This window comes from Bos taurus, chromosome 14, assembly GCF_002263795.3.
Source record: "Bos taurus isolate L1 Dominette 01449 registration number 42190680 breed Hereford chromosome 14, ARS-UCD2.0, whole genome shotgun sequence".
Taxonomy (NCBI): Eukaryota; Metazoa; Chordata; class Mammalia; order Artiodactyla; family Bovidae; genus Bos; species Bos taurus.
The window spans coordinates 13,993,028-14,137,206 of NC_037341.1; the positions used below are offsets into that span (position 1 = coordinate 13,993,028).

General features: G+C 40.0%; 1 long non-coding RNA gene across 1 annotated transcript; it reads left to right on the forward strand.

Moving 5' to 3' along the window:
• Positions 1–46,179: 46,179 nt before the first annotated feature.
• LOC132342186 (uncharacterized) lies at positions 46,180–111,083 on the forward strand. The gene is made up of 4 exons (XR_009490460.1): positions 46,180–46,408; positions 108,785–108,955; positions 109,067–109,164; positions 110,066–111,083. It is a non-coding gene; the product is annotated as an uncharacterized lncRNA (long non-coding RNA).
• Positions 111,084–144,179: the final 33,096 nt, after the last annotated feature.

The following is a 144,179-nucleotide window of genomic DNA, read 5'->3' on the forward strand; positions in this document are numbered from 1 at the left end:
TGGCGAGAGGGTTCCTTGCCACTAGTGCTGCCTGGGAAGCCCCAAATGACTCACAGAACTCAGAAAAATGCTTGCTTACACTTATGGTTTATTGTAAAGGGGAGAAATTAGAAACAGCCAAATGGAAAATATGCACAAGACAAAGTATGTGGAAAGTGAGGGATATGAACGACTTCCACGCCCTCTCCCAGCACATTAGTATGTTCTCCAACCTGGAAGCTCGCTGAGTCTCATCATCCAGGGTTTTGTTGTTGTTGTTGTTATTTATTTATTTATTCAGTTGGCTGCACCCGATCTTAGTTGCAGCACGTGGCATCTTTAGCTGTGGCACACAGGACTCAGTTCCCTGACCAGGTACTGATCTCAGGTACCCTACATTGAAAGTGCAGAATCTGCCACTGGACCACAAGGGAGGTCCATGTCTAAGAGTTTTTATAAAGCAATCTCCAGCCGTCCTTAACCTTCCTGGAGGTCAGGGTTGGGGTGGGTGGGAGCTAAAAGTTCTCACTCTTTAATCATGTGTTTGCTTGTTCTGGTGGAGCCCTAACTCCGTGTCTCCTCGTTAGCATAGACTGAGATATGGTCAAAAAGGGCTCCTTAGGAATCATGAAAGACACTCCTCTGTTCTGTTCAATGGCTCAGTCGTGTCTGACTCTGCAACCCCAAGAACTGCAGCATGTCAGGCTTCCCTGTCCATCACCAACTCCCAGAGCCTGGTCAAACTCATGTCCATCGAGTCAGTAATGCCAGCCAACCATCTCACCCTCTGTTGTACCCTTCTCCTTCTACCTTCAATCTTTCCCAGCAACAGGGTCTTTTCTTCACATCAGGTGGCCAAAGTATTAGAGTTTCAGCTTCAGCATCAGTCCTTGGAATGAATGCCCAGGACTGATTTCCTTTAGAATGGACTAGTTGGATCTCCTTGGAGTCCAAGGGACTCTCAAAACTCTTCTCCAACACCACAGTTCAAAAGCATCAATTCTTCGGCGCTCAGCTTTCTTCACAGTCCAACTCTCACATCCATACAGGACCACTGGAATACCTTAGCCTTGACTAGACAGACCTTTGTTGGCAAAGTAATATCTCTGATTTTTAATATGCTGTCCAGGTTGGTCATAACTTTCCTTCAAGGAGTAAGTGTCTTAATTTCATGGCTGCAGTGATTTTGGAGCCCAAGAAAATAAAATCTGTCACTATTTTCATTGTTTCCCCATCTATTTGCCATGAAGTGATGGGACCAGATGCCATGATCTTAGTTTTCTGAATGTTGATTTTTAAGCCAACTTTTTGACTCTCCTCTTTCACTTTCATCAAGAGGCTCTTTAGTTTTTCTTCACTTTCTGCCTTAAGGGTGGTGTCATCTGCATATCTGAGGTTGTTGACATTTCTCCTGGCAATCTGGATTCCAGCTTGTGCTTTATCCAGTCCAGCATTTCTCATGATGTACTCTGAATATAAGTTAAATAAGCAAGGTGACATAATACAGCCTTGACGTACTCCCTTCCCAATTTGGAACCAGTCTGTTGTTCCATGTCCTGTTCTAACTGTTGTTTCCTGACCTGCATACAGATTTCTCAGGAGGCAGGTCAGGTGGTCTGGTATTCCCATCTCTTGAAGAATTTTCCACAGTTTGTTGTATTCCATACAGTCAAAAGCTTTGGTGTAATCAATGAAGCAGAAGTAGATGTTTTTCTGGAACTCTTTTGCTTTTTTGATGATCCAACGGATGTTGGCAATTTGATCTCTGGTTCCTCTGCCTTTGCTATATCCAACTTGAACATCTGGAAGTTCATGGTTCACATACTATTGAAGCCTGGTTTGGAGAATTTTGAGCATTTCTTTGCTAGTGTATGAGATGAGTGCAATTGTGTGGTAGTTTCAACATTCTTTGGCATTGCCTTTCTTTGGGATTGGAATGAAAACTGATCTTTCCAGACCTATGGCCATTGCTGAGTTTTCCAAATTTGCTGGCATATTAAGTGGAGCACTTTCACAGCATCATCTTTTAGGATTTGAAATAGCTCAACTGGAATTCCATCACCTCCACTAGCTTTGTTCACAGTGATGCTTTCTAAGGCCCATCTGACTTTGTGTTCCAGGATATCTGGCTCTAGTTGAGTGACCACACCATCATGATTATCTGGGTCGTGAAGATCTTTTTTCTGTGTATTCTTGATGCCTCTTCTTAATATCTTCCGCTTCTGTTAGGTCCATACCATTTCTGTCCTTTATTGTGCCCATCTTTGCATGAAATGTTCTCTTGGTATCTTTAATTTTCTTGAAGAGATTGCCAGTATTTCCCATTCTATTGTTTTCCTCTATTTCTTTGCATTGATCACGGACAAAATTTTTCGTATCTCTCCTTGCTATTCTTTGAACTCTGCATTTAAATGGGTATATCTTTCCTTTTCTCCTTTGCCTTTCACTTCTCTTCTTTCCTCAGCTATTTGTAAGGCCCCCTCAGACAACCATTTTGCCTTTTGGCACTTCTTTTTCTTGAGGATGGCCTAGATTACTGCCTCCTGTACAATGTCATGAACCTCTGTCCATAGTTCTTCAGGCACTCTATCATATTTAATCTCTGGAATCTATTTCTCATTTCCACTGTATAATGGTAAGGAATTTGATTTAGATCATACCTGAATGGTCTAGTGGTTTTCCCTACTTTCTTCAGTTTAAGTCTGAATTTGGAAATAAGGAGTTCATGATCTGAGCCACATGTGTGCACATGTGTGCATGCTGCATGCTAAGTCACTTCAGTCATGTCTGACTCATTGCAACCCTATGGACTATAGCCCTTCAGGCTCCTCTGTCCATAGGATTTTTCAGGCAAGAATTTTGGAGTAGGCAGCCATTTCCTTCTCCAGGGGATCTTCCTAACATAGGGTTCGAACCTGCATTTCTTATGTCTCCTTCACTGGCAGACGGGTTCTTTACCTCTAGGGCCACCTGGGAAGCCCAGACTCCATAACATGCATAAACTTAATTAGATTAGAGCCTTTAGACTCTTGGTTATAAGAGTCCCATATGCAGCTTTCCTGTTATCAGAATTTCTTTAGACTGAAGAGCCTGAAAGGGAGCTGTGCATGCTTTCCTGACATCAGCCTTCTTCTGGAAATAACTATTCCTGTAGAGGATCCAATTTAGAGGGATTTGAAGTTTCAAAACTGAGCTTTAGAAGAATTGCTGTAGTAACAATGGCAAAGATAAGAGGGATGACATAGATACTGATAACTAATATTTACTGACTGTTAGTTATGTGCCACCACATGCTGAAGTGCCTTATGTGCATCATCTCATTTAATACTCAGAGCAGGATACTTTTGCACAGCAGGTTCCATTTTATTCCCATGAAAAAATAGATGAGCAAGCTTGTGAGACATATTTAACTTGCCCAAAGTTACCCAGCTCCGAATCACTATGGCTGGGGATTTTACGCTTGATTCTAAGACCTGAGTTTTTAACATGGCATTACAGATTTGCCTATAAGAGGCAAACTTTTTATGTAAAAAGCCAGATAGTAGGTATGTTAAGCTTTGTGAGCCAAAAGGCAAGACTGAGACTATTATACAGGTAAAAGAGAGAAAATAAGTTTCTAAGAATTTTTCATTGATGAAACTCAAATTTTTATTTGTGGACACTGAGATTTGAATTTCATGTGCTTTTCCTATGTCAAGAAATATTATTATGCTTTATTATTTAGTTATTTATTTTCCACCATTCGAGAATGCAAGAAACCATACATAAGAAAGCAAAGTGCAGGAGCACAATAGTTTGCAGACTGCTATTTAGCTGAAGTGTCCTTGGGTAGGCGGTTGTAGATGGAGTGAATAGGATGCTTAACCAGCAATTAAAGGGAAAATGGAACCCTGGGATTTTGGCTCAGAAAACTGAAAAGATGCTGAATGCCAAGCAGGAAAACTCCAGTCATGTTGCCATTCAGCTGAAGCTTCTCTGGTACAACCTTCAGAAGTACTGCCTACCTTTGCTGTGAGTAGTGGAGTTTCCATTTGGAATTTAGCACTATGAAAAACTCTTAAGGGAGAGTGAACAGAATACTTGAAATTGGAACTTGCCTAGAAAATCTAGCCTATGTTTGTTTAGCTGTAGGTTAAGTTTAGATGTAATAATTAGTTTGGGACTCTGCCTGCTTCTCTCTCTCTCTGACTGTAAACCACTTGCTCAAGTAGAGGAAAGAAGGGGAAGAAAAGAAAGAGAGCAAAAGGAGAACAAAGAAGAGAAGAGAAAATAACTGTACTTAACGGCACATGTGTGTGCGCTAAGTGGCTTCAGCTGTGTTTGACTCTTTTTGCCCCTATGGACTGTAGCCCACCAGGTTCCTCTGTTCATGGGATTCTCCAGGCAAGACACTGGAGCGGGTTGCCATTTCCTCCTCTAGGGGATCTTCCCAACCCAGGGATCTAACCCAGTCTCTTATGTCTCCTGCACTGGCAGACTTTACCACTACTGTCAGTTGGGAAGCCCATACTTAAGGCATATATTTCCTTTATTCTGTCTTCAGGAACTGTAAGATGTCATCATATTCCTTGGGGAATTTATGTACTTACATAGTATTCTGGAATTCAGCCAACTGTAGTGGAGGCCAAGTTGAAAAGACACTGAGAGGATATTCAGGACATGGCCTGCTCCCCATCTGGCTGGGTAACCTTCAGCAGGTGACTACCTGGATCTCTGTGTCATCTTCTATAAAATGAGAGATGAACTCAAAATGTTGTAATCCTTATGAACTGAGACTCATGGTTATCTCCACATCAGGACCAGAAATTGCTTTTCTAGGAAAAACATCATGAGCAGAGAGTACAAATAATGTAAGTGATCACATTTTGTCTTCCAATGCTAGAACAGTCTTAAAATAAATTCACTTTAAAAGAGATAAGCTCCTGGAATCCCTTGAGGACCCTGCATCAAATTTTAGGAAAGAATATGGGGCTCTTATAGTTAAGACTCAATACCAAATACATTAAACTAAATCAGAACACTGTAGTTAAGACCCACATGGTATTAGCTGAATCCAGGGAAAGAGTTAAGATGGCACAATAACAACCCACAGATACTAAGGGATTTATATACATCACCAGGTAGCAGGCATGATGCTACCAACATGATGTGTTTTCAGATTTTAAGAATAAGTTGAAGTTGAAAAGAAGGATGTGATCAAAAGAATTGGGATTGAGTCTGGGCTCTGCGCTTACTAGCTGTGTGACCTTAGGGAAGTTTTTTAGTATTCCACGCCTCAGTTTCCCATTTTTGCAACAGAGATACTATTTACTAGTCAGTGTTATGAGGGTTAGACTTGTCAATTCATTCATCTATTCAATAAGCATTTCTTAAGTTTCCTCTATGTGCTTGATGCTAAAGATAAAAATATATATAGCTCATGATCGTGTTCCTCAAGAAGCTCGCAGATGAGAGCAGGGTGATAGGGCAGAAAGTGTTCAGGAAGCAGTGTGCCAGTGGTTTGAGTTGGCTCCTATGGGAACAAAAAGTAGTGATTCCCCATCCTGCCTGAATAGACAGTGAGGGACCCAGAAGATATATAAGTAAAGTTGGAACTGAATATTGACAGATGAGTAGGGATTAGCCCAGGCAAAAGGAGAAGCAGCAGCATGTTTCAGGCAGAAGCAGCAGCATGAACAAAGAACTAGAGGGAAGAAAAATGTAGAATGTTTTGCAAACTCCTGGAAATTGTAGTGAGAGGAGTTTAGGAACTCCTCTGACACATGATTTAAGAGTTGTGTCATTTTTATTTAGTCCAGTTCTCAGTCAGGTGATTAAAGCCATCATCAGTGACACTCACGTTAGTCACATGTACCCTTGACATGACGTGATGAGAATGGCACTTCAGTTCTGTGGTCTTCCTCCCCCAAAACCCCAAATTCCAATCTAACTGTGTAAAAGATATATGACAAACCCGCGTGTGAAACCTCTAACCAGCAGCCCTCAAAAGGGTTAAGGTCATCAAAAACAAAGAAGCAGAGAAGGCAAAGGAGACTGCATGACTAAATGTAATAATATGGTATTCTGCATAGGATCCTGAAACAGAAAAGGATGTTAGGTAAAATTTAGTGACACCCAAACAGTATATAGTTTAACTAAAAATGATTGGGACTTCCCTAACGGTCCAGTGGCTAAAACTCCATGCTCCCAATGCAGGGGGCCCAGGTTCAATCCCTGGTCAGGAAACTAGATCTGACATGCTGCAACGAAGACTGAAGATCCCATGTGCCATAACTAAAACATGGCACAGCCAAATGAATAAGAATACTGGAGTGGGTTGCCATTTCCTTCTCTAGGGGATTTTCCTGACCCAGGGATCGAACCCGTGTCTCCTGTCTCGTAGGCGGATTCTTTACCCACTGAGCTTAGGGAAGCCTAATAAACAGATGCATAGAAAAAAAGAAAAAGAATCTCGCTTTAAAAAAGTAATGATTACTAATCTTGGTTCCTTAGTATGACAAATGTACCATGGTTATGGCCGATGTTAGCAACGGGGAAAACTAAGCGAGGGATATATGGGAACTTTTAAAAGTAAGCCTAAAATTATTCTGAAAATAAAAAGTTTATTTTAAAAAACATACAATATTCTACTATCTTTGAGCACATTTCACAACCTTACCATTACCTGGGAGGAATCTCCAAGTCTTCTTCCAATATAAGCTGTGCTGAGAAAAATGAATATTTGTGAGATCAGCTCTCATTAAACCTTATTTGAAGGTCAAAGAGAAACTGAGCAAGTTAGGAAGAGGTCCTTGGGTTTAAGATTCCTGTGAACTCTTTTTATCTGACACTTACTTTGATGTGATCATGTTGTAATCTTTCTTTTGACATCTTAGAGTCTGGGAAAAGGTCAACAGAGCACTTTTCAGTTATCTTCATAGATCCTATCCTATAACTGGAGGGAAAGTTTTACAAAATTCAGAAAGACAAATCATCTACAGTGGGCAAGCTTGGGAGTTCCCTGGTGGTCTAGTGGTTAGGATTCTGGGTGTTCATTGCTGTGGCCTGGGTTCAGTCCCTGGTTGGGGGAACTGAAATCTGGCAACCTGCACTGCTTGGCAAAAAAAAAAAAAAAAATTACAGCAGGTGTGGGCAAGTTCAATGCAGTATGGTGGGATGGAGGACCCTGACATAGGAAGGACAGGAGTGGGTTGTAGGCTCAGCTTGGGCAGACCACTGCTCTGTCTCCTCATCTACATTACAAAATGAGGACTTTGGAGTTTTCTTTTCTCCTTCTAGCTCTAATATTCTAGGATTCATTTTTTAGATAGTTGAAAACATGTTCAGGAGCATGACATCTTTTTTCGCATGACTGAATATTTGTAGAGCCAAGAGGAATTCCTAAACCCTGATTTAACACAATTACATATATTTTGAAAAGCAATTTATTTTTCAAACTAATGAATTTGGATGGCTCAGCCTAATGCAGCACATTTTCACAGAATTAACCAATCTATCCACCTCTTCTTTGGGTTTGCTTTTATCAGCTGAGGTAGTTTTAGGTAAAGTTTGTTTCTTTTTTTTCCTTTCCAAAGTTTCCCTTTCAAAGTATATATTTCTCAGAGTCCTCCTGTAGCCCGACTGTGGAGCACAGTCAGGTCTCTCCACCTCCTCCTCAGGATATAGTTACAGGCCTAATGGAAAGATCACTCTTCCAAACCTGAATGTTTCAAGAGACCTGGAATTTAGCCCTTATTCTCCCACTAATTTCCAGTATGGCCCTAGGCAATGACTTCTCTTCTCTGAGTATCAATTTCCTTATCTATATAGTCAAGAATAAACTACATCCTCCCCAGGGCTCCTCCTGGAGATAGATAAATATCTCATTCCAGAGGAGCCTAGGTAGGGAGGGGAAAAGCTTCACTCATTTATTCACTTTGTCAATCATTTCCTTAATCATTTATTGATTTCACTCTTCATACACTCAAGCATATAGAGGGAGCCACGTTTAGTTAACCCTGTTTAGTCAGTTCCTATCAAGAAGCTTGTATTTAAATAGAAAAAAAAAAGAACATTGCAATTCAGTGTAATAAGAGTATATGGAAGGTATGGAATTGCCTAGAGGAGGAATAACTACCTTTATCTGGTCAACCAGGGAACACTGCCTCTGTTTCAGAATGTTCGCACTTACTGTTCACTTGTTCCTGTCATAGTCTTTCCCCCCAGACATGCTCATGGCTTGCTGTGCCACCTAAGCCAATTTTCTGCTCAAAATTCCCCCTTTGTTGAAGATTTCTGCTACTACCCCATCTCTCCCTTATTGTGCTTCATTTTTTTGTTTTTGTTTTCAATTTGTTTCATCATATTACATATTCAGTTATTTATTTGTCATCTGCTTGTCCATTAGACGTAAACTCACAGGAAGGCAGGAACTTCTTTCCTGTTGATCACAAAATCTCCAGTACTAGCTCTGTGTCTTGAGAATATTTGTTAAATGCTAAATGAGTGAATGAATGGTGAGTGATGCACAAAAGCTTCCTGGAGGAGATAGGTGCTAATTCAGCTGAACAATGGAAAGCATGAATAGGAGTTACTAGGGAAATGGACAGAGAAGATAGAAATTCTAGATAGAAGAAATGCATGAGCAGAAGCCTGTAGGGATGAGGAAGCTCGGCTTGTTACCCAAATGGCAAACAGTTTGGTGCTGCTGGAGTTTAGGATGAGATGGTGATGTGAGTGGCCAGCCATGAAGCTGGAGATGTCAGCAGATGGATCACATATGACTGTGCGTGTGCCAAGCACGGAAGGAGAGTGCTGGGTAATGAGGGTGAGGAGCTTTTGAAAAAACTCAGAAGCCCCTTATTTTCTCAAATCATATTATGACTTTCCTTTCAAACCCCCTTCTACTGGCAATTCTTTGGCGAGGGTTTTTCAAACATTTTTAACTATGAGCCTCAGTAAGAAATAAATTACACATGGTGTCCCAGTTCATAGATAAATTGATACATAATGGATAGGTATGTGGATCACAGCAAACTGTGGAAAATTCTTCAAGAGATGGGAATACCAGACCACCTGACCTGCCTCCTGAGAAATCTGTATGCAGGTCAAGAAGCAACAGTTAGAACTGGACATGGAACAACAGATTAGTTCCAAATAGGGAAGGTAGTGCATCAAGGCTGTATATTTTCACCCTGCTTATTTAACTTATATGGAGAGTACATCATGAGAAATGCTGGACTGGATGAAGCACAAGCTGGAATCAAGACTGCTGGGAGAAATATCAATAATCTCAGATATGCAGATGACCCCACCCTTATGGTAGAAAGCAAAGAGGAACTAAAGAGCCTGTTGATGAAAGTGAAAGAGGAGAGTGAAAAAGTTGGCTTAAAACGTAACATTCAGAAAACTGAGATCATGGTATCCAGTCCCATCACTTCGTGGCAAATAGATGGGGAAACAATGGAAACAATGACAAACTTTATTATTTTGGGCTCCAAAATCACTGCAGATGGTGACAGCAGTCATGAAATTAAAAGGCGCTTACTCCTTGGAAGAAAAGTTATGACCAACCTAGGCAGCGTATTAAAAAGCAGAGACATTACTTTGCCAACAAAGGTCCATCTAGTCAAAGCTATGGTTTTTCCAGTGGTCACATATGGATGTGAGAGTTGGACCATAAAGAATGCTGAGCACTGAAGAATTGATGCTTTTGAACTGTGTGGTATTGGAGAAGACTCTTGAGAGTCCCTTGGTCTGCAAGGAGATCCAACCAGTTCCATCTTACAGAAAATCAGTCCTGAATATTCAATGGAAGGACTGATGCTGAAGCTGAAACTCCAATTCTTTGGCCACCTGATGGGAAGAACTGACTTGTTGAAAAAGAGCCTGCTGCTGGGAAAGATTGAAGTTGAGAGGAGAAGAGAACGACAGAGGGTGAGATGGTTGGATGGCATCACCAACACAATGGACATAAGCTTGGGTAATCTCCGGGAGTTGTTGATGGACAGGGAGGCCTGCTGTGCTGTAGTCCATGGAGTCACAAAGAGTCGGACACAACTGAGCGATTGAACTGAACTGAACTGAGATGGGTATGTGAATAGATAGATATTGAATACAACTCCATGCCACCTATTCTATTTTATTCTATGTGTGTCCAAATGAAAGTGTTAGTCACTCAGTCTGGTCTGACTCTTTGCAACCCCATGGACTATAGCCTGCCAGGCTACTGTGTCCCTGGAATTCTCTAGGCAAGAATACTGGAGTGGGTAGCCAGTCCCTTCTCCAGGGGATCTTCCCGACCCAGGGATTGAACCTGGGTCTCCTGCATTGTAGGCAGAGTCTTTACCATCTAAGTCAGCAGGGAAGCCTCTATTCTACTCTATTCTATCCTAATTGATTTTTAAAATATTAGCTGCTCTTGCTAAACTGATTTCTCTACCCACTGTTTTCAAACTCACCTGTAACTGGATCATGATATAAACATATATACACATATACATAAACAGACACAAATACATACACAGGATATAAACAAATATATATATGTATATGTATATATATATATTCTTTTTAACTGAGAATTCTCTTCAAGGAAGTCTAAGCAATACTGCCTTATGATGCAAAGCCCTGACCCAGACATTTCTGCATCAGAGAGCACACCCCAGGCAAATGGCCTTTGACCTAAGATTACTCAGATTCCATGCTGGGAGTATTCTGTGATGAAGAGCCAGGAGGCCAGTTAATGGCCCTTGCCTTTAGCAGCCAAAACTCAAGGCGTGGGCTGCCTTGTGATAGTGTGCTCCTGAGCGTTGTCTTTCAAGGCATAGATGTATTAAATGAGTTCTTAAAATGACCTGATTCCTGGCGGGAAGCTCGAGGGGATGTGCGAGAATTTCTTGTGAAGATCATCATTGTTATCGGTCATCCTTATGAAAAGGCATTAGTAGACTTGTATTTGTCTGGCATGGTTGGAGTCTGCCTGGTTTATGGATTGTTGATTTTAACTTGCAGTAAGATAGATTTTTGCAATAAAGCTTTGCCTACAGCAGCCAGAGGCCTTCCGGATCGCCTTTCGTGAGGGAGAAGGTGATATACCAATGCAAAAGAACATAGCATTGTGAATTTGAAGACCTGGGATTGAGGTAAGACTGTCTTCCTGGGTGGCCATGGGCAAGTCATCTAATCTCTTCAGACTCAATTTCCTTACACATAAAACAGGAGTAATGATAACTTCCCTTGACGTCACAAAGGCATTTTGGAGATCCAAAAAAAAAAAAAATACGTGTGTTAAAGTAGTGCTTTGCAATATCCCACACTTTTATACAAATGATAATGGTTTCTATTGAACATGAATGACAATAAGTAATAAATACTTTCCAAGCAATAATAAAAACTATCATCTTACAAATCAGGAAACATAGATTAAAAGCTTGACAAATGAAACAGCAATAAGTGATGATGCCAGGATTCAAACCCAAGCCATTCTGTTTTAAAGGCCTTGCTGTGAACTATTATGTTGGAAAATTGGCATTTCAGAGAATGGATGGGCTCCAAGGCCGCATGATTCTTGATGGAGAGGCACTGCTGTCTGTTTCTTAGTTCTGGCAGTGGCTGGTAGAGAGAACACACTCTGTGTTGGTTGAAAAGAAATGGTGTCACTTGTCCTCCTCTTCCTCTTTCTTTTTGGGATTCTTAAATTATTGTTGTAATTTTTTTGGATGCAAAATTTGCTCTGTCAGCCCACATAGCTCACTGTCACATTTGGAGTAGCAAATAAACAAGCAAAGGCTGGGCTGGCTTCAGCAATAAAATTTGTTCACGTTGGAAAATAAATAATTAACCAAATGCCTGTTTTGTTCATTTTCGAATATGGACATCAACAAGGAACACAAGACATCAAAAAGTCACACAACAAAGGCTCACACTACCACTGCATTTTCACACTGCTAAAATGAACTTGACGACTGAAATTGTTGTCCAGCTTAGTTGAACTCAATTTGGAACAAGCTCATTTGGAATTTTCTGCCTTTCCAATAAAAGGTAGAAATCAGGGCTTCCCTGGTGGCTCAGTGGTAAAGATTCCACCTGCCAATGCAGGACACATGGGTTTGTTGGGAAGATCCCCCTGGAGAAGGAAATGGCAACTCACTCTAGTATTCTTGCCTGGGAAATCCTATGGACAGAGGAGCCCCGTGGGGTACAGTTTATGGGATCGCAAAAGAGTTGGATGTGACTTAGAGACTAAAGAGCAATAACAACAAAGGTAGAGATTAGAGCCTTGTAGTTAAGACTTTTACCTGTATTTACTCTGCACACACTACAGGGAAGTTGCTAGAGCCATTCCTTAGTTTCTAAGGGGTACTGGTTCCAGGACCTCCCCCCATCCTCTCAAGCACCAAAATCCAAGGATGCTCAAGTCCCTTATATAAAATGGTGTAGTATTTGCATATAACTTAAGCACATCTTCTCATATACTTTAAATCATCTCTGCTGCTGCTGCTAAGTCGTTTCAGTCATGTCTGACTCTGTGCAACCCCATCCATAGATGGCAGCCCACCAGGCTCCCCCATCACTGGGATTCTCCAGGCAAGAACACTGGAGTGGGTTGCCATTTCCTTCTCCAATGCATGAAAGTGAAAGTGAAGTCGCTCAGTCATGTCCGACTCTTCTCGATCCCATGGACTGAGGCCTAGCAGGCTCCTCTATCCATGGGATTTTCCAGGCAGCAGTACTGGAGTGGGATGCCATTGCCTTCTCTCTTACCTCTAACACCTACTACAGTGTAAATGCTATATAGATAGTTGTTGCTGCTGAGTCACTTCAGTGGTGTCTGACTCTGTGAGACCCCATAGATGACAGCCCACCAGGATGCCCTGTCCCTGGGATTCTCCAGGCAAGAACACTGGAGTGGGATGCCATTTCCTTCTCCAATGCATGAAAGTGAAAAGTGAAAGTGAAGTCGCTCAGTCGTCTCCGACTCTTAGCGACCCCATCGACTGCAGCCTACCAGGCTCCTCCATCCATGGGATTTTCCAGGCAAGAGTACTGGAGTGGGGTGCCATTGCCTTCTCCGAGATAGTTGTTAGTATGCAACAAATTCAAGTTTTGCTTTTTGAACTTTCTGGAATTTTTTCCTAATATTTTCTACCCAGTTATTTGAATCCACCCACTGGAACCCGTGAATATGGAGGGCCAACTTTACAGGAGTCTTCTAGGGCTGCCATAATGAAGTACCTCAGGCAAAGTGGCTTAAACACCAGAAACTTATTTTCTCTTAAGTCTAGACCAAAGTTCAGGCATCTGCAGGGTTATTTTTTTCTGAATGCTTTTTTCTTGGCTTGCACATTAAGTGTTTTCTATGTCTTCACATTGTCTTCTCTTTGTGTGTCTGTGTCCAAATCTCCTCTCCTTAGAAGCACACCAGATAGATTGGATCAGGGCCTACCCTCATTTAACCTTGATTATCTATTTAAAGACCCTGACTCCATTGGAATGGACATGTACACAGTGCTATATTTTAAATGGATAACCAATAAGGATCTACTGTAGAGCACACAGAACTCAGCTCAATGTTACGTGGCAGCCAGGATGGTAGGGGAGTTTGGGAAAATATGTGTGCATATGTGTGTGCACGCTCAATTGCTCAGTCGAGTATGACTCTGCAATCCCATGGACTGTAGCCCACCAGACTCCTCTGTCCATTTAATTTTCCAGGCAAGAGTACTGGAGTGCATTGCCATTTCCTATTGCTGGGGATCTTCCTGACCCAGGGATCAAATCCACATCTCCTCCATCTCCTGCATTGGCAGGCAGATTCTTTACCACTGTGGCACCTGGACAGAATGGATATGTGTGTCTGTATGGCTGAGTCCCTTTACAGTTCAGCGGAAACTATCACAACATTGTTAAATCGACTAGACCCCGATATAAAATTTTTTTTTTAAATAAAGACTCTAACTCCAAATATAATCACATGCTGAGGTTGTGGGATTTAGAAATTCAACATGAATTTGGAGGTAGAGTGAGTGGGCAGGGACATACAATTCAGTCCATTACAGTCACAAAGTAGGAAAAAATTTTAAAAAATGAAAAATAGATCTATAAATGACACTTCCAAGCTTTAATAAAAATCTTGGGACCTATAAATGAAAGGTAGAAAAACAAAATTATTTGTCTGTGTATTTTTCACTTTCAGCTAAGGGATTTATTTTAATTCGTTTTCATGCTTCTGTTTACATAGTCCCTTTAACATTTGGGAACTGTGGCTTATTTCCCAAGGAAAAGGGTTACTTGATGACATTGGTGATATGTAGGATCTCACTTCACTCTGTGAGAACCATGCACTGCACAGATTCATGCACTTCTCATGGGAGCCAGGAGGAAGAGAAATATTTCACCATCAAAGGGAAAGCTACCAGCAGTCAGATTGGTTTTGTGTTCCTCTAGAGCCTACTGGATTCAGAGTTGAAGGCAGGACCTTGTGGAGGCTTCAGATAAAACTTATGCTTGTGGGTAGGACCTCAACCCAAGCTAATGTGATACCCACCTCTCTGTCCAGACTTCATTGCCTGAGAATGTTCTTCAGACTTGTCACCTGACTCAGCCTGCCTTCTTGTCTCCCAAGTACTAATGCCATTTCTTTTCTTCCTTTGTCTTTCTTTAGGTCTGATGAAGTATAATTTACATAGAGTAAGATTCACCCCTTATTTTAGGTATACAATTTGTAGGGTTTTGAAAAATGTATATATTATGTACTCACACCATACTTAAGATACAGATGATATCTGCCCACCTCCGAAACATCTCTATTACTCTTTTGCAATCTTTTTTAAGCATTTAAATAGCATTGAAAAGTGAAACCCTCTGGGCCACCTGGTAAGGATGTGAGTTGAAATTCAACTTCTCTAACAGATATTAGATTATTGGGGTTCTCTACTTCTCTTTCATTTAACTCTGAAAGTTTGTGTCTTTCAAGGAGTTGGTCTATTTATCATCACATTTATTGGAATAAAGCTGTTTAAAATGGTCCCTTATTATCCTGTTCATATCTTGGAGTTGTAATGACATTCCCTCTTTCACTTCTGCTATTGGTCATTTGTGTCTTCTTTATTTGATCAGTCTGATTAGAGGTTTATCCATTTTATAGATAAAACCTGCATTGAGCACATAAGATAACACAAGGGCAAGCAGATGAGATAGTTTTAAGAGTTTGCCTTGTAATCCCAAGAGGCTCTTCAAACAAGCAATTGCTGAAGTATGAAGGAACACTAGTAAAACAATTGGTTTCAAAGATGAACCACCAGTCATGGCCATGATGATGATGATAAGTATCTTAATAGTAAATAAGGTCTTGTGTTTACTATAGTCAGTCTTTGTGATTAGTAGTTTCTGGGGATCATTTCACAACTATTTTAATTTGACATTTTACATATAAAAATGAGATAATAAGTACCCCAAACCTACATTAAGCCCAAACACTATCTACATGTTTCATATGCTTTCCATTCATGGTTGCTCTTTTTGCAGGAGGAAAAGGCAGGTAAGTTTATTTTTAAAAAGCTATGTATTTGGACTGTGCTGGGTCTCTGTTGCTTTGCATAGGCCGTTGCTTGCATTGTTCCTGCTGTGGGTGGTGAAGCTTCTCACTGCAGGGGCTTCCCTTGTGGAGCACAGGGTCTAGAGTGCAGGCTCAGCAGTTGTGGTGCAGGCGCTTAGTTGCACCACAGTATGTGGAATCTTCTTGACTGAACCCATGTCCCCTGCATTAGCAGGTAGATTCTTAACCACTGGACCACCAGAGAAGTCCCAGGAGATTTACTGATGGGGTACAGAACAGTGGTATTGCTGTACGATTAGGTCGTATCTTACTCAAGCATCAAAGTAGAAAAATAGCAAATGAGTGAAAACCGGTTAATGATCCACAGTCCCTCTTCTGAAACTATATGGTCACATGTGTCTTATGTGTTCTGAATTTTCATATTTTATAAAGGTGATATGGTACATGTGTTCTCCTTTGACACTCTCAGTGGGAATCTGGGGCAGCATTTCATAATCAAACACATTGAAAAGAAAATGACAATAAATAACTTCACAGAATTTGCTGCCAAATGAGTTACTCCAAAATGCTGTTTTTCAAAGACTCCCTTTGGATTTTGAGACTGAAGATAAGGAAGGACTATAAGCATACATGGTCAAAATGGCCCATGAAAAATATTCCAAATCTGCCATAAAAAAATGGTATACTGGTCTTGTGTATCATGTTTCATCTTTCCATGGGAAAGATGGCTTTCCTGGAGGAACAGCCAATTAATTGTTCGTCCAGGGTAGAACAGACTGCTCTTGCTTTAGTTGAGCACCATATGAAGTTACTGGCTTGCATTTAGGGACCCATGTTGAATGAAAATTATACTTTCTCTCTCTATCTTTTGGCCAAGCTCATAGAGTTGAATTTGAGGAGATTAAATCAGTGTATGTTTGATACAACTGTACCATGGTGTACTTGCTTGAACAGTTTTACACAAGCCAACAGGAATAGACAAGAACAAAAATAAACACCGGTACCAAACTACAGCCTTCTGAAGCAGCAACACATTTATAAGAAGTTAAAATATATGCATAGAGATGGCAGAAGATGATGTATTCCGAGGTCTGTACAGAAGCATGTTAACGTGACAACACAAGCTAATGAACTGGTGGTATCCAATGTGTTAGCACTTCTTTGTGTGAGGTTTTGTACTGCAAGTTTAAAAATAATCCAAATATATTTAAAAAATGAAATCCATATCAAATTCCCTAATACAGTTTGTCTCCATGGTTTTTTCTAGATCTAGACAATAACATGGCAACAGTAATAAAAAAAATAACACATTGATCATAATGAACATTTCTTGAGTACTTACTATATGCCAAATACTATTGTATGTGCTTAAGACATTAACTCATTTAACATTCATTTATTCTTTCAATAAATACTTACTGAGCATTTGCTTTCATTAGACACCGTTTGGGGACTTCCCAGGTGGTGCTAGCGGTAAAGAACTCACCTGCCAATGCAGGAGACATAAGAGACTTGGGTTTGATCCCTGAGTTGGGAGGATCCCCTGGAGGAAGAAATGGCAACCTACTTCAGTATTCTAGCATAGAGAGTCCCATGGACAGAGGACCCTGGTGGGCTACAGTCCACAGGGTCGCAAAACGCTGGACACGAGTGAAGGGACTTGACACGCAGACACGCAGACATTGCTTTAGGTCTGATACTCGAGTAGGAGGCATTTGCCTTCCAGGGGACACTGGGCAGTATTTGGAGATGTTGTGTTTGTTATAACTGGGGAAGTGCATCTGATGGATAGAGGTCAGGGGTGCTTTTAAACTTCCTACAATGCAGGGCAGCACTCACAGCAAAGAAGTATTCTGCCCTAAAAGTCAATAGTGCTGCAGTTGAGAAACCCTGTTCTGGGTGACAGAGACACAACAGTGAAAAAAGTAGATAAAATGTCTGCCTTCATGGAACTTGTATTGCAGTAAGGAGAAGCAATCCCTTTTAAAGATTTATCAATTGTCCTAGAAGGTGGTGAAAGTTTTCTACTATGAAGGAAAAAATCTGGGGGTGGAGGATGTAGGAAATGTGTGTGTGTGTGTGTGTGTGTGTGTGTGTGTGTGTGTGATTGTGTGTGTGTGGTTAGCAGCAGGATGGGAAGTGGGACATTTAAATAGTACTTAGGAAAGACTTTGCCTAAGAGGTGACTTGGGAGGAAAGTCTTGTAGGGTGAGGGGGCCTGTATGTGGATACCTGGGGAAGAATTATTTCCAGGCAGAGGGCTGCCAGAGGAAAAGGACCCAGATAAGAAATGGCAAAGAGAACGCCGAGACCTAAGGAGAACATAGGAGGGGACACAGGGTAAAAAGGATGAGGGAGGGACACTGTGTAGGGTTTGTAGACAGGTGTAAGGATTTGAGTTTCCTCTGAGTGAGAAGGGAAGCCATGGCAGAGTTTGTTTTGTTTTAAACTAGATAAATAATATTTTAATATAATCTTACTTTAGATACAAATTATGCTTATTATCAGGAGTTCATCAAGGCTGTATATTGTCACCCTGTTTATTTAACTTATATGCAGAGTACATCATGAGAAATGCTGGACTGGAAGAAACACAAGCTGGAATCAAGATTGCCAGGAGAAATATTAATCACCTCAGATATGCAGATGACACCACCCTTATGGCAGAAAGTGAAGAGGAACTCAAAAGCCTCTTGATGAAAGTGAAAGTGGAGAGTGAAAAAGTTGGCTTAAAGCTCAACATTCAGAAAACGAAGATCATGGCATCCGGTCCCACCACTTCATGGGAAATAGACGGGGAAACAGTGGAAACAGTGTCAGACTTTATTTTTCTGGGCTCCAAAATCACTACAGATGGTGACTGCAGCCATGAAATTAAAAGACGCTTACTCCTTGGAAGGAAAGTTATGACCAACCTAGATAGCATATTCAAAAGCGGAGACATTACTTTGCCAACAAAGGTTTGTCTATTCAAGGCCATGGTTTTTCCTGTGGTCATGTATGGATGTGAGAGTTGGACTTTGAAGAAGGCTGAGTGCCAAAGATTTGATGCTTTTGAACTGTGGTGTTGGAGAAGACTCTTGAGAGTCCCTTGGACTACAAGGAGATCCAGCCAGTCCATTCTGAAGGAGATCAGCCCTGGGATTTCTTTGGAGGGAATGATGCTAAAGCTGAAGCTCCAGTACTTTGGCCACCTCATGTGAAGAGTTGACTCATTGGAAAAGACTCTGATGCTGGGAGGGATTGGGGGCAGGGGGAGAAGGGGACGACAGAGGATGAGATGGCTGAATGGCATCACTGACTCGATGGACATGGGTCTCAGTGAACTCTGGGAGTTGGTGATGGACAGGGAGGCCTGGCGTGCTGCGATTCATGGAGTCGCAAAGAGTCGGACACAACTGAGCGACTGATCTGATCTGATCTGATGCTTATTATCACAAGGAACAAGATATCAAAATTTAATTTTTCAAAATTTTAAAGATAATACTGACAACACTGTACTGAACTATATTGGAACCCAAGGCAAAAGGAAAAATGCAAGCTGCTATACATAGTTGGCCCTTGAATAACCAGAGGTTGGTTGCAACAACCCTCCAGAGAGTAGAAAATCTACATGTAACTTTACAGTGGACCTTCTCTATTGGTGCTTCTGTATCCGTGGATTCAACCAACCAAGGATGGTGTAATACAGTAGTATTCACTGTTGAAAAAAACTTTGGTAGAGTTTTGAGCTAAGGAGTGTCATGAGCTGTTTTATATTTCTAAAGGATCCTACTGACCACTGTATTGAGACTTTGATCATTGAGGTCCAAGGACAGAAATAAAGAGCCCATTAAGTAGTCATGGCAACAATCCAGCGAGAGATTGTAGGAGCTTAAACAAGGGTTCCAGCAGTTACAGGTGAGGGGTGGTTGGATTCTAGACATACTTTTCAAGGTTGAAATGACAGAATTTTGTGAGTGCATTTGAAGTATAAGGGGAGAATCAAGAAAGCTGAATTTTATTTGCTTGTTTTTAAACTGAGTCCCTTGAAGAGTGGAATTGTTATTTACTGAAATGGAAAAGGCTAGGGTAGGAGTAATTTGAAGAGGAAATCAGAATTAGCATGTTTAATTTGGATGTTTCTAATATGAGGCTTCTATTCAAGCTTTCAAGTAAAAGAGGCCAAAAAATTGTATCCACTCTGTGAAACAAATATTACCATTAGTCCCATTTTGCAGATAAGGAGCCAAAAGTTACATTGTCTAAGATCACCAGCTATTAAGTGATAACAGCCTAGATTCTGATGATACAAATTGACTTCTTGCTGAAAATCTCATCAGCCCCTCTTCCTGGGATGGTACCTCCTGGTCTCCATTTCAATGGATGGCCTTAACCAGCTATTAGAAAAATTCTCTGCACTAAAGTGAAGTCTTGAGATAGAGCCTTTTATGTAGTGGGTACCTGAAAATTAAGCTGCTGTCCTCTGCCAACTTTTTCTTTGAAAGATGTGCTAAAGCAAACCACGATGTAAAACCTTAAAGAGAAGAGGAGGATTCTGCAGTTGCAGGCGGCCTAGAAAATGACCATTTATTGAGCATCTACATTAGTTGGCCCCAGATCCTGATTCTGGGGGTTCTACAGACAAACTTGCTTTAAAATACAGTCTGTGTAACTCACTAGAGGTGATTTCCTGGGGCCAAAACTTAACTTTTCTAATTCTGTGTTGAGCAAGTAGATAATGTGTGTGAGGGCAGTATCTCTGTAATATGTCTACATAGACCATGTATTTGGCTTTTTCACCGCAGAGGCTAGGCTTATTCCTGATAAGCCCAGTTGAGAGGTCCATTCTTAACTGCTTTAGTGGCCATAGAGTGTGTATCGTTCTTCTGTGTTTTTGTTTATGTCTGTTCCTCACTATAGAAAGTACACTTCCTGAGGGCAGGGGTTTGTCTGCTCTGTTTACTGTTTAGGACAGTTCCTGGCATATAGTAGGAGCTCACTGAATATCTTTTGAAAGAAGAAATGAATAATTCTCACTATAATCATCCCTGGGAGCTTGGTTCTATTTTCATCCCCATTTTACAGATGTGAAAACTGAGCCTTAGAGAAACGGAGCAAGGTACCCCAAGCTACCCAGCAGCAGGAGGAAGAACCCAGTCACATGTTATGAAATAAATGTCAGTCAGTTCAGTTCAGTCACTCAGTTGTGTCCAACTCTTTTTGACCCCATGGACACCAGGCTTCCCTGTGCATCACCAATTCCCAGAGCTTACTCAAACTCATGCCCATCAAGACAGTGATGCCTTCCAACCATCTCATCCTTGTTCAACCCCTCCTCCTCCTGCCTTCAATCTTTCCCAGCATCAGAATCTTTTCAAATTAGTCAGTACTTCACATCAGGTGGCCAAAGTATTAGAGCTTCAGCTTCAGCATCAGTCCTTCCAATGAATATTCAGGACTGATTTCTTTTAGGATTGACTGGTTGGATCTCCTTGCAGTCCAAGGGACCCTTAAGGGTCTTCTCCAACACCACAGTTCAAAAATATTGATTCTTTGGAACTCAGCTTTCTTTATAGTCCAACTCTCACATCTATACATGACTACTGGAAAAACCATGGCTTTGACCAGATGGACCTTTGTTCGCAAAGTAATGTCTGTGCTTTTTAATATGCTGTCTAGAAGGCAATGGCACCCCACTCCAGTACTCTTGCCTGGAAAAACCCATGGACGGAGGAGCCTGGTAGGCTGCAGTCCATGGGGTCTCGAAGAGTCAGACACAACTGAGTGACTTCACTTTCACTTTTCACTTTCATGTATTGGAGAAGGAGGTGGCAACCCACTCCAGTGTTCTTGCCTGGAGAATCCCAGGGATGGGTGAGCCTGGTGGGCTGCCGTCTATGGGGTTGCACAGAGTCGGACATGACTGAAGCGACCTCGCAGCAGCAGCAGCAGCAGTTTGGTCACAGCTTTTCTTCCAAGGAGCGAGCGTCTTTTAATTTCATGGCTACAGTCACCATCTGCAGTGATACTGGAGCCCAAGAAAATAAAGTCTGTCACTGTTTCCACTGTTTCCCCATCTACTTGCCATAAAGTGAGGGACCAGATGCCATGATCTTAGTTTTCTGCATGTCAAGTTTTAAGCCAACTTTTTTACTCTCCTCTTTCACTTTCATCAAGAGGCTCTTTGGTTCTTCGCTTTCCGCTATAAGGGTGGTGTCATCTGCATATCTGAGGTTATTGATATTTCTGCCAGCAGTCTTGATTCCAGCTTGTGCTTCATCTAGCCTGGCATTTCACATGATGTACTCTGCATATATTAAATAAGTAGGGTGACATTATACAGCCTTGAGGTACTCCTTTCCCAATTTGGAACCAGTCTGTTGTTCATGTCCAATTCTAACTGTTGCTTCTTGACCTGCATACAGATTTCTCAGAGGCAGATCAGGTGGTCTGGTATTCCTATCTGTTAAAGAATTTTCCACAGTTTGTTGTGATCCACATAGTCAAAGGTTTTGGTATAGTCAATAAAGCAGAAGTAAATGTTTTTCTGGAACTATCTTGCTTTTTTGATGATCCAACAGACATTGGCAATTTGATCTCTGGTTCCTCTGCCTTTGCTAAATCCAGCTTGAACATCTGGAAACTCACGGTTCACGTACTATTGAAGCCTGGCTTGGAGGATTTTGAGTATTTCTTTGCGAGCATGTGAGATGAGTGCAATTGTGCAGTAGTTTGAACATTCTTTGGCATTGCCTGTCTTTGGGATGGGAATGAAAACTGACCTTTTCCAGTCCTGTGTCCACTGCTGAGTTTTCCATATTTGCTGGCATATTGAGTGCAGCACTTCCACAGCATCATCTTTTAGGATTTCAAGTAGCTCAACTGGAATTCCATCACCTCCACTAGTTTGTTCATAGTGATGCTTCCTAAGGCCCACCTGACTTTGCATTCCAGGATGTCTGGCTCTAGGTGAGTGATCACACCATCATGGTTATCTGGTTATAGATGTAGAGCTTAGAAAACCCATAACTGAGCAGTAGTTATCTGATTATAGTAGTGGTTATAATAGTGGTTATCTGGTTATAGCCGCAGATTTTAGAAAACCTGTAACTGAGTAGTAGCAGTAGCAGAGTCTAATAATTAAATCTTTCTGAGTTCAATGCCCAGTTCTGTTTGACCTGTCTGCATCATAATTCCATCGTAAGTGGGAGATGACAGTAATAATACGCCTATATTACAGAGTGGGTATGAAGATTGAATGATCCTCACACTCAGTCAATATATAATTGATTCAGTCAATTATATAATATAAATAAATGTATATTCAATATAATCAATATATAAAAATCAATATATATTTAATATATAATACAAATATACTGCAATGTAACAAGTGCTATTATGGGTATTAGGTAATATTAATATATTTTGTTTTTTAACTTGTAACAGATATATACCTTGCTCCCATCTTTCACCTCAAACTGATATTTTCCAGCTATGTACAAACTTTAGCAAGGTATTTGCTTTTATACATATTTAGCTAATTTCAGTGTGTCTTATATTACCCATTATGAAAATGGCTTTGGTTTAGTAAGCAGAATATGCTAGGATATGGTTAATGGGTAATTGTTTTGTACAACTTAGAAAACAGAAGAGTCATAACAAAATCATCTAGAGAGATAGTTTGATGAAGGTGTAACCAGTACATTTTCAGGTTTTTATTTTTAAATAATAACCAGTCACTGATGCATTAATGGCTCAGAGCAGAGAATTGATTTCTCTACGGCAAGGTGGATTGTATTTTCCTGCTACATTGCCAACTCTCATCTTTGATATTAAGCTGCCTCCCTTCCATCCAATATCTGTCAATCTGGCTTTCAAGAAAGAAGCTTCAAAACAGTGTGGAGGCTTTGTCATTTTTGTGGATGTGTGATAGAAGATTTTGTGTGTGTGCTTTATTTGGTTGGAGCCATTTACTTTTTAGCTGAGCTGAAATTTAACTTGATATGATGCCCTGTGCAGTTAAATTCCTTAGCAGACTGATGAGGCTCTTTAATTCTTTTAAAGAGAAGGCTCTTGGAGTTGGACCTTTTTCAGGTGCCCTGTGATGCCTTAGGCAGAACGGCTGTTTGATCTGTGGAAATCTCCCTCTAGCCTGGAAGAAGTGGATGGTCTTGGCTGAGGGGGGAATAGCATTGTTCAACTAGATCACAGTAGAACAAATCCCTGAGGAAACTTTAAAAACTCAAAAATGAAATCTTATTATTGAGTGTCCCCAACATCTTCTTTCCAAAAAAAAAAAACCACAAAACCACCAAAAATAAACAAATAACAATCTTAGCTTGATGTGCAGATGTCAGAGATTATTAGCTAGGCCTCAGTGAAAAATTATCCCATTCATTCATTCACTCACTTATTCACTTAACATTGTTTAGCATGAGTTTATTTTATGTTGAGTATTTTGCTGGTGACAGAGGTGTGAGGTGGCTATACAATTAACAAAATTTTAAAAAGCACTTTCTTTATTTTCTTTATGAAAGCTGAGATTTCAAAGCGCATGTCCCCCTAAAACCTCTTTTTTCCTCTATTTAACAATCCATATTAAGCACCTTAATATGCAAAGAATTGTGCTAGGTACTGTGGATATACGAATGTGACCCTCAGGTCTCAGTCAGGAGGAACATAGTGTATGTATTCAAAATTCCTCTCCAACAGGTTTATGATCTGCGGTAGGCAGATTTCTAAAATGCCTTCTTCCCCAGATGTTTAGTCCTTATCCCCAAGAATGTGAATGTGGTGAGATATCACACTCACAATTATGTTACATTTTATGATAGAGAGTTTTTGTGGAGTAGTTAAGATTATTGATTACTTAACTTTGGGTAAATCAAAAGAATGATTGTTTTGGGGGACCTAATCTAATCACTTTAAAAGCAAAATTCTCTTTAGCTGATAGTAGAAGAGGAAGTCAGAGGAACAGAATTTGGTGTAAGGGAGGTTACTGAGATGGAGGAGGCCACAGGGCAAGTACCTAAAATCAGCCTTGAGATGCTGAGAGGGTTACCTTGCTGACAGCCAGTAAAAAAATGGGGGACTTCCTTCCTACAGATCAGGGAATTGAATTCAATCAACAACATGAATGAGTTCTGAAGCAAACTCTTCCTCAGAGTCACCAGTGGACAGTTGCCCTCAGCCTTGTGAAATCCTAAGCAAAAAATCCAGTTGGGTCTGCCTGGACTGCTCCTCTCTCTGAACTGTGAGATAATAAATGGTTGTTGTTTTCAGCAGCTAAGTTTGTGGTTGTTTCTACACAGCAATAAATGTGTAAATTTCCTCCCTGATTATTTTGAATTTTCAGAGATACTTTGTAGTTATCTTAACACCTGAGTGAATGCTAAGTGATCTAGGTAGCTCTATGTGACTGATAGTAAAATTACCTCCTTACAGTTGCGCAAACCCATTTACTTAGTACTTTCACATACAATGCTCTCATTTGATTTTCACAGTTTACAAGAATCATTATCCCCGTGATAAAGATGAAGATCTTAAGTGGTAAGAGTGGGATTTGAATTCAGGCGCTGGGACTTCTATTTCACTTGGGCAAATACATCAGAAAGTTGGTGTGTATGTGCTCAGTCATGTACAACCCTTTGCAACACTATGGACTATAGCCTGCCAGGCTCCTCCGTCCATGGGATTATCCCTGGAGTGGGTTGCCATTTCCTCCTCCAGAGGACCTTCCAGACCCAGGGGCTGAACCTGAGTCTCCTGCAAAGCAAAGTGAATTCTTTCTGCTGAGTCACGTGGGAAGTCCCAGAAAGTTGATAGGTTACCTACCTGCTTTCTCTTCATTCCTCCTAAACATCATCATCATTCCTGTTATCAGTATTGAGGACGTTCTCCTCCTTCTGCTTATTACTAAATGTTCATTAACTAAATAATGGCAATTAAAACAAAATTTAAAAAAATTTTTAAAGTCAAAACATTTATTGAATATTATGTATTTATTTATTAAATATCTATTATAATAGATAATATCTATCATATCTATTATGGCACTTGCTGTCCAACATGGTAAACAGAATGATGAGTGTCCTTTTATTTAAATACCTGATACTGAGTCTGAGAAGTAGTCATCAAGGGGATGCATTTCTGATGCATGTAGAATATATACAAAGAAATGGACTTCTTTTTCTACAGCTAGCTTACAAAATAAAACAATCCAGCAATCTTTTCTCTGCCTCTCTGGGAAAAATTTTTTCCAGTTTTATTGAGATATAATTGACATACAGCATTATATATATAATATTGTATTAATATATAATTATTATATATAGAAAACAATTGTATAATATTATATTTATTAGAATTGTTTTGCTGCTGCTGCTGCTAAGTCGCTTCAGTCGTGTCGGACTCTGTGCAATCCCATAGACGGCAGCCCACCAGGCTTCCCTGTCCCTGGGATTCTCCAGGCAAGAACACTGGAGTGGGTTGCCATTTCCTTCTCCAATGCATGGAAGTGAGAAGTGAAAGTGAAGTCGCTCAGTCCTGTCCGACTCTTAGCGATCCCATGGACTGCAGCCCACCTGGCTCCTCCATCCATGGGATTTTCCAGGCAAGAGTACTGGAGTGGGAGAATTGTTTTATATATATGTAAAACAATTGTAACATAGTTAAATTTTTTTCTTGTGATGAGAGATTATAACACAGTTACGATTCCACCACCGACCCTCAATGTGGAAAGAACTTCTAAGATCTATTCTCTTAACACTTTCAACTATGCAATGCAGTGTTGTCAACTATAAACATAGTCACCATGCTGTACATTAGAACTTATTTATTGTATAACTGGAAATTTGTTTCTTTTGGTCACCTTCATCTATTTATCTCATTCTCTCATATCCTCTCCTTCCCCCACCCTCTGACAACTACCAATTTGCTCTCTGTTTCTATGAAATTGGGTGTTTTAGATTACAGACATAAATGAGATCATCTAGCATTTGTCTTTCTCCATCTGACTTATTTCACTTAGCATAACTCTATCAAGGTCCATCCATGTTGTCACTAAAGTCAGGATTTTCTTCTTTTTATGGCTAAATAATACTATTATTTATAATAATGAAATAATTATATTTCATATAATTTATAATCATACATATGATTAATTTATATAATCATATAATTTATCATATAAATAATATTTCATATTATTTATAACAATTAAATAATACTATTTCATTGTGTGTGTGTGTATGATATTGAGTATATAAACACATTTTCTTTAGTCATCCATTAACGGACACTTAGGTTGTTTTCATGTCTCAGCTATTGTGAATGGTGCTACAATAAACATGGGGATGCAGATAGCCTGTGGATGTGTAAAAAATTTCAATTTCTGTATGACCTTGTTCTTTTCTCTGCAAAAATGTTTCTTTGGGGTTTCCCAGGTGGCCCTAGTGGTAAAGAATCTGCCTGCCAATGCAGGAGATGTAAGAGACGTGGGTTTAATCCATGGGTTAGGAAGATCCCCTGGAGAAGGAAATGGCAACCCACTCTAGTATTCTTACGTGGAGAATCCCACAGAGGAGCCTGGTGGGCTACAGTCCATGGGGTTGCAAAGAGTTGGACATGACTGAAGCAACTTAGCATGCACATTTTTATTTCCAGATTTTTCTTTCAGAAAAATGTCAGGAATTTTCATTTGTTCATTTGCTGGAGAGACTGGAATCTGGGAGAGCATAAGGTGAATTTCCAAGTTGTAATCCTACCAGTTTCCTAAACCAGTAACCCATCCCTCCCAGCCTTCCTTCCACCCCACGAACCCCCTGAGGATGGTGGGGCAGAGAGCAAGCCTTGGGAGGGCAACAAAACCTGTACTCACCCTCTCACATAAGACTGCCTTTTGTCTATCTGAATCAATCCAGCTCCCTAGGGAGCCTGTCTGATAATGACCGAAGGCCGAACTGCTCTCAATATAGGGCAGAACACCTACTCAGTGAAGTTCAGTTGCTCAGTCCTGTCCTACTCTTTGTGACCACCTGGACTGCAGCACACCAGGCTTCCCTGTCCATCACCAACTCCCGGAGCCTGCTCAAACTCTTGTCCATCAAGTCGGTGGTGCCATCCAACCATCTCATCTTCTGTCATAGGGTAGTAGATGTTATATTGCATAACCAACCAAAGGACATGAATTAGAGCAAACTCTGGGAGATAGTGGAGGACAGAGGAGCCTGGCATCCTGCAGACCGTGGGGTGGCAAAGAGTCAGGCACGACTTAGGGACGGAACAACAGCAAAGTGAAGGCAGTGGGCAGGCCACACAGAACTGACTTCAGGATGAGTCCCAACACCTCCTGCCTTATGCTCTAGTTCCTCACTGTATTTTTCTCTTCCTTTTAAATTTTTTTTTTTTTCTTTGAGGGTAATTTTTGGGTAGGAAGAAGTAAAGTCCCATAGTAAATTAAATTTGAAATCTGGTTTGAGAGGCTATCCAGCTACATTTGTTATCATCTAATCAAAGAATTTGAGGCTAGCTGGACCTAACCAGTCTTTCAGTGTCTGTTGTAATCTGCCCATATATCTACTATTTTCATGGGAATGAGATTATGTGGGGGAGCCCCCTGCCCCAAAGAACATTTGGTGCATAGATCACACTCAAAGATCTCTGCTGGCAGTTAATGGGATGGCTTAGAAAGGACACGTTGTGACCAGGGTTAGCTCTGGAAGGCCTCTTTAGGAGGGGCTTATGGGCTGCAATCTGTTGGGACTCATCCTGAAGTCAATTTTGTGTGGCCTGCCCACTGCCTTCGCTTTGCTGTTGTTCAGTCCCTAAGTTGTGTCTGACTTTTTGCGACCCCATGGACTGCAGCACACCAGGCTCCTCTGCCCTCCACCATCTCCCAGGGTTTACTCTAATTCATGTACATTGAGTTGGTGATGGAATATAATCACCTCATCCTCTACCACCCTCTTCTCCTTTGCCTGCAGTATTTCCTGGTATCAGGGTCTTTTCCAATGAGCTGGCTCTTTGCATCAGGTGGCCAAAGTATTGGAGTTTCAGCTTCAGCATCAGTCCTTTAAATGAATATTCAATGTAGATTTCCTTCAGGATCAACTGGTTTGATCTCTTGCAGCCCAAGAGACTCTCAAGAGTCTTTGCAGCATCACAATTCTAAAGTCTTCAGTTCAGTTCAGTTCAGTTCAGTCACTCAGTCATGTCCGACTATTTGCGACCCATGGACTGCAGCACACCAGGCCTCCCTGTTCATCACCAACAGTTTATTCAAACTCATGTCCATTGAGTACGTGATGCCATCCAACAAACTCATCCTCTGTGTCCCCTGCTCCTCCAGCCTTCTATCTTTCCCAGCTCAGGGTCTTTTCCAATGAGTCAGTTCTTCATATCAGGAGGCCAAAGTATTGGAGTTTCAGGTTCATCTTCACTCCTTCCAAAGAATATTCAGGACTGATTTCCTTTGGGATGGACTGGTTGGATCTCCTTGCAGTCCAAGGGACTCTCAAGAGTCTTCTCCATCACCACAGGTCAAAAGCATCAATTCTTCAGCACTCAGCTTTCTTTATAGTCCAACTCTCACATCCACACATGACCACTGGAAAAACCATAGCTTTGACTATACGGACCTTTTTTGAGAAAGTAATGTCTGCTTTTTAATAAGCTGTCTAGGTTGGTTATAGCTTTTCTTCCAAGGAGCAAGTGTCTTTTAATTTCATGGCTGCAGTCACCACCTGCAGTGATTTGGAACCCAAGAAAATAAGGTCTGTTACTGTTTCTCCATCTATTTACCATAAAGTGATGGGACCAGATGCCATGATTTTAATTTTCTGAATGTTGAATTTTAAGCCAACTTTTTCACTCTCCTCTTTTACTTTCATCAAGAGGCCCTTTAGTTCTTCTTCACTTTCTGCCATAAGGGTGGTGTCATCTGCATATCTGCAGTTATTGATATTTCTCCTTGCAATCTTGATTCCAGCTTGTGCTTCATCCATCCCAGCGTTTCTCATGATGTACTCTGAATATAAGTTAAATAAGCAGGGTGACAATATACAACCTTGACGTACTCCTTTCCTGATTTGGAACCTGTCTGTTGTTCCATGTCCAGTTCTAAATGTTACTTCTTGACCTGCATACAGATTTCTCAGGAGGCAGATCAGGTGGTCTGGTATTCCCATCTCTTGAAAAATTTTCCATGGTTTGTTGTATTCCACACAGTCAAAGGTTTTAGTGTAGTCAATAAAGCAGAAATAGATGATGTTTTTCTGGAACTATCTTGCTTTTTTGATGATACAATGGATGTTGGCAATTCTATCTCTGGTTTCTCTGCCCTTTTTATATCCAGCTTGAACATCTGGAAGTTCACAGTTCATGTACTTTTGAAGCCTGGCTTGGAGGATTTTGACCATTACTTTACTAGCGTGTGAGATGAGTGCAATCGTGCAGTAGTTTGAGCATTCTTTGGCATTGCCTTTCTTTGGGATTGGAATGAAAACTGACCTTTTCCAGTCCTGTGGCCACTGCTGAGTTCTCCAAATTGCTGACATAGTGAGTGCAGCACTTTCACAGCATCATCTTTTAGGATTTGAAACAGCTCAACTGGAATTCCATCACCTGCACTAGTTTGTTCACAGTGATGCTTCCTAAGGCCCACCTGACTTTGCATTCCAGGATGTCTGGCTCTAGTTGAGTGATCACACCATTGTGGTTATCCAGGCCATGAAGATCTTTTTTGTACAGTTCTTCTGTGTATTCTTGCCACCTCTTCTTAATATCTTCTGCTTCTCTTAGGTCCATACCATTTCTGTCATTTATTGTGTCCATATTTGCATGAAAAGTTCCCTTAGTGTATCTAATTTTCTTGAAGAGATCTCTAGTCTTTCCCATTCTATTATTTTCCTCTATTTGTTTGCACTGATCACTGAGGAAGTCTTCACTTAGGTTACAGCAATGTCTGGGGCAGGTGAGGGTAATCGTCCCCCTGGTCTCAGGCTCAGCCATCACCTATCTTATTACTTGTGAGTCCGAGGAGACTATTCCTATGTGCCTCTCTCACAGCTGCTCCTTTGGGTCAGATGGAAGGGACCTGGGGGCAGTAACCCATATCGTGTCTGGGCGATCAGTAAAACAAGGCTCTGTCCAGCAGACTCCCAGTTACTGGACGGATTGTTGAACAAACAAGGAGCAGGAACCCAAGAACTCTCAGTGTTATCTATGCATGTGATAAGAGGGGAAAAAAAAAAAAAAAAGCCAAAGTTCTCCTTTCCCCTTAAAAAATCCATTATGTCTACTTCTCTTCTTTTAAGAACAGATTAAAAAAAAAAAAACAAAGCAACTCAAAGTCCCATCTGGTCTGTGTCAACATTAGAAATGGTACATTGTGTTTCATCACAGGCAGGCTTGCCATGGCAGTGAGAGTTGTATTTTTGGAACATGCTTGAAAACCCAGAGTAACTGAAAACAGATCTTGACCCTTCAGGACCTTTCCTGATCCCTGTGTTTGGGTTTTACCAGCAATTGATGTTTTTGATTGATTTATTTGCCGATGAGAACCCTGGAAAAATAAGCAGATAAAGGCAGCTGTATAGGCACACAGGTAAGAAGATCCTCATGGCCATTAGCATGGCAGTTTTCCTGCTTGAATTTGTTCTCTGAGTTCACAGCAGCAATCTTGCTAGGCCTGCAATGTCAAGGGTTCACATTTAAGGGATGATATTTAAATCTTGTCACAAGGTAGACATGTCTCCCTTCTAGAGCCTCCCTGGAGCCTCCCTTCTGTTCTTCCTTATCTCCTTCCTGGGATCCCCTCTGCTGGTCCGCTGATAAACACAGGTAGACTGGCTCCTGATTTCTTGGCTTCCAGGCCAGAAGAGGAGAAGGCAGAGAAAGCCGTCTGTTATGACTCTCCTCTTGCTGCGTTCCCTTCCTGCCCTGACCAGGTTGCCCAGTGTCGACTCCATGCCCCTCTGAGGATGGAACACATTATGTTCTGATGAAAAGGAAACGGCTGCCATCCCACTCATACCCTTCAGCACTCGTTGCTTTCTGTGCAACAAGTGCTCTCACACTGATGAGGGAAATCCTGAAAAATAATGCCAGTCTCTTCTCAAACTAGAGGTAGTGACAAAAGTCCCAGAGGACTCTCTGGTCAAAGGAGAGTCATAAAATCACTCCTTCAGTTGCATCAATTTAGAATGAATAGGCATTCATGAGGAGAAGTGATGAGTGGACACTTTGACCAAGGTTATGCCCTTCTCAATGCTGAGATCCCTGGCAGGGAATACTGATCCCTCAGGAAAAGAGGACTAATTTGCATTAATAGTCCAAGGACAAAAAGGACAAGAAAATTTGAAGCTAAAAAGGTGGGCCAGGTGGTGTTCTAGCAGAAAGCCCCGTGTTAGTGATGGAGAAAATAAAGATCCTCAGGGCTTCCCTGGTGGCTCAGGGGTAAAGAATCCACCTGCCAGTGCAGGAGACATAGGTTCTTAGTCAGGATCCCTTTAATCCCCATAGAGATCCATCTTAATAAACTGGGTATTGTCTCGGCCTTGAGAACTATGCTTGCTCTCTGATGGCCCGCTGAGTAAGTCTCCTAGAATTGAAGGAATGCAGCAATAGTAGGTCAGTACATTCTTCAGTTGACCACTGGTGTTTTGAACCAATCCTCACAAAAATGTCTTTGAAGGATTTCAGACATTCTACACCTTCTCCTTTTGCTGTTGGAAATATCTCAGAATACACATTCCCCATGTGTTAAGGATAAGACAGATGAGATTGCAATTACAAAAAGCTAAAGATGGAGTTTTAGTCCTAAAATAACTCTTAAAATTCAGCTATAAATCTCACATGGATGATCTGATCTGGGAAGACCCCACGTGCCTCAGAGCAACTAAGCCCATGTGCCACAACAATTGAACACGTGCTCTAGAGCCTGGGAACCACAACTACTGAGCCCGTGTACCACACCACTGCAACCTGTGTGCCCCAGAGCCTGTCCTCCTTGACAAGAGAAGCTGTTGCAGTTAGAAGCCCGCCCACTGCGACTGGAGAGTAGCCTCCACTCTCCGTAGTGAGAGAAAAGCCCTCGCAGCAATGAAGACCCAGCACAGCAAAAATAAATAAATCAACAAATAAAAGGAGAGACAGAACTATTGTGGCATCATGAGGAAAGAAGTGGTCTTAAAATACAATTCCTCAAAAGAAGTAGCCCAGGTAGGTGGCTGAGGCTCATAAGTGGATAGGGGTAGAGGTGAGATGATTTTGGCAAATTGTGGACCAGGCACACTGGATGAGCTTTGGGATCTAGTGGCCAGGCTTATCCAACACGAGGATTCTCTCGTCAGCGACTTATATCAACAAGGTCTTCTTAGCAACCATGACGTGCATCATGACACATTATGTAAGATCAGTCTGATAATGGCACGATGTGGCAGCAAGAAGAAATTATAATTGATGGATTAGACTTGATTTCTCTCTCCTCTTGCTATTTAGAAGCAGAATCAACTAGCTCCTCTTTTCTAGGTGGAATGAACATGATGACATATTTCTATAGCAATTGTTGGGAAGGTTTCAAGTCTTAGCCTTTCTTGTTAGTAAGTTAGGTGGGTATTCTAGTGATTACTTTTTTTAAAAAATGAAAGAACTATAGCCATATTTGGAAGTCACATTGTTGAAGGAGGAATATTTTATAATTTCACCTCAAATACTCTCAGCTTGATTGTAAGATTTATAGCTGAATTTTAAGAGTTATTTTAGGACTAAAACTCCATCTTTAGCTTTTTGTAATTGTAATCTCATCTGTCTTATCCTTAACATATGGGGAATGTGTATTCTGAGATATTTCTGACAGCAAAGGGAGGTGTGGAATGTCTGACCAAAGACATCCTTCAAAGACATTTTTTTGTGAGGATTGGTTCAAAACACCAGTAATCATCTGAAGAATGTACTGACCTACTATTGCTGCATTCCTTCAATTCTAGGAGACTTACACAGCGGGCCATCAGAGAGCAAGCATAGTTCTCAAGGCAGACAATACCCAGTTTATTGAGACGAATCTCTATGGGGATTAAAGGGATCCCAGCTAAGTTTGTGTTAGTGAAAGTGATTGAGCTTGAGGTTATCTTAAATCAGACTAGCATTGCTGACACTGATGGAATGGAATGCTTCTTGGTGCCTCTTCATGGCAGTGAGTGGAGGAGGGTGGGGGGTGGATAGGGCATGAGAGTGAACAGTCCTCCCTTCAGTGTTTGATTGATGGATTCTCCATGCTCAATTTGGAGTTAAAGTGATGGGCTTGAAGTGGTTTGGAAAATGTTTTCTCTGGACTGCAATTATTGATTCTTCAGGAGAAAAATAATGTATTTTTCTTCTTTTCACTCTCTACCAGTAAGTAGTAATATTTATGCAAAGAACGAAAACTATTGATATGCACTCAGAAGGCCTGGGTTTTAACCCAGAGTCCACCATTTTTAATCACTTCTGTGTCATTGCTACACTTGTGAATCTAATACTTTTTTTATCTTCCTGAATTGTAACAACCCTATCAATTTCCCAAACTAGTTGGAAAGGGAAACGAAATTAGTTTCCCAAACTAATTTATGCACTCCGTAAGGAGAAGGATGTGTCTGTATCTTATTTAGCTCAGGAGCTCATTGTTTAGCAAAAAGCTTGTTTGTTGTACCTTATTAATGAGAACATGGGCTCTGGGGTGAGATTTCTTGGTTTTACATCTTGGCTCCTTCATTTCCTAGCTGTGTGACCTCAGGCAAATTGCTTAACTTCTCTGTGGCTTAGAATAAGGATAACGGTATCACCAACTTCACCAAACTGTGAGAGAATTAAGTGACAAATACATTTAAAGTGTTTGGAACTGGAAAATATATTCAGCAAATTTTAACTACCACTTTCCTTACTACCATTGTGTCTTTTTTTTTAAAGCTGAAGTATAGTTGATTTATAATATTATGCTAGTTTCAGGTGTACAATAAGTGATTCAGTATTTTTCAATATTTAAATCAATATTGAATTTGAAAATATATTCAATATTTTCAATATAATTCAATAGATTATACTCCATTTAAAGTTTTAAAGTAATGGTTATGTTTCCTTTTGCCTATTATTATCATTGTTGGTAATATGTATTTGTCAGTGAAAACAACACTCCACTTCAGTGAACCTGTTTTCTTATCTATGATCTGGGGGCTATGATACAGTAATAACAGTAACACCCTGAAGAGCTGTTGTGAGGATCAAATGAGACAACAGCTAATAGTCAAAATGTCTTTTCGAATACTGTATTTTGAAACTCTCTGGTACCATTATTTATAATATTAACTGCAGCACAGAAAGGAGAAATGATTTTCACAAAATTCTGCAGTGTGAGTGATGCAGACAGAGCTGGAATATTCTTGGAACTTTCTTCTGTTCCCAGAGTGTACTGCTTAGCTGTGGTGCACATAGCCAAAGCCTCTGGGATTACTGAGCCTTTTTCAGTATTTACATTAAGATACAGCCACAGGTCTTTCAGCAAAGCATTGTGTTTTCATCAAAGCTACCCTGGCTTTACTGTGCTCATCCTCACTGTCCTTGCACAAAGGTCTGACAACTCTGCCTTGGTTTCTGAGATGCTCGATATCAACAGTCAACTCTTTAAGTGAAGACTGGATGCTCTATGGATAAATTGTAGTTGGTACTATTGAGTATCCAGAAGAGGTAGAAAAGGGCATAAACTAGGAATCAGAACACATGAGATGAAGGGGTAATATTTATCACTTATAAATCATGGTGCCCCAGACAAGCCTTGTTGGTTATTTGGGATACAGTTTTCATATATACAAATGAAAAGCCATCAGATTATTTCTGAGATTCCTGCAGAGTAAATGTCCTTGGAATCACAAGTCCTGTGCTTTGTCTTTCTCCTGCACTGTGACCTTGGGCAAGTCACAGTCTCTCTTCCATCTATAGTGTCCTCAGTTGCACAGGACTCTTTCCTGAAACAGACAATCCTTTTGCTGCCGGATGTCAGTCACTGTATCAGGCAATGAAAATGTGCATATGTACAAAAACAGGTGTACACACACTGGGCTTCCCTGGTGGCTCAGTGGTAAAGAACCTGACTGCCAGTGCAGGAGATGCATGTTCAATCCCTGGTCTGGGACAATCCCCTGGAGAAGGAAATGGAAAACTGCTCCAGTATTTTTGCCTGGTAAATCCCATGGTCAGAGGAGCCTGGCGGGCTACAGTCCATGGGGTCGCAAAAGAGTCAGACACGACTTAGTGACTAAATAACATACATACATTATTAATGCATGCTGATGCCTATTGTATACAAAGAATTGTCATAGTTCTTTGCGTACATTATTCAGTGTAACCTTTATAACAAGTTTATGAGAATGACATTTCTGTTCTTATTTTACACATGAGACAACTGAGTCTAAGACAGAGTAACTAACTTGCCCAAATGGCAACCTTAGTATAGCTAGGGATTGAACCTAATGAATCTGACTCCACCCGACCATGAGGTTACAGAGTCACCTATCAAAGATAAAGGAAGTATCCTATCTTCCCTAGGCTAACCTCACTTCTTTTGTATTCCAGTTATTCAACTAGTGGACATTTAGGGAATTTTGACTCTTTGGGTGCCTAGATTTTAGCCTGAAATGTAACACAAGAGTTAGCTGGATTCATGGCAAGTTGCAAGACTATTCCTGTTCATTGAGCATTCTACCTCTGAACCCAGCAGCATCCTGAAGCGTTCTGCCTTTTTCTTTGTTAGGATTTTAAGCAATTGGCTGAATGAAGGCATGAACTGGAAAAATTCTCTGTGACATGAATTTGGAAGGGTTGGCACATCTACCAAATGACAGGCTAAAAATGAGAAAAGATATGACCTGCTAAGAACTTAATATGCATTATTACATTTTAAACTCAGTTCTCAGTTAGGACTATTATTATCTCCATTTTATGCACAAGGCAACCCAAGCTTAGCATAGAGACTATCCAAAGATGACACAGCCTGTAAACTGACCTTTTTTTCCAAAATAAATTTTATAGTCAAAAACCCCCATGAAAACCACAAAAACCCAAACCTTGCAAAGCTGGCACACAGCCCTCTTGTCATACTTACCTCATTTATCCTAGTGTCAACATCTTAAATTATGGTGATATACTTACCAAACTAAGAAACTGGCATCAATACACTATTATTAATTAGACTCTAGCCTTTATCTTGATTTTACTATTTTTTTCACATTAATGTCCATTAATGTCTAGGGCTGCTACAACAAAGTACCACAAACTGGGTAACTTAAAACAACAGAAATTTATTCTCTCACAGTTCTGGAGCCTAGAAGTCCAAAATTAAGGTGGTCAGAGGACCATGCTCTCTCCAGAGCTTCTAGGGAAGAATCTTTCTTTGCCTCTTCTGGCAGTTTCTGGTAATCTGTGGAGTACTTTTGTGATATAGTGTGATGTTTGTGTCTCTATAAGTTCATAAGTTGAGATCCTAATGTCCAGTGGAGATGGGGTCTTTTGGAGGTGATTAGGTCATGGGGACTCTGCCCTCATCAATGAATGAAATTGATGACCTTATAAGAGAGGTCCAAGAGAGCTCTCTCACTCTTTCTGCCATGTGAGGATGTAACAAGAATTCTAAGAAACAGAAAAGTGCCCTTACCTGACCATCCTGACACTTTGGTCTTGAATTTCCAGCCTCCTGAAGTGTGAGAAATAAATTCCTGTTGTTTAAAAACCACCAATCTGTGCAATTTTGCTATAGCAAAATTGCTATAGCCTGAATAGGCTAAGACACTTGGCTTGTAGTTGCATCATTCCAATCTCCACCTTCAACTTCACATGGGCTCCTCTCCTTGTGTCTGTGTTTCTGTATACAAATTTCCCTCTTTTTATAAGGACACCAGGCATACAAGTTTTATGGCTCAATCAAATCAAGTATGATCTCAACTTATCTTGATTATATCTCCTTGTTGTTCAGTTGCTAAGTCTTGTCCGACTCTTTGCAACCCCATGGACTGCAGCACACCAGCTCCTCTGTCTGCCACTATTTCCTGGAGTTTGCTCAAATTCATGTCCATCAAGTCAGTGATTCCATCTAGCCATCTCAAGTTCTGCTACCCTCTTCTTCTATTGCCTTCAGTCTTTCCCAGCATCAGGGTTTTTTCCCAATAAGTTGGCTCTTCGCATTAAACAGCCAAAGTATTGGAGCTTCAGCAAGAGTCCTTCTAATGAATATTCAGGGTGATTTCCCTTAGAGTTGATTGTTTTGATCTCCTTGCAGTTCAAGGGACTCTCGAATCTTCTCCAGCACCACAATTTGAAAGCATCAGTTCTCCAGCACTCAAACTTCTTTATGGTCCAACTCTTACATCCATACATGACTCCTGGAAAAACCATAGCTTTGACCAGATAGACCTTTGTTGGCAAAGTGATGTCTCTGTTTTTTAATATGCTCTCTATGGAGAAAGCGTCTTTTTAATTTCATGGCTGTGTCACCATCTGCAGTGATTTTGGAGCTCAAGAAAAGAAAATCTGTCACTGCTTCCACTTTTCCCCCTTCTATTTGCTATGAAGTGATGGGACTTGATTCCACAATGTTAGTTTTTTTAATGTTGGGTTTCAAGTCAGTTTTTTCACTCTTCTCTTTCACCCTCATCAAGAGGCTCTTTATGGGACTAGTGGTTAATAATCCATGCTTCCATTGCCCAAGGCACTGGTTCTATCCCTGGTTGGGGAACTAAGACCCCACATGCCTCATGATGAGGCCAAAAAGAAAAAAAAGTCTTAGGTAGTGGGACATCCATGGTGGTCCAGTGGCTAAGACTCCAGGACCTGGGTTCAATCCCTGGTCAGGCAACCAGATGCCACATGTGGCAACTTAAGATCCCGAGTGCTGCAACTAAGACCTGGTACAACCAAGTAGATTGTAAATATATATGATAGGCTCTTTAGTTACTCTTTACTTTCTGCCATTAGAATGCTATCATCTGTTTGTCTGAGGTTGTTGATATTTCTCCCAGCAGTCTTGATTCCAACTTGTGGTTCAACTAGCCTGGAATTTCACATGCTGTATTCTGCATAAAAGTTAAATAAGCAGGATGACAATATACAGCCTTGTTGTACTCCTTTCCTAATTTTGCGCCAGTCACTTGTTCCATGTCTGGTTCTAATTGTTTTGTGACCCGCACACACATTTCTTAGGAAACAGGTAAGACGGTTTCCTAAGAAATGTGTATGCAGGTAAGATGGTCTAGTACTCGCATCTCTAATTTGTTGTGATCCACCCAGTCAAAGGCTTTAACATAGTCAGTGAAACAAAAGTTGATGTTTTTCTGGAATTCCCTTGTTTTTTCCGTGATGCAATGAATGTTTCAATTTGATCTCCTGTTCCTCTGCCTCTTCGAAACCCAGCTTGCACATCTGGAAATTCTCAGTTCACATACTACTGATGCCTAGCTCGAAGGATATTAAGCATAACCTTACTAGCATGTGAAATGAATGCAATTGTGTGGTAGTTTGAACACTGGAATGAAAACTGACCTCTTCCAGTGATGTGGCCACTGCTGAATTTTCCAAATTTGCTGACATATTGAGTGCAGCACTTTAACAGCATCATCTTTTAGGATTTTAAATAGCTCCACTGAAATTCTGTTACCTTCACTGGCTTTGTTCATAGTAATGCTTCACAAGGCTCTCTTGAATTCATACTCCAGGATGTCCAGCTCTATGTGAGTGACCACACCATCATGATTATCTGGGTCATTAAGATCTTTTCTGTATAGTTCTTTGTGTAATTTTGTCACCTCTTCTTAATCTCTTCTGCTTTTGTTAGGTTCCTACTATTTCTGTCCTTTATAGTGCCCATCTTTGCATGAAATATTCCCTTTGTATCTCCAATTTTCTTGCAGAGATCTCTAGTTAGATTGTCTGGGTTTGTCTGATGCTTTTTCTCATGATTAGTGTGGGCTTATAGAAATTTGGGAGAGAATACTATGGAAGTCGCATGCTCTTGTGAATTGGCCTTTAAAATCCAGAGCTCAGGTTTCAGTTATAAAACATATAATTAGACATTTCTCCAAAGAAGACATACAGATGGCTAACAAACACATGAAAAGATGCTCAACATCACGCATTATCAGAGAAATGCAAATCAAAACCACAATGAGGTACCATTTCAGGCCAGTCAGAATGGTTGCTATCCAAAAGTCTACAAGCAATAAATGCTGGAGAGGGTGTGGAGAAAAGGGAATCCTCTTACACTGTTGGTGGGAATGCAAACTAGTACAGCCACTATGGAGAACAGTGTGGAGACTCCTTAAAAAACTGGAAACAGAACTGCCGTATGACCCAGCAATCCCACTGCTGGGCATACACACTGAGGAAACCAGAAGGGAAAGAGACACGTATACCCCAATGTTCATCGCAGCACTGTTTATAATAGCCAGGACATGGAAGCAACCTAGATGTCCATGAGCAGATGAATGGATAAGAAAGCCGTGGTACATGTACACAATGGAGTATATTGTGTATCAGCCATTAAAAAGAATACGTTTGAACCAGTTCTAATGAGGTGGATGAAACTGGAGCCTATTATACAGAGTGAAGTAAACCAGAAAGAAAAACACCAGTACAGTATAGTAACACATACATATGGAATTTAGAAAGATGGTAACAATAACTCTGTATGTGAGACAGCAAAAGAGACACAGATGTATAGAACAGTCTTTTGGACTCTGTGGGAGAAGGCGAGGGTGGGATGCTTTGAGGAAATAGCATTGAAACATGTATAATCATATGTGAAATAGATCACCAGTCCAGGTTCAATGCATGAGGCAGGGTGCTCAGGGCTGGTGCACTGGGATGACCCTGAGGGATGGGATGGGGAGGGAGGAAGGAGGGGGTTCAGGATGGGGAACACTTGTATACCCATAGCTGATTCATGTCAAAGTATGGCAAAAACCACTACAATATTGTAAATTAACCTCCAATTAAAATAAATAAATTAAAAATTAATAAATAAAATAAAAAATAAAACTAATATGACTGTCAGCAACAACAAAAAAAGACAAAACATTTCTTAGAATCAGCTGTACTGTTGGCTTACTCTTTTCCCTTTCTTCTGGGGGCCTTGCACTGCCTTGGACATATAACTGGAGGCCCAGGAAATTCCTGATGAACTGATGCAGGATCTGCTGTCCCGTGCAGCCCCAACTCCTGTACCTTTCCCCAAATGTGGAACTGCTACCTTCCCTCTCTCATACACGTGACAAACCTATGCACATTGCTAATGTTAATTTACCTTTTTTGAGCTCCATTAATACATCAGTGATCACTGAAGACATGGAGTTCGACATGACCCCTTCCTGGGAGGCTTGAAAATGCAAATGTCAGGAAAGCGGAGGTCACCTGCAAGAGCTGAGTTGTGTATAAAGACTCCTCAGCTTCTCAGGGCCCAGATGAATTGACAAGTGGGAAAATTAGAACTTGCTCTTCTCTTGAAAAGGTGGATTATGTGGATTCAAATCCTCTCTTAAATATTAATGATAACCAAACAAATCTCTCTTATTAAACATACCTCAGCCTTCACTTCAATTTAGTAGTAAGGGAAAGTAGATATAAATTAGTGGATTAAAGTTTTGGAATTCTAGCCTCACCTTGAGTTTTTTTGCTTGCTTATTTATATATTTACTCATATATTAATTTATTTATCCTGGGAGTGGGCAGGCTGATGCACAATGGAGTGGCTGGAAAGAGTACATCACTTTGAATCAGCCGAACTTTTTATAAGTCCCAGGTCTCTTATGTTACAAGCTGTACCTAAAGCTAAGAGCCAGTTTCCCCAGCTCTAAGGTCAGATGACACATCCCACTGCAGCACTGCTTTCAACTAGTCAGCGTTTACTCTCCCATGTTTACAGACAGTCCTGTAACTCCTTTCAGGGCACTCCCCACCCCTGTTGGCTGCAGTCTTATTCCAAACATCCCAGATTCCCTGCACCAAAGGTGGACACATGCCTTGGTTGGACTTCCTGTCCTGGAAAGTGCTATAAAGGCAGAAGTGACTGGTGAATTCATTCCAGAAGAGGCATCAGGAAGAGGCTCTCCACTGGTTCCCGATATCCGACCCCTGAGAATGACTAACTTCCATTTATTTTTTTCACAAGCCAGGTTCTTCCTCTTTCCCTTGCATTCTTGAGACTCCTCCTGTTTCCCCCTGATATACATATTCTGTCTTCTTGTAGAAGACTCAGTTAGTCTCTGTTGCCTGTGGCCAAGAGCCCTGATGCATATCCCTTTAACTTTCTCAGAGCTCTGCCACATTCTCCGAGCTGTTCCTCCCTCAACTTCCATATTAGTTTATCCATTCCTGAGAGCTTACATAGCTCCTTCCCTTACATTCCCAATATTTTTGTATTACCTTTGTCTTTCACTTTTCACTTTCATGCATTGGAGAAGGAAATGGCAACCCACTCCAGTGTTCTTGCCTGGAGAATCCCAGGAACGGCGGGGCCTGGTGGGCTGCCATCTATGGGGTCGCACAGAGTCGAACACGACTGAAGTGACTTAGCAGCAGCAGCAGCAGCAGCAGCCATGAAATAGACAATCCAGCACACCGGTTGTTATGGGGTAGATTGCGTTACCCCCAATTCATGTATTGTAGCCCTAATGCCCACTCTTTAAAGAGGTGACTAAGATAAAATGAGGGCATTCAAGTTGGCATTAATCCAGTATGTCTGATGTTCTCAGAAGAAAAGGAAATTAGGACAGACACACACACACAGACACACACACACACAGGCACACACCAAGACCACATGCGGACACAGGGAGAACATAATCATCTCCAAGACTGGGAAAGAGGCCTTAGAAGAAGCCAACTCTGTCAACACCTTGATCTTGGACTTCTAGCTTCCAGAACTGAGAGGAAATAAACCTCTATTGCTTAAGCCACCCAATCTGTGGTACTTTTTTTAAGCAGCTCTGGTAAACAAATGCAGCGGTCAAAGATAGAGACTCTGGGGTGAGCCCGCCTGGATTCCTGTCTATGCACAACCGTGGACAGGTCACTTTACTGTGTTGTGCCAGCATTTTTCGGTAGTGATGTGAAGGGCAGAGAGAGGGCAGGGAGGAAGACAGCAGAAGATGCGCTTGCTCACTTGGGTAAGTCTAAGGAGGAAATGAGAGAAAAGGACCAGGTATGTAGTTTCCCTTTCCATATGGCTGATCTTCTCAAGTCACCTTTCCTCCCCTCCACATGCTTTGCTAGTGGAGTTTCCGCCATACAGGAGGAGCTGTCAGGGATGAGAAAGAGGCTCCCCTCCTAACAAGATAATGGTGAAAAATAAAAGGAAAGCAGTTAGGAGCAGAAAGGAGTGGCATTCATATGCTTTGAGGGAGTCACCTAACCTTCCTAATTGTGTTTCCTAATCTCTAAAATGGTTATAATGACCCCTGCATCTTACAGCCCTGTGGCAAGCAACTCAGGGCAGAAAAAAACCTTCTCTACCAGTCTATAAATTCCTTAAAGGCAGGCACTCTGCTTATATTATTCATCTTTTTATTACCACTTTACAATTCAAGGCTGGATACATGGTAGGCATTCTGTTTATATTTGTGGATGACTAAGAAGTGGCTGTTGTTATTGAGGGAGAGAGTAAACAGATGGACAGCTGCTCAGAGCTGGGGTTGCTGTCTCTGGGTTTTATGTGCCAGCCCCAGGCTAGTGCAGGCGATGACAGAGTAGGATTTAAGGATCAGGATGGAGCATACACTAAAAACAGTGATAGAGAAGAATACATATAGTTTTCTAAATCTAGAGTTTTCTGCTTGAATCTACATGTCTGGAGTAGGTGAGAATTCCTAAACCAATTACAGTGAATTAGTTGTAAATGAGGGAGTATGTCCCTTGGGTTGGAGTTGGGGGAGCACTACTGAAGTTACCTCTCTACTTTATCTCCCCCACAAATCCCCTAACAGATACACACACATACAGAGCAGCCCATCCATACATTACAGCAGACATGAAGACATAAATATGGATAATTTCTCTGCTGAAATTTACTAATTGCCTCCCTTTTCCTATGGGGTAAAATTCAAATCCTCATTCTCATATTTAAAACCTTTGCATCAGGCTCCCTGCCCACTTGTTTATCCCATTTCCTCCCTCCTGCCTTGCATCCCAGAATCAGAACACTATTTGCTCAGCCTCCACATATTTGCACATGATTCGCCTTCTGCCTGGATTTGTCTTTTTCCACATGTCTGCCTGGCAGACTCTCCTTTTCACCCTCAGCTCCAGCATCTCCTCCTTACAGGCAGACCATGCTGGTCTCCTCCATCAAAGCTCTTTGCACCAAAGTTTAATCACTTGTTTCTATATTCAGCTCCCACACTGAGCCTGGGGCTCCCCAGAGCAGTGTCTGCCATCTTTATCTTTGCACACATAGGTTTCAGCAAATCTGATGACCGAGTGAACAACTTTTCCGATTTCCTTTAATTGAAAGTTTACTATGTCCCATTCACTTTGCAAAACAATTTGCATACTCTCATATCTCATTTAGCCTCCTGATACGAAGAAGCTAAGGCTAAGAGAGGCTAAATAACTTGCCTGAAACCTCCCAATAATTCAATCAAATGTGAGGTCTGGGACTCTGCAAACTGACTCAGTTTGCATCTACTGTGAGCATCTAATGCACTTAGCGAGCATCTATTGTGTTCAGGATTAGTTGTTGTAGGATTTGCTGGGTTTTAGCACAAAATATTTTAAAGCATCCTCTTTTAAACTAGCAGGTCTGGGAGAGGAAAGGTGACATAGTTTATTCAGAAAAGTCAGAAATCTAAGCAAAGGCAGAAAAGAGGAAGAAGACAGAGGAGAGGCCAGACTGATAAACACTCCTGATGGGAAGGTTTCTTTGCATTCATTCCCATAGGAAGAAAGAAGCGGGCTTAACAGCCCCAGAAGAAGGGCCCTGAGTACTAAATAAGGAAACTCTTCAACTTCAAGATCTGGAATCTGTCAGTGAGGGAGGTTGCGGTTCTGTCTCTGATGTTGATTGCTGGCTTTTCCATGATCCAGGACTCAAATGTTGTAAGTCAATGAGAAATGCTACTCTAAATATTCTTTCCACTTAAAAACATAATTTTAATCATAGCAACCAATGCACAGGTATCCCAAATTGATACCCCGCTTCCCATCCTGCACTCTTGGCACAGGCTTCTGCCCTTCTCTGGACCCCATTTCCCTGGCTAACTGCTTACATTCCTTCAGGCTCAGTTCATGAGTCTCCTCCTCCAGGAAGGCTTCCTGATTCTCAGGCTCCCATTTTGCATTTACTTACATCATTATATATACGATGCATGCATGCATGCTCAGTTGCTTCAGTCATGTCCAATTCTTTGCGATTGCATGGACTGTAGCCCGCCAGGCTCCTCTGTCCATGGGATTCTCTAGGCAAGAATAGTGGAGTGGGTTGCCATTCTCATCTCCAGGGGATCTTCCCGACCCAAGGATCGAACCTGGGTTTCCTACGTCTTCTGCATTGCGGGTGCATTCTTTACCCACTGAGCCATCTGGGAAGTCCTTATAAATACCACTTACTCTCAAAAGTGGATCGACTTTGAAGTTAATGATGCCTAAGTTTTGGGACCCTTCCCCATGTGGGTCTCTCTGGGTACTAGGCATCATTTATGTTATAGAATGTTCTACGTGGTGAAGAGAAGGCAGTGAGCAGTCAAGGAGAACTTATATATATGTTTATTTATTATAAATTGTGCAAAGGGAGCTCAGAAGAGAGGGACCTGCATGTGAAAAGCTTTAGAAATGTGTTGATTATTCTCATCCTGAATAAATATTCACTCATTTACTTCTGAACCTTCTTTTGTGAATTGGTCTTAATATTCTTGTTTTCCAGTGGACCCACTAAATCATGTAAGCTTCAGGCCCCACAAAACTTACATCTCTATTCCGCTGCCCCTCCCTCTGCTTTGCAACTGCCTCCATTTCTTTATCTCTCCCACTCAGAGCCATCCCTCATGCTTCACAGAGGCTGTACTGCCTTTGTATTTTTAGGGAACAGTTACTAGCATGCAGTCACTGGTCACTGAGCATCGTTGTGGAAGTGGAAGCAGTCGTGACAGGCCTGCAAGGAGCAAAGCACTGCCTGGTCGTTTCGTTTGTCAGCGAAGAGCTGTCTCTCTCAGACCCTTCTCTAGACTGTTGTCTATAAATTTAGACAGCTGATTAGGAACAGCTCCAAGGTGCTGAGAAAAGATTACCAATAAAAAGGCTAAATCCTGAGTCATCAAGGGAAGATTATGTTATGTTTTGTTTTCTCAGTTTAAAATCAAAGGGGAAGTGTGGTGTTTTTTTTTTGGTTTGAAAAATATCCTTAAAATTAGCATTTCCCAAACCTTGACAAATGTTCATTCATTTGTGGAGACTGCCCCTTACTTCAAACAACACTGACTAAGCATTAAATCATGCTGTGTGTTCTGGTTTCTTCTTTCAAAGCATTTTTAAACCTTTTGAGAATAATATACAGGACGGTTGCCTCCTCCGTGAAGCCTTCTCTAATTCCTAGCAGACTCTGAAGAACTGATTACTTCTGCCTCTAGGAAGGACTAGTATGTGTGTGTTTCTAGGAAGAATGTGTGTGTGTGCATGTGTATGTTTGTGAATTGTACAGGTTATGTGTCAAGTACCATTCTAAATCCTTGTTTATATAAACTCATTTAATCCTCACAACAACCCTTTGCTGTGTTTTCATGTCCACAGATTTCATGAGAGGCATTCGGACTCGGACACCCACTGCTTCCTGTTTGAGTATATCTCTGTTTCACCACTTCTGTGTCCAAAGTGACATTGTCTGAGGACCAGCTGATAAATGTGAGCTCTCTGAGTTAGGTGCTACCTCTAGGTTTTGTATCCCTGGGGACAGGGGTTGCCCAGTGGGTTGAGGAGAGAAGAGCTCAGCAGGTGACCAGGGCCGGTGAGTCAGTTCCTTCAGGGATTCATCACTGTTCCTGAGCAGAGGATTTAAGGCTCACTGATCCAGTCCTTTAACACGTACACAGGGGCTATGCTAGATCCCAAGTCTTCCTTTTTACATTTGTGAAATCTGAAAGATACCATGTGTCCTTTACAATCCAGGAGTAAATTTAGAAGCCCTTTATAGAGAATAAAGTATGTCACAGATTCCAAGTATTTTAATAATTAGCAAGGCTTTGAAAATACATAAAAAGGCTGCATTACAACATCACCAACTACACTGTGCTGCACAAATCAGCTAATATTGCTGGGCCAATGCATTCCTGTAAGGCAATAATCTTCCCTCTCAAATCTATCCATCACACTGTCATTGGTATAATCCCCTTTTGAAGGCAATAAGCTGTAATAAATTCCATTTTGCCCATTTGGGGCAGTTCTAACAATAACAAAAAATGCCCCTAATCCTTAATGAGAACCTACTTTGTACCTGGCACAGGGCTAGTTGGGTTGGCTGAAAACACGGCGATGCCTCTTGGTATAATCTCAACCAAATTACTTAACCTCTGAGACCTTCAGTTTTCTTTTCTGCAAAACAGGGATAGCAATCATAGCTACAGGTGTGCTAGATGCAGTGTGCAAACTGTAGAGTGAACAAAGGCACCAAATCTAGGGGAACACCATACACATCACTAGTATGAGATACCGTGTGCTTCCTGCCCACAGTTCCCAGCAGATTCTAATAGGGTTTTTCATTGTAACAAAAATAGTTTATTGGGACGGTTTTCCAACAGATGGAAGTAAAATGTCTTGAAGAAAGGGAGGCTTTTATTGCTTTACACATAGGCAAAGAGCAACCTCATGTGCCTAACTCTTAGGTTCATTATGTGGTTTTATTGAATAGATGTGTAGACAGCACATAGAACCCATAAGAACAGTTCATAAATGGTAGCAATTCTAGTTTTTCTGCATTTTCTGACTTATCTCCTTTATCCTCTTTGTCCTATCACAACCTTAAAAGGAAACTATTTTTAATCCTTGTTTTACAAATAAAATGAGAATTGGGGAGATTAAATAATATGTTAAATTTCAATTAGGTGGTGAGTGACTGAGTTTAGGATCCTAACTGAAGCTTGCCTGAGCTGTTAACCACTGTGCTTAATCGCTCAGTCATGTCTGCCTCTTTGCAACCCCATGAACTGTAGCCCGCCAGGCTCCTCTATCACCGGGATTCTCCAGCCTAGAATACTCGAGTCGGCTGCCATGCCCTTCTCCAGGGGATCTTCCCAACCCAGAGACTGAACCTAGGTCTCCCACATTGCAGGCAGATTCTTTACTGTCTGTGCCACCAGGAGAGCCCTGTTAACCCCTGCCTTGTGCTGTTCTATGTGTGTCAGGGAAAATCCTGCCCCTGCCATCTGCCTGAGTTATGACCACTCCCATGGCGTCCTCATCCTGAAATATCATGGGAAAGACAGGGCAGCCAAGTCCATTCTTTATTGCTCCCCAGAGTTTCAGTATCACTTGTATTCCCTCCATAGTATCCTAGCCTCCAAGGGTTCTTCTCTGTGTAGATAGGTTAAGACAGTTTTCTGGAGCCTGCTCCTGGCTTACCTTTACCCGCACAATCCCTCTGAATCCTACTTGACCTTCTAAGGGCAGGAGTTGGAAAGAGGGCTGCGAGGACTGGAAATGGATTGCAAGCCTTCTTTAAATTCTGGCCCTTCATCCTACCTTGTTAAATGAGAAGGACGAGCACAGAGAGAGGAGACTCCTAGGATAACCTCTCTGAGTAGAAGGAAACAATTGTCTCAGTCTGATTTCTGCTTTGAACCCTTACTCCTTACAGTGAGTCTCTGCTCAATCCCATTTTCTTTCTTCTTATTCCCACTATTACACTTCATTGCGTCCTTGACATTCATTTCTTCTTTGACTCCCAGCAAAATGCTTCTGTGCTTGAGGAGGAATCAAGGTAGGGAAAATAATGAGATCCTTGGGTTTCTCTAGAGGTCGGGAGGGTATGGCAGCTAATGCTGGTATTGGAAGCCAGGTCCATGGGTCATGCAGATGAATGTAGTGCAAACGTATGCACGTAAGTACTTGGCACAGGGCAATGGACAAAGTAGTGGAGAGATGTTTTGAAACTTTCTTTAATTTTTTATGTCTTTAAAAATTCAAGAGAATTTTCTATTATCTTGCTGGTTATATCTACTTCTCTTAATATAGATGTAATTTTTCAGATTTACTATCGTAGAATAAAGTCAATAGATCAGAAAGATAATACAGCCCTGAGACTTTGTGAATAGCTTGTGTTGTGGTTAATTTTATGTGTCAACTTGGGTAGGCTATGGTGCCAGCTGTTTGGTCAGACAATAGTCTAGACGTTTTTATTTTTTAGATAGGATTAATATTTACAATCAATAGACTTTAAGTAAAACATATTACTCTACAGAATGCAGATGGGCCTTATCCAATCAGCTGAAGGCCTTAAGAACAAAGATGGAGGTTTCTTGAGGAAAATTGAATTCTGCTTCCAGATTGCAACATAGAAATTTTATCTGAGTTTCCAGGCTTTGGACTCAAGACTGCAACATCAGTTCTTACCTTCTTACCTGAATCTCCAGTCCACCAGCCTGCCCTTCAAATTTCTGAAATTTGCCGGTGTTCACAATCATATGAGCCAGTTATTTTAAAATACATCTCTAACTTTCTCTTTTACACACACAGAATACACACACACACACACACATTTCTGGACGTGTGTATATAACTTAAAGATCTCAAAGGCCAAACAAATATGTTTATCTATCTATCTCCTTTGTGGTTCTGTTTCTCTGGAAACCCCAGGCTAATAACACTGCTCGATACAGAGAGTCTCAAGAGTATGTTATTTCCCCATAGATTATACCAGTGACAACAGAGAAGCCCCATGTATTAGTCACATAGGCTGGCTTTGCAATGGCAATAAATAAACCCTCAATCTCAATGGCTTAACACTATACAGACTTACTTGTCCCTCTTAGCACAGCCCACCACAGGAGACACAAACTCAAATGACTACCAGGCCAGACAGGTGCAGTAAATGCCTGATGGAGGCTGTGGGTACTGTAGTGACTTAGAGAGCAAATATCTTATCCTAAATTAGGAAATTGTTCTTACTTTGTGGGAAAAGGAGCTCATGGGTCCAAATATCTCAATCTTCCAATAGACAGAATACACTGGGATTTTAAAATATGAAATGTCTAACTCTGATACCCTGATAATATAGTACATTCCAATTAACAAAAAAAGTTCTGGGTAGTACAAACAAAATCTTTCTGCAGGTTGCAATAGGCTCAAGGTCCTCCAGCTGGCAAGTTCTGCTTGAAAATGATTGTCCAACAATATTCATTCTTATTTATTCTGAGCTCAGGCTCAGCTTTGATCAAAATCATAGTCTAGGAAAAGGCGATGAGGTCCTGCTTATGAAGTACAGGGAACTTTATCTGTCAGGACTATGTGGAAACTCAAGACACTCATATGATAAGAACAGAAAACCAGCCTGCATGGATACTCATAAATATACATGTGACTAAGTGTACTGATCCTGAGTGAACAGACCAGGAAATAAGTGAAACCTTCAAAAGATCACTTTTCACTTGCATAGATTGGAGCCCTCCTTTGTTTAAAAGTTCTTGCCAGAAACATTTGAATTGGAGTTGGTTATCAGTACAATATTTTCTATTTGTTTGAATGACATTATCTTAATTATCTTCAGAAAAGGGATATTGAGTTCCAGGAAGAGAAGACAAGCTGTAGGCCTGAATCCCTAGGCAGAGAAAGGCGGGAGAATGGTGTTGTGTGTGGTAAGGCAACAAGAATGAATTAAGTACCATCTGCATGTTTTTTGGGAAACCAGAATCATTTCCTCAGAAATCATCCTGGACAATGGCCTTTTGTACTTAGCCAGGTGACAAAAAACACTTGGAGTGTTTTCAACAGAGGAAAGTCATGGTATAGAAAGAATTACACAGGAAATAAAAGGGCTTGATGATGAGAAGGAAGGAACCCAGAAATTAGCCACCCCGAAAGATCAGGAAGCTACTATTACCCTTAAATGGGAGGGGCTAAGGGTCAGGGTCCCCTACGAGAGGTCAGGACCATGGCAAACCATTGGCAAGCTGGAGCTAGAGCTGCAGAGAGACACAGTTGCTGCCAGAAATGTGACCGCAGCAGCAAGGAGAAAGACGATTTTTTTTTCCCCTTTGTTTTTACCTAACCTTTCCAGCACTTTCTATTGACCATTCCCCAAAACCAGCTGGTATTGAGAAATGCACTCTAAAGAGGTTTGGTGGGGGTGCAAGAAGGACATCTAGAGTGCACGGGGTCAGGATGAGCATGGTCACAATTGACACCCAGATTCAGCCCCACAATTTCTCCCCACAGCACACGTCCAAGGCAAATCACCAGGGACTTTTACTCACCACAGTACTGATATTTCTGAATATCAATGCCTTATCAGCAAAGTGTGTATGTTAGAGTCTTAGAGTTAAGGGATTCATTCATTCATTCACTCATTCATTCATTCAGTGAGATGATTTGGCTTAGCACATAGTTGGGAGAGAAGCTTCAATGAGATTAATTACTATTCTGTTGACAATTTTTTCCCAGTCCGTCGCACAGAGATCTGGGAGTTGGATTAAGCTCTGAGCAGCTCTGAGACACACAGAATTCTCAGAATGGACCCACCAATCCAGTCTCAGAAACTCACCCAGGCTTTGTCACCCTCCCATTCTGAAGCAGGTACCACCCTTACACAATTAAAGTGGGTAAGCCCATCCAGGTCAGATTTGCCATCTTTATTTAGAGCAAATCATGGACAAGTCACTTTCTATGACACACCCTATTCCCTTCAACATTAAAATCTGAAGTTAGGTATGAGTCCTTTTTTCAAAAGGCAAAAATAAAGCTCATAGAGACTAAGCAATTTGCCAAAGCTCACACAGTTAATGAATGAGTCACCAAGGTAGAAATTAACTTAATGTATGCTCATCCTGAAGCCTGTTCAATATTCATTCATTCATTTATCTATTGTCCATTATTCGTTAGGTATTACATTGCAATACTACAAGTATATCCCAGGCTTTATTGAGAAGTACAGAGTAGTATAATATAAACCTACGTTTGTCCTCAAATATTTTAGGGAGAGTGAGCCTTTTAGGACATAAGTCAGATCATGTTCGCTGCTCTGCTGAAAACCCTGGAGTGGGTTGTCAGTTCACAGAATTAAATTCAAAGTTTATCATAGTCTTCCAGTCCCTACAGACATCTCACTACCTTATTAATCAGGTACTTCCTCTGTTTCTTTTCCTTGCTGTTACTTTTCACCTTAATGCTAATCAGGCTATGGAATTTACATGTTTGTTTATTGTTTATCTCCCTCCACTAGTATGTACGTTTTATGGATGTAGAGACTTCATATGTTTGCTCATTGCCCTATTAATCATGCTTAGAATAGTGTGCCTGTCTGTATTTGTATACTAGGGCTGCCATAACAAAACACCATAGACTGAGTGGCTGAAGCAACACGAATGTATTTTCTCACAATTCTGTGTGCTAGAAGTCCACAGTTAGGGTTGATACCTGGGGAGGCTGTTCATCCTGGTTTCTTGCTGTGTCATCACATGGCCTTTCCTCTGTGTTTACGGAGGAAAACAGACAGAGAGAAAGGGAATGAGAACTCTGAGGTCTCTTGGATTATGGTCCAACCCTGATGACCTTAAGTCCAACACTTACCACTTTATTATCTCCTCATAGGCTTTATTTCCAAACCCAGTCACATTGAGTGTTAGAGCTTCAATGTATGAATCTTGGGGAAGTCCCATTTGGTCTATAGCACTGGTGCATAGGGAGTTCTCAATATTTATGGAACTGAATTGCATTTCTTTTATCCTATTTCATGTTGTACATTCTGCACTGGCTTTAAACTCTTTGCTGTCGTGCAGAAACCTCTCTAAATTGTCAGAGGGGGTTATTCTGCTCTACAGTGAGATGGAATTATTGAAACACTGAAGGGACTTCATCCCAGGTGTCCTTTCATTGGCCACCCTAGGCCTTCTCGGCCTTAGAGGAGCAAGGCACATGTCTTCAAAGTATATCCTGAGACAAGTTCATGTTCATCTTACGACCAAAAATGTGTAGTGCCACCAGGGATGTTGAGTATGAGGGAGATGAGAATATCATGCAATTCACCCACAGAATACTTGGTAGAAGGAGTATTTGGCAGCTTTGTGTTGAGCGAAAAAGAATGTGCATTTGGGAGTGGGTGTATATCCATGGGTAGAAACTGGAGAACACAGAAGTTGAAAATGCATGATATGAAATCACTCTTTTGTAGGTATGGCATAGTGGAAAATACATACTGGTCTGTACCGTCATTTGCTGGCACAGAACCCCTGAAACCCTTGACATTTCCTAAGTGGTGAGAGCACTAGGAGCATCTTTTGTTCTAATATTTGGTCTTTTTTTAAATTTAAATTTATTTATTTTAATTGGAGGCTAATTACTTTACAATATTGTGTTGGTTTTGCCATACATCAACATGAATCCGCCATGGGTGTACACGTGTTCTCCATTCTGAACCCCTTTCCCACCTCCCTCCCCGTACCATCCCTCCTCTGGCTCCTGACACAAGCTTTCTGAAAACCTTGTAATTTCCCGGATGACAGAATGTCTTTTGTTCTGATGAGGACACTCTAGATAGGCTTCTGGATGAGGGCTGGTTATCAGAAAGACCAAGCCCTGATTAGAGGCTTGGGATTTTCATCCCCACCTCCATTTTCTAGACTATGGAGAAGGGCTAAAAATGGAGTTAATAATCTATCATGCCTCTTTGATGAAGCCTCAATAAAAATCACAATAGTGTGGGGTTTGGAGAACTTCCAGGCTGGTGAACACGTGGAGATTTGGGGAGACTGGAGTGTTTGGAGGACATGGAATCTCCGGGCCCTTCAGTACATACCTTGTCCCATGCATGTCTTCTGTCTGGATGTTTATCTCTATATCCTGTTTATCTATAGCCTTTTATAATAAACCAGCAAACATAAGTATACTCTTTTCTTGAGTTCTGTGAACTGCTCTGGCAAACTAATCAAATCCAAGGAGAGGGTTGTGAGAATCTCAGATTTATAGTTGATCAGTCAGAAGCACAAATGACAACCTGAACTTGTGGTTGGCATCTGAAATGGGGTGGGAGCAGTCCTGTGGGATTGAGCCCTTAGCCTGAGGGATCAGGAGGCAGAAGGAGAGTAGGAAAGAGAGAGGAAGGTGGACAGGGATGAGAAGGGCAGAGATTCGAGGAAGAGGAAGAAAGGAAGAAGCAACAAGGATAAGAGAGCTAAACCAAAAGTCAGAGGTAAGGTGAGAGCAGAAAGGAGAGGAGGGCTCTGGGAGAAAAATTAAATGCTCACTGTATAGAATAGTTTGAGACCTGGGAGGTAGCATCTCTCTGAGGGAAATAATGTTGCTTGAGTAGGTCTACACCTGCCTGTCAGAACTTTCTCTGAGAAACTGAGAACTAGACATGGCTTTGAAGGGGGCTGAATGTTTCTCCATCGTCTTGCTAATTTCCCTTTGTATCCTGAGCTAGAGCCCTGGGACACCACCTCATCCCCATCTGAAAGCAGCTTGATTTCACAGCCCCTGGGTCCTTGATGTGGCTGCTCTGACTTTTTTTTTTCATGGGTTTTCCATCTGCTCCAACCATTGCAAATCCAATTTCATATTTGGCATAAAGTAGATTAGTTTCAAGAAATATCTTGTCATCATCCAAATCAAAATGCCACATTGAAAATGCTCAATGCCAGCTACAAATTGTCAGAAGGAGTTGAAGAAAGAGGAAAAGATTTTTGCTCTGGACAAGAGGGGGTGAAAAAATACGTATTTGAATGCATCATAGTAGCTCTGTGGTGCCTAAATCATTTAAATAAAGCTGGAAAAAATATTTGAAAGCTTGACTAATCTGTTCTTTTATTAACATAGTCTTTCCCCTCCCCAGCACCCCACTTTCCTCTGTTCTAGCAGTGTCTTAACAAGAATGACTTCTGAGTGTGAACAAGTCTATTTCTTCTGAGTTTCTGAAAAAGTAAATCCTATTTGCTGCAATTCCGGGTGCTGTTCAAGTAACTCCACTAGGTTACCCCACATCTCTCTGTCTTGCCACTCACCCAAGCCCTAGAAATGGGAATTCATGGTCAGCATACAATCTCTTAACCTACCGTTAGTTAATCCACTTCTTACTAGATTGTCTTAAACACCCTTAATTTCATTTGTCAAATTCTTTAAAGCGTTATATGCATGATCATCTGGAAGAGAGTCTACATTAGCAAGTTACCAAATAAAAAGTTGATTTTATTTCCTGTGATGTAGAGAAGCACCACAGGAAGAGGAACTGGAATGTTTTGAGAAGTGAGAAGACAGGAAAAATGGAAGACTAAGGAGAGCCCTTTTTATTTGCCTACATTCCTTTATATCAGTCACTGTCTTTGCCTTTGAATTCCTCCCCCCTTGATCACTTAGCTAACTCAGTCAAGCTCTAGAATGTTCAAGGGTATATTCCTAGAAGGTCCAGGCTGTGCTTGGCATTTAGTGATTATTCAAAAATGTCTGCTGAAAGAATGAATGCAGGAAGCAAACATTCCTCTTTTGTGTTACTTTTACCAACTTCCCATCTTACCCCATAAGGTTAAGTTGAACACTTCCTTTTAACTCTCAGGAGTCCTCTACTGTGTCTCTTACCCTCTTTGCTGTCGTGAAAGAATCTATTGTTATGTGAGTTCCTTAAATGTAGAAATTTTGTCTTATTGATCTTTTCATTCCGAGCATGTAGCACACCTCATAGATACTCATCTCATAGATACTCAATACATGTTGAGTAAATTGTGAATGAATGAAGGGTATATAAGCAAATTGATGGTTGCATGAAGGTACTGAACCTGCATGATGAGGGATTACATCAGTCAAAGAAGCTGCAAGGCCCCCGAATTTAAGTGACAAAACCCTAAGAGCAACCTCAGGGTCATCAATCAAGATATCAGATATGGACTATATTCATATTTAGTATCGGAGAAGGCAATGGCACCCCACTCCAGTACTCTTGCCTGGAAAATCCCATGGACGGAGGAGCCTGGTGGGCTGCAGTCCATGAGGTCACGAAGAGTCAGACACGACTGAGTGACTTCACTTTCACTTTTCACTTTCATGCATTGGAGAAGGAAATGGCAATCCACTCCAGTGTTCTTGCCTAGAGAATCCCAGGGAAGGGGTAACCTGGTGGGCTGCCGTTTCTGGGGTCACACAGAGTCGGACATGACTGCAGTGACTTAGCAGCAGCAGCAGCAGCAGCATATTTAATATAACCAAAGAGCTGGAAATGGGGTGCAGAGTGAACACCAAGCAAGCCTTAGCAGTACTTGTGAGTTACTCCTAGGGGCTCCTAACCTCTTTAGACCCAGATCACCAGAGCTACCAGGCTCTAAGCATAAAAAGTTGGGGGTTTTGTGCTGGCAATTAAGGCAGATAGGCTTCTTAAGTGATGTGATTGAGGGACACCAAAGTCCTCCTCTGTCCAAAACTCCTTCCTCACTCGACATTTGCAGGAGGAAAATGTCCACAGAGCCCCTCTCATGTGGGAGCAAGAGATTTGGTCCTATTAGTAGCTCTCATCATGACCATTGATTTTGTTAATGAGGTACCCAAAATCCAGTAGGGGTCTGAGGGAAGGAAGTAGGTATTTTTGATGAAGAGTGGGACCAAATCTTCAGAGGTTAAAGTTCATTTCACTCACTCAGTAACTGATTCATTCAAAAAGCTCATTGAGTTTCATCTGAGTGCCAGATACTTTGCTAAGTACTTGGAATACACGATCATTGTATTGGATTATAGGCAAGAAATGAGATCCTTTCCTCTTGGATTATAGGCAAGAAATGAGAACCATATAGTATCAATTGTATCCACTCAGTTTTGGAGTTATAACATGAAATTGGATGTGTGGTAATGCACCGTACTATAGAATCTCTATTCAAGGCAATAGATGTGAATAAATTCTAGAGTGCACACAGTAATACAATATGGTATATAATTAGAAAGTGATGAGTTTGGAATGTTTATTAACCTTTGTTTTTCTAATGTAATGTATAAATTTTAAATTTATGTAATTTAAAATGGCTGTCACAAAATTCCTGATGATGTAACAGTCAGCTCTCCTGAGCTGGTACAAGTCATTTCATCTTCTAAGAGAGGTAAAATTGCAGACATGTAAAAAGACTTATGCTATTACACATAAATACAAGATAAAATGTGAACTTCCCTGAGACAAATTTGGAGACTGGGAACAAAAGATTAAGACTGAGCTAAATTTTCAATAGCTTCTTCCCATACAAAGTAAGTTTAAGTCAGTTCAATAATGGGATCATATGTCATTTTAAGAGGGCTTTTAAACGTCTAATGTTTTCTTTTGCTTTTTTGAATACAACTGACATATAGCACTGTATATGTTTAAGATGTATAGCATAATGATTTAACTTACACATACTGTAAAATGATTACCATGGTAGATTAGTTAATATCCATTACACATATAGGTATTAAAAAAGAGAGAAAGAATTTACTTTTCCTTGTAATGAGAACTCTTAGGATCTACTCTCTGAACAGCTTTCACATATCCCACGTGGCAGCGTTGACTATAGTCATCATGTTGTATATCATATCCCTAGAACTTATGTTATACCTTTGACCGCCTTTATCCAATTTCCCTTCCCCCTCTAGATTTTAACACAATCTTAAATAAGTCACTAGATTTCCCATTGCCTCCATTCCGTCTCTTGGGAACTCAGGAAAAGTGATTGTGATCCGGATTTTAGAGCCTAGATCAGAAAAAAGACCGTTCCTTCAAGGAGGAAAGGACAGCTCCTTTCTAAAGTCAGACATTAGAGGGGTTTAGTGAGTGAAAATTCTTAAACAACTGTGGATTAGGTAAATAGATGGTGCCAATGCATTTACTGTCTTATTTTCGAAACTAAGAGAGAATTCAATTCTTTTAGGTTAGACCCTCTTTCTTTTCCCCATTAGAAGTCTATGTAGAGTCCTAAGAAGTGGAAGCTTCCACTTCTTTTTTTTTTTTTTATTTTATTTTTAAACTTTACATAATTGTATTAGTTTTGTCAAATATCAAAATGAATCCGCCACAGGTATACATGTGTTCCCCATCCTGAACCCTCCTCCCTCCTCCCTCCTCATACCATCCCTCTGGGTCATCCCAGTGCACTAGCCCCAAGCATCCTTAAACCATATTACCAAAGCTTCTTATCTCCAAACTCTTTTTAAATCTGCCATATTATAACAGTGCCTATTGAAACTAGGTACTAACAATAAAATGAAAAGTCATTTACAAAAGTATATTATGATAATTTTTCTTTAGTTGTAATTTTCACTTATATATATTCCTTTATTTTTTTCCCCACCTAGACATGGAACCACTCAAGTTCAGTTCTCAGTTTGGGAGAACTGGCAAAACTCTGTAATATTAATACTAATGTCATAAGCACAGCATTAATAATTGATTTACATGCTGACTTTTTTTTTTTTTAATTCCATGATACTGGACAGCAGAAGACACTACTTTATGTAATATAATATATGTGACCTTCATCCAGTGAAACAAAATTTATCATGCACTTATTTGCCTTGTATCAAGTCGAATAACAAATGAAAAAAGTTTAACCTTCAGATCAGTTCAGTCTCTCAGTCATATCTGACTCTTTGCAACCCCATAGACTGCAGCACGCCAGGCTTCCCTGTCATCAACAACTCCCAGAGCTTGCTCAAACTCATGTCCATTGAGTCGGTGATGCCATGTAACCATCTCATCCTCTGTTGTCCCCTTCTCCTCCTGCCTTCAACCTTTCCCAGCATCAGGGTCTTTTCCAATGAGTCAGTTCTTCACATCAGGTGGCCAAAGTATTGGATTTTCAACTTCAACATCAGTCCTTCCAAAGAATATTCAGGACTGATTTCCTTTAGGATGGACTATTTGGATCTCCTTGCAGTCCAAGGGCGGAGAAGGCAATGGCACCCCACTCCAGTACTCTTGCCTGGAAAATCCCATGGACGGAGGAGCCTGGAAGGCTGCAGTCCATGGGGTCGCTAAGAGTCGGATACGACTGAGCGACTTCATTTTCACTTTTCACTTTCATGCATTGGAGAAGGAAATGGCAACCCACTCCAGTGTTCTTGCCTGGAGAATCCTAGGGTGGAGGAGCCTGGTGGGCTGCCATCTATGGGGTCGCACAGAGTTGGACACGACTGAAGTGACTTAGCAGCAGTAGCAGCAATCCAAGGGACTCTCAAGAGTTTTCTCCAACATCACAGTTCAAAATCATCAATTCTTCAGTGCTCAGCTTTCTTCACAGTCCAACTCTCACAAGTTTAACCTTAGTAGTCTTCAAAAATGCAGATAAATATGAGCTACCCTCTTTTCATAATTAAATTTGTAAATGTCAAAACTTCTCTGTGCTAGATAAGCATTGTACCAGAGAAAGAAGAACAAATTATAACACCATTTGTAAAACTAGCTTATCAGTTTGCATCAATGTAAAGCTGCACAAATGTTTTATATATAGCAAACATATTTATATTAGCAATAGCAAAAATATTTATATTAGCAAACAATGAAAATAACCAGTGTATACAATAATAGGAGTATGTTTAATTAGATATACATATTTATACATTTTGATATCATATAAAATGGAATATCATGCAGCTTTTAAAATAACATTTTAACAGAACTTTTAAAATACAGGTAAATACTTTCCATTTAAGGGAAATGAGCATTCAGTGGTATATGTGCTGCATAATCTGAATTATATTGTCAAGTCTGAAAGGAAATAAGCCCAAATATTAATAGGACTTATCTCTGGGTGATGGAATTATAAATGGCTTTTCTTTCTTCTTTTTTGCTTTCCTATTTTTCCCCAAGAATTCTATTATGGACAAGTATTACTTTCATACTGCAAACATAGTCCCTGGCTCTCTAAAATCCCTGAGGCAATCTAGAAATAGAACAAATAATCCACCAATCCATACATTAACAACAACAACAACAAAAAAGTTGAATAAATCATGTCACCATTCAAGTGAGCCCAGGTGCAGAGCGGCCTCAGAGACATGGATTGAATGAAAGAGTGGCGGGAAGAGGGGGCAGCTCAGACTAGACGGAACAGTTTTGGGTGCAGGGATGTCAGCTGAAGGAGGAAGAGGTCGGATGATAGAACTACAGCCTAAGGGGAAGAGAGCACATCCCGCAGGAATATTAGCACATTCAAGGAACTGGAACTTAACATAATTAGACCAAAGAAAGGATGAGAGGATTGCAGTGGAGTTGAAGTGGGAGGAAGTCAGGCTTAATGAGAAATGCCACTTAAGGAGTGGTGGGTCCTTCAGACGGTGAGGCTCCTCTGCTGTTCATTTCTCTGGTGTAAGATGGTCTTTCATCTCTGTTTTTCTCCCTTCTCCCCTTTTTATTAATAGATAACTACCTTTCTCTGCACATTTATGGTTTCTGCTCCTTCATAACTTCAACTTGCTTTTGCCTATAGTTTGCACTGCTGCTACTTGGTTTTTCAGCTCAAATTCTGTAGATCAGACTCATTTTCTGTGTTTGAGATTCATGGGAGAGAAACGACTGATCCTGCTTAATTCTGGTGTCTAATCTTAGTCTAATCGGATGTGGCTTGGGGTGAGGGTAAGAAGGGGTAAACGTGAGTGCCTAGGACCAACTTTTCAACAAAGAAAGTGGGTGGGGGGATTCACTAGGAACTTGCCCAGACATTTCTGGATTGAGGCAAAAGGATGCTAGGGGAGACTGATTCATAATGATGAATGTCAGGGGAATCCTGTGACTCTTAGTGTCAGCTACTGACTGCTGACGGCAAAGGAAGGCTGGCAAACCACACCTAAGCTGACAATCATCTCTCTGTAAATTGCAATTTCTACTCCCTTTTACACTTCAAAATTCATGCAAATGACATTCACAAGCCGGCCACCTAACTTTGACTCATCTAGTTTACCAGCAATTCCTAGTCTTTTCAAGCAAAATCTTCCTCTTCAGGCTCTTATTCTTGCAACCTCTCTCCCATCACATGCAGTCCTCTTATTCAAGAGTGGCATTATTTTAGTGAAATAACACTGAATTAGTACTAATGAATTTTTTCCCAAATATTAATCTTGAAGTTTCAAACATACAGAAAAGTTGCAAGAATAGTACAACAAACCACATGATTAATTCATTTAGATTCACAAAATATTGACATTTTGCCACATCTGATCGATCTTGCTCCTGTCTTTCTTTTCTCTGAACCATGTAAGAGGAAGATGCACATATAAAAAAGACTCATAAACCCTAAACCCCTCAGCATAAATGTCCTGAGAAAAAGGACTTCCTTCTACACAAACACAATATAAAGTTCACACTTTAATTAATTTTACACCAAAGCAATTCTATTATTTAATATACACAGTTCATATTCAGATATCCCTGAGCATCTCAGTAATCACTTTTATAGATACCTCCACCCCCATGCAGTCCATTCAGGATTCAAAGGTCACACAGTATATTGAGCTGGCTTGTCTGTGTAGTCTTCTCTAATCTCTAACAATTTCTCTTGGTTTCTCAGTCTTCCAATTTTTGATCCAGGTTAAGCATCTTTAGGTACGCAGGTACTACAGGTGAGATTGTGTCTAGGTCAGAATATTGTAACAGGTGGCATATCATGTCCATTTGTCCCACTGTTATTGGTATGCTTGATCACTGTGCTTAATTCACATTTTAAATGACCCACAAAATTGTATTTTCATCAATAATAAATTACCTTCTGCAGGCTAGGTGGCTGATGGGAGATTGCACTGCTCTAATAGTGAAGCTATTGTTGAAAACTGTAGCTCTAGCTGCTGCTGCTGCTGCTGCTAAGTCACTTCAGACTTCCTTGAAACACAATACTCCGTTTAACTCTGCAGGATGTGTACTTGCTTAGATGAGAGAGGCAACATAGAATACTAATCAGTTCAGAGTGTAAGCCCTGGTATCACATTCTCTGGGTTCAGACCCTGGAACCACCACTTACCTGCTAAGTGACTGTAAACTTGTTCATTGATTTCTGTAAACTTCTCTTCCCACGCTACAAAATGAGAGTAATAACTGGCCACCTTTTAGAATTGTTATTTCAATTAAAATAATGAATGTAAAGTACTTGGTACTTTTCCTGAGATAGAGCTAGTGTTCCATAAATATTGTCATAGTATTATTACATATGTGTTCTTTGTAAAAGCAAAGGATTTTAAAATCACTGTAAATCAAAACATCCCCAGAAGCATAGATTTGTGGATGTCCATTGCTTTGTGAACAATCCATATTGTTTACTTTGATGCCCTATATCACTAGTTTTCAAACTTTGCATTTAAGTAAGAATCACTCCTGGATGTTGCTAAATGGCAGATCCTGATTCAGTAGTCATAGGGCAAAGCCTGAAATTTTTACAAGTTCTCAGGTGATATCAATGCTACCAGTTCATGGGCCATACTTTTGAGTATCAAGTCTGTAAATTACTTCCAAAAGGAAATGCCTTGCCAAACTTCTCAACTTATACTCTCAGGTATAGGGCTGTGTTGTTATATTGAATCATCACAGGAAGCTGCCACTAGGCTTGTTTGTTTCCCTTTGGGGGATATTTCTAGCAGCCATTAGCCAAACGCTACACTGATTAAACCACTATGACTATGACTACTCATCACTTTATGTTTCTACAAATATACCTTATCTATGTCTATATTCCTATATCTAATACATGCCCATGAAGGATGAAATGATGAAGAATTCTTTGATTTGATTGGAGTTTAAGTACTGATTCTTGCATTTTTTAAGCTGGTAATCTAGGTCTTGTTGTTTAACCATTTTGAACCTCAATTACTTCATCTGAAAATGGCTATAAAAATGCCAATCTTATGGATCCTTTGTGTTAAATTTTATTTATATCTATCTATCTGTATCAGTTCAGTTCAGTTCAGTTCAGTTGCTTAGTTGTGTCCGACTCTTTGTGACCCCATGGACTGCAGCACGTCAGGCTTCTCTGTCTATCACCAACTCCTGGAGCTTGCTTAAACTCATGTCCATCGAGTTGGTGATGCCCTCTAACCATCTCATCCTCTGTTGTCCCCTCTTCCTCCTGCCTTCGATCTTTCCCAAGATCAGGGTCTTTTCCAATGAGTCAGTTCTTAGCATTAAGTGGCCCAAATACTGGAGCTTCAGCTTCAGCATTAGTCCTGCCAATGAATATTCAGGACTGATATCCTTTAGGATTGACTGGTTTATTGAACTATCTGTATAGAGAGAGATAAGGAGGACAGAGAGAGAGAGAGAGAGAGGAAAAAAAATAATGCTTTGATTAATATATCCTGGCATGTAGTAGGTTTTCATAATAGTTATTTTCTCTTACTATTACTTGTGAACCTGTTGGGGTCTATTTCTGTTTTCATCAAGTAATTTTTAGGGATTACAGGGTCACAGACCCACAGAGTCACATCATTTTAAGAGCTGGAAATAAGCTCTCAGTGTTTCTCCAGGACTTGTCCTGCCTTGAAGGTAAATGCATCCTCTCTCTTTCTTGAGAATTCAGCAGAAAGAGGACATGGGTCCTGAAAAGCTCACAGGCACTCATTTGCCTGCATGATGTCTTCAAATTATAGTACCCACCTTCATTCTTTGTGGTCAAGATCCCAATTTGCTTCAAACTCAATAAGCAGAGATATGTGCTTAAAATTCATTTTCACACACACTCCAAATGAGGAAAAGTCCAAAAGTCTCTAAAGTCTCTGAAAAGTAAAGTTTTTACTTCTATTTCCCTATGGGCTGTAGGGAGCCTTTAGTGAGTGATTCAAGTCTGTATCCTAAGGCAGGTGAGCTGACTTATGGGGGAGAATGCCATTCTGAGATGCATGTGTCATTTTGATTAAAATTGGATTTCTCTTCAGGATATACTGTGTTTTCCTTGGGACATTCAATGCCTTAGGCTCACTTAGTTGAGAGGACAGAGTGTCACATTATGTGACAGAATTAAATGGATTCTTTGAGTGCTTTGACAGAGTGTTAGCTTTGGCACACGGAGATATCCTCTCTTCTCCATGCATGATGACTACAAGAGGGGAAGCTATTTTCCATTGACTCAGATACATGACAAGAACCTCAGACCTAGTTCCCAATGCCTCAGAGGGAAGAACCACAGAAGTATTATACTACCAAAGTTAACATCTTAAAGATGAGAGCTCTATGACAAATTCAGTAATTGGTTTCATGGATTAGAGTCAAATTGGTGAAGACTTACTCCAGATTCACAGCTTCACATTAGGGCAGAGCTGGATCTAGGAACTAAACTCCTGATTTCTAGGAGGACACTTTTTAACAGAATTCTGCTTTTCCAACAGGCCTAGCATTACATTCTTTCTTGTTTGCTACAAGGGTGATCAGTTTGTAAATCCATGTGTAGCTACTGTTTTCCATGGCACACCAGCTGGAAGTATCAAAGGGTCCCAAAAGGTGAGCAACAGTTTCTGACTTGATCCTAAACAACAAAATCTATGGGACCGTGCTCCATCCTAACCCTCCCTTTCTGGTCTTAGGGTCTCTTGGATGGTCTTTGGTAAATTCACAGAGGGACTGATTCTCCTCCAGAAATCGTAAGCATTTCTGATTTCTGTAATTTTGCCTTATGTCTCTCTAATTTTTTGTGCCTAGGGATAGCTGCATCTTAAGACCATATCCTTAGTTGAGTCCACCTTCTAGCCCTTCCAGTAATGTTATCTGGTATGGCCACTACCTTGAATGAAGGAAAGACTCTTGTTAGTCAGTTTTGACTTAGAACAGAATTGTCTTAGTCTCAGCATTTGACAGCCTCTACTTTTAGAAAATTTTTATTTAATGGGCACCTTCTACTGAAAGTAATCCTCCTTCTGGAACTTTGTCCACACATCCTTGCAGGGACTGAGCCAGAAGATAATCCTCTGTGAAATTAGAATAATTTCATGTGTTCAGAATAAGACACTAATGCTTAGAGATGGTAAGGGTCCCACAACAATTAAATGGAAGGCCCAGAGGGAGGGTATGGGGAGGGAGGAGGGAGGAGGGTTCAGGATGGGGAGCATGGGAATACCTGTGGCGGATTCATTTCGATGTTGGGCAAAACTAATACAATGTTGTACAGCTTAAAAATAAAATAAAATTAAAAAAAAAAAAAGAATCAGAGTTTGATTCCCTGTGCACCTGTCTTTATTGCCCACAGCCTACCCGTTAATCCACACTGATTTTCTTACCCAGCCTGGCATTCAAGTTGAAGAGGAGAGGATGTTTGATGACCTCATGGTCTTCAATATCCATGAAATCTCAGCCTCGGCTTTTCAAGGAAGGGAAGGGCAGGGAAGCATGTACCCAATTTGCACAAGCTACCCCATCGCCTTCCAGACCTTTGAAATAGGTCTTTGTGAAAGCTACTACTATCCACTTAGTCAGGGAAAGTTTGCAAGGCCTGGACTTCTAGAGACTTCCCTGCTTATCTCTAGAAATAAGAAGCCCAAGGAAAGTTCTTCCTCTCCCCTCAACAGCCTGTGAAAAGAATAGAGTCTTCTTTGCCATGAAAAGAGAATACAGCCCATAACCATGAACCCATTTATCTACCTAAGAAGAGATGATGACAGTCATGGTGATGATTGTGATGAAAGTGATGATGAGGAGGAGGAAGAAGAGGAGGAGGAGGGAGCACACCTCTATGGACCAGGTAATATGCCAGGCACTTGACATAGTAGATTTCTAAAACTTTTGACAACCTTGAGAAAGAAATATGATTGCTTTCATTTTAAATGTCAGAAAACTGAGTCTCTGAGGGGTTCACACTAAAAAGCAAGTAAAAGTCAGTACTGGGATTATTTCAGGAGAGGGGTCATTCTCTTCTCTCCACAATTTCTCCCATAACCATTTGCTACACGAATGCTCAATTACTTTGGACGCGTGACTGTCTCATGACAATGGAAGCTCATGTCATCTTTCACATGTGGGAGTGATTCTAGCAACCATTCCAGCAATTGAGGAAATGCAAGGTGCTGTTGGAGGATTCAGTTATTTATGACCCAAGGATTCTGGGTCACACTTCTCACTCCAGGAGACGTACCTTTTTGCGCCCCTTCCTCCAGAGAACATGAAAACTGTGATGGCAGTGATTCAGTCACAATTAGTAAACTTAACACAGGAGGAAAACGTCAGTCAATTGTGTCCTCTTCACATTACATTCCTGTCTTCGTTACCTTGGCCCAGTCCATCCATCTTCTATTCTCGAGGGGGATGAGGGGACAGCCATGTAGGGGAGAGGGCTGTTTGGCTGATTGATGTGGGGTTTTCGTGCAGAAGGCAACCAAGGTTTTTGAGTGGAATTATTGAAGTCTGCCTGCTTCACTGATGAAGGATCTGAATGAAAACTGCCTTTAAAGAGTTCTGAAAAGGGAGATCAAAGCCAGTCCAAAAAAGAGAGAACCCTTTATTTATAGTTTCCACATTAATTCAAAACAATCTGATGAGCAGTTTTGCCCATGCACACACTTTCCACAAAAACAAATGCCTCTCAGGTTGCTTTTCTTCTAATATCATATCAGTGCCCAAGGTGAGAAACTTTCTGTGCTTCACTCGGCAGATCCTGTCCAAATTTACAATTAAATGGAACTGACACAGCTGATAATACTGGAGCTTGTTTCCTTTTCAGCTGGGGCCTTTCTTTTGGAATCTTGGTTATTATGTTGGCCATGTTCCAAACTGATGGAACTCACTGTACCATTGTCCTCGCAGGCACTGGGACACTGAGTGCAGTTACAGCGGTGGGTCTCCAGCTGGGGAGATTTTGTCCTCTGGGGAGACATTTGGCAATGTTTGGAGACATGTTTGATCATCCCCACTGGTGGTGGGAGAGTTGTTACTGCTAACTCTAGTGGGTAGAGGTCAGGGATGCTATTAAACATCCCAAGTGCATAGGATAGCTCTCCCTTCCCTGCCTAATATCTGGCCCCAATGTCAATAACACTAAGTTTAAGAAACCTGGAGATAGAGGACAGCTGGCTGGTAGGGGAGATTGGAGAGGCTCTCATTCCTGAAGTTGTAGGAGTGGTCTCCTCAGTGGACTTTGCTGGTCAAAATTCTCCATGGGAAGGATGTACAATAAGCCCAAGAGGGAAACCAGAATGTCAGACAGAAACAAAAGAGCTATAAACAGATATTTGCTTTAAGATTATGGAACCACATTGGTAGAACCATGGAGATACATGAAGGAAAGGAAGCTGAGTAGGTCTGAAGCAGTGTCTGCCAGTAGGTCTTGCTGTCTGTCTCTCAGTGTTATTGTTCCTGCAAGGTAGAATATGAAAACATGGCCTCTTTTGGAGGGCTAGTAATGAGACAGATGCTTTTGGAATATTTCCACTATTTTTTTCTTAAGTATCAGGATGTCTTAAATAGGGGTCTGAAAGAAGTGACCTACTGATGAATTAACCATGTTGTAGGTTAGTCTTTCATTCTGTCAACATGACATTTAGGAAAGAAAGAATGAATAAATGAAAGAAAGAAGGAAAGAGGGAGGGAGTGAAGAAGAAAAGGAGGATGGAAGGAAGGCAAGCAGGCAGAAAGAAAGAAAGAACAAGAAGAACAAAAGGAAGAAAGAAAGAAAAAGCAGGAAGGAGAACAGAAAGAGGGAATGGGGGAGAGAAGGAGGAAAAGAGGGGGAGATTGTCTGAAAGATTATAGGCATGGCACAACCCCTGCATTCTCTGTCTCTATCATCACACCTGGCCTCAGTCACACATTTATGTTACTAGCCTGATCCCATAAACATTTCAATTTTTTACTCTTCTGGTCTCAGATTTCATCATTACCTCCCAGATGTTTAGCATTAGAAAAATTCCTCAAACCATACTATGACTTGGTCTGTCCACAAAGCTGGTCTTGATTTCCTCTACTACACAAAGAGAAACCTTAGCATTTAGATCACTTTTCATGAGAGGTGTGGGAAGCCAGCCAATTGCTTTATGGTCACTTTAAATAAAGGATCATGAAATGAATATTAGATGAATAACCACAAGCATCATCTAACCCAGTGGTAATTTCCTATTAGAATTACCTGGGAGCTTTTGTAAAACACCCTTCCTCCAATCCTACCTCCACAATTGAGGTAGGATTTAATTGATTTAATTGGGCAGGAGCAAGCCTGGGCACGTGTATTTTTTGAAAGTTCCCAGATGCAGCCAAGGTTGAAAACCTTGATTTAGTTTGTCTTCCTCATTCTCAGAATAGGAAAGTAAAGGTCAGAGAGGCATAAAGTTTGCCCATAACCTGTCTGCTAAATGCATGTGTTTCTACTTCTTTTGCATTCTCTTGTCCAACCAGGGCTAAGTATGCAACAGAAAAGATAAGAGGGAAACCCAAGCATTGTGTGTGCTAGGAGTTTTTCCAGCTCTTGCTAGCAGAAAGACCAGTTGATTGGCAGCTTTTGGAGGGAGCCAGCCTCTCCTGAATTTCGCAGTTGAGCAGAGGACTGTGGGTGTTCTGGTTCTCAGAAATACCCCATAGCCATGGTGGGTGGCTTGCTATGTTGTCTTAGCTTGAGAAACACCTTCTTCTACTTGCTTTGTTTGAGTCCAATATTTTCTTTGCTTAGAATTTCAGCCATATCAGCATTATCTAAGGCACAGATGGGGATTTGCTTGGAAGGATATAAAGCTGTTTGTTCTTCTTTGAAAAAATAAAAAAATTCAATTGGTCATTATAGTGATGTTTATAGGAAAGGAAACACAGTCAAATTTCTGTTAAGCAAAACAAAAGCCTGGAGTGTGTGATGGGGGATATAGTGACCAGTGTGTGTAAGAGGGACCAATGCCTGGTGGTGGCTTGATCAGTTGTGCAAAACAGTAAAGGCATCACACCTCCTGGGTCCAAATTCCAGCTTCACCAACTATACATTTTGCAGATAGGCAAGTGCTCAAGCCCACACTCAGAGTCAAGGCCATGAAAACACAGTCTCTCAAAATCCCACCTCTTCCAAATATTTTAAATACACCAGGCACTTTCTGTATCTATTCTCATTTACTCCCGTAGTGCCCCTGTGTGGGGTGATATTCAAGTCCACAGTTTATGAAAGCATCAACTGAAGATCAGCATGATGAGGAATCCTCTTCCAAAAATCACATGGGGAGGAATTAGAGGAGCTAGAATTCAAAGCCCAGAGAAGGCAATAGCACCCCACTCCAGTACTCTTGCCTGGAAAATCCCATGGAGGGAGGAGCCTGGTAGGCTGCAGTCCATGGGGTCGCTAAGAGTCGGACACGACTGAGCGACTTCACTTTCACTTTTCACTGTCATGCATTGGAGAAGGAAATGGCATCCCACTCCAGTGTTCTTGCCTGGAGAATCCTAGGGTGGAGGAGCCTGGTGGGCTGCCATCTATGGGGTCTCACAGAGTCAGACATGACTGAAGTGACTTAGCAGCAGTAGCAGCAGTGGAATTCAAAGCCAGTATTCTTTAAACTAGAGATAAACATACGTACTTGTATGCTTCGTGGGTTTTTATTGAAAGCTTGCTTGTGCTTGGAAAGTAGGTTTTAGTTCCTTGGAATGAGCTAGACTTGATAGCATTAATCAAGAAATTGATGTATTGAGTATTCATTGGAAGGACTGATGCCGAAGCTGAAGCTCCAATACTCTGGCCACCTAATACAAAGAACTGACTCATTGGAAAAGACCCTGATGCTGGGAAAGATTGAGGGCAAGAGGAGAAGCAGGGGACAGAGGATGAGATAGTTAGATGGCATCATTGGTTCAACGGACATGAGTTTGAACAAACTCTGGGAGATGGTGAAGGACAGGGAAGCCTGATGCGCTGCAGTCCATGGGGCCACAAAGAGTCAGATATGACTTAGCGACTGAACAACAAAAATTTTCATATTGTCCTCAGATGCACTTTCCAGATGTTCATTCCCATCTTTGACTTCATTTCAGACGGATCACAAGGCTTTTCTCACCTCCTTCCAGTTACTTTCAATTATTATGAGTCTCATTTTCAGATATTATAAATAACAGCAGTTAATCTCTAATTCAATTCAGTGCTTTGCCCCTCCCCTTTCCTTCCAAACCCTTTGATCCTTTTCCTCCCCACGCCTGCTCAGGTCAGACTCACATTTTTATAATCTGTAAAGTGAAAGAGGTATTTTCTGGGTCCTGCTTGCTTGCTTCCCCCTCCCTTTCTTTGGATCTTTCTTCCCTCCTCCTCTACTCCCCCTGCTACTTCTACTTTCCCCAGGATCAGCTCAAGGAGAAAACTGAGAAATTAAAATCTAAAAATGGTTTCACACGACTGATGCTATCAGACCCGACACCTGTGCCCTCTTTCGGCAGACACCCAAATCTGGTATTGCCTCTCTTGTGGGATATGGCAGGTTCTTTGGAGGCACGCTTACATTTGGTGAATCATCAGGAAGATGCACAGGACTCAGCAGATAGTGGTACACACAGCTGTAATTTATTATGACTAAAGGATACAGAGCAAGATCAAAGGAAGGAAAAGACATGTGGGGCAAAGTCAGGGAAACCAGGCACAAGCTTCCGAAGACCCTTCTCAGTGGAGTCACAGAGGACACACTCAATTCTCCAGCAAGGGGCTGTGACATGTATGAAGTGTTGCCAACTAGGGAAGTTCACTGGGGGCCACACATCCAGAGCTTTTATAGAAAGGGCTGGTTGGTAGGCAGCCTCTGCCTGGCACATGCCAAAATTCTAGATGGCTAGAAGGAAAGCAGGTGTTCAGTGTAAACCACATGGCTTTGCACAATTTAGGCAGAGGGAGCCAGAACTATTATCAGTTCTGGGAAGAGTGGGAACACTCTGAGTTCCCAGACACACTCAAGGCCAGTCAAGGCCAACCTTGTAAGCAGGTCTTTCATAGGAGAGCAGTCAGGTCTGCTGTGTTAATCTATTTTGCACACACACACACACACACCCTCAGTTCAAGGGGCCCTCATCCTGCACCATTCACCAGTCTTCTCTCACTAGCATGTTGAATCCCAACTCTCAGTGCAAGGCCAGCCAGCTGCATAATTCTAGCCTCCTCCTCCTGGGAAGTCTTGGCCCAGGCAGATTTTCTCCGAACCCGTGGGGACAGTGAACGCCTTTGTCTATGAGCTCTGAAGTTCCAGGCCTCTCCTGCTGCAGCTTCTAGCTTTGCTGACAGTTCCAGGCAGCCTTCTGCCAGAGTTAAGAGCCTAACAACTTATTTTGTTCCACCAAACTCTAAGACACACCTGTACATCTTCTTAAGAATTTTCTCCCTATTGTGGATCCCTGTTAACCCTGGAGGTCATTGAAGCTCATTTTCTTGGGCAGTGAAGACTTTTCCCTCTATCCTCAACAATGTTCTGCGAAGAAATCGCTACTGGACAAATTTTCAGGTTGCTCTTATGTAAAGAGTGGAGGTGGGTGATGAGCTAAAGGGTTCAGGAAGGGACTTGGCCACTACTTAGTTTTTTTGTTGATATTTCCAGTGCTTCTTTTAAGAATTTTCAAGTACTTGCTATTTTATTGTTTAGAGCTTTAGCTTTTGCCAAAATTCTGAGAAATAGGAAAAGTCCCAATTGGCATTGTATTACTTGATTTCTGTTTCCATAGCTTTCATCCTGTTCCCATGGCCACTGCTCTGGTCCAGGCTTAATGACCTCCCGGTTTGCCTGGGCATTTGTGGCTTTTCTGTTTCTCTCACTTACATTCTCTGTTCCATGCAGTGTTCAAAGTTATCTTTCTAATATGCTTTGGTTTTGTCATTCACCTGTTTAATCTCTGATGGCTGTCTTGAGGCTGTGGAAATGTTCACACTCCTCAGTATGGCTCACAAAAACCCTCAGAGCCTAATTTACCTGCCTTTCCAGTTCCATGTCTGGCCATTTCTGGTTTGCCTCCAAAATTCTTGTTTCCTTTTGTTGGCCTCTTTCTTTTTCTAGACCTGTGTTCCTGCTGTTTCTTCTGCTCATCTATGTGGGGAACTTCTACTCACTCCTAAATGGCCCCAGGTAGAATGACCTGGTTCCCTTGCTGTGCCCCATAACACTCTGTGCAACCTAGGTCTACCCATTAATACTATGCCCATTTGGGCAAAAATACTTAACTTGTTTGTGCCTCAGCTTTATCATCTGTAAAATGGGGGTGACAATATTACCTACCTCGTGGGGGCATTAGGAGGACTACACTAAATAAGTAAATATTATAAACCTCATGGGGGCATTAGGAGGACTACACTAAATAAGTAAATATTATAAAACATTGAAAACTATGCCTGGCATAGCTCACACTCTACAGTATTTGTTACATAAATGAATGCCTGAAATTTTACATGTTTTAAGATCCATGTGACCCTTCAAGACAATGAACTGTAAGGGCAAGGAGTCTTCCCTATCTGTTTTTGCCTGCCCAGTGATAAGCATCTATAGAAGGTGGTCAGTAAAGACCTGGGAAGAAATAGTATGGATTAAATGACATGGTGAATGAGATTTTCCTTAAAATAGCACAAGAGGGAAAGGAATGAGTATGAGTAGAGATAGAAAAAGGTTGGATAATTGTTGAAAGTGGTTATGAATACATGGGAATTCATTGGGCTATTCTATTTTTATACACATTAGAAATTTTCCACAATACAGAGTTAATTAGAAAAAAGGAACATTTAAAAATCTATTCAATTAATGAATTAATGTTCTCCATTTTTTTTTTTTATTCTTCTCTTTCTGTACTTCCTTCTTAGTATTTAGCTTCAAGCTCTGATTTTGGGGGGAAAGAGTACAGTAGGAAGATGGGATAGCTAGGAATCTTTGCTTTCCTGGGTATGGAATGTTCATTTTCCCCTTCCATTTTGGAACTAGAAATTGCACTGCTACGTACGTCTGGAAATGTTCTTTCTCTATACAACAGGTTGCTCTCTTACTTGAAATGAGATAGTCATTTATGAAAGCTTTGTCAGGAATTTGTGGGTTTTTCTTGCTTTCATACTTGGTCAGAGTCACCCAGTCATCTTGGAGCATCCCAGTTTGACAACTGATCAAGTCATTTCAAAAGCCTCACATTTTCTGATTTGCATTTTCTGCTGTCTGCTAAGGTCATGGCCTCTGGAAGGGGCTGTTCTGTCAGACCACAATCTGTCCCCAGTGTTGGCAGCCGGCTGATAGCTATGTCTGGCTGCAGGAGACCCCAGGTACATACCGCTGTCCATCAAGCACGGGAAAGGACCACCTCAACTGTCGAAATGGAGCCGGGTGTTGTCAAAATTCTTTGTAGCCATGTCAGTAGGGGGCTTTCTTCTGCTCTCCCGGAGGATAGCAATGAACTACTGTACACCTAGAAGGGCTGTTTAACAGAGAAGGAAGCGAATTCATTGAGTGACTGCTAAGTGTCTGGAACTGTTGTAAATGCTCAGCATACATCTCTTTATTTCATCCTCACAACTGTCAGGCATATTTAAATTCTAAATTGTAGATTAGGACTGAAGTTCAGAGAGGTTAATTATTAACTTCACTGTCTTATAAGTAACGAATTTGGGATTAGAACCCCCAGTCTGCTTTCAATGGTTGAGTCCTTTGCATGGTGGTTTCCACTGCTTTCTGCAGGTTTCTGTACCCAAAGGGAGCACAGGGGCTCTCTCCGGCACTGTGGGAGAGGGGAGGGGTGCATCTGAGTGGCAGCTCTGTGAGTCCCAAGGGTGACACCAACAGAAGGAAATTGCTGGTGCCGTGAAACACTTTTATTCACCTATTCACTTCCTTAAGCTCTATTTTGGACTTTTGCTTCTTTTGTGCAGAAATGGCTCCATTTTCCCTTATCTTTTAATGCTCAGTATGCGGGGTCAGTATTTCTGTCTCCCATTTTTCTGCATAAATGTCACTACCTGTCCCCAGGTGTTTGTTTAGGGCAGTTTTGCAGCTAATGGAGGCTTCTGTCCTTGTTTGAATGACTTCTTTTGCTTTGCTTTTAATCAGAGTGCTGAGTTAATTCTTCTCTCTGCCTCTCTCTCATCTTCTGTGTCTTTGATGTTTATGTTTCCACCCAGATGTTTTTGCTAACAAAAGAAAAAATATTAGAGATAAAGAAGGTAGCGAGCATGATTAGACTTTCTTAATCTGGAACTCAGGAAAAAACCTGTGGCATTTCACGGTGACCAGACTTACAGCTTATTGTATGCTAGGACAAGCTGCAACCCAGTTCCCCAGAGGGTGTGGTGGGTGGGTGGAGTTTCCTGAGAGAAGAGAGCCCCAGGGGATTCACCCTGATGGCATACCTGGGGTGGGATTGCAGAGCAACCTCTCTGTACCACAACCTAGATTCTGCTTTGCAATCTTGATGTTTGCTCTACTGTATAAGCTTCATGTGGTGAATGCAGCCCATGCCCTCCCAATTCTGTCATCTGAAGGTATCAGGGTTTCCTGAGCCAATCCAGACTTAGGACACTGGTCACCAGTTGGGTAGGACTCCCCTCTCCACAGTAAGAGGGAGTTTAGAAGACTTGCTGACCAGAGCCTACTAGGACCCACCCCTCCCTAGACTCTCTGCTTCCCAAGACTTGCCCCTGGCCCCTCCCCACCAACTCCTCCTCCTTCTGGTCCTCCCTGGCAAGCTGCACACCAGACAGTTAGCTGTTCTCCTCTGCAGGACATCTGCTTTCTTACAGAGGAAAAATATATAGTTTTGTCTTCCCAAAACCAACTCTGCCTAAATCAGAATGAACTCATGCATGTCCTCTCATTTTGCTAATAGAAAGCTGAACCTTTTAGAAAGATGGGCTTCATCACAATAGTCCTTACACCGCTTACCAACTGGGCCTTGGCTTCTAGTTCTTGGATGGAACAGAACCTTCACTGAAATAGGAAGTAAACACAAGGCAGGTAGGGTCAGGGCATCTTTAAGGCTGTGATATCATTGTTTTTGGTTCTTTGTGGACTCCTATTGAGGCTTGCTTCCCTGCGAAGAGCTTTGTCTTGTTTACCTCCAGCAGGCTGCTTTTTCAATCAAACAATAGGCATCCTATTGCCCAGTTACCAGAGGCAGTCACTGTTTACTTGCCTTCCGGAAGACAGATGCAGGGAAAATGGCTCTTATGTTCCCGCATCAAAGACTGAGGCTTTGTTTACTGAGATAATGAGCTGCTCTCAGGCAGGGGATGAGTCATTTATTTATCTGTATCTCTCCTTTGCATCTAGAATTCTACCAGGACTTAATAAATGCTCAATAAATGTCTTTTGAAGGGAGAAATGCATAAATATCTGGTGCTTCCAATACCATTAGTGTTAATAAAAACTGTTGTGGGACATCCTGTGAAGATGAACTAAAAGAACCTAGTAGTGTTATTATTTGTTCCCATTTTATTTAGGAGTACCTGCAAGAGGTTCAGTAACCTGTTCAAGAGCGCAAAGATTGTAAAGGGCAGAATCAGGATTTAAACTCAAGTCTGTCTGTTTCCACAAGTCCCTGAGTTTGGTGCATGTCACTGACAAGTGCCAGGGCATTGACTTCACGCAAATAGCTACGGAAACACAAAGGGAGTCCCTGCCTACTCCGCCCCGTGGAATTAAAATTAGAATCTTTCTTTTCACAAACAAAACACTAAGTGATTTGTGATTTGAATGTTGAGATTTGTTCTACAATGTGGAGAAGGGCAGGTGAGCGTTCAAGTTGGACCCTACACACACAAAGGCAGAGAGCAGCCAGGAGGAAGGCGGGCTGGATGGCTGGGGGGGGTGGGGAGATGTTCCCAGCGGAGCAAAGAAGAGGATGGAGGGCAGTTAGCTGGAGCCAGAGTGTAGGTGAGGCAAGATTCTGTCCGACTAGGACAGCTTCCAGAGAATTCCATAATCAACTGGACAGTTGAAACATAAATTTGTCTTGTCAGAATTCAGCAGTGGAAAAAATCTTCCTGGGAGAAGTTTTACTGGAAGGGTGACCTCCCTACTTTTCCACTAGCATGGTGGAACTTCCAGCAGAGCACATTCTAGAAGAAAATATTGGTTCAGTTGCCTTAAGGAACTTAAAACAATGCAACAAGTTGAACCCTTAAGTCTTTGGGTTTCCTCCTTGTAAACATTCTGCCTGTTGATGCCCTCACTGTTAATTGCAACTGAATAATTTGTGTAAGTTAATGGCCCCTTTCTTATCTCTGCAGATTGAGGGAACACCACAAAGGAACCCTTAGAATGTGAAGTCATAAATGACATTTCTAGCCACAGATTCATGTTTATGGCATGCTGATCAACAGTGAGGCAGTGGCTTGGCTACAGGTACTGTCCCACATGCCTATTTCCTTGTTATCTAAGTAGATCTGTATCACTGAGATTATCAAACTCTGCGGACAACTTCCAACCAACGCTAGAGTGAGAGGCAGAGTCCCTTGCTGTAAAATAGAGCTGTAAGCTCTATGATGGTGATATTTGTTGATGATATGTATCCATAATGTATTAAGGTGATCTAGAAATCCTCTAAGCCTAGCCCTCATTTTACAGAAGAGAAAAACACGTCACCTCTCTGGTGATGTGACATACCCAAAGTCACACAGGAGCTCTGCCCTGTCCAATACAGTAGCCACAGGTGACTAGGACGCTTGAAATGAGACCAGTCTCATAGGAGTGTGTTATTGGCATGAAAGGCATGGGGGATTTCATTGACATAGTATGAATATAAAATAGTTGATATTTTTATATCAGTTGCTTGTTGGAAAGATAATATTCTGGATATATTAGGTTAAATAAGGTGTATTCTTAAAAATATATCACTTTTCTTTACTTTTTTCGTGTGGCTATTGGAAAATGCAAAATTGATGCTATGTGACTTAAATTACGTTTTTATTGGACAGAGCACTTCTAAAGCTTGAATGGAACACAGGTCTCCTAACTTTGATGTAACTTAGTGTGGGATGGAGGGTACTGGCTGAATCAGGGGAAGCCAGAGCTGAGAGATAGGTTAGGAGGCCACTACAGCAAGCGCACCAGGGCAGGGGCTCTGGGTGCTCACTGTTAGTCATCAGAACAGGTTCCGACCACACCGCCAGTCGTCCCCCTCATTCCTCCCCTCTCTCCCCTGCTCCTTTTCTAATTATCCAGAACCCTGAAGCTTGCGTTCTCCTTTTGTGTCACTCCAGGTGTGCAAGATTCTACCAGCTTCCCATCTGCTTCAATTTACAGCTGCTCTCTCATGCCCTCTCTGTGGTTCTTCAACTTTAAACAACTTTTCATTTCTCTTCCCTATAACACTTTTACTTAGAAATCATTTCAAAATAGCACTGTACTTTGAAAAGAGGTGGAATGAGCACTTAGGAAAGGAATGAGAACTTCTTTTCACTCCCTTCCTCACATTATCTTAACCCCAGCTGCTGAAATCTGGTTTCCAAAAAACACAGAGGAGTTGGTGGAAGGAATGATCAGGCTGCTTATGGAAAACAGCTTTGAGTATTTGTATTGAGTACTAGGCAGTCTGTTCCCCTGCTGGCTCCAGATCCTTTCTGTGGAAGAGTTCTAAGCTCAACTTCTACAAACAAGACACAGGAACTCTTCCTTCATTGACTCTGTAAAGGTTTAACAAGCATCTACAGTTTCGCAGGCACCGTGCTGGGCTCTGGAGCTACAGTGGGGCTTATGGCAAACACAGCCTTATAGCAAATAGAGGAGAAGGATACAAATCAATGGGCTGGGATGGCTGATAGCTGTCAGTTCCTGCAGACTCTGGTGGGCTCAGCATGAGCTGGCAGCTCACCTCCTTGACCAGGATGAAGTTGCTGATAGAAATGTGGCCCTGACAAAACCTGGAGTCCTGTTTCAGTCTGGACACTATTTCTGAGTTCATTCAGAATTTTGAAGGCTGTATTTAGATTTGGTTCCCTCTACCCCATCCTTTCTAGTATTTTAGTCAGTCCCTAGCCTCCTGGACTAAGGTCACCTCTTCTGGACTCAGTGCTGAAAAAGCACAGACTTCTCACTCCCTTATTTCACCAGTGCCCCCATCTGCTCTTCTGCAGGCTGCTCTGTATTCTGGCACTCCTACACCTCTGCACCATGGGATCTCAGGACTGGGTTCAGCCTGATCCTGAGGGACATGACTTAGTGACTAAATCACTACCACCCAATGATCATATTGTTTCGTTCATAAGTACTTTAATGTTTTTCTCAAAAAGTTAAGAATTCTTCTTGAGAACAAAATGCCATAATATTATCATACATAGAATAAAATTAGCAGTAGTTTCTGAATTTTAAAAAAGTCAAGCTGATGCTCACATATTACTATCTTAATTTTTCATACTCTGAATTAGGACTGAAATAAAATGTATAAATTGCAATGCAGTGGTTTATATTTCTCTTAAGTAGCTTCAGTTTATAGATTCCTCATTCTGCTTGCTTGCTTGTTCTTTCTCTTTCATGATCTTGATCTCTCCTTATACTCACAATTTATTTATTTCTTAAAGAAACCAGATCATCAGTCTCTACAGTTCCTCACAGTTTGGATTTTTCTGTTGTTAACACGCTCTTCCATCTCTCATGTTTCCTTTACACTGGTGATTGGTTTTAGAGCTGTATTCCATATTTAATTTGATTTTTGGCAAGAATCCCTCATAGGTGGTATTTTGTACTTCCATCAGCAAACTGTCTGAGATGTCAGACACCAGTGATCATTGTTTCCTAGATGACCCATCATCCATCCTTGCATCTATTAATAGCGTCATGAGTTGCAATATGGCAACATTCTATTTCTATCAGTCCTTCATTTGTCAGCTAAAATGCTTCTATAAAGAAACGTTTCCTTAGTTATTGCTTTGGTTCCCCTAAGACAAGTTCTTACAGGAAATGAAGAATAAATGTTTACCTTTTTCCTTTATTATTTTTCAGTTTTAAAAATAAATGAGATGATTTTGTAACATTCTCCAAAGGAAAACAAGACAATTGTATGGTTCTTTTAATAACTTTATAAATTCAAGGATAAAACCATGATTGAAACGTTTCAATCTGTTGTGATTATTCTTGATGCCCAAATTATCCCAATTTAGTCCATCCAGTAGGAGTCTCTTAATTTGACTCCTGAACTCTTAAGACCCTTCAGTACAACCTTAGTAGACAGTACAGCTTCTGTCATAGCATCACATCATCCTATCACTTCACCTATAAATATTTCAGAGATTCCCTGAGTTCTTTTAAAAGTGGAAGACCACAATCTGGATATGAAGGATGCTCATTGCTACTGATAGGGTTGGCTATTATTTCTAAGCCTTTTCAGTGGATAGAGGCAGGAGATAAAGGTAAACCGTCAGGAGTTCATATACTGGATACTTATAAATCAGATGAGGGCTACATAGTTTTTACTCAATATCTTTGATTATACAGTTGTATTTCTTTTCTCTTATGTCAAGCATTGTATTTATCAGTGACACCAATATAACTATTCATTTCTTTATCAAATAGTTCCCACACAACAGATTCAGAACAATAGGAACACTACCATAAACCATATGATTATTAAAATCAATTTCACATTTTTTACAGTTCATTTTGTCCTTAGGGTACATATGCTGAAGATGTTTAGTAAATTACTGTGTTGTAAAATCATTTGAAATATTTTCTCTCCTGTGGTTATGGCACTAACTCAGTATACTATTGAAGTCAATTGTTTTACTTTTGACAGATATAGATTGCTTATAATTTATTTTTAAAATCATACAAAATATTAATATGTTCCAAAGTTATACCATTAATTAAACTATATACACAGAAGTTTAGCTACTTTGTTTCCATCTCCTATGTCTTCCTTCCCCATGGAGAACTATTTCTTTATAATTTTTATGTTTTATCCTTTCATTTATTCTACATATAAGAAAATATGTAGATGCATTCCCTCCTCCTTTATGAGCTAAAAGATAGTATGCTGAACTGAACTGAGGTAAACTTTGGGGAGAAGACTCTCCTTATTGCTGGGGAAAATACTCATTTTCAGTCACATATTAAAAAAGTAAACAAAATTAAGTTTGTTACTTAGATCTCCTAAGCAGTGTCCTGGGTTTTTTACATGCTCTTCTTCATTTAATTAAAAAGAAAATCTACGAGGAATATGTTATCAACATTCCCATTTTATAGATGAGGAAACTGAGGTCCAGAGGCATCAATGAAGTTACTAGTGAGTGAAAGAGATCCCCTTTTTTGAGAGCATATCTATCTACACTCAGTAAATTTTGCGTAAAGTGCACTATCTAAAATGTTGTGGGGGGAAAATCAATTTCAGTTATCTCTATTAAAGAGAAAAACCAAAATTAAGGATGTTACTTGGACTACTACGCAATGTCCTTGGTATTTCACACGGTCTGCTTCATTTAATGGAAAACAAAATCTACGAGGAAATTGTTGTCAATATTCCCATTTATACTTCAGGAAGCTGAGCCATTAACGAAATTGCTAGTAAGTGAAAGAGATGCTTTTCCTAACCGTATTTATCTAAACTTAGTAAACTTTGTGGGAAAGGGCATTGTCTATCTAGAATGTTTCAGGAAAAAACTTGATTTCAATTCTATTAAAAAAAAAATGAAGTATGTTACTTAACGCTACTCATCATGTCCTCAGAGTTTTACATGCTCTGCTTCATTTAATTCCAAATAAAATGTACGAGGAAGGTGTTATCAACATTCCCATTTTATAGATGAGGAAACTCAGACACAGAGACATTACTGTCATTACTAGTTAGGGAAATACATGCTTTTTGTTGAGCATATTTATCTATTTAGTAAACTTTGTGGGAAAGGGCATTGTCTGGCCAAATTGTTGGGGGAAAAAACCAATTTCAATTGTCTCTATTAAAAAAAAAATTAAGTGAGTTGCTTAGATCTTCGAAGCAATGTCCTGGTTGTTTTGCACAATCTTCTTCATTTAATCAAAAAGAAAATCTACGAGTAAGGTGTTATCAACACTCCTATTTTATAGATGAGGAAACGGAGGCCCAGAGGCTTTAAGAAAGTAATTAGTAGGTGAAAGATGATGTATTGGTGAGCCTATTTATCTATACTTAATAAACTTTGTTGATAAGGGCACTGTCTATTAGATTTTGGGGGGAAAAAAACTCAATTCCAATGCTATTAAAAATTCAAGAATGTTTCTTAACTCTACTAAGCATGTCCTGGGTATTTTACATGCTCTATTTCATTTAATTAAAAACAAAAATCAGTAAGGTAAAAGAAAATCTACAGGGTGTGGGGTAAAAATAAAGATTTTAACACTCTTAGAAAAAAACAATATTATGTATGTGAGATCTCCTAACCAATGGTGGGTGTTTTACATTTTAAGCTTCATTTAATTAAAAAGAAAATCTATGAGGAAGGTGTTATCAATATTCCCATTTTACAGATGAGGAAACTGAGGCACAGAGGCAGTAATGAAGTTAGAAGAAGTGAAACGGATGATTTCTTTGAGTGTATTTATCTACACTCAATAAACTTTGTGGAAAAGGGCATTGTCTATCTAGATTGTTGGAGAAAAAAACTCAGTTCCACCTCTCTCTCATAAAAAGAAGAAATTGAGTATTTTACTTACATCTACTAAGTAACATCCTGGATGTGTCATATGCTCTGTTTCATTTAATTAAATCAAAGAGGAAGGTGTTATCAATACTCCCATTTTATAGATGAGTAAACTGAGGCACAGAGGCATTAATGAAGTTACTAACAAGTGAAAGAGATGCTGTATAGTCAGCATATTTATGGACAAAGTAAAATTTGCATAAATGGCAGTGTCTCTAGATTGTTGGTGGAAAAGCTCAATGTCAATTCCATCTATTAGAAACAAAACAAAATTAAAGATGATACTTAGATCTACCAAGCAAAGTCCGTCTTGTTTTACCTGCTTGCCTGCATTTAATTAAAAAGAAAAACTACAGAGAAGGTGTAATCAATGTTCCCATTTTATAGATGAGGAAACTGAGGCCCAGAGGTATTAATGAAATTACTAGAAAGTGAAGAGATGCTTTCTGGTGAGTGTATGGATCTATACTTAGTAAACTTTGTGGGAAAGTGCATTGTCGGTCCAGATTATTGGGGGAAAAACTCGATTTCAACCCTTTCTTCTAAAAAAAAAAACAAAACAAAATTAAGTATGTTACTTATGTTTCTAAGCATGTCCTTGTTGTATTACAGAATCTCCTTCATTTAATTTAAAAAAATCTACGAAGAAGGTGTTTTCAACATTCCCATTTTATACACAAGGGCACTGAAGCACAGAGGTATTAATGAAGTTACTAGTAAGTAAGTGAAAGAGATGCTTTTTGGTGAGCATATTTATCTATAGTTAGTAAACTTTGTGTGGATGTGAGAGTTGGACTGTGAAGAAAGCTGAGAGCCAAAGAATTGATGCTTTTGAACTGTGGTGTTAGAGAAGACTCTTGAGAGTCCCTTGGACTGCAAGGAGATCCAACCAGTCCATTTTAAAGATCAGTCCTGGGTGTTCATTGGAAGGACTGATGCTGAAGCTGAAACTCCAATATTTTGGCCACCTCATGCGAAGAGTTGACTCATTGGAAAAGACCCTGATGCTGGGAGGGATTGGAGGCAGGAGGAGAAGGGGACAACAGAGGATGAGATGGCTGGATGGCATCACTGACTCGATGGACATGAGTTTGAGTAAACTCCGGGAGTTGGTGATGGACAGGGAGGCCTGGCGCGCTGTGATTCATGGGGTCACAAAGAGCCGGACACGACTGAGCAACTGAACTGAACTGAACTGATGCTACACATACTCTTATCCATTTTTTTCTTTCATATATCACTTTAAAAATATTATATAAACAGAATCATGCCTCATACAGCCTTATAAGGATTGGCTTGTCTTACCTAGCATATTTCTCTGGAGACTGATCCAGGTTGTTGTTCTTTATTATAGTATCTATGGTATGGATGTACCACCATTTGAAGGATATGTGGGTTGTTTCTAGGTTTTGACTATTGCAAATAAAGCCCTAGTCTTAATTTCTCTGGGATAAATACCTACAGATGTTTTTGTTGGGCTGTACATTAGTGTGTGTTTAGTTTTTAAAGAAACTTTCAAACTGTTTTCCAAAGTGGCTGTACCATTTTACACTCCGTGAAGATTCTAACCCATCTGCATTTTCCTCTCTGCCTTTCAGGCTATTCATGTGTTTGTTTCATATATAATGTCCAGGTTTTCAGTTGTGTCACTTCCTTTGGCTCAGTGGTTTGTGGTGGGAATTCTGGATTGTTTTTTTCCTTATAGCTAAAATACCATATCTCTCTCCATTGCTTTCAAGACTTTTTTTTTTTTGGTCTTTAAAATGTTTTCAGAAGTTTCAGTATAATGTATCTTGTGAATTTGGAGTTTTGGGTTGTTTTGCTTTTTTGATTTGGAGGTTGCTTAGCATTTTAATTTGTAGGCTTACATCTTAGGAAAAGTTTGGGAGGTTTCCAACCATTATTTCTTTGAGAATCTTTACAGCCCCTTGGTGACACTGACAGCAGAAATGCTAGGTCTTTTATTATAGTCACCCAAGTCTTTGAGACTCTGTTCCTTTTATTATTATTTTTTTTAATCTGTTTTCTCTTTGTAAGACTTGGTGATTTCCATTGCCCTATCTTCACTGACTCTTCCGTATTCTCCTTCCCTGCATTTTGCTGTCGAGCTCTGCTGCTGCTGCTAAGTCACTTCAGTCGTGTCCGACTCTGTGCAACCCCATAGACGCTGCCCACCAGGCTCCCCCGTCCCTGGGATTCTCCAGGCAAGAACACTGGAGTGGGTTGCCATTTCCTTCTCCAATGCATGAAAGTGAAAAGTGAAAGTGAAGTCGCTCAGTCGTGTCCGACTCCCAGCGACCCCATGGACTGCAGCCCACCAGGCTCCTCCGCCCATGGGATTTTCCAGGCAAGAGTACTGGAGGGGGGTGCCATCGCCTTCTCTGCTGTCGAGCTCACCCAGTTTTATTTTTGAATTTCAGCTACTGTATTTTTCATTTCTAAAATTTCCATTTGGTTCTTCTTTATATCTCTTATTTATTTGCTGAGACTAGATTTCTTCGTTGAAATTTTTTTTTTTTTTTTGGCCACGCTGTGTGGCTTGAGGGAACATAGCTTCCTCAACAGAGATTAAACCCAGGCCACCGCAGTGAAACTGCTAGATCACCAGGAAGTTCCTGAAACTCTATTTCATTTGTTTCACATTTGTTTGTAGTTCTCATTGAAGCATATCTGTGAAGCCTGAAGCCTTATTTAAAATCTTTGTCAGATTATTCCACTATTTCTGTCATCTCGGTGTTGCCATCGTTAATTATCTCTTTCATTCAGTGTGAGATCTTTGCAGTTCCTGAGATGATGTGTGGTTTGCAGTTGAAACCTGGAAAACTTTATGTTATGAGTCTCTAGACCTTATTTAAAGATTTTGTTTCAGCAGGTTTCCTCTAATACCATTCTAGCAAGGAAAAGGTTCAGGGGCTACCGTCTTGTTATTCTCAGGTCAGGTACAAGTCCAAGTTCTCCAATCAGCCTCTTTTGACACGCAAAAGGGAATGGAATGATTCATTTTATATGTTAATATGCGGTAGGCCATGGGATGCTCAGATTTAAAATTATTTATGGATGTTTCCAGATAAAGATTAACATTTGAGTTCTTTGACTCAGCAGATTCCCCTCCCCAGTGTGGCTGAACATCATCCAATCTGCTGAGGATCATTCTTCCATTCCTTCTTTCCTTACTGCTACTCATAGAAAACATCCAAATTTGAGAAGCTTTTTCTTCCCTGTAAAAATGGTTAAATCCTCTGACTGGTCCACACAAATCTTTTTTCAAGAGTCGTTGAAATCCAACCTAGCTGTTTTCCAGATGGACAAGGAACTATGTCCTCCAAAGGCAGTACCTGTTATCTAATTTTCACAAAGGCATCTTTGGACCAGAATCCACCCTAATTATAGAAGCTTAGAGTTAAGGCAGAGTGCTGGGAACAATGGCATCAGCATTGGACCCTGTGATGGAGGAAGGGAAGGGAAGAAGGGCACTGAGGCAGATAACTACCAGACAGAACCATTCTGAGGGAAGAATTAAGATGGCAGTTTTGGTTTTTCAGTTCAGTTCAGTCACTCAGTCGTGTCTGACTCTTTGCAACCCCGTGAATCACAGCATGCCAGGCCTCCCTGTCCATCACCAATTCTCCGGAGTTCACCCAAACCCACGTCCATCGAGTGGGTGATGCCATCCAGCCATCTCATCCTCTGTTGTCCCCTTCTCCTCCTGCCCCTAATCCCACCCAGCATTGGGATCTTTTCCAATGAGTCAATTATTCGCATGAGGCGGCCAAAGTATTGGAGTTTCAGCTTTAGCATCAGTCCTTCCAAAGAACACCCGGGACTGATCTCCTTTAGAATGGACTGGTTGGATCTCCCTGCAGTCCAAGGAACTCTCAAGAGTCTTCTCCAACACCACAATTCAAAAGCATCAATTCTTTGGCACTCAGCTTTCTTTACAGTCCAACTCTCACATCCATACATGACCACTGGAAAAACCATAGCCTTGACTAGATGGACCTTTATTGGCAAAGTAATGTCTCTGCTTTTGAATATGCTATCTAGGTTGGTCATAACTTTCCTTCCCAGGAGTAAGTGTCTTTTAATTTCATGGCTGCAGTCACCATCTGCAGTGATTTTGGAGCCCCCCAAAATAAAGTCTGACACTGTTTCCACTGTTTCCCCATTACTAATTTTTTCACATAATGGTATATGGTGTAAATACCATCTGTTAATTGTTCTGGAGTTAGATGGGGGAGGACAGTACCTGGATACAATAAAGTACTGAGTCTTGCTAAGAACTGTACACTCAGCCCTCCATATCCATTGGTTCAGCATCAGTGGATTCAACTGACTGGAGATCAAAAATATTTTTTAAAAAAATTACAAAACTTTCCAAAAAGCAAAAGTTGAATTTACTGCAAAGGCAACTATTTGCAAAGCATTTATTTTGTATTAAGTATTATAAGTAGTTTATAGGTGATTTAAAGTATACAGAGGCTGTGCATAGGTTATATGCAAATACTACACCATTTTATATAAGGGACTTGAGCATCCTTGGATTTTGGTATCCATGGGGAGGATATGGCAGGCTGGTTCCGGAACCAATTCCCAGAGGATACTTAGGGACAACTGTACTTGAGCTAGGATGAGAGACATCCCACTTAGGCAAGGAGGGTGACAATAACATCTAGAGACACAATTATCAGATATTGATTTTTTTTCAGACCTGTTTCATTCAATAAAATGAATGTTCAAAAACTCAAGGCAATCTTTACATCTTGATCTAATTTTCTCTAGTAACATATTTTAAAGTTCTTGATAGCAAATGACGTTGATATCTCATAAAGGTTTATCAACCTCTTCATGCACAGGCAAAACACTTATTTGCGCCAGTACAAGTGAGTTATTGTATGCATTGGTAGAGTCTCCTAGAGGTCACATTTTATATAACACTGAATTTTAATAAAGATAGCCTCGAGTCTCTAGCTAAATTCCTGCTATTCTTTATTCCTTGAAGTTCCACATTAACTAATATTTGGCAGAATATAAAATTACAATTGGGTTTGAAAGAGAAATTTGTTTCTGAAAGCATGTTAGACGTGTCGCCTGCGTTATGCAAATTGGCACCAAGGCAAAATGGAGATTTAGTCTTATGAAAATCTCTTCTCTTTGAATTCTACCTTTATTTAAAATAAGGACAATTTGAACTCCCAAATGGAAAATTCCCACAAACCTACAGGGACTGACTTTTGTCCAGAGAAGCAATGTCTGTTTAGTTCTCCTGTTATGCTGAATGAGGGATGGGGGCTAAATCTTAAGCAAACTTGATATTTAGACTCAGTACAGGAACAAATGTTATTCTAGGTTTCTTCATCCTTGTCTTCAAATTATGACATTGCTGTAATCAACTCCAGGGTTGAGATATAAGATTAAAACTCTACTCAAAAACTAAATTGAGATACTAAATAAAAGTCTTGGGTACAAAAGTTGGTCGGTGGACATAAGTCGGTCCCTTATCTGACATAATCTGTAGATTTGTGGGATGTTTCCATTTGGAAGTTCAAGTTGTCCTTATTTTAAATAAAGATGGGGGGAGGTTTAAAAGGCAAGGGGACATATGTACAGCTATGGATGATTCATGTTGACGTTTGACATAAAACAACAAAATTCTGTAAAACAATTTTCCTTCAATTAAAAAATAAATAAATAAAGATAGAATTCAAAGAGAAGAGATTTTCATAACAACTAGGAATAATTAAGATAATGCTATTTATTTTTAAAAAGCATTTTGTAGCTGATGCGTATGGAATAAATATTGCTATGCAACCAGAAAAATATGGATTCAAATCTCAGCTCTGCTGCTTGCTGGCCAATACAGGGGCTGCACTTTGAAGTTTATTTATGCTTCAGCTTTATCCCAATGTTTCTTTGAAAACAAGGCTAAAAGAATTGTTTCGTAAACCTCTAGAACCACCTTATGCTGCCCCCATGTGTCTGAGGAAAGAGTGATTATATTCACCTCAATTTGCATGTTAAAATAATCTGGAGACATGAAAAGAGTAAAAGGCTCTGTTAGTTTTTTTTTTTTTTTCTATTAAGACAACTTCCAGGTAAGTCTATTTATGTAACCAGATTAGGGGAGGACAGAAGGACAGGGGGTTTTGATTGTGTAATTCACAGTTGTGTTGTTTTGTCTAGAAAAGTATCTGGCTGATAGTAGTGCTCAGTTACTCTTTATTGAATAGGTAAATTGAGTGAATGTGTACTTGACTTCATTTAAAAAGTGATAAAGCCAGTCCTTGAGTCAGATCCTGCTGCAATGTTTGTAGTTATGGAGCCCTGCCGGTGTCCCTGGAACAGATCTTAAAACCTTGGCTTGATCTGATCTGATCTGATAACCTCTTCTAGTGGAGCCCTTTTAAGTTTAGAATGAAATCTGTATTTTTTCTATAGCATCTAAAGCACTGTACAGTCTGACCCCTTCTTAGTTTCCATCCTCATCTTCTGTCACTCTCCCATTTCAATCACCCATTGATTATTATCTGTTATCCTCCTTAAACCCATCGGGCTAGTTCTTAACTCAGAAACTTTGCTCTTACTGTTCCTTCTACCTGGATTATTAGTCTTCAGATTTTCCTGTGCCTGATTCTCTTTTATCATGGGAATATCATCCCAATTCATCTCCTCACACATACTTTCCATGGCCGCTGTATCTAATGGTCCCTGGACTACCATCACTCTTTATCCTATTACTGTGTTTCAATTTCCTCATAGTAGTTCTTATTATCAGGGGTCACCTTTTTATTTATTTGTTAATTTGATATTTAAGTTTCCTCAATCCCCACAAAAATTTAAAGTACCACCAGAACAGAAATCTAATCTTTTTTTTTTTTCATGAAGTATATTCAGCGCGCAGAACAGTGGCCAAGGCCAATACAAAATTAAAACAATAAAAGAAAGCCATATCCGTTATTTACTTACCTGTGGGAAAGTTACAGCTCTCATGTAATAACATGTATAATTTGCCTTGCCCAATGCCTGGCATATATCAAGTACCCAAATAATCTAAGTTTCCCTTGACTGTGCTGTTTCTATCTGAGCTTAAAGGAAAGGGCTGCAAAGAATCCTGTATAAAATCATCTAAAATAACAGTGGAACCAAAGTTTTCTTTTCTTGTGTGTAAATAACTAGGAATGGAATTTCTGGGTAGTTATACATATTTAGATTTCTGAGAAATTGCACACTGTTTTCTAAAGTGACAACATAATTTCACACTTCCATCATCAAGTACAGGGTTCTGATTGCTCCAAATTTTCACCAGCATTTGGTATTGTCAGTCTTTTTAATTTTAGCATTCATGAGGATATAAAATGGTATTTCGTTATTTGATTTTCATTTTTATTGTGACTAATAATGTTGAGCATTTTTCATAAATTTGTTGTCCATTCACATATCTTCTATTGTGAAATGTCTTTTCAAATCTTCCATCAACTTTTCACTAGTATGTCTTTTTGTTGTCAATTTTTAGAATTCGTTGTTCTAGACACAATTCCTATGTCAAATGTATTGTCAATGCATGTCAAGGCTTATAATGCACTGACAATAACTTCACATTTTTCAAGTGTTTTATAATTTTAAAATTTTTATTTATTTATTTAATTGGAGGATAATTACTTTACAATATTGTGATGATTTTTGGCCATACATCAATATGAGTCAGCCATAGGCATACATTTATCCTCTCCAGCCTGTAACCCCCCTCCCACCTCCCTCCCAACCCCATATGTTTTGATGAGTTTTTATTTTTATGAAATCTAATTTATCAACTTATATTTTATGTCAAGTGCATTTTATGCTATATTTAAGAAATCTTTGCCCACTCCAAAGTCCTAAAGATATTTTGTTTATTTTTTTAGGAGCCTTATGGTTTTAGCATATACATTTAGTTTCATGATCTACCTCAGATTAGTTTTTTGTACACAGTTTGATGTAGGACCTCCAATTTTTTACATGTATGTATCCAGTTGCTTATTTGGATTTTTATGAAAATGCTACATTTATGAAATTTATGAAAATGCTACAGCATTATGCATAACAGGGAAAAAAGGAAATTACCCGAAAATCCATCAATAAGAGAATGGAAGAACATATTTGTGTTTATTCTAACAATGGCATATTAATCGGCAATACAAAACTAACATGCAATGGCATGAAGGAATCTCAAACATGTAATGCTGAGTGAAAGAAGCCAGAAATAAAGGACTGCATACCACTGATTCTGTTTATACAAAATTCAAGAACAGACAGTGTTATTTTTGGGAGTGAAAATCACCATAGCCGTTGCCTGTGGAGGGAGGGTGGTTTAATTACAGGGGACATGAGGGAGCTCCCTGTGGGGTGGGAATGGCCTGTGTCTCGATCAGAGTAATGGTAATACAGGTATAACATTTATCAAAACTCATTGATTTATGCACGTAAGGTCTCTGTGTCTTACTGTGTGTAAATTTTATCTTAAAAATATGGAATAACTGTTAGTGACAGAGAGATTGCAAGCACAGACTGGGCCATTACATATAAAGGCAAATTTTTCTAAATATTTCAATATCCCAAGTTCATCTCGTAGCCATTGATGTTTATAGTAGTGAAATTAAGATTTTTTCCTCAGAATCCTCTTTTAATAATTCAGAGAATCTACTTCAGTCAGTTCATTTCAGTCGCTCAGTCGTGTCCGACTCTTTGCGACCCCGTGAATCGCAGCACCAGGCCTCCTTGTCCATTACCATTTCCTGGAGTTCACTTAGACTCATGTCCATCGAGTCAGTGATGCCATCCAGCCATCTCATCCTCTGTCGTCCCCTTCTCCTCCTGCCCCCAATCCCTCCCAGCATCAGAATCTTTTCTTCACATGAGGTGGCCAAAGTACTGGAGTTTCAGCCTTAGCATCATTCCTTCCAAAGAAATCCCAGGGCTGATCTCCTTCAGAATGGACTGGTTGGATCTCCTTGCAGAATCTACTTAGAGAGTTTTTAAAATATAAACTTTTAATATTTGAGAGGTTTTGATCTTTAAAGAGGCATACCTTACTTAAGACAACCTGTGACTAAGACATCCCTAATAACTGACAATGTATGAAGTGCTTATATAAGTATATAAATTTAAAGAACAAATACATATATATATATATGTATGTATGTATCTACTTTAGAGTCATAGAACAAAGCCACAAAAAACTATATGTAATTATACTATAAAAGATTGATGTGCTTCCTGGACTTCACAGTGTTTTTTCAAGCTGAATTGAAATACTCAATTCTGAAACCCCAGCTAGAATTGCATATTAACAACAGAATGCTTGCTGCCATAAATGTGTAACTGCTTTGGGATTTTCTAGAAGAATCCCTTTGAGCCTCTCAGACTCTGACAGAGAAGAATCAGCTGGCACCATTTCTACCCCAGACCGTCAGCAGAATCCTAAGCAGCAGCTTTATTTCATGCTCCCTGATTTTTTTTGTGAGTGTGCCTTTCTATTGAAGCTCAGAACCACTTGCGTGTTTATTAACCATGACTGTCTTTGCACATCTATCAGCATCACTGGGGCTATAAGGAGGAGAAATACTGCTGCTTCTTGGTATCAGAAGGATGGGTAGCTTCCAGGGAACCTATCAAACAGAGCCTTCTATTGGGCCATGAACAAGACTCAGAGTACTAGCACACTTCCCATTGTCTTATGGGGAATGAGTTATCAGACTACAGGCAGAATTATGAACATTTGATCTCCTTGCTGCCCAAGGGAACTTGCTTATATATATATGTATATGCCTAGTACTACAGAGGTTGTTTCTGAAGAAGCTGCTTGAAGGGGTTAAATGAAATCATGCATAATTCTAAACTCCATGGTCTTCATCACTGCCTGGGAGTTTTCTTTCTCACAAGAGCTAATCATATATATATATATATATATATACACACACACACACATATTTGGCAGCCCTGTTTTGTGAGAGAAGGTGTTAAGAATTTATTATCTATAATGCAAGAAGATGGATAACTGGAGATCAGTTTGGAAAATCAATGCATCCAGCAGGCATTCATTGAGGATCAATTATGTGCTAGATTCTAGGGGCCCAAGAAATTTACAGAAGCTCACTGAACTGAGTATGGGATGAAGTATTCAAGGTGATCATACTCTGGGGTGGAGTTGATGGGAAGCAGTAAAATAGACAAATGTGATCTACTTAATGGGTTCAACAAATAGCCTAAAAGGAGTAATCAGAAATGACTGTTGAGCTTTTTTAGGCTATAAAAAAAACCCTGATAATACCTAATTGATCACATTAATTGCAAAAGATATTCTTTAGGTACTCCCTTTATTACATTACATTCAAAGGACTCATTTCCATGTGAAAATCTACATTACATTCAAGGGACTCATTTGCATGTGAAAGTCAACATCAAATATGGAGTCTGAAATAAAGAGAGGCCGGTATGTTCAGGCATTAAGCAAAATTCAATCCAGAATAGTCTATATTCCTTTAGGGTAGTTAGTTTTACTCTGCATATATGCTTCTTACTAAGGCTAGAAAATGTTGAGGTCTGCCCTGGACCAAAGTCATCCTTCTGAAGGAGCCAATACTGGTCTGGTTACTTGCTCTCTAAATATATGTTTCCAACAATTGCCCCTTGCAAGAACTGCTCGCTTCTCCTCTGATGCTTCTTCATCCACAACTGGATGTTTGGAAGGGAGTAAATGACATTAACTGTATTTCTCACAAACAAATGTCTTTTCAGAGAGCTATAAAATAGCAATCACAGTGTCACTGGAGCTATTCCTTGAGATGGTTGTTTTGCATTTTCAACTTATAAAGAAATAGGGCAAGTTTTGAGCTTTGAATTAGTAAAGAAAGCAGGCAAATTGCACTGGAGTCCACTCATAAAATTGCTTTCCTTAAAGGACAATAACTGTAGAAAACATTCCCTTCTAGAGCTGTCAAAATTCAGGGCTACTAGCAAGATATTTGCTACCAACTATTAAAGGGTATGTGGGAAAAGATAGTCTTAATGTTCCTTTAGGATATTATAGCTTTGGCTATGAACACCCCAGTACTAAGAGCTGTGTTACAAACTTGTCTGCAGCCACAGCTGTGAAACTTTGTTGGAAAAGCAGGCACAAAAATCAGAATCAATTTCTCTAAAAAGAACTCATTTGTCCCTCCATCCCCTGGAGCAGGCTAGTAAAACTAGCTCTGTTGATGACCAGAGAGTTCAAACTCCTTTCCCTTACAACTTAGCTGATGATCAGAAATACCAAAACCTTTGGAAGCATAAAGGGCAAATAGTCAATCAAAATCACATTGCCTCTTTGCAAAATTGTGAAGAGGGGTGAACGGTCTTTAAAGTCAGAGAGTCTATTTTCAACATAGATTCGTGTATTCTTGGTCCTGTTCTGAATTCATGTACAGGGGTTTTAAACTCTACTATTAATAAGTAGGGTGGGAGGCAATTCAGGTAATGAGACATGGAGTATTTTAGAGCTGAGACCTTAGATGCCATCTCTGTACTATACCTCTCATTTGAAAAAGAAGAAAACAGAGAAGGCAGTATATTATTCAAGTGACAAAGTTGGCCCAAGTCTTCCCAGTTGCACTGTGAGGTCAGCTGGGAGCTTCTTCCAGTCTTGGCGTGGGTACTGTGTACTGAGTTTGTCTGGTGTATTGGTTATGGGGTACTTGAACATCAGGATTTCCATGAGTGCATTTTCCTTGGCTTTATCAATTATAAGAATACAGCCAGTGTGCAGAAATTAACCGTTTTTAGGGAAAGGTAGTGAGCAATGCTGGGAGGTGGGTGGAAGAGAAAGAAGCCAGCTAAGTTTATGAATTCCTACATTTGAGGAAGACACCACACAGAGAGGCTTGTGTACATCATCTCATTTCATTTTTATGACATCTCTGCCAAGGGGATATTTTATCTCCATCTGAAAGATGAGGAAACAGAAATTTTGAAAACTGAGCTAGCAAGAGGCATAACTGAGATTTACAACTAGTTTTCTCAGGTTCTTTATCAGTTAGAGATCATTTGTTTACAAGTGACAGAAAACCCAATCCAAACTTCCAAAAACCAAGAGATCTGTTAGTGTTTGTAAGCACTGAGGCCAGAAGGATCCCTCGCTTCAAGTTTGGCTGGATTGATCATCTAGTTTCACCATCCCTCATTTCTCAGTTTTGTTCTCCTTCCCGGTTATGTTTGTTCTCAAACTCAGGTTTGACAATAATATGGCTGTCCAAGGTCCAGGCCAATAGCCTCCCAAGTTCAAATTCAGAAGAAAAGGAAAGATTTCTAAGCAATACCGACAAGCATCATATTGCATTTCTGAATGAGTCACATGCCCACTAGAGTCCATTACAGTGGCCAAAGGGGTTGCAGTGTTCTGATTGGCCATTCCTGAGTTACGTGACTAATCTAGAGCCGCAGGTGATGTTACACATCTGAGGCATACGGTCTGAGGATGGAGGGATTAGTTCTCCATTCTGTTAGCAGAAGATGGGTGAATGGCTAAGAGATAGAAACTGCAGCTGTCATTCAGGATCTTAAGTCTGATGCCATTAATAAGATCTGAAAAGAGCATGTAGAAGCAAACCACTGGGGAAACATACTTGAAGCTTGGGGATTGTAGTAAAACCTCACTAATATTGTAGGATTGTGCACCACTGTGGAGGAGAAGAGGCAATGAAATTTAACCCACTGAGTGTGTCATGGTGATATAATTTAATCAGAATACGTAGGCTTAGAGACAAAAAAGATCTGCTCTCACAAGTTTCATCAATCACCAGAGAACTAGGATACAACATATTAATAAATGTTGATCAAGTGGTAATATATGTACTTAATGTAAAGCCATTTTAGTATCATGTTAAAATAAATTCACCAGGTGGCCCATTGACAACTTGGGTTGTCAGATGGAATTCAGCAAACACTTCCTGAGTACTTCAGTTTGGTCTGTACTGTGTAGCAAATAGGGATAGAAGCTTGAATTGAAGAAACCCAAAATAAGGATGAATCAGCAAAGTCAGATGCTGGGAACATTGGGCTGGAGGTGTACTGTGGGTCGTGTGGGGCACGTGGCAGACACTTGCAGCACTCTGCTCATGGCCCCCTACCTCACCAGCTCATCATGGACCCACCACGCTTCCGGCTGCAAGCTCCTGCATTTCTTTACCTTAGAGGTTCCTCTTGTTACAGGAGACTCTTACTGGGTGTAGCAGACCAGAAGAACCAGAGAAGTAACTCCTGTGCCATCCTAGCCCTAGCAGCTCTCATCAATGACTGGTAGAAATGGATATCTAAAAACACCCCCAGCTCCCATGTCCCTCTGGTGGAGTAACTCAGAGATATTTCACAGTGGCTCCTGGGGTTTCTCCAGTGAAATAAAGTTTCAGTCATCCTCAGTGGAAGCTGGTTGATAATATATTGATTGTCTTCCATTCCTTGTATTACTTCTCCATCTCCTCTACTGACCTTCACCTCCTCAATAAGCTACTTGGACTCAATTCTTTGCTTCAGAATCTACCTCTGGGGGAAACACCTAGATTGGAGATGGAAATTACGGCTCCTGAAGATGTGAACGTGTGAGTTACGGGTTAGGAGATGTCCAAGGACCAAGGAGGTAGTTTCAGTGTTTCACCAACTCAGGAATTCTATGTGTATCTTCAGAGACTAGATTTTGGTTTTCCAGAATTCCAAATGAGACTTTATTGAGTAAAAGGATTAAAAGAGGGTAGCCTAACTTCGAGCCCTTGAGAAGAAATCAGAAAATCTCAGCCATGGAAGCCAAAGTGACATCAGTCTCACACTGGACACTTCTTGATCTTTCCGCAATAGCAGCCTTTCATGACTTCCTCTCTTCCTCACCTACAGCATTATTTCCTCCTTCCTTGATATACTGTTGTTGCTTATGATTTTTTTCTGTCTGGAGAATATTTATTCCCTTGTTGGGCTTGTAAAATCCTCCTTTAAAGCTCAGCTCTTCAGTTCTTCCAGAGCAATCCATGCTTTCTGTCTAAGAGCACCTCCATATTATATCCATTTACTGATTGTGCCCCCACTGTCTCCAAATGCTCCTACTCCCAGCTTGTGAAAGAAAGAAGGCAAGAGTTCTGTTCATCTTGAATCCTTGCCCTTAGCACGGGAGTTTAGCACACCTCATTAAATAAACAAGTTAAAGAAGAGGAGGGGAGAAAGGAGAAAAAAAGTGTTCCAGCAGTGTGCAAAATTAGCAGCAAATACAACTAGGGGAACAAGGAATTGCATAGCTACCCTTGAAACCAATTTGGCAGCATGGCAGAATAGAAAATATTTGTTGATCTTATCCTTGGAGGCATATGCTTTGGAGAACTTTTAGGGGATGGAAGAAAGAGAAGCATAGGGCAGGAAGCACAACATCTGTTTATGAAAGAGCAAGTGGTTCATCCTGACTGGGGTGTGAGTGAAGTCCAGGGGACAGGGAGATGAGGCCAGGCATGATGGATCATGAGACTTGGGCCATGGACCGGCAGCAAGCCTCGAGCAAGAGAAATGGAAGAAATGCAGAATTCAGAGCCACCGAAACAGAATCTGCATGGTAAGAGGATTCCAAGGTGATTCAAATCACATTGAAGTTTGAGAAGCATTAGGAAGTCATTGCCAGAGAAGGCAATGGCAACCCACTCCAGTACTCTTGCCTGGAAAATCCCATGGCAGAGGAGCCTGGTAGGCTGCAGTCCATGGGGTCGCTAAGAGTCGGACACGACTGAGCGACTTCACTTTCCCGCATTGGAGAACAAAATGGCAACCCACCCCAGTGTTCTTGCCTGGAGAATCCTAGGGCCGGGGAAGCCTGGTGGGCAGCGTCTATGGGGTCCCACAGAGTCAGACACGACTGAAGCGACTTAGCAGCAGCAGCAGCAGGAAGTCTTTGCAGATTTTAGAATCAGGATGCACTCAAAGAGAGTCAACAAGGTCTCTCCATCATCTGGGCAAAGCAGCACATTTGAAATTCCCAACAGCCTTAAGTTTCCGGTTCTCATTTCTCTTCCTAATAAAGCCAGAGATGAACTTCACTGCACACTATCAGTGACCTGCTTTGCCATCTCCTTCCCTTTACAGATGGCTTTTACGTGGGAAGCTGTATGACAGGAGGGAAGGGTGCTGTGCAGCAGTGTCTTCTGAGTGTAGGGAGAGGCATGTCTATGCTTATTCTTCCATCAAGCTCCCTCTCCTCACACTTCCCTCCCCCAGGTCTGCCTTCTTTCCTCATCAATTGCATAGAGAAGATTCCCCCATGCATTCCAGGGGCTAAGGATCAGATGAAATGAACAAAAGTCTGTTAAAAGAAATATCTAAAGTGACCTATAATTTTATACTTAAAACATTTAAATTTATATTCTTGTTTCAGAGACTAAGCTAACCCAATAAGAGTTTCAACATTGGATTTTTAGACTAACAGTGATTTCAAAATTGTTTTGAAATTTACTATTAAAAAAAATAAAAACCTATTCTTGGCTTCCCTTTATTGTTGTTTGATCGATAAATTGTATCCAACTTCCTGTGACCTCATGGACTGTAGCATGCCAGACTCCTGTGCCCTCCACTATCTCCTGGAATTTGCTCGAATTCATGTTCACTGAGTCGGTGATACTATCTAACCATCTCATTCTCTTTCCCCCTCTTCTCTTGCCTTCAATCTGTCCTGGCATCAGGGACTTTTCCAATGACTAAGCTCTTTGAATTAGGTGGCCAAAGCAATGGGCCTTCAGCTTCAGCATCAGTCCTTCCAGTGAATATTTAGGGTTGATTTCCTTTAGGATGGACTGACTTGATCTCATGTGAGAGTTGGACTATAAAGAAAGCTGAGCACTGAAGAAAGCTGATCCTTTTCAACTGTGGTGTTGGAGAAGACTCTTGAGAGTCCCTTGGACTGCAAGGAGATCAAACCAGTCCATCCTAAAGGAAATAAGTCCTGAATATTCATTGGAAGGAGTGATGCTAAAGCTGAAACTCCAATACTTTGGCCACCTGATGTGAAGAACTGACTCATCTGAAAAGACCTTGATGCTGGAAAAGATTGAAGGTGGGAGGAGAAGGGGATGACAGAGGATGAGATGGTTGGATGGCATCACCGACTAGATGGACATGAGTTTGAGCAAGCTCTGGAAGTTAATGACGGACAGGGAGGCCTGGAGTGCTGCAGTCCATGGGGTTGCAAAGAGTCTGACACGACTGATTGAATGAATTGATTTGATCTCCTTGAAGTCCAAGGAACTCTTAAGAGTCTTCTCCAGCACCACAATTTGAAAGCATCAATTCTTTGGAGCTCAGCTTTCTTTATGGTCCAACTTTCACATCTGTACATAACTACTGGAAGAACTATAGCTTTGACAAGTCAGACCTTTGTTAGCTTTTTAATACACTGTCTAGATTTGTCATAGCTTTCCTTCCAAGAAGCAAGCATCTTTTAATTTCATGGCTGCAGTCACAATCTGCAGTGATTTTAGAGCCGAAGAAAATAAAATCTGTCACTGTTTCCACTTTTCCCCCTTCTATTTGCCATGACGTGATGGGACCAGATGCCATGATCTTAGTTTTTTGAATGTTGAATTTCAAGCCAGCTTTTTCACTCTCCTCTTTCACCCTCATCAAGAGGTTCTTTAGTTTCTCTTCACTTTCTGCCATTAGAGTGGTATCGTCTGCATATCTGAGGTTGTTGATATTTCTCCTGGCAACCTTGATTCTATCTTATGATTCATCCAGCCCGGCATTTTGCATGACATATCCTGCATAAAAGTTAAACAAGCAGGGTAACAATATACAGTCTTGATGTACTCCTTTCCCAATTTTGAACCAATCCATTGTTTCATGTCCAGTTCTGTTGCTTCTTGTCCCACATACAGGTTGCTCAGGAGACAGGTAAGGTGGTCTGGTGAATTTTCCAATTTGTTGTGATCTACACAATCAAAGAGTTTAGCATAGTCAATGAAGCAGAAGTAGATGGTCTCCTGGAATTCCCTTGTTTGTCCATGATCCAAAGAATATTGGCGATTTGATCTCTGGTTTCCTCTGCTTCTTTGAAGCCCAGCTTGCACATCTGGAATTCTCAGTTCAGGTACTGCTGAAATCTAGCTTGAAGGATTTTTTTGAGTATAACCTTGTTAGCATGTGAAATGAGTTCAATTGTCTGGTAGTTTGTACATTCTCTGGCATTGCCCTTCTTTGGGATTGGAGTGAAAACTGACCTTTTTCAGTCCTGTGGCCACTGCTGAATTTTCCAAATTTGCTGGTGTGTTGAGTGCAGCTCTTTCACAGCATCATTGTTTTGGTTTTTAAATAGCTCAGCCGAAATTCCATCACTTCCACTAGCTTTGTCCATAGTAATGCTTCCTAAGGCTCACTTTACCTTACACTCCACTATGTCTGGCTCTAGGTGAGTGACCATACTGTTGTGGTTATCCAGGTCATTAAGTCTTTTTTTTTTGGTATAATTCTTCTGTGTATTCTTGCCACCTCTTCTGAATCTGCTTTTGTTGGGTCCTCACCATTTCTGTCCTTTTTGGTGCCATCCATGCATGCAATGTCCCCTTTATAACTGCCATTTTCTTGAAGAGATCTCTAGTCTTACCCATTCTATTGTTTTCCTCTATTTCTTTGCACTGTTTATTTAAGAAGGCCTTCTTATCTCTCCTTGCTCTTCTCCGGAACTCTGCATTCGGTTGGATATATCTTTCCCTTTCTCCCTTGTCTTTTGCTTCTCTTCTTTCCTCAACTGTTTGTAAAGCCTCCTCAGACAACCACTTGCCTTCTTGCATTTCTTTTTCCCTGGGATGGTTTTGGTCACTGCCTCCTGTACAGTGTTACGAAACACAGTCCATAGTTCTTCGGGGACTCTGTCTACCAGATTTAATCCCTTGAATCTACTTGCTTCATTCTGTCCAAAACAATAATTGCCCTTGGATCTTCCCCAGTAGCATATTAGACACCTTCTGACCTGGGGGCTCATTTTCTGGTGTCATATCTTTCTGCTTTTTCATTGTCCATGGTATTCCCTAGACAGGAATACTGGAGTATATTGCCATTTCTTGCTCTAGTGGACTACATTTTGTCAGAATTCTTGACTATGACCCATTCATCATAGCTGGGAACTTCTTTGATTTATGCAAGCCTCTTCTCCAATACAAGGCTGTGATCCATGAAGGGGTGTTTTCCCCTTATTCCTGGAAAATTACTACCTTTCCACAGCTTTCACAATCAGACAGGTAAATTCCTCAGAAAATTTACCAGAGGCAAAATATCAGGCTATATTAAGATAATACCTTGATATATTAATTGTTTTATTAATCTGAGGACTCATGTAGCAATTCCATATGACCAAATAATAATTATAATTTGGTTGTTATGGTGGCTACCTGCATACTGTTAAGCACGCCTGCTTAAATCTATTTCTTAGCATCATTAAAGAAACTATCACTTAATTCTGTCTTTGTCAAATAGCTTTGGGCTATATCTGTAGGAGGCCAGCTATAAGTCAATTACCCAGCTACCAGGAAATAGATATACCCTCTTGCATCTGAGTAATTGAATCTTCCAATTTGCATCCAGATGTTCCTGTGTGGAAGCTGCCTATGACCAAGAAATATGTACAGTGCAGATCAATAACTCAACGGGATAGCTTTTTTTTTTTTTTTTTAATTCATGGTTTTCCATGTACTGTGTAAAGAGTGAATTGCATTGTTTGTTTAATATCTTGCACATAGTTGGGGCTTGGTGAACATTGTTGGAATGTGGGAATAAATAGAGCAGGCTTGAAAATGGCATATCTATCATCCACTCTTTGCATCTATTCAGTGTTCCTCTTTGGATAGCCTGCATTGATTTGAGTACATATAACCATTGTGTGACTTGATTTTAAGTGCATTTAAACTTAAATAATGATGCTCTATGGGAATATTCAAATGAGATTCAGTTGAAGAGCATGAATGTTGATAATAGGAGAATTAATTAAGTCATGGGAACTATCTCTGCCACTAATTCTCTGTGATAGACTTGGCCTGATTACCCTATTTGAACATATTGCTGGGATTTAATGCAGCGAGAGTTTTCTAATCTGAAATAGAGAAATTATTTCCAATTCAAACTAGACAAGGGTAGTTTGTATTTGCAAAGCACAGTGGATTCATGAAGGGGATGCTAAGGGAGGGTTTCTGGGTGGGTTTCTAGATGATTGAAAGTATGTCAGTGTCTGACCAAGCAAAGAAGGGAAGAGGGCTGAGAAATCAGTACAAGGAAAGGGAAATTTATTAGATTCCTTCTCTGGTGGGTTGAGGTTTGTGGATCTACAAATGAAGACCTTTTGGGGAGTGCATATAATTCCAATTAACTAAAACCCTTTGTGAATCTTTTATTTCTAGAAGGAAAAGAAAGTACACAAGCTTTAAGTGAGACAGACTAGGGTTCTAACCACACCTATGCAACTAACAAGGTTTCTTTGAGCCTCTGTTTCCTTGTTTGCAAACTGGGGTTGCTGTAAATATGAATAATATATGCAAACATTTGTCACTGCAAATGCCTGTCACATGCTGACAGCAATGTTGATATTTATTCCCCAAATGGAAATTCCTAGAATTTTAGCTTGGACTTAAGGCTTTAATGCTTTCCTGGGCAGGCTGTGTGGTATTTCTCTGCTTTAGTTTTCTTACCAAAAAAAATGGGAAATGGTAATACCTATTTTATATAATTATTTTTAAAAATAGCTAAGAAAATACATGTAAAGCAATGACAACAGTGTCAGGCACATAGTAAGTGAGTGAAGTGTTTTAATTATTTGAGTGTTTTAATTATTATTTCATATTTTTAACAAACTTAGCCATAAGAAAATCTATATGAATCCACAGAAATTATAATAGCAATAGTTAAAATTAACTGAATGTCTACTTTACTGGAGGTGCTCTAAGTATATTTCTATTTAATTTTCACAACCATACAGCAAGATAGGTGTTATTATTCTCACTTTACATGAGCATAATCTGAGGCCCTGAATAGTTGTACCATTTATCTGAAACTACAGAGCTAGTTAAGACCAAATTTGGGTTTCAGACTTCCCCAGTCAGTGCTTGGTCAGACACTGACATACTTCCAACCATCCAGAAGCCCACCCAGAAACCCTCCCTTAGCATCCCCTTCATGAATTCCAAAGTCAATGCTCTGTTTGCTATGCCACATGAACAAATGTGACTCTGACTGGTTTAGGGAGCACCATGAACAAATGTGACCCTGACCGTCTGAGGAAGCACCATGACTTATGTGTGGGTGCTCAGTCGTGTCTAACTCCAGGGTCCTCCAGGCTCCTCTGTCCATGGCATATCCCAGGCAAGAATACTGGAGTGGGTTGCCATTTCCTACTCCAGGGGATCTTCTGGACCCACGGATAGAACCTGAATCTCCTGTATCTCCCCATTATGGGTGGATTCTTTACCACTAAGCCACCTGGGAAGCCCCCATCTGCTTTATAAGTGAAGGGTAGCAGATCGTTTCTGCAAAGAATATTTAAACTAGGATGGAGAAGAGAATGTTTTAGCCCTGTGCATGTACAAGATTTGTGTTTAAGATTGTGAAGGTAAAGGAAAAGATGAGAATTCTTAAAACAAACTTGGTATGTAGGCATTCAGTGTTCTTGGTATCTGACACATTCTGTTATCCTAGACTATCTCTTTGATTATACCATATTACCCATCTCCTGGATCAATGATTCTAAAAGTAAACAGGGACGATCTGATCCCCCAGGGGATAGTAGGCAGTATCTGGAGGCAATTTTAGGTGTTACATCTTGGGGCATGGCTGCTACTGGCTTTTAGTAAGTAGAGACCAGGGATATTGCTAAACATCCTACAATGCACAAAGTAGAGTTATTCACAATAAAGAATTACCAGCTGAAAATATTAATAATGCCCAGATTAAGAAATCACAAACTAGATTAGTAGCTTCCTAGTCATCTTCTGTATGTTTATTCTCTTCTGTTCCTCCAAACTTTCCACTACTGAATCACTGAAGTGATTTGCATAAAGCATAAACCTAATGATACTATCCTCTTACTTAAGAAACTGTTGGTTCCTCTTGATCACAGAAAATACAGATTATTTAATATGATTCAGGACCTGAAAATCTGACTCCAGCTGTCCTTTCAAACCTCCCTTTTAAGATACCCCTCATACAAGGTGCACTTAACCACCCCCAATGTTTCCTCTCTCTTACATAACTCTGTATCCACACACATTTGACCCCTCTAAGCAATTTTTTCTGTTGCATCTTGACAGTGTTTCTCTGTACCTGAGTTGCCATTTCCACTTCCGTGCCTCATTTTTCTATTACTCATGTGTTTACTTGGGTATCTATTGAGTGACTGCCTTGGGTGGGGCACTGTACTAAATCACATAGACACAGTGGTAAGAAAGGCAGCTTCAACTGCTTCTCCTATGCAGCTTGGAGTTTAGCAAGGTGAATGAATGAGTGATGTGATAAGGGAAAAAAGTACTTGGAAATATGTAACCTGGATAAGGTCAGTTGTTGAAGAAACCTTCTAGGAGGAATTGACTTTTAAGGTGAACTGTAAGGGTGGTTAGAGTTATTCAGGAGTTGGCTACGTAAACATGGTTGAAAGTGTCTTTACCAACCTACCTAAACTTCAAGGTATAGTTCAGATGTTAACTTCTACTAGGCACCTGCCCAGATTTCCCCACTGGAGATTAATTTCCATCTATTTGGCTCTCAGAGACCTTTTAAGGTCTATTATAATATTTATCACCATCTGCCTTGCATTATGTATTCATGGTAAACATGATAACTGAACTCATGGTAAATATTTAAATTGAAAATTGCCATACATTACAAAGGATTTATAAGCAGTGTTCTCTTATCTCAGAACTGCAGTTTGAATGCGGTGGAACACACTTTTCTCCCTCATCATAACAGCTCTACCAAACTCCACACATATATCTTTAAAAGGGAATTATTCTGGTATGTGGTGTTGAAACTGGACAATGAGAAGTAGAGGGAGCAGCATGCACACCAAAGTTCAGTCTTTGCTGGAATTTAGGTAAAACCCTAATCCATGCACTCATTCATTCATTCAGTGAATATTTCTTGAGCACCTACAGTGTGCCAACTGCCAATGTTATGTACTGAGAACACATTGCTGAGCTAAACTTACATAGTTCTTATCCTGCATCTAGTAGAGGACAGACATTAAGCAAAGAATAATAACAATAGTTGTAGGTTTACTAACTGAAATGGCTCCAATGAAGGACCCATCAAATTACAAGCAGTGGATCCATTAAAGGATACTATGAAGGCATCTGACTAAGGGATTGATCTGGTGCGGGCAATGCAGAAGGAAGTAACATTGGAACTAAAGTCTGAACACTCACAAGTCTGGCTAGTGATGGGGAGGGAAAGAAAGAGAATATCAAGGAGAGGAAGCAACATGAGCTAAAGAAGGAGCATTTACAGAAGGAGCCCTGTGAATTAGGAAAACTGAAAGAAGACCAGTGTATCTATGCAAGAGACACAAAGAGGAGTAAACCATGACATGAGACTGGGAAGATGGGCGAGGGCAGTATACAGGGCCTTTCAAGCCCTGTACATGTTCATGGCTTTTATTCTAGGAACAATGGGAACACACTGGATGATTTTAAACAGAATGACTTGATCAGATTTGCATTTTAAAAGATCACTCTGGCTGCTATATATGGAGAACCAGAAGTTGTACATGTAATGGCGCCCTGAAAACTTGCTTCATTAATGACCCGCATAAGTGATAAACACCAGAATGTGACATTTGATAAATTAGCTGCCAGTCATTTAATACGGCCTTCACACTAGCAAACCCTGACCCTTGCTGTTGAAGAGAAAAACAGTCTGAAAGGAAGGTGGGGAATTAAAAGAAAACTGAATAATTATTCAACTCTCAGAGTCACTTTTCCCTAGTAGGAGTAGTAGAAGACACAGTAAGAGAGTCTAAGCCCATATTTTACAAGCAGGAAATAGAAAAAGGATGCTGTTCTGAGACAGTGGTTTTAATGCATATTTGCTAACATCTTTGGGAGTCCCCATGGTTCTGCACTTTAGAGGTGTTGTCAACACTGGTGCTGACCATAAAGTTTAAGGTTTACATGGGTTTGTCTGTACCTGAGGATGACACAGCCTCTGAGATCAAAGTTTCCACAAGAGCCTTGAATCATATTAAAGGAGAAATCATGCCAATGGGTATACGTTTGTCACTTTAAAGAGTCCATTAGAAGGAAGCAAAGAAGACCTCCGAGGGGGAGAGAGAGAGAAGACTGTGCTTCTTTGGGCTTTGTGTGAGTAATATAGCAGGAGACCCAAAGATTGCCCTTGCCAAATGATTTTTGCTGAACCCTTTGTCAGGAAACAAGACTGGGGCTCAGAAAACAGAAGCAAGGTCACAGCAAAGGGTAATAGAAAGAGACCCCAGCTCCCGGCCTGAGAAGCTGGGAGGGATGAATTACCAGGCTCCCTCTGTGACCCAGCTGGGAGTGGAGATGGAATCGGCAATTGTCCTGCCCTGACCTCATGCTCCCTTTCAGTGCATTTACATTAGCAGCAGATGGAGGGCTGCAGGATGTCCACGGGAAACCAGAAGCACTTAAATATCCATGGCTCTTTCTTGGTGCTTAGCCCAAAGTGAGACTACGCAGAAGACATGAGTGGCAAATTGGCTACATCTCATATGCACACCTAGGCCACATAGTTAAATCTATAAGGTTTATATGTATATGTACATATGCACACATTAAAATGCACACTCATATATGCTGTCATATAGCTAATCATGCTTGTTCATAGACTACATCCTTATGTGCACACTCATGTACATGTGTGCATGTGTATACATACTTGCACATGTAACTGTGAATGTGTAGAAGAGTACACATTAGAACACACTGTGTTTTAATAAACATATATACATAAAGATAGATGTATAGATAGACACACATGTTTATATATGACACATACATATACTTGCACACATGTGTAAATACCTCAGTATAAAAAATTATAAGCTGAAATGACTAGGTTTAGTTTCATTCTATGTGGAAAAAAGTTGGATCCGAAAGACCAGAGCCAGACATGGCTTCAGCCCTGGCTCACAGGCACCCAGTGTCCTGCCCAGATCAACTCTTCCTCTGAACCTCAGTTCTGTGCCGTGGCTTATTTTATTTATTTTATTTTTGCATTTAAGAAGCTCTTTGTATCAGGTTTGTCACAGAAGTCCAAAGAGATTCCCAGAAGAGATGGCATTTGTTGCAGCGGGTGAAGGGAATCAAAGGCAGAGAAAATAGCATCAGAAAAGAGACAGTTTATAACACTAAGAAATTAATTTGAGTTCTTCTTAGAATGCCTGGGAGTTAGAGGAGGAAAGAAAGTTATGCACTGTACAGGCATACCTCATCTTATTGTGCTTTGCAGATGCTCTGATTTTTTACAAGTTGAAAGTTTATGGCAAGTCTGTTGGTGTCATTTTTCCAACAGCATTTGCTTCCTTATGTCTCTGTGTCAGACTTTGATAATTCTTGCAATAACTTCAAACATTTGCATTACTACTATTATATCTGTTATGGTGATCTGTGATGAGTGATCTTTGACGTTACTATTGTAATTGTTTTAGAGTGTCACGAACCACACCCACAGAAGATGGTGAACTTAACTGATAAATGCTGTGTGTGTTCTGACTACTCCATCCACTGGCCATTCCCCATCTCTCTCCTTCTTGTTGGGCCTCCCTGTTCCCTGAGACACAACAATAGTGAAATTAGGTCAGTGACGGCGACGGCACCCCACTCCAGTGCTCGTGCCTGGAGACTCCCATGGACGGAGGAGCCTGGTGGGCTGCAGTCCATGGGGTCGAGAAGAGTAGGACACCACTGAGCGACTTCACTTTCACTTTTCACTTTCATGCATTAGAGAAGGAAATGGCGACCCACTCCAGTGTTTCTGCCTGGAGAATCCCAGGGACAGGGGAGCCTGGTGGGCTGCCGTCTATGGGGTCACACAAAGTTGGACATGACTGAAGCGACTTAGCAGCAGCAGCAGTGACCCTAAAATGAGCTTAACTCCCTTAGGAAGGGAGTATCATGCATCTCTGACTTTAAAATCAAAAGCCAGAAATATTTAAGCTTAGTGAGGAAGGCATGTTCAAAACTGAAATAGGCTAAAAGTTAGGCCTATTGAGCCAGTTACCTTTAGCCAAGTTGTAAAAACAGAGAAAAAGTTCCTGAAGAAAATTTAGCAGTCAACACATGAATAATAAGAGACTGAAACAATTTTATTGCTGAATACAGAGAAAATTCTAGTGGTCTGGATAGAAGATCAAACCAGCCTTAGCATTCCCTTGGGCCGAAGCCAGATCCAGAGCCAGACTCTGGCAGTCTAGAGTTCTATGGAGGCTTTAAGAGATGAGGGGGCTGCAGAGATATAAAGCTAGAAGAGGTTGGTTCATGAGGATTAAGGGAAAAAGTCATCCTCATAACATAAAAAGTGCAAGGTGAAGCAGCAATTACTTGTATAGAAGCTTCAGCAAGTCATCCTGAAGATCCAGCTAACATGATAAATAAAGGTGGGCATGCTAAACACAGAGTTTCAATGTAGATAAAACAGCCTTATGTTGGAAGAAGATGCCATCTAGGACTTTGACAGCCTGAGAGAAGTCAATGCCTCGCTTCACAGCTTTACAGGATAGGCTAGCTCTCTTGTTGGGGGCTACTGCAGCTGGTGACTTTAAGTTGAACCCAATGCTCATTTAGCATTCCAAAAACTCCTGGCACTCCTAAGAATTACAGTAAATCTACTCTCCTATGTTCTAGAAATGGAACAACAAAGCCTGGATGACAGCACATCTGTTTATAATATGGTTTATTGAATATTTTAAATCCACTGTTGAGATTTACTGCTCAGAAAAAAATTCTTTTCAAAATATTACTGTTCATTGACAATGTGCCTAGTTGCCCAAGAGCTCTGATGGAGCTGTACAATGAGATTAATGTTGTTTTCATGCCTGCTAACACAACATCCGTTCTGTAGCCCGTGGATCAAGGAGTAATTTTGACTTTTAAGTCTTGTTATTTCACAAGATTACAGTTGCCATTGAGAGTGATTCCTCCAATGGATCTGGGCAAGGTAAACTGAAAACCTTCTGGAAAATATTCATCATTCTAGATGCCACTGAGTACATTCACAATTCATGGCAAGAGGTCAAAATATCAACTTTCACAGGAATTTGGGAGAAGTTGATCCCAGCCCTCAACGTATGATTCTGAAGGGTCAAGACTTTAGTGGAGGAAGTAACTGCAGACGTGGAGACAGCAAGAGAACTAGAATTAGAAGTATAGCCTATGATACGACTGGAATTGCTGCAATCTAATGATAAAACTTGAAAGGATGAGGAATTGCTTTTCTTATGGACGAGTGAAGAAAATGGTTTCTTGAGAAGAAAACTACTCCTGAAGATGCTGTGAAGATTGTTGAAATAACAAAGGATTTAGAATATTATATAAACTTAGCTGATAAAGCAGAGTCAGGATTTGGGAGGATTAACTCCAATTTCAAAAGCGTTTCTACTATGTGTAAAATGCAGTCAAACAGCATTCCATGCGGCAGATAAATAATTTGAAAAGGGAAATATCAAGCATTGCAGCAAATTTTATTGTTGTCTTATTTTAAGAAATTTTCACAGTCACTCCAGTCTTCACCAACCACCACCCAGATCAGTCAGCAGCCATCATCACTGAGGGAAAACCCTCCACTATCTAAAAGGTTATTGTTTTTAGTCTTACTGAAGATTCAGACTGGGAAGCCTGGCATGCTGCAGTCCATGGGGTCACAAAGAATCGGACATGACTGAGTGAGTGAACTGACTGAACTGAAAGATTCAGATGATGTTTAGCTTTTTTTTTTTTTTTCTTAGCAAAAAAATATTTTAAATTAAGGTAGGTACTTTTTTGTAAACATAATGCTGTTGCACCCTTAATAGACTGTAGTATAGTGTAAGCAACTTTTATATGCACCAGGAAACCAAAAACTTTGTGTGACTCCCTTTTTTGTGATATTCTCTTTATTGTGGTGGCCTGTTACAGAACCAGCAATACCTTTGAGGTCTGCCTGTATTTTGAATACTCCTGGCCTCTGCCAGGAGAATGGATTGTGTTGGGAGATTTTAAGCTTGGGAGTGATAATCAATAGTAGATTTGTGTTTTAGGAACTGTGGTCTGGACATAGGGTGGTAGATATAGGCATATCCCTTAAAGAGTGAAGACCTTTAAAAAAAAGGCTTTTGCAACCATCTGGATGGAATGTGAAGGTTTAAAATCAGGCAGGATCTGCAGGGAAAAACATAGCGATCTCCCTTCAGTAGTACTGAAGGATGTGCTGAGGGTACTCTGCACCTGTTGCCAGCCTCAGTCATTAATCTGGACACCTGAGGAAGTCTGATTCCCTAGGTGTCCAGTGTTGCATGGAGCATATGCTTATCAGAAGACTGTTGGATGACTTGTGACTCAGACCTCTTTTTATTGACTTGCAGATTGCAAATAGGCAACATATGTATCACTTTACTTTATTGGTCTGGGGAGACCACCCCCTCCCCTCAACCTGAGAATAAAGAATCAATGAGAAAAATTACCAGTGATCCCAACAAGATGGAACCCCAATGAGTTTAGAGAATGGTGCAAAGTACAATAGGCAAAACTGAAAGGTATGTTGGTTACACAGAACCTCACACAATACAAATCAAACAGTGAATGTAATGTTAATGCTGTGCTATGCTTATTTGCTGAGTCATGTCCAACTCTTTGCGACCTTATAGACTACAGGCTACCAGGCTCCTCTGTCCATGGGGATTCTCCAGGCAAGAATACTGAAGTGGGTTGCCATTTCCTTCTCCAGGGGATCTTCCCAATCCAGGTATTGAACCCAGGTCTCCTGCATTGCAGGTGGATTCTTTACCATCCAAGCCACCAGGTAATATTAATAATAACTTGGAAATGCCATAATATTAAAATGCCATACTCTTCATATGCTATTTTTGCCTTCATGGATACCTAAGTAACAAGGCCATAAGAAGAATCTCTCTTACTTTTTCCATTTCTAATCACTAGACCCTCTTTTAAACGGTGTCTTTTATAAGGCCCACTCCTGATACTCTCCTAAAGAGGTTACTTTTAAATTTAGCTGATTAGGGGCTTTAATTATGTCTACAAAATCTCTTCACTTTTTCCATGGAGCAGGACATAATCATGGGAGTGATAATGCATCACCTTCTGCACATTCTACTGGTTAGAAGTGGCAGGTTTCACCTACACTCAAAGAAAGATAATTACGTAAGTGAATATATCATTGAAGACCATTTTAGAATCCTGCTGACTACAAAGGAGGATGAATAAGTTTATCACAGTGATTTGATTTTATCACATGGAAGTCTGAACTCACTGCTGAAGGTCAGCACTTGCATAGAGAGTATTTTCCCATGAGTTTTGAATGCATTCTAGCTATCTTGTTTTATTTTTTTTCATTATTCATGTCCACCACAATTTCCAGGATGTCTTCATGTAGTAAACATTAAGATTATTTTCATTTTAATTGGGGAAATTATTTCTCAAGAGAACAATATCTCTAAGAGTGTGATTGGTCAAGTTGTTTACTGAAAGACAGCTTCTACTTTTCTATTCGTACTTCATGTTTTGCCAAATATCTGCAACATTATAATTTATTCTATATTGAGCTGCAAATTTCCCAGTTTTGCTATGTAAGCTTTTGAGATCATTCTTGCTGTATTTCAAATCTTTTTTTTTTTTTTTTTTGCCAGGAGAAGGAAAGAGAAAATGATTGAAATGTGATGGTTGAGATTGACAGATTGAGGTGGACACTTCGAGGGCTACACAGATGCCCCTCCAGGAATGAAGGATTTACTGACTCAGTTGTTGAAAGTGTTGCTGGAAGATGACCCTCGTCTATCAGCCCTCCCTGAGGACTGTCATGGGCTAGAGGAAACTGCTTTGCCCAACATCACATCTCTTTCCAGGGATTGCCTACATCCAATAATTGATAAAGGTAAGTGTATCAGGGTCTGAGGAGTCCTTCCAACTCTAGAGCTAGCTGTAGCAAGATCTGATCCAATTAGGGGATTGCGTGCAAATTCATCTCCTCCCTCTTCCCAGTCCTGCTTTCTTGACCTCCCTTCTACAGGTGATGATCTTGGGAGGACTCCTTAATAAATGATCTACATGCTAAACTCTTATTTAATCTGCTTTTGAGGGGACCCAACCATTCTGAAGGAGATCAGCCCTGGGTGTTCTTTGGAAGGAATGATGCTAAAGCTGAAACTCCAGTACTTTGGCCACCTCATGCGAAGAGTTGACTCATTGGAAAAGACTCTGATGCTGGGAGGGATTGGGGGCAGGAGGAGAAGGGGACGACAGAGGATGAGATGGCTGGATGGCATCACCAACTCAATGGATATGAGTTTGAGTGAACTCTGGGAGTTGGTGATGGACAGGGAGGCCTGGCGTGCTGTGATTCATGGGGTCGCAAAGAGTCGGACACGACTGAGCGACTGAACTGAACTGAACTGAACCTGCAACAGCCGACAAAGGATTTGGGCCAGTTAAGGATTGGGCCTTCTTTGTTTGAATCCTGGTCTGTTAATATTATCATCTTTGCCAATTTTAGGTCAGTTTTCAATAATTGAGTTTCTTTATGTGTAGAATTTGGCTGCTTCTTTGAATATCTGTTAACTTTTATTGAATGCTGATAATTTAAGTGTTACTTTGTCGCACGTTGGGAATTTTTGTGTTTCTATAAATATTATTGAGCTTTGTCTTGGAATGTGGTTAAGTTACTTTGAAATAGTTTGTTCTTTTAAAACTTTCTTTGTTAGGACCAAACATTTAGTCTAGGGTTTATTTTCCTGCAATTCTAAGACAAAACTCTTCTCTACATCAATTCACTCATGATGCCCTGTGAATTATATGGTTCTCTTCTCTAGTTGGTGAGTATAGCCTGTATGAGTTTTGCAAATGTTTCTTCTAATCTTCTGGGGTGGTTTTTTCAATGACTTTGAGGAGTTTCCTCAAATGCGTGCACTGATTATTACTTAGATGAGTATTTGAGATGGACCTTCTGTGATCTCCAAAGTTCTCTCTCTGTGCAGACCTCTAACCTTCAATATCATGCCCTGCAAACTCTAGGTTGCCATGTTTCCTCCAGATTCTCATCTCTGTGTGCTTAATTCAGGAAATTCACTGGGTTCTACTTCTGTTCTCAACCCATGTACAACCAGGAGATCTTCTCTAGGTACAACTGAGCCTCTGCAGGTTTTGTCTACATGGATTCAACCATACATGGATTGAAAATATTCAAAAAAATGCTGCAAATTTCCAAGAAGCAAAACTTGAATTTGCCACATGCCAACAACTATTTATATAGCATTTCCGTTGTATTAGATATTATAAGTGGGCTTCCCAGGCGGTGCTAGAGGTAAAGACCCTGCCTGCCAATGCAGGAGACTAAAGAGATGCAAGTTTGAGCCCTAGGTCAGGAAGATCCCCTGCTGGAGGGTATGGCAACCCACTCTAGTATTCCTGCTGGGAGAATCCCATGGACAGAGGAGCCTGGCAGGCTATAGTCCATGGGGTCACAAAGGTTGGACACATCTGGAGCGACTAAGCACACGTGCACACAGGAATTATAAGTAATCTAGAGATAACTTAAAGTGTATGAGAGGATGTGTGTAGGTTACATGCAAATACTGCACCATTTTGTGTAAGGAACTTGAACATCTGCAAAATTTGTAGATACCGAGGTATGATTGTAGTAACATTTGTGAGGACCATCTAATTTATTTCCTATCTCAGGGATCACTGACTTTCATTGTTTGATGTCCAACGATTTGAGAATGGTTTCATATATTTTGTTTGGGTTTTTAGCTGTTTTTAGCTTTAGCTATTCCAGCTGGGTAAATACATTCTTTTTACTCCATATTGGCAGGAAGTAGAATTTCTTCACCTGAGAATTTATCCATATTCAAAATTAAATTATAAAAAGCAATTCCAGCCACTGGAGAGCTAACTGGCTGGGATCATTTCATAGACTTTAGTTACTTTGTTTATTCATTTGATTAACGTTTGTGGTTACTAGGCCTCCTCTTCTGCAGTACCCATATTTCTTCTGGAGCCCCAGCACCTGCAAAGGTGATGACATCTGTGGCACTGTGACCTCACCTGTCTCTCTAGCTCTAGGCCTGGCAGTAGCTTCCTACTATTGCTAATCTTTGAGTTTCCTCTGGGAGACCACCATGGAGGCATGTTCTCTTCACCACAAAGGGAACATAGTTGACCAACAGGCCCAGCTGCTCACAACTCAGTGGATCTACTTAGTGTGGTAATGTTTTCTCCAGGCTGATCCCAGCCTATAGCAGGGGATCCAGATCCAGCTCAATCTCACCTGGTATAGGACTCTGCTAATGACTCTCTGCTGCTTGGAGACTCCATTCTCCTGTCTGACATCTTGGCAGAACTGTGGCTGCAGTCTGGGGTTCTTCCTACCCAGTCCTTCCTTCCTGTTCTCATTTCACAGATGTTAGATTTATCTGACTGAAGACTCTAGTTGCCTGCCTGTGCTCCCTTCTACTTTCCCCAATAAATCTTTTACCTACTTCAGTTCAGTTCAGTCGCTCAGTCCTGTGCGACTCTTTGCGACCCCATGGACTGCAGCACACCATGTTTCCCTGTCCATCATCAACTCCTGGAGCTTACTCAAACTCATGTCCCTCAAGTTGGTGATGCCATCCAACCATCTCTTCCTCTGTCGTGCCCTTCTCCTCTCGCCTTCAATCTTTCCCAGCATCAGGGTCTATTCAAATGAGTCAGTGCTTCACATCAGGTGGCCAAAGTATAGGAGTTTCAGCCTCAGCATTAGTCCTTCCAATGAATATTCAAGGACTGATTTCCTTTAGGATGGACTGGTTGGTTCTCCTTGCTGTCTAAGGACTCTCAAGAGTCTTCTCCAACACTACAGTTCAAAGGCATCAATTCTCCAGTGCTCAGCTTTTTTTATAGTCCAACTCTCACATCCATACATGACTACTGGAAAAACCATAGCTTTGACTAGACGGACCTTTGTTTGCAAAGTAGTGTCTCTGCTCTTTAATATGCTATCTAGGTTGGTCATAACTTTTCTTCCAAGAAGCAAGTGTCTTTTAATTTCATGGCTGCAATCACCATCTGCAGTGATTTTGGAGCCCCCAAAAATAAAGTCTGACACTGTTTCCACTGTTCCATTTCCCCATCTATTTGCCATGAAATGATGGAATCGGATGCCATGATCTTAGTTTTCTGAATGTTGAGCTTTAAGCTAACTTTTTCACTCTCCTCTTTCACTTTCATCAAGAGGCTCTTTAGTTACTCTTTGTTTTCTGCCATAAGGGTGGTGTTATCCGCATATCTGAAGTTATTGATATTTCTCCTGGCAATCTTGATTCCAGCTTGTGCTTCATCCAGTCCAGAATTTCTCATGATGAAAAAAGTTAAATGATGCATATAAGTTAAATAAGCAGGGTGATAATATACAGCCTTGACATACTCCTTGCCTGATCTGGAACAGGTCTGTTGTTCCATGTCCAGTTCTAACTGTTGCTTCTTGACCTGCAAAGAGATTTCTCAGGAGGCAGGTCAGGTGGTCTGGTATTCTCATCTCTTTAAGAACTTTCCACAGTTTGTTGTGACCCACACAGTCAAAGGCTTTGGCATAGTCAATAAAGCAGAAGTAGATGTTTTTCTGGAACTCTCTTGCTTTATTGATGATACAACGAATGTTGGCAATTTCATCTCTGGTTCCTCTGCCTTTTCTAAATCCAGCTTGAACATCTGGAAGTTCATGGTTCATGTACTGTTGAAGCCTGGCTTGGAGAATTTTGAAAATTACTTTGCTAGTGTTTGAGATGAGTGCAATTGTGCAGTAGTTTGAGCATTCTTTGGCATTGCCTTTCTTTGGGATTGGATTGCAAACTGACCTTTTCCAGTCTTGTGGCCACTACTGAGTTTCCCAAATTTACGGGCATATTGAGTGCAGCACTTTCACGGCCTCATCTTTTTGCCTACTAATCCCACCTCATCGTTGGCCTTTTGGGAACCCAGAGTGATACACTGACTTTCTCTTGTTTGGCTTTTCAGTTATCCCAATACTCCATAACCAGGTTGCCCCTTGTTAAATTTCCTCTACTAAACCATCTGGCATGACTGCTTTTTATGCCAACCTGTTGTTTAGTTGCTATAAGTCATGTCTGACTCTTTTCAACCCCATGGACTGTAGCCTGCCACGTTCCTCTGTCCACAGGATTTCCCAGGCAAGAATACTGAAGTGGGTTGTCATTTCCTTCTCCAGGGTATCTTTCCAACTCAGGGATCAAAACTGGATCTCCTGAGTCTCCTGCATTGCAGACAGATTCTTTACCACTGAGCACCAGGGAAGCTCTTAAACATGAAGTCCTAGTTATTTCAAGAAGATACTTTAGGGACAATAAGTGGCCTATTTATTGGGTAGGGCTTGCCCCTTGCCTCTGCTTCAACCAGAGGAGGTCCACATTTCAATGTTGCTATTGGGCTACAGCAGTGAATTTCTGAGTATAAGTGGCCAGCTTGCCTCCCACATATTCATTTTGTTCACCAGGCATTCTCACACCCCTTGCTTGCAGCCAGGGTCTGCCATTTGTGCAGCATGAGACATAATGAAGTGTGGAGATCACCAGTTAGAAGGCTAGAGGATAACACTCAACAAATTTCTGGAAACCAAGTATAGACTGGTCTTGAAGCTTGTCCTGCTTCATCTCAAATGGTGTACAAATAGCAGAGGGTTTATTTGGCATCCTGGGGTCTGGAACTATTTATAAATAGCACATACTGAGTTTGAGACATGAATAATGTGTCCCACTGGCTGGACAGGGGTAGGGGGTTGACTTTGATTGTCTTTTTATTTCCCACTCTCTCTGGAAACCCAATCGATTGGGGCTAATTTGCAAGCTGCCTGTTTTAGGCAGGTGCAGGCTCTCAGACACTGCTGTTAATGTAGTTCTTTATTCTACTCTGAACTTTTGCCTCCTTCAGAAATAGAGCTTTGCCAAGAAAAACAAGTTCTGTGTTTGGTAGTAAGCCAGTTAAAGCATATGACCATAGTTCTAGATGCCACTACCCTTCAATTTCAAGACAGCATCCTCCCAAAGAGGGCTAAGTAAGGGGGTTGCACATTTTCTCAAGTTTTGTGGAGTGGGAGAAGGATTATGGTGAAACATTTGACCTGGCTCATATAGACATTTTATTACCTACCCAGATGTGTTCCTCTCCCCAAAACAGGCCTTCCAATCACGGTGACTGGGACTTAGTTGTGCCAAGAGCTTACTATCTGAGCCTCCATTCAAGTCAGTAAAATAAGAATTGTAATGATATATGTACATCCTATTTTTACAAGACTATTATAAGAATCAGATTCAAAACAAGCTAACATACGTAAAGACCCTATTAATATACAGTGCTGTCCAAGTTCAAATAGCTTTAGATGCCAAGTGATATAATAGAAAAATAGATAAAGTACAAGCTGTTCTTTGAGGGTGAATAGTTTAACATCTGAATTTGGGGTAGACACAAACATTTGAACCATAGTGGAAGGGGACAGAAAGTACAGCCATAAGCTGAACTTGCTAAATGGTCCACTTGTTAGATGAGATAAAAGCAAAGAGGGTTTTTTGTTTTAAAAACCAAAACAAAACTGTATTATGATACTGTATGAGAAAGGGAACATTTGTTAGCTATTGATGGGAAGTTAGCCCATGGCACATAAATGGTGCTTAGAACACAGAAGTGAAGATGATTACTATTGTTATCATCTGTGTCTAATCAGAATCTATAATGATTAAGTCATTACTTTTAGAGAACAGGATGTGGCATTTTGTGAAGACCAAGATTTTCGTATGAACCATAAACAGATTTGCATCTCTCACTTAAAAAAAACATGGTCAAGAGGCTAGACGAGAGCTTTGAAACTCAAATTTGGTTTCCATTCCTGCAGCACCAGCATCACCTGGGAGCTTTTCAAATACAGGATCTCAGGCCTATCCCAGACTTACTGAACCAGGATCTTCATTTTAACAAGATCCTCAGGGGGTTTTTAATGGATGTTAAAATATGAAAAGGTTTGGTTTTAAAGGAACCATCTCTCTCTCTCTGCAAGTTTCTTGGGGAGTATCTACATGGAAAAACTATGCTACCAGATCATATATAGGGATTATTCTAATTTTGGATTTCAGGAGAGGGGACTTTTGTCACATCTGACATTCCCCTATTAGCCTGATTCTCACCAAACATATCATTCTTAACATCAATCTTTCCCCGCAACTCGTTCTTAAATTCCTCTTATGCTCTATCTTCCTTTTCTTTTCTCTCATTCTTCACTCTCTTTCACCATGGTATTCTGCAAGACTCCATTAACAAGCAAGAGCACATGCATGGTGAACAGAGGGTGCCAGTTGGGTACTTCTCTTTCAAACTCTGCCTTCAGGATGTCATGCTGGTAGCCTGAAATCAGCCATGACAAGAATATTTACACTGGGAAATTGCAAACAATACAAATCAAATCTTCCCTTTGTCTTAGCTAGTATACTAGCATAGGACTGCCTCTCTTTTCTTTCTCAGAACTTTTTATTCTTCTCCTTCTTTCTTGGTTATTAACCCTCTTTACTTCTTCTCTTCCATTTCTGCTTCTTTTCTCTGAACTCTTCCTTATTCTCTTCTGGGAAACCACCATCAACAACAGCATGACAATACAACAAAATAAAGAACAATCAACATTCTCTTAACCCAAACAGCATTTAAACTTCTAGAACCTCTAAAAAAAATAAGATGAAAGTTACTACAATACTGCAGTTAAGGAAAAGAAAAGTCATGAATTTTTAAATGAAATTAGAAATAGTGAAGTATCAGTTTTCTCTAACCAAACATAGATTAAAGTGTTCAGAAATATTCTATTATTTATCAAATCTCTCTTTAGATTAAAACAAATTTCTTCCTCAAATGTATATATTTGAAATAATGGAAAAGTAATGTTTTAGTAAATTAAGTCATTTTCTTTAAATTCTAAGCCCTGCTGGCCCTTGAACCACATGAGTTTGATCTGTGTGTATCCATTTGTATGCAGATTTTATCCAGTAGTAAATATTACAGCATCACACAATCCACGGTTGCTTTAATCTGTGGATGCAGACCCACAGACACAGAACCACAGATACAGGTGAACCTCAGGTATGGAGGAACTATGGATGTGGAGGGCAAACTATACATGGATTTCAACTGCATGGAGGGTTGGCACCAAGTTGTTCAAGGACCAGCTATTTTAGCAAAGGTAGGCTAGGGGTCAAGACACTATGCTGGGATCTCTTACATCTGTGATTTTTTTCTATTATTTTATTGCATATAGATCTATACCCAAATATTTCATAGGATCAAAAGTTTTAGTAGGCTGAACTGGGAAGCTAAATACTTTGCATTATATTCTTACGTAGGAAACTATGGGTGACATTCTCATCAACCAACTCACCGATTAACTTTGAAACCAAAGGATATTTATAAGTTTGGAATTTTGTGTTTATTTTTTTCTTTTATCATGATATTGGTATGTTCTTTGATACTGACTACCAATCTGGATGCTGATGTTCATAAATAAATGTTTTTGCGTTTATCAATGTTCAGCTTCTCATGTAGAACACCTGTCACGATGCAGTAATTGATAGAAATGGCTGTACAGAGGATAAGAGTATATTAGGTTGATGAGATTTTAATTGTTCATTAAGTCAATCATTTCTTGAGTGAATTGTTTATTTATTCCTTAAGTCTGTGATGTGCATTGACTATGCACCACATCTAAGTGATGTGGGTGCAAAAATGAATAAGACATGCCCTCCAAGAGTTTATGTTTATGGTTAACATAACAAAACATCTTCTTTGCTGCTTGAGTGGGCCTCTCATTGCAGTGGCTTCTCTTGCTGCTGAGCACAGGCTCTCTGGCTCATGGGTTTAGTAGTTGTGGCTCCTGGGCTCTAGAGTACAGTTCCAACAGTTGTGGCCCATGGGCTTAGTTGCTGCATGGCATGTGGGATCTTCTTGAATTAAGGATCGAACCCATGGCTCCTTCATTAGCAGGCAGATTCTTTACCACCGAGCCACCAAAGAAGCCACCCAAAGAAGTGGTTTTAAAATGAATTGTAATAAATGAGTAAAACAAAGAACATATGAAATAGCACACAATACAAATAGGATAAATGACAATAATGAGGGAAAGTTCAGGATGTGCTCAGTGACTATGTATGAATTCAGAGGTATTGAAGGTTTGTGTGTGGATGGAGGATGCTATGGTCTGAAAGTTTGTGTTCCCCCCAGATTTATATGTTGAAATTCTAATCCCCAGTTTGGTGGCATTAGGAGGTGGGACTTTCGACTAGGTCATAAGAACGGATCCTCATGAACAGGTTTAGTGCTCTGATAAAGGAGACCCGAAGAGCTCCCTTATACTTTTCACCATGTGAGGACACAGCAAGAAGCCCCATTTATAAACCAGAAAGCAGGCCTTCACCAAAAGGTCTTGAACTTCAAGTCTTCAGAACTGTGATTAATAAATTTTGTTTATAAACTGCTCAGTCTGTGGTATTTTTATTATGGTAGCCTGAAAGGAATAGGGCAGAAATGAGAAGTTGGGAAATGAGAAGATATTGATGTTGAGGCTAGTTTGAAAGTTTTTTGCCTACTTTGAAATATCTTAAAAGTCGATAGAATATAAATGCAATCATAAATCTCATATGAATGAACAAACATATGTCAAAGTTTTAATGAACTCACCAATTGATGCAGATAAGGTGATTATGATTGGTTCAAGAGAAGATGAAAAAAAAAAACACATATGAGCTGTAAATAATACTGAAATGAATTTAAAAATATGTGCCAAGCTGGCTTATGTCGGGGACTGGAGCTGTGGGGGCGAGGTTGAAGGAACAGAAAGTGGTGGGAGGGCAGGAGAATCAATTATAATCACCTTAGGTGAGACACATCTTCCTATCTGCGGGAAAGAATCATTTACTTACTATCAGTTATTTACCAGTTATAGAGTTGAAAAATGGCTGGAAGATGATGAAAAGCTCAGAGAGTCCAGAGAATTAAATAATCTATAAAAATGTACTTAGACTACACTTAGCCTTCTGCCTAAGAGGACTAGATATTTTATTTCACAGCATTTCACAACTTTTTTCTACAGCATTAACTTATTTCTGCATACTGTGTATGTATTAGAGTAGTAATATAAATTGAAGAATATGTTGTAAGAATCTGCACTTTTCACCATTTAAACTCCTTGAGAGGCTTTCTCTGTGGTTCAGTGGTAAAGAATTTGCCTGCAATGCAGGCAACATAAGCTTGATCCCTGGGTCAGGAAAATCACCTGTCAGAAGAAATGGGCACCCACACCAGTATTCTGGCCTGGGAAATCAGATGGACAGAGGAGCCTGGGGGGCTAAAGTCCATGGGTCTCAAAATTGTCAGACACTACTTAGCGATCAAACAACGACAACAACAAACTCCTTGAGAGGGGAAATCGGTCTTGTATCCTCAGAGTCTGGCGTAATGTTGTGTGTAGTAGCCTCTCACTAAATATTGACTGAGAGTTGATTTGGGAGCAGATCCTCTTGGAAGGTAATGATGTTGCAAATGATCATTATGATGATACTGTGATATTGTGAGTGTACGTATTTGGACATATGGAAATACATGAGCTAATTATTTAATAGTACTAATAATTATAAACACCCCACATGAGTAATTACAAAAACTATTAGTAATTAAAAATTCATTCTAGCAATAAAGCATGGATAAGTACACTTCAATCTGTTATATGCACAGGAATGGCCAGAAAAAGTGGCAGTGACTTACTCTGGCTAGTATAAAATTCCGATTCATGAACATCAAACTGTCAAAAGTGTTTGACCTTTACTTTTCTCTGGTGTTAGCTTTTGTTCTTGCCCCTTGTTGGTCTCTTGAGTAGAACTGATTGACAGGCGTGTCAAATTCCATCCTGGCAGCTCTTTTTAAGGAGGATTGATGATCATGTAAGAACAGGCATTAACCTTAAACATGGCTTATTAACCCAGATGCCTTGAGGCTATGTGCTGAGGTGCCAGTGCTTCCTTTGGGCTCAGTCAGTTGGGCTCCTAGGTGTTAGCATTTTCAGCAGAGACCTGGGTCTACTTAGAAAAAATAAAAATTTCTTCCTTGTAAATGAAATTGTTGTTACTGAGTATGAAAAGGAAGGGACAATAACAAATAATCTCTTATCCAGATACAATATTTCAGCAAAAGTATTTTTGGAGTAGGTCAACATTTTTTTTTAATAAAAGCTAAAAAAATGTTGCACACATAAAGTCAGAATTAAAAATTGTGATGTGGTTTGGAAATGAGATTAAAGAGTTGAAATTTACTATCTAAGCAACTTTACTCTCCTTTAATGTAAACTCAGTTTGTTTCTGCCAGGTAATTTGCTACCATAATGAGTTACCTAGCCTTCTAGTATTTGGATGGTGTGATCAAATCTCCTACTTAGAAGGCACGAAGCATCTTGAAATGCCTTAAGTTTCTTTAGATGACTCTGAAATATAATTTTCAGATACTATGGATTCTTCTAATGAGGACTATGTCACTTATATAATATATAACATGGTTATATATTATATAATTATAATAAATACATATTTATGTATTTATACAACATAATACATATTATATTTCATAATATATGTGTTGTTATATGTTATGCAATATAAATATTTATATAAAATATATGGTTTATTTAATTGTAGATTTATTTAATCATAAATATTATCATATTGATACTTACAAAATTATATATGATATATAATAAATACTATATAATTATAAGCAAGCCAATAGTAAAATAGGGATAGAGACTCAGAAAAGCCAGTGCTTTACTTCTTTCAATTTTCCAAGATGAGAACAAAGAAAGAAGGTATCTGAATTACCTATCTGAATGAAGGTAATAGGAATTCTGCATTTGCATAAAGATATGTCTTTCAAATGGCTTTTGGAGGGCTAGAATAAGCATAGAAGAGGATGCCAGATGCATAATGCTGGCCCAAAGTGGTCCCAGGGGTCAATTTTCTAGTGAAAGTGTAGGAATGTGCATTTAAATTGGACATACTGTTTAATATGATGGACAGATATAGTCAAGGCTGGGAGATTATTCAAATGAAGAACATAACACTTTGACCTATGACAAATCTGTTGTGGAAATTCCAGTGGGAAGAATAACAAAATGAAGCAAACCCAGCTCCACACTTATTTAGAATCTTCTTGTTGATGATGGTGGCAGCTGGCCTGACATGACCGGGGAGGGCCAGAGTAAATTTTCCTTCTCCAAATGAATATTGGACAGTTCTGCATACCATTAAAGGCTGTTGTTCCTCAGCTATTACAGACAATCTTATGCTCTAGGCATGAAGTCATAAATGCAATTTTAAATTTTTGAGATGATTTTATTAACTGACTACTTGACTACAGAGAACTCCACTGACAAAGATGGCAGCTTAAGTACTGTTCGGCTTCCTCCTTTCAGATCAGTTCTGGAGGAGCCTGGGAGACTGAAGACGTAACGGGTACAACAGCTGGGGTTGAGGTGGCCTGAACAGAAGGTGAAGTAAGGGTTACAAGCATTCTTTATCTCCTCTCTCCCAAGTTGTCTAAGAGGCAGTAATTGATTCTTCCTTCTCCAGATATTGTGAGCAGCATACTCAGTCACAGAAGTCAGCAGGGATGACGTTAGGGCAGAGCACGGCCCTGGTGAGGTGATCCACACAGACGAGAATTAACTAGGCATTACCTTCAGGAATGTCTTGTTAATGTCCTCCCCCTCCAAACTCTGAGGACCGGTAGATTGGAATGGTGAAGACTGCATCATTCAGTGCTGCTTATTTCTGAAACTTTTATGTGTACATTCAGAAGAGGTTATGTTATAGAATGGCAGCAAATAGAGTGGAGTGTAAATTCTGTAAGACCTGGGGCTGACTGAGGGCCCTCCTTCTACTTCTTAAATTCAGCCATGGGGATGTGGACCAGGATCAAGGTTTTGGGTCTTTCTCAATACACATTTAAAGATAAAATAGCTAACTAATAACTCCCAAGGACCATGAGCTCACAGGCCAAAATAATCAGACTCTTGATCAAATAACCTCTATAGAGTACACATTCACACATACACACACACACACAAGAAATTATATTACAATGAAAGACTTATTGAAACAGAAGCCTCAATAATTTCACTAAAGTAAAATAAAGATACAAGGGATCTATAAAACCATGTTTCAGGTTGTAAAAAAAGAGAAATATGGAAATATTAGGTATGAAAATAGTAAATTTGATTTAGAAAACACAATGCCTGGAATAAATAGCTGAAGAATTAAGTAATGAGTCAGAAATCAGATTTGAAAACTTCCTTAGAAGGCAGCAGAAAAGAAGGGCATTATACCCCAATGAAAGGCATGATAAACGAGAAGGTATAAGCATCATAATACATGTATATTGAACAATATAAAGGGGTCAAAGGAACAGAACTGAAGTGAGGAATAGAGAAAGTCACTAACTACATTTGGAGATGCTGAAACACTCCTCTTAGAAACCGAAAGATCAAATACCAAAACAAAACAGGCAAACAAACAAGACCAGTGATACCACTTATCTGAATATACTTGAGTTTTATTTATCTCTATACACAGACGCATATTTATATCTGCTAGTATCTCTGCTGCTGCTGCTGCTGCTGCTGCTAAGTCGCTTCAGTCGTGTCCGACTCTGTGCAACCCCGTAGATGGCAGCCCACCAGGCTCTTCTGTCCCTGGGATTCTCCAGGCAAGAGTACTGGAGTGGGTTGCCATTTCCTTCTCCAATACAGGCATGCATGCTAAGTTGCTTCAGTCATGTCTGACTCTGTGCGACCCCATGGACAGCAGCCCATCAGGCTTCTCTGTCCACAGGATTCTCTAGGCAAGAATACTGGAGTGGGTTGCCATTTCCTTCTCCATGTCAATATCTCTATCATCTGTATTTATCTAATTTATATAAACTCTTTACTCAGCAAATAGACGATGTATTTTATTGTTGATCAATCCAATAAAATTCAATCCATCAAATCAAATCAATCCCATCAATCCAGTCCCAGACAATCAAGTCAAATCTAGTCAAACCACCAACATGGAGGCAAGATCCTTCACCAGCAAGATCACATCTTGCTGTAGGCTCAGTTGATAGTAGCATTTTTTAACAATAAAGTATTTTAAATTAAGTTACATACATTTTTTAGACATAATCAGTTCAGTTTAGTTGCTCAGTCATGTCCGACTCTTTGCAACCCCATGAATCGTAGCACACCGGGCCTCCCTGTCCATCACCAACTCCCAGAGTTCACTCAAACTCATGTCTATCGAGTTGGTGATGTCATCCAGCCATCTCATCCTCTGTCGTCCCCTTCTCCTCCTGCTCCCAATCCCTCCCAGCATCAGGGTCTTTTCCAATGAGTCAACTCTTTGCATGAGGTGGCCAAAGTACTGGAGTTTCAGCTTTAGCATCAGTCCTTCCAATGAACACCCAGGACTGATCTCCTTTAGGATGGACTGGTTGGACCTCCTTGCTGTCCAAGGGACTCTCCAGAGTCTTCTCCAACACCACAGTTCAAAGCATCAATTCTTTGGCACTCAGCTTTCTTCACAGTCCAACTCTCACATAGCACATGTATGGGATCCACATCCCATACATGACCACTGGAAAAACCATAGCCTTGACTAGACAGACATTTGTTGGCAAAGTAATATCTCTGCTTTTTAATATGCTATCTAGGTTGGTCATAACTTTCCTTCCAAGGAGTAAGTGTCTTTTAATTTCATGGCTGCAATCACCATCTGCAGTGATTTCGGAGCCCCCCAAAACAAAGTCAGCCACTGTTTCCACTGTTTCCCATCTATTTGCCATGAAGTGATGGGACCAGATGCCATGACCTTCGTTTTCTGAATGTTGAGTTTAAGCCAACTTTTTCACTCTCCTCTTTCACTTTCATCAAGAGGCTTTTTAGTTCCTCTTCACTTTCTGCCATAAGGATGGTGTCATCTGCATATCTGAGGTTATTGATATTTCTCCCAACAATCTTGATTCCAGCCTATGCTTCTTCCAGCCCAGTGTTTCTCATGATAATGCTATTGCACAATTAATATAAAACAGTATGTTGTCAACATAACTTTTATATGCATTGAGAAGCCAAAAAATTTCATGTGATATTTTTATTAAAATATTCTCTCTGTTACAGTAGTCTAGAACCAAACCCACAATATCTCTGAGTTATACCTGTTCCCAACTCCAATCTAATCTAGCTATCCTGTCTCACCTGAGGTGGGAGGAAAATAAATAAATAAATAACAACTCAGAAATCCTCGTGAAGTTTACTATCCAGAGGCATAAGCTCACTAAAGACTAAGACCTAATCATAGGATCACAGAATGCTTCCCCTCCCCCATGGCTCACCACCACACCACTAAAGGCCTATTTATAAGTTTTTGTTTTTAGCCCAGTCAAATCAAACCAAAGCACACAAAACTGAACCAAATCAAACCAAAATCAATGAAATCAAATAAAAAGTGAAATCAAATCCATCCAATCAATCTCATGAAATCAACCCCTTGTGCCTAGAAAGCTTTATGCCATTTCTCTGTCCTCTGTTTCCTTATCTGTAAACTATTAACATCTGTTTCTAGACTCTAATGAGAAGTATGACAATGCACTTCAAGGGGTGTTTCATAGAGCTGGAATTGCAGTAGGTGTTCAGTACATACTAACTCAATGGCCTCTGTGTAAGTCACGGGTCAGTTCCTCCCAGGAGTATATTAAGTTCTCAGGAAGATGAATGACCCCACCCACGCCTCTGTGGGGTACTTCAGTCGGATTGTTGCTTGGCAACAATAATCCATTTTTCTGATAACCTGATAGTGTTAGTATTGCTTCCCGCAACACTACTCAGAAATGACTTGATCCCTGGAGAGAATCTGCTTCTTTGAGTTGCAATCACCTTTTTGTTTCCTTCAATGAAATCACTGTACCATTCTTTCTGATTGAAACTAATCATACTTGTGGAAATTACATGGCTTAAGGATTTCCCCTTAAGAGAATTAAATTTTTCAGGCAGTAACACTGCCATTGCTGTTACAGAATTTAGCAAACACTATTTGCAGTTCTTTTGACATTTTAAGGGTGCAAGATCAGCAGTTACTTTCTTTGATGAAAATTCTACACCCTCATTGACCATCTATAGGTCACTAACTTTTGAATGATGAAATGAAATACATATATGATCTGATTGAGTCATGATGGATACTTTCTGGGAGATATTCATAAATTAAACCATACTGACACACCAGGGAACCTGTAATATAATACTTTCTCTCAGGGGAAAAGAGACTGAGAATGATTCTTTCCTTATTTCTCTTTACAAAGTATATCTTCTTGGTAACACAGAGGCTGACAGTATTTGATGATGGAAAAGTTATAGTCATGCATTTAATTTTTAAATAAGAGAAGATTATATTGAAAATCATAAAATGATAACATAATATCTTGAAATGTTATGGTATATTTTCCCACTGGAATTCAGAAGTTTTCACATAAATTCTTCTCTTTGGCACTTTTGTCCATTTTGAAGCTTTGTTGGTATAAAATGCAAACAAAAAATTTTAAGTATTTTATGAAGATTCTGCTGTCATATTTATGACTTCTGAGCGTCTAATATCTTTTCTGAGTTCAACATAGTACAATTTTAGTAGTATATTCTAAAAGATTATTTGGATAAATCACTACCTGGCCCACTTTCTTTCTTAGCTTTATTGATAGAGTATAACTTACATGCATATACACTTTAGTATTGGCAAAGAACTATTACAACTGTACTCTCTTATTTGATCATTATAGTCAGGGCATATATTTTCTAAGTATTACAGATGAGAATTTGGAACACAATGTAGTTCAATGATAACAAGTCATCTGATTCCTAAATCCTAAAATTTTAATGAATCTTATGCTCCCATTTGCAAGTGGTAATACCAAGGATGGGGAAGCCTGGCATGCTGCAGTCCAGGGTGTCCCTAAGACTCAGATACAACTGAGCAACTGAAAAAAAAAATACCAAGGCACTGAAAGTTAAATGCTCAAGATCACAGAACATGTTTGTTATGGAAAATTTGGTAGGTTCTGATAAGTATAAATCACTGCTCAAAATAAAAATCTACTGAGAATTATCAGTGTTGGTTATTTGATGGAGCAAGTGCATATATTGCTCTCTTATTCCTAGAGGCTTCTGATGACAATTAGATTGAATTCTCAACTCTGTACGTAACCTACCAAGCCCTGCCACATCTGGCCCCTGCCTATTTCCCATCTCATGTGTGACTCTGCTTACCATTCTATAGCCACACTGGTCTTCTTTCTGTTCCCCAACACTCCTAATTCATTCATACTACAATTTTGCAGTTGCCACCCCCTCTTTGAGACATATTGTCCCCACGTTTTCTCAGTTTGCCGCTTCTCCCTTTCCCTTGTCAGCAAATACAGCCTCTTCAGAGAAGCTATTTTGAGCAGTGTTGCAGTTTCTCTTCTCTCACCCTGGTCCTTCTCTCCATCATATCACTCTGTTTCTTGTTCAGGTCACATTTTTTGTTTGATTTTGCCTGTCTCCCAACTAGAATATAAGATCCATTGAAGTGAGGGTTGTTGATATTATTCATCCTATTTACTGCTGAATGCCCACACTTAGAACACTGCTTAGCCCACAGTAAGCATTTTATAAATATGTGTTGAATGGGTGGATGCTTTCCCTCAGGAAACTGGAGTAGGGTTTGGAGGAAGAAGATGGATTAGAGAACAGTCTCTTGTTTAGCTTTCACTTGAAAGGGATTGAATGAATAAAAGTTAGATTTCAAAGAATAGAGCACAGCCCAATATTAGGGATTCAAGAGCAATAAGAAACATACCTATTAATATCTTTTTAAAATTTATTTATTTTAATTGGAGGCTAATTACAGTATTGTAGTGGGTTTTGCCATACATTGACATGAAACAGCCATGGGTATACATGTGTCCCCTGTCCTGAAACCCCCTCCCACCTCCCTCCACATCCCATCCCTCAGGGTCATCCCAGTGCACCAGCCCTGAGTGGCCTGTCACATGCATCGAACCTGGACTGGTGATCTATTTCACATATGGTAATATATATTACCATATACATCTAAGGGCAAGAATCCCTTAGAAGAAATGGAGTAGCCATCACACTCAAAGAGTCTGAAATGCAGTACTTGAAGAATGCAATCTTAAAAATGACAGAATGATCTCTGTTTCCAAGGCAAACCATTCAATATCACAGTAATCCAAGTCTATGCCCCAACCAGTAATGCTGAAGAAGCTGAAGTTGAATGATTCTATGAAGACCTACAAGACCTTCCAGAACTAACACCCAAATAAGATGTCCTTTTCATTATAGGGGACTGAAATGCAAGAGTAGGCAGTCAAGAAACACCTGGAGTAACAGACAAATTTGGCCTTGGAATACAGAATGAAGCAAGGTAAAGGCTAATAGAGTTTTGCCAAGAGAACGCACTGGTCATAACAAACACACTCTTCCAACAACACAAGAGGAGACTCTACACATGGACATCACCAGATGGTCAATAATGAAATCAGACTAATTATATTCTTTGCAGCCAAAAGATGGAGAAGCTCTATGCTGCTGCTACTGCTGCTAAGTCGCTTCAGTCGTGTCCGACTCTGTGCGACCCCATAGATGGCAGCCCACCAGGCTTCCCCGTCCCTGGGATTCTCCAGGCAAGAACACGGGAGTGGGTTGCCATTTCCTTCTCCAATGTGTGAAAGTGAAAAGTGAAAGTGAAGTCGCTCAGTTGTGTCTGACTCTGTGCGACCCCATGGACTGCAGCCTACCAGGCTCCTCATCCATGGGATTTTCTAGGCAAGAGTACTGGAGTGAGGTGCCATTGCCTTCCCTGGGAGAAGCTCTATAGGGTCAGCAAAAACAAGACCAGGAGCTGACTGTGGCTCAGATCATGAACTCCTTGTTGCCAAATTCAGACTTAAATTGAAAAAAGTAGGGAAAACCACTAGACCATTCAGGTATGACCTAAATCAAATCCCTTACAATTATATAGTGGAAGTGAAAAATAGATTCAAGTGAGAAATAGATCTGATAGAGTGCCTGATTAACTATGGATGGAGGTTCATGACCTTGTACAGGAGACAGGAATCAAGACCATCCCCAAGAAAAAGAAATGTGAAAAAGCAAAATGGCTATCTGAGGAGGTCTTACTAATAGCTGTGAAAAGAAGGGAAGCAAAAAGCAAGGAGAAAAGGAAAGAAATACCCATTTGAATGCAGAGTTCCAAAGAATAGCAAGGAGAAATAAGAAAGTCTTCTTCAGTGATTAGTACAAAGAAATAGAAGAAAACAATAGAATGGGAAAGACTAAAAATCTCTTCAAGAAAATTAGAGATACCAAGGGAACATTTCATGAAAAATGGGCTCAACAAAGGACAGAAATGATATGGCCCTAACAGAAGCAGAAGGTATTAAGAACAGGTGGCAAGAATACACAGAAGAACAATACAAAAAAGATCTTCACAACCCAGATAATCACAATGGTATGATCACTCATCTAGAGCCAGACATCCTGGAATGTGAAGTCAAGTGGGCCTTATGAAGCATCATTACAAACAAAGCTAGTGGAGGTGATGGAATTCCAGTTGAGCTATTTCAAATCCTAAAAGATGATGCTGTGAAAACACTGCACTCAATATGCCAGCAACGTTGGAAAACTCAACAGTGGCCACAGGACTGGAAAATGTCAGTTTTCATTCCAATCCTAAAGAAAGGCAATGCCAAAGAATGCTCAAACTACCACACAATTTTACTCATCTCACACGCTAGTAAAGTAATGTTCAAAGTTCTCCAAGCCAGGCTTCAACTGTGAACTTCCAGATGTTCAAGCTGGTTTTAGAAAAGGCAGAGGAACCAGAGATCAAATTACCAACATCCGCTGGATTGTCAAAAAAGCAAGAATATTCCAGAAAACATCTACTTCTGCTTTATTGACTATGCCAAAGCCTTTGACTGTGTGGATCACAACAAACTGGGGAAAATTCTAAAAGAGATGCGAATACTAGAACACCTGACCTGCCTCCTGAGAAATCTGTATGCAGGTCAGGAAGCATAGTTAGAACTGGACATGAAGCAATAGACTGGTTCCAAATTGGGAAAGGAGTACGTCAAGGCTGTATATTGTCACCCTGCTTATTTAACTTATATGCCGAGTACCTCATGAGAAACACAGGGCTGGAAGAAGCACAGGCTGGAATCAAGATTGCTGGGAGAAGTATCAATAACCTCAGATATGCAGATGACACCACCCTTATGGCAGAAAATGAAGAACTAAAAAGCCTCTTGCTGAAAGTGAAACAGGAGAGTGACAAAGTTGGCTTAAAACTCAACATTTAGTCAACTAAGATCATGGCATCTGGTGCCATCACTTCATGGCAAATAGATGGGGAAACAGTGGAAATAGTGAGTGACTTTATTTTCTTGGTCTCCAAAATCACAGCAGATGGTGACTCCAGCCATGAAATTAAAAGACACCTACTCCTTGGAAGAAAAGTTATACCAACCTATATAGCACATTAAAAAGCAGAGACATTACTTTGCCAACAAAGGTCTGTCTAGTCAAGGCTATGGTTTTTCCAGTGGTCATGTATGGATGTGAGAGTTGGACTATAAAGAAAGCTGAGCACTGAGGAATTGATGCCTTTGAACTGTGGTGTTGGAGAAGACTCTGGAGAGTCCCTTTGACAGCAAGGAGATCCAACCAGTCCACCCTAAAGGAAATCCATCCTGAATATTCATTGGAAGGACTGATGTTGAAGCTGAAACTCCAATACTTTGGTCACCTGATGTGAAGAGCAGACTCATTTGAACAGACCCTGATGTTGGGAAAGATTGAAGTTGGGGAGAAGGGGACAACAGAAAATGAGATGGTTGGATGGCATCACTGACTCAATGGACATGAGTTTGAGTAAACTCTGGGAGTTGGTGATGGACAGGGAGGCCTGGTGTGCTGTGGTCCATGGGGCCACAAAGAGTTGGACATGACTGAGCGACTGAACTGGACTGACCAAATATACATATTTCAGTGCTATTCTCTCAAATCATCCCATCCTTGCCTTCTCCTATGGAGTCCAAAATCTGTTCTTATAATCTGTGTTTCTTTTGCTATCTCACATTAGGGTCATCATTACCATCTTTCTAAATTCCATAATATGTGTTAATATGCTATATTGGTGGTTTTCGTTCTGTCTTACTTCACTTTGTATAATAGGCTCCAGTTTCATCCACCTCACTAGAACTGATTCAAATGCATTTTTTTTTTTTAGTAGCTGAGTAATATTCCATTGTGTATATGTACCACAGCTTTCTTATCCATTCATCTGCTGATGGACATCTAGGTTGCTTCTATGTCCTGGCTATTGTAAACAGTTCTGTGATGAACATTGGGGTACACGTGTCTCTTTCAATTCTGGTTTCCTCGGTGTGTATGCCCAGCAGTGGGATTGCTGGGTCATATGGGAGTTCTATTTCCAGTTTTTTAAGGAATCTCCACACTGTTCTCCATAGTGGCTGTGCTAGTTTCATTCCCACCAACAGTGTAAGAGGGTTCTCCACACCCTCTCCAGCATTTATTGTTTGTAGACTTTTTCATAGCAGCCATTCTGACCAGTGTGAGACTGTACTTCATTGTGGTTTTCATTTGCATTTCTCTGATAATGAGTGATGTTGAGCATCTTTTCTAGTATCTGTTAGCCATCTGTATGTCTTCTTTGGGGAAATGTCTGTTTAGTTCTTTGGCCCATTTTTTTGATTGGGTCATTTATTTTTCTGGAATTGAGCTGCATGAGCTTGCTTGTATATTTTTGAGATTAATTCTTTTGTCAGTTGCTTCATTTGCTATTATTTTCTCCCATTCTCAAGGCTGTCTTTTCACCTTGATTATAGTTTTCTTTGTTGTGCAAAAGCTTTTAATTTTAATTAGGTCCCATTTGTTTATTTTTGCTTTTATTTCCATTACTCTGGGAGATAGGTCATAGAGGATCTGGCTGTGATTTATGTCAGAGAGTGTTTTGCTTATATTTTCCTCTAGGAGTTTTATAGTTTCTGGTCTTACATTTAGATCTTGAATCCATTTTGAGTTTATTTTTGTGTATGTCCAGAAAATTGCAGAGGAAGGTAAATTGCCAAACTCATTCTATGAGACCACCATCACCCTAATACCAAAATCAGATGAAGGTGCCACAAAAAAGGAAAACTACAGGCCAATATCACTGATGAACATAGATGCAAAAATCCTCAACAAAATTGTAGCAAACATAAATCAACAACATTAAAAAAAAACATATATCATGACCAAATGGGCTTTATCCCAGGGATGTAAGGAATCTTCAATATTCACAAATCAATCAATGTGATACACCACAATAAAAAATTGAAAGATAAAAACCACATGATTATCTCAATAGATGCAGAGAAAGCCTTTGACAAAATTCAACATCCATTTATGATAAAAAAAAAAAAACCCTCCAGAAAGCAGGAATAGAAGGAACATACCTCAACATGATAAAAGCCATACATGATAAACCCACAGCAAACATTATCCTCAATGGTGAAAAATTGAAAGCCTTTCCCCTAAAGTCAGGAATAAGACAAGGGTGCCCACTCTCACCACTACTATTCAGCATACTTTTGGAAGTTTTAGCCACAGCAATCAGAGAAGAAAAAGGAATAAAAGGAAGCCAGATTGGAAAAGAAAAAGTAAAACTCTCACTGTTTGCAGAACATGATCCTTTACATAGAAAACCCTAAAGACACCACCAGAAAATTACTAGAGCTAATCAATGAACACAGTAAAGTTGCAGGATATAAAATTAGCACACAGAAATCCCTTGCATTCCTATACACTAACAATGAGAAAACAGAAAGAGAAATTAAGGAAACAATTCCATTCACCATTGCAATGAAAAGAATAAAATACTTAGGAATAAGTCTACCTAAAGAAACAAAAAACCTATATATAGAAAACTATAAAACACTGATGAAAGAAATCAAAGATGACACTAATAGATGGAGAAATATACTACGTTCATAGATGGGAAGAATCAATATAGTGAAAATGAGTATACTGCCCAAAACAATCTATAGATTCAATGCAATCCCTATCAAGTTACCAATGGTATTTTTCAGAGAACTAGAACAATAATTTCACAAGTTGTATGGAAATACAAAAAAACCTCTAATAGCCAAAGCAATCTTGAGAAAGAAGAATGGAATTGGAGGAATCAAACTGCCTGACTTCAGGCTATACTACAAAGCTACAGTCATCAACAAGACAGTATGGTACTGGCACAAAGACAAAAATATAGATCAATGGAACAAAATAGAAAGCTCAGAGATAAATCCACGCACCTATAGACACCTTATCTTTACAAAGGAGGCAAGAATATGCAATGGAGAAAAGACAATCTCTTTAACAAATGGTGCTGCAAAAACTGGTCAACCACTTGTAAAAGAATGAAACTAGAACACTTTCTAAGACCGTACACAAAAATAAATTCAAAATGGATTAAAGACCTATTAATATCTTGGGGCAGTATAATATAATAATCTTAAAGGGGATATAGTTAGAGAACTTGATTGCATTCATGGTCATTATAATTAATTTACATTTATTTTTATGCTTCTCCTAGTATTTGGTAGGGCTTCCCAGGTAGCTCAGTGGTAAACAATTCACCTGCCAATGCAGGAGACACAGGACACATGTGTTTGATCCCTGGTTTGGAAAGATCCCCTGGAGAAGGAAATGGCAACCCAGTCCAGTATTCTTGCCTGAAAAATTCCATTGACAGAGGAACCTAGCAGACTATAGTTGATGTGGTTGCAGAGAGTTTGAGGGGACTAAGCACAGCACAGCACTATTTAATAGCATTATTTTGATCATGTTATAGTGGATACTAGTATAAAGGGAAATCAAAGAAAGGGTTATACAGCTCCCCTAATTAGGCCACAACATTAAAGATAAATTAACCCTAGAACCAACAAGATAGTAAAATAATCAGATAATAATAAAAACAAAGAAAATATAAAGGTTGGGAGGAAAAATGTTACGATTGCTGCTTTAAAGATTCATCTGCTATTTGAAATCATGCATATTCTATTTTGTTTATGGCAGTAATTCCATAGCACTGAATAAACAAACTTTGAAGTATGCTTCTATTTTTTTTTCTTTTCCCCTAACCAACTTGCTTACATGACCAAAGACACTACCCGGTGTAAAGTCATAAATATAATTAATCCTTTATTGTTTAAAATTATATTTGGAATTAATTTTTTTATTATATAGTAGATTAAGTTTCAAGGACAGTAGATAAGTTCTTTTGTGAATTAAAATAAAAAACTTTATTAAAACCAATATATGGATTGCCTTGAAAATGGAAATCTTAAGTAGAAGCACATCTAATATGCTCCATTTTCCTCCTCCTAAGGGATATGAGACATCAGATAATATTTATATGAGCACATAGATGATAAATGTGAATGAGTGCTTTTAATGATTAATTGATCCTGGGAAATAGGTAAGAATGAAGAATTGCATGGCTTATTTATTTATTTTGCAGAAAATTAAGATAGTGGGAAAAAATTTTTTTTCTTTTAAAATTGAATATAAATCCTAAGAAACAACACTTACCTCCTCAGTTTTAATAAGTTTGCTTTAGTATCTCTGTATTTCCCCCTAAAGACATTTATTTTCAATTCTATAACCAGAATTACTCCAGTGGTTTAGTATACATGAAAAAATTCCCTAGTTTAAAAGCAAAATGGCAAAAGACTCAAAGCAATGCTTCTCAAAGCTTTCTAAACAATGGAACAGACACTGTGGGGTTTGGCTTCTCTCTCTTTACCCCATACCTCTATTCACAAACTTGCTTTATGTGATGAGAAACAAAAGGGTATTATTCTGGCTTTGCGTTTTTGGCCAAGTCCTAACAAGTTGGTGCTTTGGTGTTTAATTCAATCACCAAGGAGTGTTCTCAGAAGATACCCAATGGGCAGATAAAAAGACCAAGAAATATTTCACTGAAAGCCAGATCTTTTGATAATATTTGTTCAGTTATGTTTTTAAAGTCAATGGAATCACTTTCAGAAACTCCCTATACAGCAAGTCTCCAAAGGCCTAAGGCCCATAGCCTGGAAACTTCCTTTGAATACTAAATAATTATTAGAATATCTTTTTTAAAGTGATACTAAAAAGTTCTGATATGACTTCCCTGGAGAGAGTACTATTGAAAGAGAGATATTTTATATTCTCACAGAGAATGTACTCATCATTAGTTATACAAAAGACAGTTTGGGGCAAGGGCTTGATTTTATTTTTTTAATTGTAGGTAATGGAAGAATTTAAAAGCTATAGATATCTAATTAATTCCATCAGCATTCCATGATGTTGGCCTGAAAGTAAATATAGATTTTTTTAGGACGGGAAGGCAAATGGGATAGGAGTAAGGATGCTGAGCAGACGACCATGATCTTGCCCCACTTGCACAGCAATTGACAGCACTCTAAGTCAGGAGGGCAGTGGATACAGTTCCAAAGGAATTGCTCCTCGAGGTTGCCTGTGTGTCTTCTTTTGCTTTCCATGAACACCTCTTCCTGGGCCTTGCACATGGGCCACTGTATCTCCAACCCAGCGACCGTGTTTCCAGTTCCTTTCACACAAAACATCTGATTTCTCCTGTAGTCCCAATAGTGTATAGACCTCAGAAGTGGCCACCCTAAGAAGGTCATGGTTTCTGGGAGAGTTAGAGCCTCTCATTCTGTGATTTTTACCACAATTTAGCAAGAACTGAAATTATTAGACCTCAATTTACGTTTTATTAACCAAGCAGATGAAACTGCAAAATCAGAGTCTATTTGTCTAACCAGTTGAGAGCATATTTCTCAGTTTGGCTGAGCTCTACAAACACTTCCTCTCCACCCCCTTAACAATATTACCTCATTTTTTTTTCCTTCACATATGCAGGGCCATTCATCCTATCACTTCTTTCCTCATAGGAATAGAAATTATCTGAGCTGATAAGTACAGCTGTAAGCAGGGAAGTAAGGAATGAATTCAAAACCATCACTGGTATAGCTACCATATGATCAACTAGTTGTTGGATAGAAATTACACCTTTTATTCTGACTGCCTTTTACCAATGCATGTAATAACTCACTTTGAGAACAAGCCAGAGTATATGTCGCCCTTAACCATGTTCCAATTTGAATATCCAGGAAAACAAAATGTAATAGTCCATGCCCTATTACTGGTCAAAAGCCCCTCTGGACATTAAATTCTTAGTCATGTTTCTCTGTGCTTCTTTTATTCTCAATTTCCTAGTTTTCTTATCCCTCAAACTTCTCTTCTGCACCTACTTAAATTGCTATCCCATTGTGAGTTGTCAAACGTACATTTGATATTCCCTATAGTTCCTGTCCTTAGCTAAAACCTGGCTGAATTGTGAGGATGCTCATCCCATCCATATTTTCAAGGAAAGGCTTCTCATTTTCTAACATACTATGTGGCGGGTAGCCTCTAAAATGTTCCCTGATGAACTCTGTCTCCTGGAAATCACACTCTGTGTGATACCCTCCTATAGAGCATGAACTGGTCTAGTAACTTGCTTCAAACTAACAGAATATGGTGGAAGTAATGAAAGGTCATTTTTATGACTAGGTTACAGGTTTGTAAGTTTCACCTTGCTAGTTGATCCTCCCTTGTGGGCTTTGATAAAGCAAATACCATGTTGGAGGGACCCTCATGGCAAGAAACTTAGGGCATCCTCCAGCCTGCAGTCAGCTAGGAACTGAGGCTTTCAATCCCACAGACACTGAGAAATTAAAATTCTGTCAACAAACACATGATCTATGAAGTAGGTCTTTCCCCAAATGAGTCTTCAGATGAGAACTCAGCCCTGGCTGACACCTTGATTGCGGCCTTGTAAGAGACCCTAAGGCAAAAGCTCCAGGTAACTATTCCCCAGATTCCTAACCCACAGAAACTCTGCGATAAGAAATGTGTGTTGTTTTAATTGATAAGCATGAGGAAATTTGTGTTGCTGTTGCACACATACCACCTCACAAACTCAGGTCTTTATAAGACAGAACTGGCATCTTTCTTGTTCAATCATAAGACTTTTAAACAGTCACTCTTCAAGTTTTATGAGAAAATCCCTAATTATTTTCCTGTTGTCCCATTTGGTGTCACAAAGAGTTGGACACAACTGAGTGACTAATTATACATGCATGCATTCAGCTCTATATGTCCTATCCCTTCTCTTTACTGTCATCTATCCTGACAGGGAGGCCTGGCATGCTGCAGTCCATGGGGTCGCAAAGAGTTGGATACAACTGAGCAACTGAACTGAGCTGATCCTGACTTTTCCTTTAATAAAGACTAGAAATTGACAAACATAACTTTTCCAGGTCAATGGACATTATTATCCCTGTAACTTGAATCTCAAAATGGATTACAAAGCCAGTACTTAAGAAAAAAAGAACTTTCCATTTCTTTTTTCTCGTCTGCAAAATCTTCATCATTTACAAAATTTTCATTATTTGATTCACTTTAACCAAAGGACAACTGGTTTCTGTTCTTTCATTTAAAATGGGAGCACTTCTGAAATTCTAACTTCTTAATCTCTATTCAGAGCATCCTATTCCTCTACTGTGTGTGTGTTGTGGCGTTCTTTCTTTCTTTCTTTTTTTTTTACTAGCCTACACATTTTAATCTTATGTTCAATCACACTAAGATCTCTTCTCCAGACTCCACTTTACCTGATCCTTCCTGTCTTCTTATAGTGTATTAGTCAATGTGTACAGTTACTATCAGACAGATCTGAGCTAGAATATCAGTCATTACTTGCTGCTGTGAGATAAGCCAATTACTTAAGTTTGGTTTAATTTCCTTATCTGTAAAATAAGGATATGCCTGGCACATTGTAGATAGCTAATAAATATTTTCAATTAATATGTATTTTATAAAGCACAGGCTTGGTTTAATGGACCATTCAAAAAATAAACCAGCCAATATCTGAGAATCACTTGCCCTATTTTTGTTCTGTCATTCCTGCTTTACAGAACTTCAAGCCTAAAGCGATTCAACTTACTACATTTTCTGTACATAGACTTAAGTTGCACAGAAGCATTGGGAGAAAAAAATCACATGACCTTGATAACTAGTATCCCAATAAATGTTTTGTCCCTGGGTCTCAGTTGTACCATAAGAGATGCCTCAAAATGCTTCTATCTTTTCCTCATTAGATCTTGCTCTCATTTATAATACTGACAATTTAAAATTATAATGGCAAGAAAAATCTTTTAGAATACTGAGGGTTTTTTTTTTTTTAGTTTCATTTGTTTTCTTTACATTTCTATATAAATGTAAATATATTATGTGATTATGATGGAAATCTCTAGACTTTCCTTTGCTTTCTTAGTATTTTGGGGAGTGACAATGGAGGTGGAAGCCCATGAGAAGTTAATCTTAAAACAAACAAGTTAGAAATGTTGCATAACAAATCAAAACTACATTGAGGTACACATCACACCAGTCAGAAAGGCCATTGTTAAAAAGTCTGTAAGTAACAAATGCTGGAAAGGATGTAGAAAAAAGGAAAGCCTCCCATACTGTTGACAGGAATGTAAGTTGGTGCAGCCACTGTGGAAAACAGTATGGAGGTTCATCAGGAAACTAAAAATAGAATTACCACATGATCCAGCAATCCTACTCCTGGGAGTATATTCAGACAAAACTATAATTCTAAAAGTTATATGCACTCCTATGTTTATAGCAGCAGTAGTCCCAATAGCCAAGACATGGAAACAACCTAATATCCATTAACAAATGAATGGCTATAGAAGATGTGGTATGAGTATTATACACATATATATACATACATATATATATATACACACACACACACAATTGAATATACTCAACCTAAAAAGAATGAAATAAGGCAATTTACCACAACATGGATGCAACTAGAGATTATCATACTAAATGAAGTAAATCAGAAAGAGAAAGACAAATACCATATGATGTCATTCACATGTGAAATCTAAAATCTGACACAAATTGAACCTCACTATGAAACAGAACAGCATCGGGGACATAGAGAACAGACTGGTGGTTGCCAAGGTGGAAGGGGGTGAGAGAATTTGGACTGGGATTAGCAGACACAAACTGGAATATATAGGATGGATAAAGAACAAGGTCCTACTGTAGCACAGGGAACTATATTCAGTGTACAGTGATAAACCATAATGGAAAAATATGAAAAAAAGTACATGTATGTACAACTGAGTCACTTTGCTGTACAGCAGTAATTAACACATTATATTTCAACTATATTTCAATAAAAAGAAAATTTAAAAGATAAAATTAAGAATGTGGCATAGACTTTATGAATTATTCATGTACAGCTAGCATAGAAGAATTGTCTTTATAGTCTCTGCTTCTGAACATGCATACTCAAAGAGGACAGTGATGGAGAGAAATAAGGCTCAGAGGTCATATGAACATGCTCTTTGGCACTTTAATATTCTATTTTAGAAATAAAGCATTGGAGTTTTAAACAATGCTATCAGAATCTCAAACAAAATGTGATGAGTGTTCCCCTCTATTCAAATGTTCATACCAATTTGAGAGAACCTGCCTTGGTTTTCATTTCCTCTTAGCCAATCTTGGGCAATAATAGTATAAAGAAATGCAAGTTATTTAGACATACTTAAAAATGATGTGTTTCAAAAGAACTTCGAAGAATCTCTGGAAATGTGTGATTTGGATTTGAAACAAATGTTAAGATGTTATATCTATGAAGCTAAATTATGTAATCATGAAACGGGGACAGATTGAAACATGTGAGAATTCTATGCAGATGAAAATCCCATGCCTGAGATTAGGAGCGGTCTTCTCTAGACTCCTCACTTCTCTGGAGCTGGAGGACATCTGAGCTTTCCAACCTAGCTGCTGGGAGATTGGAACGCTAGATAGCAGCCTAGGCCTGCCCCGTAATGCCTGTAATGCCAGGTGATACTTCAGTGCTTCAGATATGGACATAAATTGATATTCCCAAGTGGAGCCTTTTATTGGGGCTTCCCATGCCTTGAGGAAATGACTAACAGCTCTTTGGGAAAACAGTTCGAATTAGCCATTTCCTGTTTCCACCACATTTGGGGTGAAATAAAAGTGTCCTCTTGTGTAGACCAGTTTCAGTCCAAACAGGAACACAGGAAAAAAGTGCTGTACTTAGAGGAGGAGAAAGAGGAGAGGCAGAAAGAGAAGCCAGTGAAATATTTGGAGATAAGTCCTTCTACAGAGGCCATTGCAAAGTAATGAAAGAACAGGAGGTGTTGGTCACCAAAGTTTTCCAATTCAGAGAGGCTAGGATCTCATGTAAAGTGCCTTTGTATAGATTTCTATGACAGTGTTTTCTTATAGTGTTTCTGTACTTTGTAATATAATGTAAAATAACATTTTGTTGAGGTGTCATCTTGGTCTTTTGGAAAATAGACTGAAAAAGAGGAATTTCATGTTAAGCTCCAAGTAAATCTGTTAGAAAATGTAGCTGCCACTTTTCAATTCTTTCTTTTCCTGATTGCTCTGATTTTGTCTATTTCTTTAAAATAGTGTATTGGACAGTCTCACAGTCCAAGAAACATTCTTCATGAATGATGGTTGCAAATGAGTAGCTTCATCGTTCCATTTAATTCCATTCAGTGTCTTTGTGTGAAACAAATCCAAAAGCCTGCCTTGAAAATATTAGCATAAGGCCCTTTCTCTTAGAATGGGGCTGAATATAAAAGGCTTATATCTTGAAAATTGTCTTGAGCTTGAACAAATGAGGTAGTACTATATGGTTGATTATATACATTATCCCTAATGCATTTTGGAAGCAAATGGCCTCCTTATTTTATTTTCTATTTATGTATTGAACTTGTTTGCCTACATTTGAAAGGGAGAGAGTTAGGGCTTCTGATTCACAAATCCTTGTTAAGTAGAGAAACACCAGTAATCACTGCTCCTTGTTTTTCTGAAAGCCCATTATTGGGTACTCATTGTAATGACAGATTTTCCTCAATAAGTTCATTTTTTAAAAATCACTCTTGAAAGATGGTGATTGAGCTATCACACAGAGATGTGAGAAGGAAAAAAATTCATCCTAAAGTATACAGGTTTTAAAAAACCAGTGGATCCAAAGAATTAGATATTAAAAGTTAGTTAAATTTATTATAAAATTTGGTAACTATTATATCTGCACTTAAAAATAATGTATATTCTGTTATTGGTGAGTGGTCCTGTACACATAAGTTTAATAAAGTTTGCTGACCATGATTTCCAAATATCCCATGCTTTTATGAATTTTTAAACTTTATTTTAAAAAATAGCCTTGAAAGTTCGGAAGTGTTAGTCACTCATTTGTATCTGATTCTTTGTGACCCCATGGACTATAGCCTGCCAGGTTCCTCTGTGTCCATGGAATTCTCCAGGCAAGAATACTGGAATGGGTAGCCATTCTATTCTCCAGGAGATCTTCCTGACCCAGGAAGTGAGCTTGGGTTTCTTGCATTGCAGGCAGATTCTTTACCACCTGAGCCACCAGGGAAGCCCCGCCCCGCCCCCCCCCCCCCCCCAAAAAAAAGCAGCCTTACTGAGATATACAAAACTGTGTACGTATCTAATATATACAATTTGAATAGTTTGGACATATGCATACACCTGTGAAGCCATGACCACAATTAAGGTGATAAACATGTCCTTCTCTTCCAAAAGTTTCTTTGCGACTCTTTGGGTGGTTTTGATTGTTTTGTTTTGCTTATTAGTTTTCTTGTTTTAAGAACACTTAACCAGTCCATTCTGAAGGAGATCAGCCCTGGGATTTCTTTGGAGGGAATGATGCTGAAGCTGAAACTCCAGTACTTTGGCCACCTCATGTGAAGAGTTGACTCATTGGAAAAGACTCTGATGCTGGGAGGGATTGGGGGCAGGAGGAGAAGGGGACGACAGAGGATGAGATGGCTGGATGGCATCACTGACTCGATGGACGTGAGTCTGAGTGAACTCTGGAAGTTGGTGATGGACAGGGAGGCCTGGCGTGCTGCGATTCATGGGGTCACAAAGAGTTGGACACGACTGAGTGACTGAACTGAACTGAACCTAAGATCTACCCTCTTACTACACTATTAAGTGCACAAAACAATATTGTTATCCATAGGCACTATGTAGTACAGCTTTCTTGAACTTACTTGTCTTGCACAACTGAAACTTATACCCATTGAAAAACAATTCTCCATTCCCCCCTCCTCAGCCCCCAGAAACTAGCATTCTACATTCTATTCTCTGCTTCTGTGAGCTTGAAAACACTGTGGAGGTTCCTCAAAAAATTAAAAAGAGAACTACCCTGTGATCCAGCAATGTCAATTCTGGGTATATAGCCAAAATTATTGAAATCAAGATCTTGAAAAGACATCAACAGGTCCGCATTCACTGCAGCATTATGCACAATGGCCAAGATATGGAAATACCCCAAATGTTCACTGACCGATGAATAGATAAAGGAAATATGGTATTCTCATACCATGGAATATTATTCAGCCTTAAAATAGAAGGAAATCCTGCCTCTTGCAACAACATGAATGAAACTGAAGGACATTAAGCTGAGTGAGTGATATAAGCCAGTCACAGGATAAATGCAGCATGATCTTATTTGTATAAGGTACTTAAAATAGTCAAATTTTTATTGATTTTAAAAAATCTATTATTTCTGTTGGTTATTGAGAAAGATGTGTCAAATTTTTTTTTCCACTCTGTAGATTTGTTTTCCATTTATTTCTGTCCACATTTACATATTTTGAGACCATGTTGTTTGATGGCTACAAATTTAGGATTGTTGTGTACTCTTTTTGGGTTGCCCTACTGACTACTGTGAAATATTTTTTTGATAGTGATCTTTCTTACCTCAGGGTCTTCTTTGTCACATTATAATATGGCTACATTAGTGGTTAGTTTTACTTAGTATTTCACAATGTATATTTTTAGTCCTTTTATTTTCAACCTTCCAGGGGCACATGTTATTTAAGATGTCTTTCTAGCAGGCAACACAGATGTGCTTCTATTTTTCATCCAATCTGATAGTGTTTTCCCTTAGTTGAAGTGTTCGATGTGCAATTTAATTTTTAAGATATAAAATAATAATTGCATTTATAATTTAATACTGACATCTTAATATTTAGTGTTTACCTATTCCATCTTATTTCTCCTCTGTTAATTTCTTTGAGATTAACAAACCTTTTTTTTAAAAAGCCCATTCTTCATTAACCAGTACACTAAGATATTTTAAAATATATTTGTGACTTCTTAGCACATGCTGCTAAGTCACTTCAGTCGTGTCCGACTCTGTGCAACCCCATAGACAGCAGCCCATCAGACTCCCCCATCCCTGTGATTCTCCAGGCAAGAACACTGGAGTGGGTTGCCATTTCCTCCTCCAATGCATGAAAGTGAAAAGTGAAAGTGAAGTCGCTCAGTCGTGTCCAACCCTTAGCGATCCCATGGACTGCAGCCCACCAGGCTCCTCCATCCATGGGATTTTCCAGGCAAGAGTACTGGAGTGGGGTGCCATTGCATTACTTGCATTAGAGGATAATGCAAGTAAATTTGCACTTTACCAGACCCCAAATAATTCAAATTCTCAGTAACACTTGAACTTCGTTTAACTTCTGCTATGGACTGAATATTTGTTTCCCCCCAAATTCATGTGTTGAAACTCAAACCCCCAGTGTGATGGTATTAGGAGGTGGGGCCTTTGAGAAGTAATTAGGTTTAGGTGAGGTAATGAGGATGGGGTCCCCACAATGGGGTCACTCTCCTTAACAGAAGAGACCAGAGAGCCTGCTTGCTTTGCCCCCCCACCCCCACCCCAGTGTGAAGACACAGCAAGAAGACAGTCTCACAAATGCCAGGAATAGTTCTCACCAAGAATCTAATTTGACTGGCACCATGATCTCAGACATCCAGCTTCCAAAACTGCAAGGATATAAATACCCATTGTTTATGTGTATGGTATTTTGTTACAACAGCCCAAACTAAGACAACTTCTATCCTTTTGGCAATTATTGCTATATATTTTAGTTGAATACTTATGCCTCAGAAGACATTGTCATAACTGTAAATTCTCTTTGGGGCTTATCCACATCTTTACTCTTTTCTGTGATCTTTATTGTTTCCTGAATTTCTGTTTCTCTCTGGAATCATTTTTCTTCTGCCTGAATAACACATTTTGTGCTCTTTTAATCCAGGTTTAAATCCCTGTAGATTTTTAAAATTTTTAAATATTTTTATTTCATCTTCAATTTTAAAAGATTTCCACTAGGTAATAATGGATATCACATCTGTTTCTGGTAAGACCACTGGTAATGCAACATGTTTAAAGGTGCTTCTATTGTCTCTGATATTTTTTTCCATGACACTGAAAACCTTTTTAACTATTGATGGAGGTGCATGGACCATGATAGTTACATCATGACCTCTGCTTGGCCAGCAGTAATGACATAATATCACTATTTAAACAAAGTTAAAATGTAAAAAGAAAAGACTGTATCTTAAAACAGATAGAATGCCAGGTGAATAACACTCAGAACAGTTTC